Here is a 120,909-nt window from a genome sequence, read left to right as displayed (position 1 = left end):
GTTCTAGCTACTTGGAAGACATTAAAAAATAAAACAGACAGCCCTAGCCAGCTAGCTCAGTGGTTAGAGAGTTGGCCTGCGCACCAGAGGGTCGCGGGTTTGATTCTGGTCAAGGGCACGTACCTGGGTTGCAGTTCATTCCCTGGCCCCAGTCTGGGCACGTGCAGCAGGCAACCAATTGATGTGTCTCTCACATCCATGTTTCTCTCTCTCTCTCCCCCCCTTCCACTGTCTCTGAAAAGCAATGGAAAAAATGTCCTTGAATGAGGATTTTAAAAAAATTAATGGAAAAATCATCCTCAGGCAAGGATTAACCAAAAAAAAATTTTTTTTTAATAAAATAAAATAGAAACCCCTGCTCACATTCTGGAGTGCAGGGACAATTGCAATTAAACAAATAGCTGACAAATATAGTATGTCAGAGAGTGGTAAGTGCAGTGTAGAAAAAGGTGAGAGGTGGGGAGAGGAATAGAAACAAATTGCTCCTCTAAACAAGGTAGTCAAGGAAAGTCCTGAGATGGTGAGGGAGTGAGATGTGGGGAGACCTGGGACCACAGTTCATACAAGGGGAACAGCAAGAAGTATAAAGGCCCCAAGGCAGGAACATGCAGGGATGTTTTAAGAACTCAGGGAGCCAGTGTGGCTGGAGTGGAGAGTGACTGAGTATCAGGAGAGTCACAGAAGAAGTGGACAGAGAGGGAAGGAAGGAAGGAGCAGAGCAGGTCACTGAGTTCCAGGTCACTGCAAGGCCATTGGTTTTCACTTCTAATGAAATGGGGAACCAGGCAAGTTTTGAGCAGAGAAGTGGCATGTTCTAACTTAAATTACAAAAGGATCCTTCTGGCTCCTGTGCTGAGAAGAAATCCTAGAAGGGCAAGGGTGGAAACAGGGCACCAGTGGGAAGGCTGTTGTAATTAACAGTCCAGGCAAAAGACGATAGTGGTTCAGTCCAGGAAGAAGCAGTGGAGGTAGGAGAAACCGCCAGATTCTGGATGTTGGAAATATATCCAACAGGATTATATGACTGGTCAGATTTGGGTGTGAAAAAACAAAAAAAGGGTGAGGATTAACAAAAAAAATCAAAATAAATAAATAAACAAATAAATGAATAAATAAATAAATGGTACAACTGAGCCCTGGACACCCAGCTCAGTTGGTTAGAGCACTATCTGGATATGCCAAGGTTGCAGATTCAATCCCTGGTCAGGGTACATACAAGAAGCAACCATATACTCAGAAAACTACAGGACTCTGAGAAAAGAAATAGAGGAAGATATAAACAAATGGAAAAATATACCATGTTCATGGATTGGAAGAATTAACATCATTAAAACGTCCACACTACCAAAGCAATCTATAAATTTAATGCAAGCCCTATTAAAATACCACCAGCATATTTCACAGATTTAGAACAAACACTTCGAAAATTTATATGGAACCAAAAAACACCCTGAATAGCCACGACAATCTTGAGAAAGAAGAACAAAGTTGGAGGGATCACAATACCAGATATCAAGTTATACTACAAAACCACTATAATTAAAATAGCCTGGTACTGGCACAAGAACAGACATAAAGATCAGTGGAACAGAACAGAGAACCCAGAAATTGACTCAACCATTATGGTCAATTAATATTTGACAAAGGAGGCAAGAAAATACAATGGAGTAAAGATAGCCTTTTCAATAAATGGTGTTGGGAAAGTTGGACAGGTACATGCAAAAAAGTGAAACTAGACCGCCAACTTACACCATACACACAAGTAAATTCAAAATGGATAAAAGACTTAAATGTAAGACATGAAACCATAAAAATCCTAGAGGAAAACATAGGCAGCAAAATCTCAGACATCTCTCATAGCAATATGTTTGCTGATACATCTCCTAGGGCAAGAGAAACTAAGGAGAAATAAACAAATGGGACTGCATCAAAATAAAAAGCTTCTGCACAGCATAAGACACCATCAACAAAATGAAAAGGGAGCCCACTGTATGGGAGAACATATTTGCTAATGACACATCTGATAAAGGGTTAATATCCAAAATATATAAGGAACTCAGACAACTTAACAAAAGAAAGACAAACAATCCAATTAAAAAATAGGCAAAGGACCTAAATAGACACTTCTCCAAAGAGGACATACAAATGGCTGAGAGACATATGAAAAAATGCTCAATGTCCCTAATTATCAGAGAGTTGCAAATTAAAACCACAGTGAGGTATCACTTCACACCTGTCAGAATGGCTGCCATCAACAAATCAAACAACAAGTGCTGGCAAGGGTGTGGAGAAGGGGGAGCCCTAGTACACTGCTGGTGGGAAGGCAGACTTGTGCAGCCACTATGGAAAACAGTATGGAGTTTCCTCAAAAGATTAAAAATGGAACTGCCTTTCCACCCAGTGATCCTACTTCTAGGAATATATCCTAAGGAACCCAAAACCCATTCACAAAGAACTTATGCACCCCTATGCTTATAGCAGTGTTATTTACAATAGCTAAGATCTGGAAACAGCCCAACTGCCCATCAGTAGATAAGTGGATAAAAAAGCTGTGGCGCATTACACCATGGAATACTATGCAGCTGTAAAGAGGAAGATCTTTTATCCTTTGGCACATCATGGAGGGAACTAGAAAGTATTATACTAAATGAAATAAGCCAGTCAGAGAAAGACAAGTACCACATGATCTCACTTATATGTGGAATATAATAAACAAAATAAACTGATTAACAAAGTGGATCCAGAGACATAGAAGCATGGAACAGACTGAGAGATCTTAGAAGGAAGGCGGGGAGGGGGGTGTGGGTGGGGAGAGACTAATCAAAGAACTTATATGTTTATATGCATAATCCATGGACACAGACATTGGTATGGGGAAAGCCTGGGGGTGGGATGGATGTGGGGTGGAGGGGATCAATGGGGATAAGAAGGGAACATCTGTGATATTCTCAACAATAAAGATAAAGAAACTTAAAAAAAATAAGTGGAACAACAAATTGATGTTTCTCTCTCTAAAATCAATCAACCAAAAATTTTTAAATTTAACATAGGGGTAAATCTTCATGACTTTGGGTTAGGTAATACTTTCCTAGATATGACATCAAAAGTACAGGTAACAAAAGAAAAAATAGATAAATTGGACTTTATCAAGATTAAAAACATTTGTGCTGCAAACAATGCAATCAAGAAAATGAAAAAAATAATCCACAGGATGAGGAAAATAAATTTGCAGACCATTTATCATATATCTGAAAAGGGACTTGTATCATCAAAATTAAAAACCTTTGCTCTAAGAAAAAGAGAAAGAGAAAGAAAAGACAATACACAGACTGGCCATAAATCTGAATGAAAAGCAGAACAGATAAAGAACTCTCAAAACACACCAATAAGCAAATAACCTAATTTAAAAATAGCAAAAATTTTGAACAGACACCTCACTAAAGAAGGTATATGGATGGCAAATAACCACATGAAAAGATGCTCAGCATTAGTCATTAGGGAAATGCAAATTAAAACAATAATGAGATGCCAATATGCACCCATAAGAGCAAATAAGTTAAAAAGACTGACCATTCTAAGTGTTGACAAGGATGTGCAGAACTGGAACTCATATACTTCTGGTGCAAAAAGTAAAATTGTACCACTTTGGAATACTATTTGTTAATTTCCTAAAATGTTAAACAGACATTTACTATATGATCCAGCCATTCTACTCCCAGGTGTTTACCCAAGGGAAATGAAAGCATATGTCCATAGAAAGACTTGTACATGCATGTTTTGTTTGTAATAACTGCCTTCCCCTCATCCCTAATCTCTGGCAACCACTATTCTGTTCTCCGTGTCTAAAATTTTGTCATTTAAAAAATGTTGTATTAGTAGAAGCAATACGAATTGATTCCTTTGGGATTGGCTTTTTTTTTTTCACTAAACATAAAATTTCCTAGAGATTCAGTCAAGTTGTGGCATGTATAAATAGTTCATTTCTTTTTATTGCTGAGTTATATTCCTTGGTATATATTCATACTGTAATATACTTTTATAGGTCATTTTTAAATACAAAAATTACTATCATTATCTGCTGCTTGCAAAGGGTACCAATAATTTAATTTGCAGTTGTTGGGTGGCATGTTCTCTAAATATTCTTATGGTATATAATACATATAATATACAAATATGTGTTAACTGACTGTTTATGTTCTCAGTGAGACTCCTGGTCAACAGTAAAGTTTTAGAGAGTCAAGTTATACACAGCCCTGGAGAGCATTGCTCAGTGGTTAGAGCATTGGCCAGTACACCAAAGGGATTCGATTCCCAGTCAAGGGCTCTCACCTGGGTTGCAGGTTCGATCTCTGGCCCCAGTCAGGGTGAATGTGGGTGGAAGCCAATCGATGTGTCTGTTGCACCAATGTCTCTCTCTCTCTCCCTCTCCCCCTCCCTCCCTTCTTCTCCATTCCTCCTCCTCCCTCCATTCCACTCTCTCTAAAAAATCAATGGAAAAAATAATCCTTGGGTGAAGATTAACAACAACAACAAAATTATACACAGATTTTCAACTGTGTTGCGTTCAGTTCCCCTAACCTCTGCGTTGTTCAAGGGTCAACTGTTGTTTATTATCTTGCTATTTAAAATTTTTACTTATTGATTGATTTTTAGAGAGAGAGAGAGGGAGGGAGAGAGAGAAACATCGATTTGTTGTTCTACTTAATTACGCATTCATTGGTTGATTGTTGTATGTGCCCTGACCAGAGATTAAACTTGAAACCTTGGGGTGCTGATCGAGACAACACTGTAACCAACTGAGCTACCTGGCCAGGGCTCATCTTGCTGTTTTTCTATCTGTACTTGTGGCATTTATTCCTGACTTCTTCCAGATTGAGAATATTTTTAAAGTCCATTTTATTTCCTTTTTGGGATTTTCAGGTGTACTTTTTTTTTTTTTTGGTGGTTGCTCTAAGAATTACAATATGAATCCTTAATTTACCCCAGTTTGCCCTGAATTAATATTATACCTCTTCATGTATAATGTAAGAACCTTACAACAGTGTAATTCCTTTAGTAACCTCTTCCACTTGTTATAAAACTAACTATATTGTTATTATTTTTAAATAGTTTTTTTGTATTTAAAGAAATTAAGAAAAGAGAAAAAAGTCTTCTCTAGATAGTTGCCTTGTCTGGTGCTCTTTTTTCCTTCCCATAGACCCAAGCTTCCTCTTGATGTAATTTCCCTTCACCTTGAAGAACTTCCTTAGCATTTCTTATAGTCTGTGTCTCCTGGCAATGAAATGGTGCATCTATCATTTAATAAGGCTTGCTACCATTTCTGCTGCATTATAGGATTCAGATAGCACTAGGATTCCCTGGGAATAGACTCATGCCAGTCCCCAAGCCCCAGCCACCCAGCCTGGCATCTGAAGAGGAGCTGGGTCTGATGACGATCAAAGATGTCCCTGAGCCCGGCCAGGCGTGGCTCAGCGGTTGAGCGTTGACCTGGGATCCAGGTGATCGGGGTTCGATTCCCGGTCAGGGCACATGCCCGGGTTGTGGGCTCGATCAATGGCTCTCTCATCATTGATGTTTCTATCTCTCTCTCTCTCTCTCCTTTCCTCTCTCTGAAATCAATAAAGATATATTTAAAAAAAAAAAAAAAAAAGATGTCCCTGGGAATGAAGCACCTGCAATGGCTTCCCACAGTGGCCCAAAGCCCAGTCTTCCTTCCAGTCATGTTCCCATAACAAACTTGGGGGCCACCTAAACCTCCCACTTAGAACAAGAACAACTAGACTGTTGTATGAGCTGAGTGTTGTCTCTTCCAGGCCTGAGAATGTCCCTCTTTGGAGCCTCTTTTCTGATCTTTTTATGGTCTACAGATAGCAGAAGGTGGCCTCCTGGTGGTTAGAGATGACCTGTCCCTCCTGCCCATCTTCCCTGCACTGGTAACAGACTAGCCACTGGCAGGCACACTTCTCTGAGCCTCTCTTAGCCTCCCAGGGGTCTCAGTTTTTCCAGAGGGAACTTGTCTACTCAATTTTCATGAGTCTTTTATGCTAAGGATGCTTCTTCAAGATCAAGGGTTCAGTCCACTTTAGTATCTACTTTTGGGACCTTAGCTGAAGACTCCTTTGATTGTTTGAGTTTTTTCTTCACAAGCCTTTACGCTGCCTTCTTGTCTTCTGCCTTCTCCTGAGTTCTTTTCCCAGCCCTGCAGTGGCCTCCACACAGGCCCAGCTTGCTATTTGCAGCAAGCAAACCTAGGATGACAGTCTCTCTTCTGTCCTGTGGTACAGTGTGGGAAGCCAGACTATCCCCTTCTAACTGGGTGCCCATGGGCACATCCTATAACCCTTAGCCCCTTGCAGCTTAAGGTTATTCATCTGTAAGCAGGACTGTTGTGAAGATTAAATGAGATTAATCATGTTAAATCTTTAGTGCAGAATCTGGAACCTGGTGAGTTACCCACATTAGGTATTGTGGTTATAGCCCTGCTCTCAAACATTTTTCCCAATTCCCTTTCCAGCCTCACTTCATTTGCCGAAGGGTTTGGCTCCAGCATGTTGCTGGATATTCAGGAATGTGACCTCATTTTGCAGAATACCACTGACTTTCACATTTGGCCTTCCAGGAAGGGGTGTCAGGCCTCAGACACTAGCAGGTGGATCCTAGGGACTTGCCACAGGCTCTCTGCTTTCAGGACCACATGGCTTTCTCGCAGGCTTTCCTGTCCACCTAGTGGCCTGCTGGGGGGTCACAGAGGTAAAATGGATAAGGTCTTGCTTCCAAGGAGTTCACATTTGGGTGGGGGGAGGACCCAGAAGCCACAACTACAGTGCTCCCAATTCAGGGAAAGACTGCTAGATGCCCCTATGCTCAGGATCCCTCCGCAGCACCTGGATTCAGCATCCACCTGGATCAGCTGAGTGTCTCCTGAACATTGATGATGCTTGGCTAGAATTCTGATGGACAAATGAGAGGTAGCAAGACAGACAGTGAGGGAAGGGCATCCCAGGCATAGGGAAGAGCATTTATGAAGGCTTGAAAAAGCCCAATACATTCCGGGAAGTCCACTCCTGAGGGAGGGCTAAAAACCTTCAACCCGCACGGCATCCCAGTCATTGGTCTCTGTGACCAACAGGACCAAGACCTTGACATTCAAAGCCCTTCACAATCTTGCCTCACCTTACTTCCCACCTCTCCTCCCCACCCCCATCCTCAAGCCCCTGACCCTTTGTTATAGTCACTCTGATGGTTTCCTGTTCTCCAAGCAGGCCATTCACATTCTAGCCTCCAGGCCTTGGCCTAGGCTGTTCCCTCTGCAGGGAATGTTTCAGTCTTCACTAAGCTAGCTCCCTCTCATCTTCTATAACCCAACTCAGGGCACATCTCCACTAGAAGCCCTTCCAGGGCAGGACTCCCGGGTTGTATCCTCAGTGCTTAGAACCCAGCCTGTTCTTTTTGTTGAATAATCATGTCATGGAAATCATGTCAAGGAAATCTTCCCTAAGGATCCAAGATAGACTCCCCTCTGTTCTGCGCTGCCCTCTGTGACCTGTGACACACACACACACACACACACACACACACACACACACACACGGCCCCCTGCACACCTTTGCCCGTGCTTTGTTAAAGCTTCTTGAGGCAGGCATCGTTTCGCATGCTCATGGCTTTCTCTTCAGTGTCTAACTCTGTACCTATCACACGGGAGGCTTGTTGAATGAATAAACGACGGGCATGCCATTTCACATTATGTATCTTTGTGGGCCCACCAGGCCCGTCCCCAGCGTCTCCGCCTCTAGCCCTCGCCCATGTCCGCAGTGCCAGGAGTACCTGCTGCCGGGAGCGCGGCGGCGCGGGCACTGTCCCCGACCCACCCCCGGGGGCCGCCGCACCCCGGGCGGGCGGGAGACGGCCCCGCCCACAGGCGGTCCTGGGATTGGTGCCGCCGCCGCCAGGAGGCGGGGACAGGCCCGGCCGCCGCTGACGCCGTCTCCGCCAGAAAAGCCCCGCCGGCTGCCCCGGAGGAACAGACGGCGCGGGCAGGCGGCGGTGAGCGCGCGGAGGCGGGACGCGGGGCGGCGCGGGAGCGGAGGGCGCGGGGACCCAGGCTCTGCTCGCGGCCGCCCACCCACGTGCTGGTCTCGGCCAAGTGCCGCGCGGGAGCCCAAAGCCAGCTCCGCCCGGGGGACCCCGCCCGGGGGCGAGGCGGTCGTCAGCCCTGTTTTGTCTTCTAGACCCGAAGGATCGAGGCTCCCGGACGACGAGGAAACACCCAAAATGGCATCGGAGGTGAGTGGGACCTCGGGGACGCCGGTCCTGCAGGACCCCAAGCGAGGGGAGGGGCGCCCTGGGGGCCTTGACCTGCGCCCGGGATCTCCTGGTGCCAGACCCGGCCAGGCCGCCCTCCCAGCAGTGCTCCTTGCTGGCTCCGGCAGTGGCCCCTGCCAGCGCTGAGAGAGACCTTTGCCTCTCCTGCACCCCTCCCCACGGTCTGGGTCTCAGACCCACCAAAGCACTCTGCTCGGAAAGGCGGCCCTGACCCGGCCCCCTGCCGTGGCAGTTGTCCCTGTGTAGCAGAATCCACATGACTCTGGCCTGTGGAAAGAGCCAGAAGGTAGGGGACCTTGCCCTGTGGCCCCAGTGGCCCCAGTGGCCCCAGTGGCCCCAGTGCCCAGAAGCTTCACCTCTTCCAGAGAGCCAGAGGACTCCTGGGTTCTTTTCCTGACCACTGAGTGGCAGGAGTCTAAGGCACAGGTTCCTTTTCTGGGCCTCAGTTGATTTATCTGGCAGTTGGGGGCAATGATAGCTGTCTGCCTCCCTCTGTAAGGTACCAGATCATGAAGTCATTGCTTCGAACACTTTATGTAAAAGGGGCTGTTTGTGTGATGTCATTGGGCCTGGGAAGCAGGAGGTCTGGGTCCCAGTCGCTTCTGGCCCTCATTAGCTGGCAAATCACTTCCTCTCTCTGGACCTGTTTGTGCATCTGAATAAATAGGATAAGAATGCTTGCCCTGCCAGCTTCTAGGTCCTGGTGGAGGGCTGGGGGCAGGGCCTGGACTTTGGAGCCAAACAGACATGCTTTCTGAAGCGGCCACTTGACCTCCCTGAACCTCTTTTCTCATTTGTAAAATAGGGGTGACAGTGCCCACTTCGTAGGAGGGTGTAACAGCACATATAGAATGTGTAGACAGGGCCAAGCAACAGTAGGTGCTCAATAAGTGGTGGCAAATTATACTCACAGTAACAACATCTCATCCCAACCCAGTGCCCTGCCCCTTGCCCTAACGGGATTATTCTGGCCCCCATGTTCACTGGCTTGGAGCAGTGCCCTCTCCCACCACATTGGGCTTCCCCCTCAGTGCCCAAGCTATGGCACCTCATTCTGACATCCTCCTAGGGTCTTTTTTTTTTTTTCCTGGGGTCCTTTTAAGCCTGCCATGGGGCAGGAGCTTGGCCCCAAAACAGAATAGGCTGCTTTCAGGAGACCAGGGTGCCAGGTGACTTCTGCTTGCCTCAGGCCGTCCTGTGGGTTCGCACTAATTAGTTTGGCTGCAGCCCCACTTGTTAAGTAGTTGTTATTACTAACAACCCAGGCAGGGAGTCCAGGGACCTGCTGGGGGAGGTGGTGCCAGGCTTCTGGCTGAGGGGCAGGCTGGCTCCCCATCCTTACTGGCTGGCCCTGGCCCTCTGGCCCCAGTAGTCAGGACCCGGACCCCATGTGGTGCTTTGCTGGAGATTAAGGCTTGCTGGGACAGCAGAGGGTAAGGGGCAGGCTCAGTTCAAAAGGCTGAAGGGGGAGCTGAGGCCGCTCCTGCAGGGCAGAGTCCTCTGATGGCCAACGCTGCTGGCCACTGAGAGGTCTGCTCACAGCCTGGGGCCAGAGCATGGTGGAGGCCCCATGGTGCACACAGGAACCAAGCTAACACATACCCTGGCCCCAGCAGTCCTCGGCTACTCCCTTAGAATTACTTAGAATTTATTGAGTCCTTATTGAGTGCCAGGCATGTGCTATGTATGCACTCAGCAAATATTATCAAATCAATAGAGGGGCAATCCTGAGGCTTTGAGAGGTTATATAACACTCATGGTCAGGTGGCTAACAGAGGTCCGAGACATTTGCAGGGGGACAGAGGCGAACATGTCCTCCATGGCCGTATAAACCCCACTCCAGAGAAAAGATGCCAGTGAGGTACCACGCACACCTCCACCCTGGCACACTCTCCTAATCCTTGGCACTCTGGGTGCTCAGACTGCTTCACAAATGTTCTGCACCCCTCCCCCATTTGTCCCAGGTCCTGGCCTATGCCCTCTTTCAAAACAGAGATGTCTCTATTCCATCTCTCTGCCCTTGGCTCCTGGGGGCAGAGGGTCAGCTAGTGACCTCCTAGAAGGCCAGTGATAACAGGTGTGTCACAGGTGCTTTCCAAAGAGATGGGACCTTAGCTCCTGCCCCCCCAAGCTATGGGAAAGAGATGCAGGGAACTCGAGCCTGATGGTGTCTTTCAGGTGCCTCCTTGCCTGTCCTTGCAGCAAAAGTTCAGAATAGCAGAGCCAGCAGAGATCCTGGCAGAACGTGGGTTCAGAACATGAGCTGTCTTCAGACTGGGTTGCAGCCCTGGCTCTACCACCCCAGCGAGGGCAAAAGATATATACCTGTGCTTTAGTTTCCCTCTCTGTGCCGGGATAGTGTTGGTACCGACTTCTCAGGGTTGCTGTCAGTACATACATGCCAAGCATTTAGAGCGGTGCCTGGTATACTGAGAATTTAGTGTGTATTAGCCACTATTATCCTTGTCACTGGTACATCAGAGCTGGAATCAGACTCCAGATTCCACAGGAGAAATCCGGCAGTGGCAGGAAAGGCCGCAGAAGTTCTGCTGTGGTCTCAGGGATGCCTTGTACCCTGCTACCATCTCCCTGGAGCAATGTCACATGGTAGGAAAGAGCCCTAACTTCAGTGTCCAACCACATTCCCACACTCACCTGCTGAGTGACTTTGGGCAAATGCCTGACTCTCTAGCCTCAGTTTTCTTATCTGCCTAGTAAGAATAACCCTGTTGGCTGGCTCCCACTGCCAGCACACTTGGTAGCTATTCGAGGGGGGAAGGATATTAATTGCTCCTGTTCTCCTGACCAGAGCGGGAAGCTGTGGGGCGGCCGGTTTGTGGGCGCAGTGGACCCCATCATGGAGAAGTTCAACTCGTCCATCAGCTACGACCGGCAACTGTGGGAAGTGGATGTGCAGGGCAGCAAGGCCTATAGCCGGGGCCTGGAGAAGGCAGGGCTCCTCACCAAGGCCGAGATGGACCAGATACACCGTGGCCTGGACAAGGTATTGCATGCCCTGAGGGCCCCTTCCTGCAGCTCCGGGCTCCCACCAAGTCCCCGAGCACAGGTTGCAGTGTCATCCCAAGCCCCTCACAACCCCGTGTGGTGATGATACACCTGGAGAGGTGCCCTTTACCCATGTTCTGAGCTCACCTCTTTCATCCTCTAGTGCTCCCTGGGCCCTGGGGCTCATGGGCAGAGGTGCACTGGTCCTGAGATGCTCCGTTGAGGGGACTGCTGCACAGGCCCCTCCTGCAGAGCACTCCCAGGACTCAGCTCCAATACAGGGACAGTCAGTACTCAGGGTGGGAGTGGGGACAGGGCTTGGCCCTCTTGCTGCTGTTGCCTGCCAGTCTGACCTCTGGGTGGCTGCCATCTGCTACAGGTGGCTGAGGAGTGGGCCCAGGGCACCTTCAAACTAAATCCCAATGATGAGGACATCCACACAGCCAATGAGCGGCGTCTAAAGGTAAGACCGCCCCCAGCCCCGCCCCCTGCCAGCCTCTGCTCTCTACGTTGCCCTAGGCCACTTTGAGCACAAGCACCATCATTCTGTTCCCTTCGTCATTGACAGAGTCTGGTGGCCTCAGAACAGGAGGCCTCGGCCCAGATGGCAGAGACTTGGGCAGGGCTAGGGGCCCCTGGGGCAGGGATGGAGGACTGCAGGATAGGGAGGAAGCGTGCCCACCTGGGTGGACCCCACAGGGCCATGTGCAGCAGACCCTGACCCATGCCTCCCTCCACCCCTAGGAGCTCATTGGTGAAACCGCAGGGAAACTACACACAGGACGAAGTCGGAACGACCAGGTGCTGCCAACCCCTCCACCCACCACCCTGTACTTCCCAACGTTGGGGAGCTCAGACAGCAGAGTTGGGGCTCCACAGCTGTCTTGGCTCTTCAGGGAAGCCACACATCTGTCTCCCTGAGTGCCACCTCCTCCTCTCCACAGGTGGTCACAGACCTCAGGCTGTGGATGCGGCAGAACTGCTCAACACTCTCTGCCCTCCTCCGGGAGCTCATCAGGACCATGGTGGACCGGGCAGAGGCGTGAGTCCCATGGGGACACCCAGGTGGCAGAGGGGCACGAGGGCAGCCAGTTCTCCTTCCCCCTGAGACTGGCAGCTTGAATACCACACCTAGGTGGCAGGGGCGGAGAGGGTAGGGGAGCCAGGCCCTGGGGTACAGAATGTCTGGACTGAGGGAGGCAGAGCAGCCAGGAGTGGGGTGTTTCTTGCAGTGTCCCTTATCCCCATACCAGCCTAGCACAGCAGGCGGGGCAAGCTCACCCTTTGAGAATTCACAAGCAGGACAGATGCCCTGAAGCCTGAGGAAGGGGCTGGCAGTGCCTGGAGCAGACAGAGCCACTCCTTAGCCTGCTTGCCCCCTTGTCCCCATTTCCACCCAGCATGGCAGGCAAAGGACAGAGCCAAAGGCAGCCTCTCACCAGCCCCATCCCAAGCTTTGGCTTCTGTGCTCTGACTACTGAAAAGTCCCTATTTGTTGTCAGGGACAGGGTTGACCCCTCCTTTTCCCCAACTCCCTGTGACGTCTGTTTCACAGACCTCACCACCTGGGAGCAAACAGGGCACAAGCACCATCAGTCACCCTGTGGGGGCTGGCAGGAATAAGGAGTGGCTGCTGATGAGCACAGGGCTTCTCTTTCGGGGTAGCGAAATGTCCTAAAATTGATGTGGTGACAGTTGTACACTCAAGTGTACACTTGAAATGGTGAATTGTATGTGAGTCATACCTCAGTGATGTTTACTAAAAAAACAAACCAAACCACTACCCACAGCACTTCTGCCTCTGCCCCGCCTACCCTGAAGTGCCCCCAGCTCTTCTGGGCTCCTTGGGAGCTTCTCTCATGCTCACAGACATGGCTCCCACTGCCAGGTGGTACCCGCCATGAGCCTCCTCCCTGCCCTGGTCCCTGCTCACATGTGCTGGGAGTTGCGGAGGCGCTAGCTAAGGGTGTAATCCATGCTTGGTCTTGGCCAAGCCTTGCAACCTGGCCCCACAGCCCTGGCTCAGTCCTTCTTCTGGCCTCTATCAAACTTCTGGTCTCTTCCCTTACAACTTGTTTGTCCCCAGGAGATCTCTCAGTCCCTCCAGCAGGCAGATCCTTGGTAGGCCTGCCTTGCTATTCCCTGGAAGGGCCCAGGCCTGCAGGGTTTGGGTGTCACAGGCAGGCCTCACCAGAGCCTCCGGAGCCCCTCAGGCACCTTGCCCCTACCCTTCCCCCACAGGGAACGTGACATCCTCTTCCCAGGGTACACACACCTGCAAAGGGCTCAACCCATCCGCTGGAGCCATTGGATCCTGAGGTGAGTGAGACCAGGATGGAGGGGCTATGATGGATGGGAGGGCCCCGGGCTTCCCTGACTATCCTGTCCCCTGGCCCCCACAGCCATGCAGTGGCACTGACCAGAGACTCTGAGAGGCTGCTAGAGGTGCAGAAGCGGATCAATGTTCTGCCCCTAGGGAGGTGAGTGAGGTCCCAATGCTCCAATGGTGGGGGCGGAGTTGCTGCCACATAGTTAGCATGGCCCTTGGGGATTGACACAAGAGGAGGAGCCATCAAGGACAGAGGGGACTGGCCTTCCCAACCAGGGTTCTTTCCACATGGGATCCTGCATGGACCCCCAGTTCTCTCTTAAGATGTGGACAACTGAGCTAGCAAGTGTGTCAGGGCAAGGCCAGAGCTCTCCAGAGAAGCCCCAGAGAGCCAACCACTTATCCACAGCCTGCCAAGTTCCCTGCATGGGGACAAGTGTCGGGCACCAAGATGACTGGCCATAGCCCTGGCAACCAGGGCTCAGCTCTGGGTGTGCAGGTGTGTATGTGCCAGGGCCTGCTTGCCAGGGGCCCTGGTCACTCAGAATCCCCTGTCCCTGCAGTGGGGCCATTGCAGGCAATCCTCTGGGTGTGGACCGGGAGCTGCTCCGAACAGGTAAGCCCCGCTCCCCACCCTAGGGAGATCACCATCAGCTTTTACCGGGGTCTTACAAAGAGAGGGCAGAGGTCTGGGTGAAACCTTTGTTTATTACCTGTAGACACTGAAGTTAGAGAGGCAAGGCAAGGCCTGTGGCGGGGGTGCGTGGCTCCGGTATACTCAGGGTTTCCACTTCCTTCCTGGGACCTGTGCAAAAGACCTTCCCCCCCCCGCCCCTCCCTACTCCCTTAAAGGGGGCTAAGCGGGGGTGGCTGGGCAACCTGGTTCAGAGTAGAGGAGGCCCATCCTTGCCCTCCAGCCCAGCCCTGTTGCCTTCCCCTTTCCCCCTTGTCCAGAACTGAAGTTTGGGGCCATCACCATCAACAGCATGGATGCTACCAGTGAGCGAGACTTTGTGGGTGAGTCCTGGGGCCAGCCTGCTCTTCCCCTGCGTTGGGCCCAACCTTTGTCCCCCAGTCCTAGATCCTCTCCAGGCTCCTCCCACCCTCAATATGGTCCACGGGGAGCTTCTCCAGGCGGGATGAAGAGCAAGAGAGGCCTGGTGACCAGAGAGCATGCTTTCCCTTCCCTCCCACAAGCTGAGTTCCTGTTCTGGGCTTCGCTGTGCATGACCCACCTCAGCAGGATGGCTGAGGACCTCATCCTCTACGGCACCAAGGAATTCAGCTTTGTGCAACTCTCCGACGCCTACAGGTAGGGCTCACTCCGCCTCGCCCCAGCTCTGCTCCCACCAGCATGGCTTCCTTCCTCCACCCCAATCAGCAGACCAGCCACGGGGCAGAGGAGCCCCTTCAGCCCCAGCGTCTCTGTCCCCAGCACCGGAAGCAGCCTGATGCCCCAGAAGAAAAACCCAGACAGCCTGGAGCTGATCCGCAGCAAGGCGGGGCGAGTGTTTGGACGGGTGAGAAGGGCAGGGACTGGGGCAAGGCCTCTGGCTGACCCAAAGAAAGGGTCCTGAGAAGCATCCAGGATGGGCACTGAGGTCCAGTCTCCTGATCCTCACTCTGCCCTCAGTGCGCTGGGCTCCTGATGACCCTCAAGGGACTTCCGAGCACCTACAACAAGGACTTACAGGTGCGAGGCTGTGGATGGGGAAGGAGGAACCCACGTGCATATATACCACATTCCAGTTCTCAGAGCCCTGGCACTTCCAGGCAGGGGCCCCACAGAACTGCCAACTTCCGTCCTGTGCACCCAGACCTTCACCACCCTGAGAGCTCTCTCCTCTCTCGGTGTGGGGTGTGGGAGGTGCTGAGTGTTCCTAGTGGAAAGCAATGGGGATGCCTCAGTGGGAGACAGGGCTGCTGAGCCCTCACCTCCTGCCATGTGCCTTCCAGGAGGACAAGGAAGCCGTGTTTGAAGTGTCAGACACCATGAGTGCCGTCCTCCAGGTGGCCACCGGCGTCATCTCCACGTTGCAGGCAAGACATGCCTCTTCTCCCCTGGGTCTCTAGACTCTGGGAGGGGCATGCCTCGAGGGTGGCTTTGAGAGGAGGTAAGGGTGGGTGGTCCAGAAGACCTGGGGCAGGGGGAAGGGGGCATGTGCTTGCTCCTGCCCTTGAGGAACAGTGAAGGGACAAAACTTACGGAAGTGGGTTAGACTCAAGGAGTCCCATCACCTGGCCTGACCAAACTTCATTCTGAGTCATTTTATGGTCGGAAATTTCAGTATACAACAGTTGAGGAAATGTGTAAGGAACCCCTAGGTACCAACACCCGGCTTCAGCAATAATCACCTCGTGGCCATTCTTGCTTTGGCAGCTGTCTTCACCCACTCCCCTCCCCCCTTATTTTGAACCAAATCCCCATCTTCATATCATTTCATTCCTAAATGGTTCAGGATGTGTCTCTAAAGCAGTGGTTCTAGCACCAGCAGCATCAGCAACACCTGGGAACTTGATAGACGTGCAATCCTACACCTCAGTCCAGACACACCGAGTCGGAGGCCCCGGGGGTAGGGCCCAGCAATTCGTATTTGTAGTAAATCTGCCAGGTGGTTTTGATGCACACAAAATATAAAGACCCTGAAAATGTAAAGGCAACCCCTGAAGCACACCTAAAAATTATCAATAATTATGAAAAGATGGCTCGAGCAGAGAGCAGAACAGAGTGGGTAAAAGTGGATCTGCCCAAGGCAGGAGACATCCTAATTGAGGGGTAAGCCTGGAGCTGGCAGCGTCAGGCCTTGGGGTTCCCAGGGGCCCCAGGACTCAGCACTCCCCATCTACGTCCCCAGATTCACCGTGAGAACATGGTGCGGGCTCTTAGTCCTGACATGCTGGCCACTGACCTCGCCTATTACCTGGTCCGCAAAGGGGTAAGTGTGGGGTGGCTGGAGTGGAGGGGTGAGGGGACTGGGATGCCCCCTTCTCCCCTCCAGGGATAGGGGTGTTTAGGGAGGGCACGGGCACCCATAGCAGAGCAGGGAGTGCAGGAACCCTGCGTCAGTGCTCTGCTCCGCTCGGCACCTGCAGATGCCATTCCGCCAGGCCCATGAGGCCTCTGGGAAAGCAGTGTTCATGGCTGAGACCAAGGGGGTCGCCCTCAACCAGCTGTCATTGAAGGAGCTACAGACCATCAGGTGTGGCCCACTCCCCTCCCTCTGTGGCCTCCCAGGGGACTAGCCCAGGCCCCTGAGGCTGGGGTGGCTGGGCTGCCCTAACCCATCTCCTTTTCCCCAGCCAACTGTTCTCGAGCGATGTGAGCCACGTGTGGGACTACGGGCACAGCGTGGAGCAATATGCCGCCCTGGGTGGCACCGCTTGCTCCAGTGTTGACTGGCAGATCGCCCAGGTGCGAGCACTGCTTCGGGCACAGCAGGCCTAGGTCCCCCAACCCTGCTCCCAAATAAAGTGGGTCCAAGAGGAGGCTGTTGTGTTTCCTGCTTGACCTGACTCCCTTGGCCGTGGGCTTTCTGGGGTCTGTTGAGAGGTCATCAAGGAAGTGGAGAAACTGGACAAGGATCACGAGTCACGGGTGGGGGGATTGCATCTCATCAGAGCCTTTGCCCTGCTCAGACCCCATTCCCTTCCACTGTGGAGCATCACAGTGACCTCCTGCCTTAGGTGTCTTGGCAGGACTGGCCTCCCTGGAGCTCTGGTGGGACCTGATGGGCTTGGCTAACCCAGTCAGTCAGTCTCTGTCTATCCTTTTCTTCCCGTGTCCCCTAAGCTCCCCTATTTCCACTCTCCCCTTTTTAACCCACCCTTCCCTGGATCATTGGGCACATTTACAAGTGTCATTGCCCTCCTGAGGGGAATGGGATATTTGGTGTGTGATGCCTGGACTAGGTCAACTTCATACACAGGTTAAATAGACACCTCCAATGGGGCAAAGACGGTCTAGTCAATAAATGGTGTTGGGAAAATTGGACAGATACAAGCAAAAAAAAAATAACACTAAACCACCTTCTTACAGCATATACAGGAATAATCTCAAAATGGATTAAAGATGTAAATGTAAGACCTGAAACCATCAAACTCTGACATTGCTCTTACTAATATTTTTTCTGATATATCTCCTTGGTCAAGGGAAACAAAAGAAAAAAATAAATAAATGGGACTACATCAAACTAAAAAGGTTTTCACAGCAAAAGAAACCATCAACTAAACAAAAAGACAGCCTACTGAATGGGAGAATATACTTGCCAATGACACATTTGATAAGGGGTGAACTGAAATGAGGGGGACACTCTTCAACCCACTACACTGGGCATTCAGATTCCTTTACCAACATTTGTTCCATTTCTAATCTGAAGGTCATTCTCCCAGACAGACGCGATGGGAGTAGAATGCTGCAGGCAGCTCGTCACTGTTCTTGTTCCAAACCCAACTTCAGAAACTTGTGTTACCATTTTAGCTTTTTGTGTGTTTCCTCTCCGGCCCTCTTACGACAAGCCAGGTTTCCATTTGGCACTGGGCCTTCATTTCTGCTTTCTTTCTACTCTAGCTTAGCCAGAAAATTCCTCCCCACCACCTGAACTCACTTGAAATTGTCCAAGGAGAATTTGGGTTTTGAAATTTCCGGAGCTGCCATCTTCCTTAGAGCATCTACTTAATTCATTCCACGCGTTGACACTGCAACAGCTGCTCACTTGTGGGTCATGTCCTAGAGTTGTATGATTCCCCCCTCCCCCAATATTTGAGACAAAGCGTTGTCATTTTTGCTGGGGAAAGGGACTATTGTGAAAGTAGGGGTCTGGTTCACCTCTAAATGCGAAGTCAAAAGGAGTGGATCGATTTGACAAGCTCCCTCCTTAGGGTCAAACCCAAAGCAGAGCTTCCATGTGCCGCCTTAGCAGATACCTGCTCTGTGGCTGACCTTGCAGAATACCCCCTATCTGAAGTGCCTGTGACTCCCTAGGCAGGCTCCAGAGCTGGCCTGGCCTATTGACCATGCCTCATCTTTAGCCCTTGCTCCAATAACTGCTCCCTCCTCTAGCAGATGGGACATTCGTCTCTTTTCTTCACTCTTGCCCTTTTGAATGACCTCTGGGGTGTCCTCAGGCATCTTTCCTACTGGCGGGGCAGTCCTGCAGTCTGGAAATGGGGCAGGAGAGGCAGCCCTGATCCATCCATCTCCCAGACTTTTGCACCTCAAAGGTGAGCTCAGACACCAGTGCAGGCAGGGCTGGAGATCAGGGGCCTGGATGGTAAGACCTCCAACAAAAGTTCCCAATGCCCTAATTCCCTCTGTGGTTCTTTTCCCTCCTTTTCATTTTGTTCCCTTTGGAGAAATTGAGCCTCTGGGTTTCTCTTTGGGGAGGGAAGGTAAAATTTACCCTGGACTTGCTAATCTCAGCAGAGAAAGTCAGAGCTGAAAACACGGATTCCAATTAGCTGAGGCACAAAGCAGAACTGCAATGTAAACACTCAATTTCAAAACATTTAAGAGGTAACTGGCCACATATCGCTTTATTTATGCAAAACATCCATAATAGCCAAATCTATGGAGACAGAGAGTAGATCAGTGCTCGCTTAGGGCTGGGTGTGAGGGATAGAAGGATAGGTAGCCAAAGGGTACAGTTTTTTGATAGGAGGTGATGAAAATGTTCTAAAATGGTCGGTAATGTTGAATTGTACACCTTAAACGACGAATTGTATCTTAAGAAATAAACATTAGGGTTCTCTCTCTTCTGATGCATCTACTTCGAGAATGAAGCCCGTTTTCAGCAACCAGACTGTCGACATCCCAGAAAATGTGAACACTCTGAAAGGATGCACAATTAGTGTGAGGGGCCCCAGAGGAATTCTGCAGGGGGCTTCATCAGTGCAGAACTCAGCCTCCCAGTTAATAAAGGGAAGAGACTCCGAGTTGACATTCAGCGGAGGGGAAAGACACTGGCTATAGTTCACACGGTCTGTGGTTAAATGCGGCGTGTGGTCAAGGGTGTTCCGCTGGCCTGGCGTTACAGGCTCACTTCCCCATCAACATCTCTGCTCAGGAGAGTGGGGCTCTTGTTGAAATCTGACACTTTTTGTATGAAAACTGTTATCTGTACTGTTCATATGAAGCCAGGCATTGCTTGTTCCATATCTCAAGCCCTGAAAGTTACTGGCATTGAACTTGTATCAAATTCAACTGCTTTGATTCAGCAAGCCACAACAGTTAAACACAAAGATGTCATGAAAATGGGGACATCCGTAATAGTGTCAACAGTAAAAATAAAGTTAAAAAGACACACAAGGATATCAGGAAAATGTTAGATGTTATCTATGTCTCTGAAAAAGGGACCGTTCAGTGAGCTGATGAATAAGGGTTGTCTAGCTACGAAAACAAGAAGATGGCAGATGATTCTCAAAACCTATCTGCGATATTTTTTAAATGCAATAAAATTTGTCTATGGGGGGGCATGTAAGAGGAAGTCTTAACCTCATCTTCTGGTCAGCTGAGTGTCCTGTGACTTTGCTCATGGCAGTGACCCTCCCATCTTTGCAGGGACATTTTGTGTTGCTGCATCCCACCACCAGGGGGAGCAGATTCTATTATTTCCTGTCCTAGACATCAGAAGGGCCTTCGAATGCAGGGTAATTTGGGGAAAGGAGTGGATGTGCCATCAACAGTGGTAAATGTAGTTTTGAGTGTGTTACCTTGGGTACGTCACTCTACCTCTCTGAGCCTCAATTTCCTCATGTGTAACAGAGGAAGAGGAACTCCATTTGATAGTGTTTTGGAGCTGTAAGAATCCCTTAGTAGATGCCAGCTCATGTAGGCTGCTGTTATTGTCGTCAAGCAGTAGAAATCCAGTGCCCCAGGTCACCTTTACACAGTGATAGCCTGTGTGCTCTCACTTGGGGGTCAGGGCCCATACTATTGTGTTTAGGGAGCAAGGAGGAGGGTTCGTTGCCAGAGACTCATCACTTGGCTAAGGCTGGACAGCCAGGCCTCTGGTTCAGGCCCCTGACCACAAATGCTGGAATAGCTGCTGTCCCGGGAGGCTGGAGAAGGGAGAGTTTCCTTCCGACAAGGCACAGAAGAGCTGGCGTCTGGGCCAAGCTTAGAAAGATGGCTCAGAGAACAGGACAAGCCTGGGAAGATATTTCTGGACCCAAGAAGCAGATGTTCACTGAGAAGTACGCTGAGATATGGGGGAGAAGTACAGAAAAGTAGCTTAAGACAGATTTATGTTAAGAATGTCCAAACCTGTAGAGAATTTGAACCAAAACTGATGACAATTGCCAGATCTTTCTCAAATGCTCCGGAGAATGACAATTTTACAGTTTCTTCTACGCATTTGAAATTAAGGAGGGAATGTAGGGAAGATTACTTGAAGGTGGGAGAAAGCAAGATGGGGATTGGATGACAGGATAGTTAAGATTAAGTGCTCTCTTGAGGGTGGTTATACTTAATTCAAAGGTGTGTTAACCTAGGTGCACAAAAACAATGGAAAGGGCTTGCCTAAGGCAAAGATAAACCTTTTACTCAAAGTACGGGCCTGGGACTACAAGGAGGTATTCATACCTGTCAGAATGGCTGCCATCAACAAATCAAGTGCTGGCGAGGGTGTGGAGAAAGGGGAACCCTGGTACACTGCTGTGGAAATGCATATTGGTGCAGCCACTACGGAAAACAGTGTGGAGATTCCTCAAAAAATTAAAAATGGAACTGCCATTTGACCCAGTGATCCCACTTCTAGGAATAGATCCTAAGAATCCCGAAGCACCAGTCAGAATAGATGTGCCCCTATGTTCATAGCAGCTCAATTTACAGTAGCTGAGATCTGGAAACAGCCCAAGTGCCCATCAGTAGATGAGTGGATAAAAAAGCCGTGGGACATTTACACCATGGAATACTATGCAGCTGTAAAGAAGAAGAATCTCTTACCCTTTGAGACAGCATGGTGGTACCTGGAGAGTATCACGCTAAGTGAAATAAGCCAGTCAGAGAAAGACAAATATGGCATGATCTCACTCATATGTGGAGTCTCATGAATAAAATAAACTGATGAACAAAACAGATCCAGAGACGTAGAAGCGTGGAACAGACTGAGGGATCTCAGAGGGAAGGCGGGGAGTGGGGAGTGGGTGGGGAGAGATTAATCGAAGAGCTTTTATGCTTATATGTGTACAGACATTGGTATGGGGAAGGCCTGGGGGGAGGGGTACAGGGTAGAGGGGATCAATGGGGGGGGAAAGGGGACATCTGTAATACTTTCAACAATAAATTTTTTTAAAAAGTTACATGCCCGGGGTGTGACAGCCCACCATGATAGCCCAGTTAGGAATTTATGATTGGATCACCTTGTGAGGTTACTTTCCATCTTTCATCCACACTTTAGAGTCAAGGCTCACACTTGAGCATAAGGTCAGGAGCCACCTGAGGAATGTACGTCGCAGCACTGATTGTAAATGTGAAAAATGGAGATGTTACCAGCATTGGGGTTCTTGGATTTCTCAAGATAGAAACTGAGAGAAAGCCCCAGAGAAATTTCCAGACATTTTATTAAGCTTATGCTCAAGCACAGAGGAAAAGAAGGGCCTCTGAACTGACTCGGGGCTGGCTCTCCTTGGCTGCTTTTATAAGCTGGGGACAAAGCGGGCTTTTTGAGAAAGGCAGGCTTTTGGAATTTTCCACTTCAGGGTGGGGCGACTTCCTTCTTCAGCCTTGTTGCCTGGTGACTACTTTTGTGCCTGTGCTGTTGGGGCAAGATGGTGCGCTGCTCCTCACAGCCACCCAGGAAAGGTGTGCAGCGGGCACGTCTTCGTCAACTGTGCACGCAGTCAGTGGTTTAAGCAGACAGAGGCAGACAAAATAGGCTGCTTGTGTTTTGAGCAGGGAGTGGAGGGGTGCTGGCGTCTTCTCGGTCAGCTCTCCTGTGTTCTTCCTGACACCTGGGCTCAACTTGGCTTCCTGACCACTGGGTGTTTTCTGTTCCTGGGCCCAGGTCCCTGCGCTAGCTCAGAAACGACCTCGATGCTCAACAGGAAAGGGGTAACATCAGTAGCGGCGTATCCACACGGTGGAGCACCCCTCAACGACGAAAACAGAGGAGCTGGAGCACTGTGGACCCATCTGGCCAAAGCAAGACTCGCGGCCAGGCCTGGCCTCCTGGGTGTGGGGGGAGACTCAGCTCTGCGGGGGGGGGGGGGGAAGGCTCATGTCGGTGAGCAGGGAGCCAGTACCGCAGACATTGGGAAAGGAAAGGAGTAAGGCCGTTTCACATTGTGACAAGTGTCAGGGAAAATCAAGGAGATGCAGGAAGCTGTGTCAGAGAAGATGTTACACGCCCCTAGTGCTCTTGTCTAAAGTTTTCTGGTTTTTTCCTTTCAGTGCAGTAGGATGTTTGTTTGTTTTGATCTTCACCTGAGCATATTTTTTCCATTGCTTTTTAAAGAGAGTGGGAGGGGGGAGAACCATTGATGTGAGAGAGACACATTGATTGGCTGCCTCCCACATGTGCCCTGACCAGGTCCAGGGATCGATCCTGCAACCAAGGTACTTGCCCTTGGCCAGAATCGAACCTGGGACCCTTCAGTCCACAGGCCAATGCTCTAACCACTGAGCCAAACCAGCTAGAGCATTATGGTAGGTGTTGAGCTCCTCAGGCCTGTCCTTTTCTCTAGGCGCTAAAGGAAAGATGATGATGGAGTCTTGCAGGAGAAAAGGAATGTCAGAAGGGTGGGTCTCCTCTTTCCAGAAGCTGCAGAGGTGTGGACACTATTCCACATCATAATTGGTTCATAATTGGTTCCAAGACTCTTACTGGAATAGATAAGCATTTACGGATAAACATAATGAATAGAGCATTTATGACAGGTCCAGAATTGAAACTTGTTCTGTTTTCTGTTCCTAAAATCTGTTCTTGGGGACACAGTACTGATACACGCAACAACATGGAGATTCTCAAAAACATTATGCTGAGTGAAAGAAACTGGACACAAAAAAGTGTCCTGTATCATTCCATTCATATGAAACTCTAGACAAGCCAAATCTAATCTATAGTGACACAAGGGAGATTGGTGGTTGCCTGGGGTCAGGGGTGAGGGTAGGATTGACTGGTAAGGGTCAGGAGGAACTGCCTAAAGTAGTGGAAAATTTCTATAGTATTTCTATAGTGGTGGTAAGTACTTAGGTGTATACATTTGCCAAGCTTTATCAAACTGTACACTTAGAATGAGTGTGCATTTTATTATATGTAAACTATACCTCAAGGGAATTTGTTTTAAACGATTTAAAAAAACTGTCCTTGAAAGTATAAGGTGGGGAGGGTTTTTTTATGATTCTCATACTTTAGAGATTATTTTTAGATCTTGTAAAAATAACCATTAACCTCTAAAATATCTGTTGTTCTAGTTGGTTGCTGTACTAGACCACTGTTACCCTCGTATTGATGTTAAAATACCAACTAAACCTGATTTTAGTTCCAGAATAGCTTGTCTCTATTTATCTTTTCCCCGTCCAAATCATTGTAAGTTCTGCCCTTTTTAAGGAACAAGTTTTAGGAGCGCTGGCAGTCTCCTTTATTGTGCATGTATTGCCCTTGCAACTTATTCAGATGACACTTTGAAATAAAGACCTGAACTTGCAAAAAATAAAATAAAATAGCCACTAAAATATCAAGTGACATCTCTATATAAATATATAAGATATAAATACTTGTAAATATAATATAACAAATATAATATATATCTATCTCAATTCAGGATGAAAATTGGCAGTTCCCTTTTCTCTATATATGTATGAATATTTAATAAAACTCATGACTTTTGTCAGTTCCTGTTCAAACATGAGTTTGAAAGTCTGAGAGGCAATATAGCAGAGTGACCAAGAGCATAAATCTGGAACCAGGTTCAAATTTTACCTCTGCCCCTTACTAGCTCTGCGGTCTCAGGAAAGTGATTTAACTTTGCTGTGTGTCAGTCACTGCATTGTGACATGGGACTGATGATAGCACTTATTTCATAGGGTTGTTGTGAGAAGTGAATGAGTTAATACATGTATAGCACCCACATGAGTACCTGGCACATAGTGTGTGAGTCAAGGCAGGCTAGTTATGCTGTAGTAACAACTGCAAAATCTCAGCTGTGTGAAACAATAAAGGTTTATTTCTCACTCAAGCCACATATTCATCACAGATTGGAAGGGGAGCATTGATCACCCTAACTCACTCAGGGACGTAGGCTGATGGAAGCTCAATTTGACACATGCTTCCATGATCACCAAGGCAGGAAAGGGGGATGTGGCAGACCAGGTGCTGGCTCTCAAAATTTCTTCTATCTGCATTTCATTTGGTAAAAATAGTCACGCGGTCACACCTAACTTCAAAGGGGCAAGGACCATGTGTCTAGGGAGGAGAACCAGAAATATTTGGTGAAAACGACTAATAATTACCATGGTTACCTATTATAATTTGACTTTAAAGTGGGTCGAGAACTCTCCTGGCTGGCGTGGCTCAGCGGTTGGCCCATGAACCAGGAGATCACAGTTTGATTCCTGGTCAGGGCACATGCCCCGGTTGTGGGCTCAATCCCCAGGCTGGGACGTGCAGGAGGCAGCTGATCAATGACTCTCTCTCATCATTGATGTTTCTGTCTCTCTCTCCCTCTTCCTTCCTCTCTTTGAAATAAATAAAAACATATTTTTTTTAAAAGATTTTTTTAAAGTGAAAAAAAAAAAAAGACTACTTTCATGGGGAGTAGGGCTTCTTTAACAGGTCAGAGGATTCAGGTAAATCTGGGAGTTCAAGATTTTTAGGTAGAACCATCCAAGTGTCTACATCCCAGTTCCTAGATCCCTGACTCTAGTGGCTCTGACACCCTATGATTAAATGCTGGGCCCAATTTTCAATATGTCCTCCCACAACTGTAGGAGATTAAGATCTCTTTAAACAGGTCCAAGGAACTCTTTGGTCTTGGCCACAGAAGCAAGATGAGATAGGGAATGTCATCATTCGGAAAGTGTCACAATAAGACACACACGTGCTGCCACTGTGGCTCTAAGGCGCACTACCCTTAGAAGTCTGCCTGTGCGAATGAGGCTACCCTGCCAAGCAGAAGACAAAGTGTAAGTGGAGTGCCAATGCTAAATGACGAAATACCACCGGGACTGGTCAAATGAGGCACCTGAAAATTATACACCGCAGATTCAGGTATGGATCTGCATAGGACCAACACCTGGGTGCTGGTTGCAGCACCCAGTTCATCTGAAGGATTTCAGTGATTAGTCATACAATAAATGTTCTGGTTTAAAAAAACAAAGAGGCAAAAAAACCCCCACCACAGTTCCAAAGAAGTTTCTGGCTTTCACCCCATGCCCTATATGTTAGTTGGCTAAATGGGGCCTGTCGTTCTTTTTCTTCAAGGTTCTCTGGACACTTAGCAAAAGAAGTTAACTCCACAATCCTTATAATTATCTTTAATCACATTTCATTCAACTTCTATTGCATGACCTAGTGTTTCCCCTTCCACTTGTATCTTATCTCAATTCACAACAGGTAATAGTCTTAGTGATTACAATGATACAGCCCCCCAGGAGCTATCACCCTCTAGTTACTAATGCGACAATCGGGTCCTTGTTGCCAAATGACCGGAAAGGTTGTCTAGTTCCAGAATCTCATCCTGTGGGGTGGCTTTCTAGAGACACTTCTAGTTGGCTTCTCTCGAACACAGAGCCTAAGACAAAGACCTATTAGACAGAGGCATTTAGTTGGGAAGTTATCCCAGGAGTATGGTAGCAGGTAGAGTAAGAGAAGAAGGAAAAGCCAATATTGAAGTGTATTATCAAGGTCACACCTTGACTGTATGTGTCTTCCCAGGGTTGCCATTCCGATGGTTCCTGTGTCCCTTTGGATGAGGTGTCTCTGGGTTATTAATACCCATTTCACCTCCACTTCTCAACTCTACTGAAGAAGCAGAATTTAGCAGTTTAGAATCTGCTTGGAATGGGATGCTGTTAGCAGGGGGTGAGGGAATTGGTAATTGAACTTCCAGGGAATTCAGCTCTGGCTGAAATTAGAGGCTGCTGAGGATATGGGCCATAGGGTGCCAGAGGAGTTCACGACACCATATGAACATTTGCTGGCTCCCCTCTTAGGGCCTTAGGAGCTCTGGCCAGCGAGGGGCTCTAAAGCTTAAACTTTTAGTGCCGGAGCCAGCCGGCAGGCGAACGAGGACCTGATTGAGGGGGTGAGGATTAGAAAAGAAAGACACAGAGAAAAGAATGGGATCGGGAGGGCTGCAGCCAAAGCAGAGCTGAGCTGAGCTGAGCCAGGCTGGGCCCCGAGTTTATTGTTTTACTCCTTTATATAGTACACCAAGCCACAATACCCAAAACAGTGACCTTTTACCTAGTTCCTGCTCTGCACAAACATTCTTGTTTGTCTAGACACTCTGTCTCCAAGTCAAGGTCTTTGTGTAGGGTTTCTACTCCCTAAAGCAAAGGATACTATGTAATCTTAACTAAGCTACAGGAGGCAGAGGTGCTAGCTCTGCCGACCCACCCTGCGGGTCAACGTGCCAGAGATTTCTCTCTAAGGCGGCGCTAGGGTCGGCGAGCCCCTGGCGATATTCCAGGGCAGCACCCTACCAGGGAGACTATTCATGAGGGGCAGCCAGCCGGCTCCCCACATCTCCCCCTTTCTTTTCTAAACTAAAGACTTAGGCTCTAAAGCTTTTGGGCGGGTATGCAGGTGGAGAGTATGTAGTCCTATTTTTAGGACTTTAATATCTTTCATGAGTGTTATCAGTATGCAGGGTGTTATTAAAAAACCAAGGACAATGAGAACAGCCAGTCCGGCCACTCCGAGAATTCCATGTTTCCAATCTGTTGCTGAGAGGAAATGTCCCCTCATTCCATCAACCCAAGATTGCGCCATTTCTGCAAGTGAGGTGTCTATCTTAGGCGCTTCCCTTAAGGCCAGAATTTCTTGATGGAGCTGTATTAAGTCTAGAGAGACATTGCCATCATGCCAGACCCCTGCTAAATGCTTTTGCATTTTGTCCCAGGGGTAGGAAGAGCTGTTGTATTCCTTACGGGTCACGCAAATGTGTTTAAAATCAGCATGACAGTCTAAGTCTAGCCGTAGCTTTAAACTTTGCACTTCTCGCCCTATGATGGTAAGGGTGTCATAGAGTGCATTAAGTCTTTCTTCTATCTTTAAATCTATCGCTTCCTGGGTTCCTAGTGCCTGAGTAACATTGGCACTAAGTTGATTCACCTGATGTGCTGTTTGTATACTTTGAGACAGCGACACGGCCGCGGTGACACTGGCCGCAATGACGGCCACCAGGGCTGTAATGCCTGTAATTAGGAGGCCGATAAATCTCTTGCTCCGCAGGAGGAGCTCGGTGGTCTCTTTGATTACCTGAAGACCTCTATCATTATACCATTCCCCTGAAACATTTACAGGAATCATTACAAAGGTGGGTTGGTACATTACCATAAGTTGATAGTTCAGAGATACATTATACACACAATTACTGATGGTACAATTATTGCATTGGATCTGCCAATATGAGGCATCCCGAATAATATTCAGGGCGCCCACGAGTAGGGCATAGGGCGGTGGGACACAGGCCTGTATTTTACGGAACTGCTGTGTCGGCCCCATGAGGACTGCTGTATTTCCCCGCTCGTCATTGGTATAGATGTCTCCCCCCATGGCAGCAACGAGTCGCCACAGCTGAGTTTGAAATGGCCCCTGGTTCACTGACCAAAAGGACTCAGCAAGGGCCTTCCATTCCGGGCCTGCAGCAGACCAATCATGGATTGGGGACCCCCCGGTTGCATTGATTAGTATACCAAGTTTCCCTCTACAGTTCATCCAATGTGGTTGCTTTGTACGATTGGTGAGATCAGGTTCACAGATAGGCACCCCTTCCGGGGGATTTGTGGCGCTGCCCACAGCGATCTTACTGGGATACCATAGGTCCACATGCCAACGTGTCCAATCTGAAACCGACAAAGCCCAAGGCTGTTGACGGCCGTTAAAGGTATAGGTTCCTCTGAGGACTGGCAGCAGGGATTCAGCCTTAGTGGTGCCGATTTTAAAGCAGCCCGATATATCATTACTTTTGGAAAAGCAGATGGGCTGGTCCTTGGCATGTCCTCGATAGGTGAAGTCTGAGGCCTTTACTGGTTGAATATGAACACTGGAATGTCCTCCCACTGCCCAGGTGTCATTGGTGTAAATCACCACCTCCTCATGCTGTCATGTTACAGGTTGCAGCAATGGAGGACTGGGCAGGTAGGCCCAGTGAACCGCCGCAGAGGCTCCAGGGGCGGCCGCGACCAGGGCTAACATAGCCAGAAACAGCCGTTCAGGAGTGACCTCCATTCTCTGGTTCTGCACCATCCTCCTCGCCTGGTCGGTCAGTCGCGCGAGGGTCTCCGTCACCGAGTTCGAGGACGCTGGGTTCCGTCGAGGCGGGGCTCGGCCGTGCAGGGAGAAGTTTCTCATCCGGTCCTCGAGTGTTCTGGGACGCGTGTCGTACCAGCCTCTCCGGGAGCCACCTCGGCGCTTCGGCATCCTGTGGAAAAACACACACATGCCCTCGGCCCCAGATTAATACCGGATCCGGCCCATGCCAAGCCCCATCAAGGGGATCCTTCCATCTCACCAGAGCTTGGTGTTTGGATAAAATCTGCTGCCAAAGCCGCTGGGCTGCAGAGTGACCTTCAGCATCCAAAATTAAAAAATTAAGAATAAAAAGAGCATGATTTAACTGATTCTGTGGGGTTAGGGGGTACAGCTCCCCCTTTTTTATTTTAATTAATTGATTTTTGAGGGTGCTGTGCGCACGCTCGACTATGCCTTGGCCCTGTGGGTTGTAAGGGATTCCAGTCTTGCTCTGAATTCCTAGTTGGGCGCAAAAATTCTGAAAACGCTGGCTAGTGTAACCAGGGCCATTATCAGTTTTTATTATTTTAGGTTGTCCTATAATGGCCATGCAGCGTAAGCAGTGAGCAATAACTTGAGTATTAGATTCACCCGGCAAGGCCGAGGCTACTATAAAGCCTGAATATGTGTCTACTGTAATATGAATAAATTTTTGTCTACCAAAGCTAGGGATATGAGTGACATCCATTTGCCATAGATGGTTGGGGAGCAGCCCTCGGGGGTTGACTCCATAATGAGGAATAGTAGTAAGAGCAGGACATGTGGGGCAGTCTTTTACTATTTGACGAGCCGCCTCTCTGGTGATTTTGAACTGGAGTCGGAGAGTATGCGCATTTTGGTGGTGCAGGGCATGGGATGCCTGGGCGGCGGGCACTCCGATGAGGTAAAGTTGGGTAGCTTCATCTGCCCGTCTATTGCCATCAGCTAAAGGCCCAGGTAAATTAGTGTGGGCGCGGATGTGCCCAAAATAACAAGAGTGACTGCGATTTAAAATGGCTGTTTGTATGGCCAGAAATAATTGCTGCACAGTGGAGTTAGTGGTGCCAATAAAGGGCACGGTTTCAATACATGAGAGCCCTCGGACTACGTAGTGACTGTCAGATATGATGTTTATAGGCTCGTGTGCAAAGTCAACAAGCACCCGACACACAGCAGCCAATTCAACCTCTTGGGCTGAAGAATAGGGGGTGGCCCATCTGACAACTCGTTGCTCATGCACATAGGCGGCGGTGCCCGATGAAGAGCCATCGGTAAATACCGTGTCAGCATCGGGTAAAGGCTGGTCCGTCACTATCTTAGGAAAGATAACAGAATGCCTGAGAAAAAACTGTAAAAGTTTATTTGGAGGGTAATGATTGTCTACCTGTCCTGGGAATTCAGCTAGAGCAATGCCCCAAGGTGTGCATTTCTGGAATAACCAGTTTATCTGGGCCTGAGAATAAGGCACTAAGATGGCCGCAGGCTCGCGCCCGAAATACCGGCAGGATTCTTCCCGTACATGTTGAATAAGAATTGCCACATGCTCGTAATAAGGGCTTAGCACCCGAGCAGGTGAGGACGGGAGATGCACCCAGCGGAGTGGGCGATCCTGCCATAGGACGGCCGTGGGGGAGTGGGTGGTGGCCAGGATGCAGGCATACCAAGGCTTGCTATAATCACAGAAAGTCGCCTGCTGTGATTTTATGGCTGTCTCGACCCTTTGTAGGGCCGCCTGTCCCGCCTGTGTAAGTTGTCTTGGCGAAGACGGGCTTGAGTCACCCTTGAGAATGTCAAACAGGGGTTTTAACTCTCCAGTGGTTAGGCCTAAATAGGGTCTGATCCAATTAATGTCTCCAAGCAGCTTTTGAAAGTCATTTAAAGTACGGAGGTCGTCCACTCTGAGGGACACCTTCTGACAAGAAAATAGGTCAGGCTGAAGATGAAACCCCAAGTAAGCAAATGGTGGGTGGCGCTGCACCTTCTCTGGGGAGATAATCAAACCCTGCTTACTTAAGTCCTGTTCAAGGTCTGCAAAAGCCCTAAGTAAAATTCCTTCCTGACTAGCTGCAATTAATATATCATCCATATAGTGACATAGGTAAACAGTGGGGTAGCCCCGTCGGACTCGGGACAGAGCTGCGGCTACAAATTTTTGACACAAGGTGGGGCTATTTGCCATCCCCTGCGGCAGCACTCTCCACTGGTATCGTTGCATGGGTTCTTTGAAATTTGCTGATGGGACACTAAAAGCAAATCTTTTGCAATCCTGGGGATGAAGGGGAATAGTATAAAAACAGTCTTTCAGGTCAGTAATGATTTTGAAAGTGTCTCGGGGGATGGCCGCAGGAGTGGGCAGTCCTGGCTGAAGAGCACCCATAATTTCCATAGTCTCATTAACTTTTCTTAAATCCTGGAGCAATCTCCATTTTTCAGATTTCTTTTTAATAATAAATATGGGGGAATTCCAGGGGGAGTTAGAAGGCTCTATGTGGCCCTGCCGGAGCTGGTCCTGCACCAGGTCCTTAGCGGCAGCTATTTTCTCCTCAGACAGGGGCCATTGATCTACCCACACAGGCTGATCTGATTTCCATATTATCTTATCAGCGTGGGTAATAGGAATATCAAAGGCCCCACCCGGGGTCGTTGATTTGACCCGGCCCTTTCTGTGCTAGGGCAAGCAGGGCACGCTCTCGGGGGTCTAGTATTTTAACCCCTGCCTGTCCAGCGTGCGGCAAGGCAGTCCTCGCTGCAGCAGCACCAAAACCCGTCCCAGGGTAACTAGGGGGGTCATCTGTACCTCCTCTCATCCCGCCAGAGCCTGGACCCTGTAAGAGATCTCTCATCTGTTGTAACAGATCCTGCATCTTGCTCTGTACCTCCTCCGCGGTGGCTGCGGAGGGGGTAGGGCCAGACCTTTTTGTGCACTCTTCAGAAAGAAAAGCAAACTCCCCATATCTCTCTCTCTCATACTCTGCAGTGGCTTCTTCAAGATCCCCCTCTTCCTTAGGGGTGAGTCTATCAGGCCGGCTATTGCCAACAAGAGGCCCCGGCTCAAGCGGGGGAGCGGTGGCCACATCCTCAGAGTGTGGATCTTTCACAGAGTCAGCACGAACCTCTAGGGGAGGATTCATGCGGGTGCCTTCATGGCGTGGGTCAAGGCTGTCCCTAACCAAATTCCAAAGAGAAAAAGTTTCTACTGGCATCTTTTGGGGTCCATGGGCCTGAAAATATCCCTGCAAGCGTTCTCCTACCTTGTTCCAAGTTTCTAAACTCACCGTGCCCTCCTCAGGGAACCAGGGGCACACTTCCTCCACAAACTGCAAAAATGTACGCAGTTGCGAGGTACTAATCTTGGTGCCCCTAGAACGGAGCATTGTTTTTAAGACTTGTGCGAACAGCATCCTACTATTCTCCTGTCCCATAATTTCTTACTCCCGATATACTAACCGCCCTCCCTGCTACCCCTTCACTTACCCGGTAGCGTTGCGCGCGTTCCCCGAGCGGTGTCCTCTACCGTCGTCCCAGGTTTTCAGGTCCCTGTTCGGGCGCCACTTGCCGGAGCCAGCCGGCAGGCGAACGAGGACCTGATTGAGGGGGTGAGGATTAGAAAAGAAAGACACAGAGAAAAGAATGGGATCGGGAGGGCTGCAGCCAAGGCAGAGCTGAGCTGAGCTGAGCCAGGCTGGGCCCCGAGTTTATTGTTTTACTCCTTTATATAGTACACCAAGCCACAATACCCAAAACAGTGACCTTTTACCTAGTTCCTGCTCTGCACAAACATTCTTGTTTGTCTAGACACTCTGTCTCCAAGGCAAGGTCTTTGTGTAGGGTTTCTACTCCCTAAAGCAAAGGATACTATGTAATCTTAACTAAGCTACAGGAGGCAGAGGTGCTAGCTCTGCCGACCCACCCTGCGGGTCAACGTGCCAGAGATTTCTCTCTAAGGCGGCGCTAGGGTCGGCGAGCCCCTGGCGATATTCCAGGGCAGCACCCTACCAGGGAGACTATTCATGAGGGGCAGCCAGCCGGCTCCCCACATAAACCCCTATTTGACATTCTTAAGGGTGACTCAAGCCCGTCTTCGCCCAGGCAACTTACACAGGCGGGACGAGCAGCCCTACAGAAGGTTGAGACAGCCATAAAATTACAGCAGGCAACCTTTTGTGATTATAATAAGCCTTGGTATGCCTGCATATTGGCCACCAGCCACTCCCCCACGGCCGTCCTATGGCAGGATCGCCCACTTCGTTGGGTGCATCTCCCGTCCTCACCTGCTCGGGTGCTAACCCCTTACTATGAGCATGTAGCAATTCTTATTCAACATGTACGGGAAGAATCCTGCCGGTATTTCGGGCGCGAGCCTGCGGCCATCTTAGTGCCTTATTCTCAGGCCCAGATAAACTGGTTATTCCAGAAATGCACACCTTGGGGCATTGCTCTAGCTGAATTCCCAGGACAGGTAGACAATCATTACCCTCCAAATAAACTTTTACAGTTTTTTCTCAGGCATTCTATTATCTTTCCTAAGATAGTGACGGACCAGCCTTTACCAGCCTTTACCCGATGCTGACACGGTATTTACCGATGGCTCTTCATCGGGCACCGCCGCCTATGTGCATGAGCAACAAGTTGTCAGATGGGCCACCCCCTATTCTTCAGCCCAAGAGGTTGAATTGGCTGCTGTGTGTCGGGTGCTTGTTGACTTTGCACACGAGCCTATAAACATCATATCTGACAGTCACTATGTAGTCCGAGGGCTCTCATGTATTGAAACCGTGCCCTTTATTGGCACCACTAACTCCACTGTGCAGCAATTATTTCTGGCCATACAAACAGCCATTTTAAATCGCAGTCACCCTTGCTATTTTGGGCACGTTCGCGCCCACACTAATTTACCAGGGCCCTTAACTGAAGGCAATAGACGGGCGGACGAAGCCACCCGACTTTACCTCGTCGGAGTGCCCGCCGCCCAGGCATCCCATGCCCTGCACTACCAAAATGCACATACTCTCCGACTACAATTCAAAATTACCAGGGAGGCGGCTCGTCAAATAGTAAAAGACTGCCCCACATGTCCTGCTCTTACTACTGTTCCTCATTATGGAGTCAACCCCCGAGGGCTGCTCCCCAACCATCTATGGCAAATGGATGTCACTCATATCCCTAGCTTTGGTAGACAAAAATTTGTTCATGTTACAGTAGACACATATTCAGGCTTTATAGTAGCCTCGGCCTTGCCGGGTGAATCTAGTACTCAAGTTATTGCTCACTGCTTACGCTGTATGGCCGTTATAGGACAACCTAAGGTAATTAAAACTGATAATGGCCCAGGTTACACCAGTCGGCGGTTTCAGACTTTTTGTGCCCAGTTAGGAATTCAGAGCAAGACTGGAATTCCCTACAACCCACAGGGCCAAGGCATAGTCGAGCGTGCGCACAGCACCCTCAAAAATCAGTTAATTAAAATAAAAAAGGGGGAGCTGTACCCCCTAACCCCACAGAATCAGTTAAATCATGCTCTTTTTATTCTTAATTTTTTAATTTTGGATGCTGAAGGTCACTCTGCAGCCCAGCGGCTTTGGCAGCAGATTTTATCCAAACACCAAGCTCTGGTGAGATGGAAGGATCCCCTTGATGGGGCTTGGCATGGGCCGGATCCGGTATTAATCTGGGGCCGAGGGCATGTGTGTGTTTTCCCGCAGGATGCCGAAGCGCCAAGGTGGCTCCCGGAGAGGCTGGTACGACACGCGTCCCAGGACACTTGTGGACCGGATGAGAAACCTCTCCATACACGACCGAGCCCCGCCTCGACGGAACCCAGCGTCCTCGAACTCGGTGACGGAGACCCTCGCGCGACTGACCGACCAGGCAAAGAGGATGGTGCAGAACCAAAGGATGGAGGTCACTCCTGAACGGCTGTTTCTGGCTATGATAGCCCTGGTCGCGGCCGCCCCTGGAGCCTCTGCGGCGGTTCACTGGGCCTACCTGTCCAGTCCTCCATTGCTGCAACCTGTAACCTGGCAGCATGAGGAGGTGGTGATTTACACCAACGACACCTGGGTGGTGGGAGGACATTCCAGTGTTCATATTCAACCAGTAAAGGCCTCAGACTTCACCTATCGAGGACATGCCAAGGACCAGCCCATCTGCTTTTCCGAAAGCTTTAAAACCTAACTCTTTAGTATAGAAAAGAAAGGGGGAGATGTGGGGAGCCGGCTGGCTGCCCCTCATGAATAGCCTCCTTGGTAGGGTGTTGCCCTGGAAAAACACCAGGGGCTCGCCGACCCTAGCGTTGCCTTGAGAGGAATCTCTGGCACGTTGACCCGCAGGGTGGGTCGGCAGAGCTAGCACCTCTGCCCCCTGTAGCTTAGTTAAGATTACATAGTATCCTTTGCTTTAGGGAGTAGAAACCCTACACAAAGATTTAAGACCTTGCCTTGGAGACAGAGTGTCTAGATAAACAAGAATGTTTGTGCAGAGCAGGAACTAGGTAAAAGGTCACTGTTTTGGGTATTGTGGCTTGGTGTACTATATAAAGGAGTAAAACAATAAACTCGGGGCTTCAGCTTCGGCTCAGCTCGGCTCAGCTCGGCTCAGCTCGGCTCAGCTCGGCTCAGCTCGGCTCAGCTCTGCCTTGGCTGTAGCCCTCCCGATCCCATTCTTTTCTATGAGTCTTTCTTTTCTAATCCTCACCCCCTCAATCAGGTCCTCGTTCGCCTGCCGGCTGGCTCCGGCAATAAACCTGGTAACTGTAGGGACAACTGTATCCAGGCTAGGTTCCTGGGGCCATAAACCCCCTCCCCTCGCATTTCCAGCCCCCAGGGTCGGGCGTTGGGACCCAGGGTCGGGCGTTGGGACCCAGGGTCGGGCGTTGGGACCCAGGGTCGGGCGTTGGGGCCCAGGGTCAAGGCTCCGGCCTAGTTCCCGGGCCAGCGTCCCGGCGGGAGGGACCCACTAGGCAGCAGAGAGGCGCCGCCTGGGCCACGGGGCGACCCGCAGGCAAAAGCAAGCGAAGGGGTCCCAGGCCGGCCTCTTGGAAGAAACGGGTGGAGGTGGGAGTTGGGGAAAACCTGGCCATTTTCCGGGGTCTCGCTGCGGCCTGCGGCCTCGGACCCGCCGCCAGGGGCGGCGCAGGGGGGAAGGCCGGGAGCGGGGGGGCGCCCCGGCGGGCGGGCGGGCAGGGCTGGCCGCGGAGCCGGGACCCCCCGCTTCCGCGTGGGAGGCTTGGGGTCCCCGCGGGCTTCACCCCACCGCCACCCTCGGGCGGATGGGGCGAGCCCTCCGCGGGGTCCCACCTCCCGCGTCTCCTCCCGGCCCGGCGTCGCCTTAACCCAAAATCGCGCGGGAGGCCGCAGGCCCCGCCCCCGCCCCGCCCGGCCCCGCCCCCGCCCCGCCCGCCCCCGCCCCGCCCGCCCCCGCCCCGCCCGGCCCCGCCCCGCCCCGCCCGGCCCCGCCCCGCCCCGCCCCGCCCCCGCGGCCCTTACCTCAGCGGCCAGCGGCCGGCCCTCGCGGAAACCATGGCCGGGCGGCTGGCGGGAACCTGGGCCGTGCTCGGCCCGCTCCTCTGGGGGTGTGGGCTGGCGCTGGAGGGCGGGATGCTGTACCCCAGGGAGAGCGTGTCGCGGGAGTGCAAGGAGCTCGACGGGCTCTGGAAATTCCGCGCCGACTTCTCCGAGAACCGGCGCCAGGGCTTCGAGGAGCAGTGGTACCGGACGCCGCTGCGGGAGGTGCGGGGTCGCGGGGCTGCGGTGGCGGGGCCTGGGCAGGGAAGTTCCCAGAAGCCGGGCGGGGGGGCGCTGGGAGCCGAGCCCTGGGAGCTGCGGGCCGGGGGGGGTTAAAGGTAACGGGCTTGGAGGCGTCGGGGTGGGGGGTTGAAGGGGCTGAGGGGGTCTGCGGGCGCGGAAGGAGGATAAAGGCGGAGGGCGGGCCCGGGGACGAGCGTCAGTGCGGCGGCCGCCCACTCTCCGCGGGCGGGGAAGGGTCCTGGGGAGCGGGGTGCGGCCCGGGCCGGGCGGGGGCCGCGGGAGGAGGGCAGGCGTTGGGCATCTTGGGACCAGCTCTGCGCCGGCCGCAGGCGCCGCGGTTCCAGGTTCGCGGAGACGTCGGGGCGCGGGGCTGGCGCAGGGCTGTGCGCCCCTGGGCCGCTCGCCTTTCCCAGATCCTCTTTTTTTGGTGGTTGCTGCCCAGCCCTCAGCGGGGGAGGAGAAAAGGAAGTGGTCTGCGGCGCAGGGGCCCGGGGGCCGGGTATGTGCCCCGCCCGCAGCTTTCTCAGCAAAGCAGCTGCTGCATGGCCAGCCTTCCTCCTGCGGTGGTCAGTTAGTCGATCATCTTTCTCTCAGTCAGGGCCTGGGCTCTGCCGACCCTTTGCGGTTCACGCAGCCTGAGTTGTGGTCCTGGGCTCACTTCTTTCAGGGGAGATCTTGGTGCTGGTTGCCTTGAGAAAGAACTTCTGGCTCCACCAGTCCTTAGACATATAAACCATCCTGGCGGTCGACGCCTCATCCCCAAGTTATCCATCCATTCAGCCAATATTTATTATGTACCTACTGTGTGCCGGGCTTGTGCGGGACCCTGGGAATGCAGCTGTGAAGGACAGAGGAAGTCCGCACCTTGGAGGTCCCAAGTCCCACATACAAGATGTCTTTAGGAAAGCCAGGCTGCTCCCAGGTTCACTGAGCTCTCTGCCTCACTCCTGCCTTGCCTGCCACCTGAGGCGTTTAAGGGATTCCCTGCAGGCTCAGGTTCAGCCAGTTCTGCCAGGCTTTCCTGAGGCAGTTTCAGGTTCAGCCAGTTCTGCCAGGCTTTCCCGGGCCCTAAAAGGCCTTCCCTTACTCCTGAGGTAGTCCCCTGCCCCTGTGGACACTCTTCATAGAGCTGACCACCTGACAGCAGAGGCCTATTCACTGTTGTATTCCTAGCACGTAGAACAGTAGTGTAGGTGTTCACTGTACACTATCCAGTGAGTGACTGATGTCTACTTCATGGAGTTGTGAGAATTTTTTTTTTTTTATATCTTTATTGATTTCAGAGAGGAAAGCAGAGAGAGAGAGAGAGAGAGAAACATCAATGATGAGAGTCATTGATCGGCTGCCTGCCGCACACCCCCGACTGGGGATGGAGCCCCCAACCCGGGCATGTGCCCTGACCAGGAATTGAACTGTGGCCTGGCAAGGAGTTGTGAGAATTAAATAAGCTCCATAAAAACCATTGTTCAGTTGCTGGCAAAGAATAACAGTGGGGTGGCCTAGAATTCCAGGGTCTGGAGAAGCCTTCTTCCTGCAGGCAGAGTTGCTGGGGGACCTGGCCTCTGAGGAAGGAGGCTGCCCGGGCCCTGCTTTTAGATTCTCAGGTGGTCTGGACCTGATCCTGGCTCTTCTTTCCCCAGACGGGTCCCACCCTGGACATGCCTGTTCCCTCCAGCTTCAACGACATAGGACAGGATGGGCAGCTGCATAGCTTTGTTGGCTGGGTGTGGTATGAACGGGAGGTGACCCTGCCCCGGCGATGGATCCAGGACCTGAGCATAAGAGTGGTGCTGAGGATTGGCAGCGCCCACTACTATGCCATTGTGGTCAGTGCAGCCGGCAGGGCAAGTGGGCAGGTGCAGCTGCTGAGCACTCATGGGGCTTCCTTGGGGTGTCTGGTTCCCAGCTGTCACCTGACAGCCTGCCTCCTGGGGTGGATGGGGGGAAACACTCATGCCCCACACTGGGGAGGGTTGCTGAATTTCTACTGGAGCTCCATTCCTCCCCTCAGGCTGGTGAGGCAAGTAGAAGCTGGCAGGGCACCTTTGTGTGAGGGACTACCTGAGAGGCAGAGCCCCTTCCTCATATTTTCCTGTGTCTGCAGTGGGTGAATGGGGTCCATGTGACAGAGCATGAGGGGGGCCATCTTCCATTCGAGGCTGACATCAGCAAGCTGGTCCAGAGTGGGCCCATGTCCTCCTGCCGCATTACCATCGCCATCAACAACACACTCACCCCTCACACCCTGCCGCCAGGGAACATCCTCTACAAGACGGATACCTCCAAGTGAGCAGCTCCCTGCTCCCCCACCCTGCCCAGTGGTCTTCCCACTAGGGACAGGGTAGCCTTGGCAGAGGTGAGGTTGAAGGCCTCAGGGCAAGATCCCAGTTGGCCATTTTCCTCCCACTCTAGGTACCCCAGTGGTTACTTTGTCCAGAACACAAACTTTGACTTCTTCAACTATGCGGGACTGCACCGGCCAGTGGTCCTCTATACCACGCCCACCACTTACATTGATGACATCACTGTCACTACCAGCGTGGACCAAGGCACTGGTAAGGGCTTCTGGCAGGATCTGCTCTTGGCCAAACCCAAAGTGGCTCTGTTTTCTGTTTGGAAAGATGCCCCAGGAGAAAGGCTCTTCCAGCATCTCTTAATCTTCACAGGTTCCCGTTTACCTAAGAAGCTAAAATGCAGCCTGTGTAAGCTGGGGAGGGTTTCCAAAATACCCACCTGCTCTGACCTCATTTTATGAGGAAATAGGCCCAATGAGAAATGGGGGTCCCATGTCCCTTCCCTACTGTGCTGGTCTCACTCAATCTCTCCTCACTGCAGATCAAGCTCAACAAATAATTGTTGGTTGGAGTCTCAGGACCTAAAGGGGCTCCTTAGAGTGGTGGCGTCAGATCCTCTTATCTGTATAACCCAGGCCATGTCCTTCCTCCTCTCTTCTCTGATCTCTCTTGTCTCTCACAGGGATGGTGTATTACGAGATTTCTGTCCAGGGTGGTGAACACTTTGAGCTGGAAGTATATCTTCTGGATGAGGAAGGCAAAGTTGTGGCCCAGGGGTCTGGGGCCCAGGGCCCACTGCGTGTGCCCGATGCCCACCTCTGGTGGCCGTACCTGATGCATGAGCATCCTGCCTACCTGTACTCATTGGAGGTAATGGTGGTTAAGACTGGGGCTATGAGAGGCCTTTTGCCCCCTTCCAGTAGCCCTACCTGACTTTAGCAGGGGTGGAGGACAGGTGGGCAGGCAGGCATGGTCCTCTGAACTTCCTAGTCAATTGGACTGAAGTGTTCACAGCTTAAGTTTTTCAGCCCTTGGTGGGGCAGCCCAGATTTGAAGAGCAGGTCCTAGGTGCAAGGTGGGGGGAAGAGTTCCTGCTTGCTAATGGCAGAAGCCTGTGATGTCTCAGTCTTTCTGCTTGTGTCCTAGAGGTGGGCCACTGTGGTTTACAACGGGCCTTCCTACTGATGGGCAGCTGTGTGGGGCTCAGGCCATTGAGGATGCCTCATGCCAGTGCTTGGCTTTCATAGGTGAGGCTGACAGCTGGGCCCTTGTCTGACTTCTACACTCTCCCCGTGGGGATTCGCACTGTGGCTGTCACAAAGAACCAGTTCCTCATTAATGAGAAACCTTTCTATTTCCACGGGGTCAACAAACATGAGGATGCAGACGTGAGTTGGGGCTCCTGGGTCCCTGTGGGGGCTGTTTCTCATCTTTACGTTCCCTATGCCCCGGAAGTGGTTGAAGGCAACTCAGAGCCGTTAAGCTAACAGCTCAAAACTGCTGCTTGATGGGGCCTGTGCTTGGCTGGATAAAGGGCTGATGGGTCCAACTCTAAAAGGAAGTGCATCTTGGACAGGGACAGGGGTTGGGGGTCACTCTACTCTGCTGTCCCCTAGATCCGAGGGAAGGGCTTTGACTGGGCACTGCTGATGAAGGACTTCAACTTACTTCTCTGGCTTGGTGCCAACGCCTTCCGTACCAGCCACTACCCCTATGCTGAAGAGGTGATGCAGCTCTGTGACCAATATGGGATTGTGGTCATCGATGAGAGCCCTGGCGTGGGCATTACGCAGAGGTGAGTGCTCACTGCCCATGCTACTCAGCCTGACACCTTGGCAGGTAATGACACTCCCTTTTCTCCCCTCCCCATAGCGAGAGCTACAACAACCAGTCTCTGGAGCACCACCTGAAGGTGATGGAGGAGCTGGTGCGCAGGGACAAGAATCACCCGGCCGTCGTGATGTGGTCTGTGGCCAATGAGCCCACTTCCTTCCTAAAACCTGCAGGTTACTACTTCAAGTGAGTGCCTCCTTCTGCCCTGGCCTGGGTCAGGGAAGAGACCCTACCTTCGGCCTGGCTCAGCCTTGGCTGGTGGCCATTGGAGAGCTGAGGTCTCCCTGAGGTGGGTGTGTGCTATGCGAGAACCAGCATCCAGCTCCCAGCCCAGACTTGAGTATATCCAGACCTGGTCAGTTCAGGGGACCAGATCCCTACCCATCTCAGTTGTAATTTCAACCCAGTGAGACTCAGTGTCCTCTTTTCACACCTGAAATGAAATCCAGAGGTAATCTAACCTGTGATATAAAGGAGAGTCATTTATAAAATAATACATGACTGCATGGGCCTGACTCCCTAGAAGACCCAGTGAAGAGGTCTGATGCCTACACCTACGTGTGGAATCCCCTGAAAGCATAGCTCCAAAAGCTGACAGCACGAGCAGGTCCTTCAGTGCCACACATTTCCAAAATGGTGAACACTCTAGGTAAAGTTCCAAACAAAACCAAGTATAATCTTCCCTCACTTTTAATGGTATCTTCATTTCTGAGAAATTTAAAACTTCAAAAAACCCACTTTGTGATGCTTTGGGTTCATCTGTAAAGTGGAAGTTAGGCTTCATAAAACCAGCTTATCTGCCCACATAATTATGAACAGATTTTTCAGCGACATGTTTATTCTAACTATTCTAAAGTTACATTATTGGACAGGACCAGACCATCTAAAATCTAAAGTTCATGGTTCCAGTAGGTCCTCCCTCCTTGCCCCCCCTCACTGCAATGGGAAGAAACACCACTTGGGGGCAGTGTTTCTGCAGTGGGAGTGTCTGGCCCCCTGGGATGTTCCTTGGTTCCTTCTTTTTCTTACAGTCCTGCCTGTTGTAACTTGGCCTGCAGTTCAAGCTCTGCAAGAGGCCATCCAAACACTCCTGAGGCAGGGTGCATGCCAGTTTCACTAGTGCTCTGAGCTGAGCCACGTCTGTAGGAGGCTCTGGGGAGTGACCCACCTGAGCAAGATGACCCACAGCTCTGAACACGCAGCCCCAGAGTGCGTGGGGCACAGGGGTGTGTTGAGCCAGGGCTCGTGGACAGAATTTTTGTTGTGAGGGTGAAAGGAGTTTATGTAGGCTTGGGAACGGGTGCCTGAGGTTCAGATGGGCTTTTTTGAGAGGTGGAAGGAGGGAGATGCATGATTTTTGGAGCAGCCAGGACGGGGCAGGACGTGGATAGAGCTGCCTGGGCTCAGTTAGGCTTTGAAGCTTCCCAGGTGACAAACAGGCCACTTCAGAGAGTGGGTTTGAGACTTGGGGGTAAGGGTTCTTGTTTTGGCCTGTGGAAACCACAGCCTTCAAATGAAAAGAGCAATTATGGGAAGCAGCTGTAAAGAAAACTAGTGGTGAGGAGAGAGGAGAGAAAAATAGGTTTAAACAGTGATTGCTGGTGACCTGTCCCAGGAGACCTCTAACAGGTTCCTCTGTTGCAAACAAAGCCTCTTCTTGCCACCCCTCCTCAGTTAACGTGGTTCAGTATTAATGCCATTTCTTCAGATAGGCTGACACTGACTCCACTGTCAATTATGTGCCCTGTTATTGTCTCTTAGAACCCTCTCTCCTGCTACTATTTATAGTTGCAATTTCTAACATCTGCCAGTGTCTCTGCTCCCCCTCCTCCATGAAGCTGTGGTGTAGCTGTTGAAGTCTCTAGCAAGTGCCCCGCACACAGCACACACCCTACCTCCCAGCCCCACTCCCTAATTATTTGTTAAATTAACATCCATCCTAATCCACACTCCATCCATTTCTGTTATCAAGAGCTTTTTCAGAGATTCAGAACCAAGTTTTTGGCAGTGCCCAGCCCCAAGGACCCAGCTCTGTGTGCCTGCTTTCCTTGTGAGGTTCCCTCTTCAGGGAAGGGGGATAGGATTTGGGGAAGGAGAAGGAATGATGTCAGGGAACATGATCTCAGACTAGAGGAACATGATTGCTTAGAGGTAGGAGGAAAGCAGTGGGTTTTGGGGGGGAAGGTGGGAAGGAGGGTATGAGAGGTGGTTGGTAGCCCTTCCTGGCCTGACAGCAGCCCTGTCTTCTGCCCTCCGCAAACAGGACGCTGATTGCACACACCAAAACCTTGGACCCCACCCGGCCTGTGACCTTTGTGACCAACTCCAACTATGAAGCAGACCTGGGGGTGAGTCTGGGGGTTCCCCAAACCTCTCGTTTTCTCTGCCCTGTTCTCTAGTCCTGCCTTGATGCTCCATTAAACACCATGTATGGTACAGGCCTCCTGACACGGGGCCCGGCTCATTAGGGGAATACCCTGAAGAGCAGGAGCCTCAGCAGCAGGAGGGGAGCTCCTTGGCTGGCAGGAGCAGAAGAACCCTGAGCTGCTAGTCCAGCATTTCTGTACTTGGGCTTTAGGTCAAAGATAACTACCCACTTGTTCACCAGACAGTGTGACTTCCTAAGTCCAAGGAGGCTGGGCACAGGGAGATTTAATATGTTCTCAGTTCAGGTTCTAGGTGCCTCAGTTTACTTTTATGCACCTCAGTTTGTTTTGTTTTAAATATGTCTTTATTGATTTCAGAGGGAGGAAGGGAGAGGGAGAGAGAGATAGAGACATCAATGATGAGAGTCGAGTCGTGGATCGGCTGCCTCCTGCACGCCCCCTGCTGGGGATCGAGCTGCAACCCAGGCATGTGCCCTGACCAGGAATCAAACCTCGATTTCTTGGATCACAGGTTGATGCTCAACGGCTAAGCCATGCCAGCTAGGCTGCACCTCAGTTTATTGTGCTCATAAAGTAGCAAAGGTTTAAGGGAGCCTAAAGTCGTCATTGTCCATTGTTTCTCAAACCTGGCTGATGGTTAGAACCACCAAGATGTCTGGATATTGATTCTGATTTAGTCAGTCGAGGGTGGGAATCTGAGTTGTAAAAAGCTCTTCAATGACTCCAGTCATCAGCCAGCTTTGGGAACCGCCAACTAGATCCAGATTGAGAATCAAAGGGCAGGCTCCCACAGCTAGCTGGACCGATGGCCTCCTTCACTGTGCCCGGGTACAGCAGCCCTCATGAGCCATGTGTTCAGCTGCACCGAAGCTGAAAAACATGGGCACAAAGAAAATGCTCCTGTGGAGAGCTGAAGGCTAGTACTTAGGTGGGAAGTGCTGCAGAAAGAAATTATCTAAGAAAAGAATGGGTGAGAAAACACTCAATACAAATATAAATTGTGAACACTCATTTTAACATGAATGGAAAAGGTGTGTAGCTCTGGGCCCTGGTGCTCCCTTGCCATCTGTCGAGACTGCCCCCTTTAGAGAAGCCTAAAGACTCGTGAAACACCACCAGGGCATAGGCAGCTCCTCGTGCTCTCAGAGCCCAAGTGGCATCTCCCATTCTAGTCTCTTATGTGGACAGGGATGCCTGTGCCTGGCCCCAGAAGGCTGTCAGACTCATCTGGCCAGTGTGTGATCCATGTGTATGTGTCCACCCAGAGGTCCCTGCCCCAGCTTCCTCTTCCGGTCTGCATTTTCCCACCACCACCGTTTGGAAAGAGGCTACAGTCACTTGGGAAAGACAGGCCACGTAGTCCTAGCGCAGGCTGTGGGGGCGAGCATGGGCTCAGGTGACTTTAGAGACTAGCCTTTGGCTGCCTGGTCTTTGCTGCTGAGTCCTGAGCTCTGCACTGTTTAGACTTGAGGCAGTCCCGCCCCGTCCTCTTGGCTACCCTGCTAGGAGGGAATTTTCCAGCCGCTTCAGGGCCCACAGCACTAGCTTAGGAACTATGTGGGGAATCGAGATTCTTTGTGAGGAGAAAAGCTGCATCTGTCCCTCAGTTGGGAACATTTCTCCAAGGCCAGATGAGAGAGGATCAGTAACAGGAGCACTAGCTAGAGTGGGAGAGAATCCAGGCAGGACAGGCCCCGGGCTTCCACTGAGGCCAGCTCCCTGGGCGCCTGCTCTGCCTCAGCCCTTGCCAGTGTCGCGACCAGGTCAGGAGCATCAGTCCAGGAATATAGACTTGCTGCACTCAGGTGGCTTCTTGACTATATTTCCTATACACATGAGCATCTAAATCATTTTCTGTGTCCCCTCTTCACCTGCTCTTCCAGAAGAGCCCCGAGTCTGAGTCCTAACACTGTTACACAATCTTCTGGCTCATGAACGAGCTTTAACGCTCTTGTCCTAGGCACCGTATGTGGATGTCATCTGTGTGAATAGCTACTACTCCTGGTATCATGACTACGGGCACCTGGAGGTGATTCAGCTGCAGCTGGCCACCCAGTTTGAGAACTGGTATAGGACCTATCAGAAGCCAGTTATTCAGAGCGAGTATGGAGCTGACAGCATTGCCGGGTTTCACCATGTAAGTAGTGCAGAACATCCTGTTCGTTTTTCTACTTTCTTGGGCAGTAATGTCACTCATTGCCCCAGGTTAGAAATGTGCCTCATTCCCCATCCCTTACCTGTCCTGATGATCTCCCTCCAGACCCACCCAGCCTGCCCCTCTGTACTCCCGGCTGCCTGCCACTCAGGCCTCCCCTAACTTGCTTGGTCCTCAGAGTCAGCCTCTTTAAAGCCGATTGGCCTCCTTCTGCCTGGAATGCCCTTGTTAGCACCACAGTTGCCAACCAGTGCATTCTTATTCTGTGTTCAGGTCTCAGCTTAGATGTTCCCTCTCTGGTGAGGTTTATCCCACCTTCCCAGCCAGAGGTGGCGTCCCTCTGCTTGGCCGCCGTCTTGCTATTTCTCACTGCACAGTCATCCTTTCTTTTTCTCTCTCCTTGACCAGACTGGGGTCCAGGAGGTAGACTGATTCCTATTTCCCATTGCTTTCCAAGCACTCAGCAGTGGTCAGCACACAGTGGGTGCTAAACAGTATTTGTTAAGGGAATGAATGGAATCTCGGAGCACATTGTAATCACTAGCTTTTTCTCATTGTTTTGTCCATTCCCTTACCAAAGATATGCTGCTTTGTCTTGTGGGGACATTTTTCATGTGGATTCTTGAACCACAGCCACCCCACGCTCGCCATCACAGCTACTGGGCTTTGTTGGCACACATTTCTTAATTAATACGCTGATTCTTGGTATGTGGAACAGCTACCCGTATGAACTGTATTATTCTGTCCACTCCCTTAAATTCATCTTGCTTACACAGAGTACCACTTCTACAAACTGGTAAGGAGGGAACTAGCTTATGAAGACAGTGTCTGTGCACATTTAGTCTCCCTCTTTGAAAAGGTGCCAACTCTGAATTTCTAAGAAATTCTTAGAGTCTAGGTTCAGCTGTCTGCTAGGTTCACCTTTGCAGCGATGGAAATGTTCTATATCTGCACTGTCTAAAAGGGTAGCCACTAGCCACATGTGGCCTTTGAGGACTTGAAACGTGACTAGTGTGACTGAGCTGATTTGGTTTAATTGAGGTTTAAATTTAAATAGCCATGTGTGATAGTATAGACAATGCAGGATCATTTCTATGAAAGCAAGAAAATCTACGTTTTGCCCTGCCTTCAGATTCAACTTTGGAACTAGAACAAAATATGCCTCAATTGTACAGTTTTATTTTCAGTGCATCTTACATAGCATTTCAGTCCTTCTCATTGGAAAAGAAAGGCAAAGGGTTTTGTTCTCTCACAATTGACTGGACTCCTGCATCTTTCAGCATCTAAGATTTGAGCCCCTCCAGATTCCCAAGAGATGAAAACTCAGACCCGAGAACATTTATTTATTTTTAATCCTCACCGGAGGATAATTTTTCCATTTAGAGAAAGTGGAAGGGAGGGAGAGGGGCGGAGAGAGAGAAATCAATTGGTTGCCTCCCACACCCACCCGACCTGGGCCTGGGATCGAACCTACAACCCAGGTGCATGCCCTTGACTGGGAATCAAACTTGGGACCCTTTGGTCCACAGGCTGACATTCTAACCACTGAACAAAACCAGCCAGGGCCCCCAAGAACATTTAAAAGATCTTATATCTTAGTACAGGACACACAGGAGCTCTTCACCAATATTGGATGAGTCCATAGATGTTGCCTTCTGCTTTTGTTGTGTGTGGCAGGCCTTAGCTTAAATAGTCCTCAAGGAAGCTTTCTGTGGCCTGTCCCAATTAGCTCCTTCAGCCAAACATCCCCAGCTCCCGCCTTGCACCCTCCCCACTCACCCTCCTTATACTTACAAAAGCCTGTGAGGGCAGGGCCACTTACCTTTCTTGGTTATCACTTTATCTCTAATGCCTGCCCTGTAAGCAGATACTAAATGATTATTTGTTGAGTGGATAAATGTGCTAAACAGGAGCTACTTACCCAGACCAGATAGAGATGAATCTGAAGTGAGTTAAATCTGAGTCACACTAGTTTTCAAATTATACAGTGGCGGCTACTGAAGACTTGAGCTTTAAATTTATTATTCAAAGACATTTTTACTTCCAGCGTAGTTCAGCTGGTGAAGAGAGATGGAAAAGGTAAAGCAAGTATCAGATTATGTTTATAAAGAAAGTGGTTACTAATTAAGGTTTTTAAAAAAACCTCCTTTTTTGACTCTGGGCTATGTCATACCCTGGCTGTCTCTATACCAGCACCAGCAAGTCCTGCAGTCCCTGCAGCCCACCCTGAGGACAGATATTTCAGTCATCATCACATGGATCTTTATTTTTATCTGACATTTATAATTCTGCCAGTTCTGACTCTTAAATTCTCTTTGCCTTGAATCCCAGGACCCACCTTTGATGTTCAGTGAGGAGTACCAGAAAAGTATGCTAGAGCAGTATCATGTGGTTCTGGATCAAAAACGCAAGGAATATGTGGTTGGAGAGCTCATCTGGAATTTTGCCGATTTTATGACTGACCAGTGTAAGTGGCAGTTTGGTTTATGGAATGTACCGTTTCTGATTTTTTCAGGTCGGCCTTTCAGTTCAGGACATTTGGTGGTAAGAACACTGGAAACAAGAGGGGGAAGCTGATGTAATCCATGTAGGCTACATAGAGTATTTCCTAGGAACAGTCAGTTGCATTTAGCAAGCAGTAATCGCTTACCTGCTTCTCCGGTCATTTTATGATAAAAAAAAAAAGCAAATGGGAGATCCTACTATCTTGAGGCACATGGCTAACTTGTCTGTTTCATAACAGTATGAGGAAAAAGTGGGCATTTTGGGATATAGTCATTATTCCAGAGTAGGGCACAAATTTCAATCTGGATTGTATTACTCACTTGTCCACGCAGTTTCCCTGAATACAGGGAATGGTCGGAGCATTTTGAATGTGGCAGTGTTCAGACGTCTTCCAAGAGAATACTGTCTGTGCTCTTTTCTCAAGTGGGGATACATGGGGCTACTCCAGATCACTAGTTTCTTGATATACCATAAACTCAGGATGGCAATTTGGGGCGTGGGGAAGGATTTGGTAGTAGTGGGAATTACACTACATTACATATGGGGAAAAACAGGTCTTTGGAAGGTTAAAGTTTAATTAAAAATTAGAAATGGAAAGAGGTAAACAGAAGAAAGAATGAGAACATGAGCCTCTACTCTGCTTGGCTTCTAGAAATACTGTGGATGGCAGTGTAGTTTCCTGAAGAGGTGCACCTGCTTTGTGTAGTGAGAAGTTAGCTTTGTGACCTTGGACAAGTGACCTAACTTTCATATACCTGTAAAGGGGATAGTGCCCACCACCTCTGCAGGTTGATGTAGGGATTCCATTTGATGGAGTGCTTGGTACAGTGCCTGGCATTTGCTTACCATGGAAGAAATTACTATTGTCTTGAACTTCTTGGTGGGAAAGACCTACTTTTGGTTTCATGGAAGCGGTGGTTTCACGAGGCGTGGAGAGAGGTTGTGCTGAGAGCACAGGCTGTCGCCACCTCTGCTCCTTTTCCAGCTTCAAGCTCTGGCAGACCACCCACCAGGAGTGGGGACCCAGCTGGAAGGCCACTGGGACAACTTTGACATCTATAGTAGATCCTACCTAGGCACCTTTGGCTGGTCAGGACTCTAGCTACCACTAGGAGAGTCATCTTTCTAAGGGTAACTTTTCATCTCAGCCCCCTCCACTTACCAGGCAGCTGGGTACCCTAATGTTTTAGACCTTAGTTTGCAAGTAAAAGATAAACAATTTTGGATAGTTTTCCATAACAGGTGAAAAATTAACACCAGAGAGCTGAGGTGTTTTGGGGAGCAGTAGTAGTTAAATCTTTGACCTATTAAGTGGCCATGTCAGACCGAACAGCCCTAAACTACAAGAGGGTATTTTACTTAATGCCCAGCTGTGCTCCAGCTTGGCCCATCAGAAGTCATCTTTTGCCTTGTTTTTTAGCACCATGGAGAGCAATGGGGAATAGAAAGGGGGTCTTCACTCGCCAGAGACAACCTAAAGGTGCAGCGTTCCTTTTGCGAGAGAGATACTGGAAAATTGCCAACGAAACCGCGTACCACCTGTCAGCTGTGAAGTCACGGTACATGAGGAAGACCCTGTTGACTTTGTAAAGCAAGAACTACCTCTTGACTGATACCAGCTGTCAGCGCCTCCTTCCCAGGTGAGGGCCAACGTCTACAGCCGGCAGAGAAAGTGCCTCCTGGACTGTGTGTGGAAAGTTTCCGGTCTGGATTTTGTAGTCATTTGCTAGAAGGGAACATTAGAAGTGAAAATAAAGGCTTTTGTAGTCTGTGAACTAAGAATTGGCTTAGAAGCTACCATTCCATAAATTGATGATTTGTACTTCCGAAAAGCATCTGAAATTATTTTTGTGTCAAGTTGTCCGCATAGCCTTCACTGGGTATGGACTTGCGAGAGCGTTGGCTTCACCACGCACACCGTGTTCAGAGCTGCTGGTTCCAGGCTGTGCCTCACAGGAATAGCCCTGCTGCCTTAGGGCCACCCTGCGCCTGTACCAAACCAGGCCAGTAAAAGACAACGGCTGTAAAACTCCGCAGATGAGCTGAAGTCCCAACAATTCACAGAAAGTGATTATCATGCAGGAACAACGTCCATGTCCTAGTATCCACAGTTGAGTTCAGTCTGAATTGGAAGGGAGCTCAGAGGTTACCAGTTCTTCCAGGACATTGTCATCCTCAGTCATAGTCTAGTCCTGACAGAAGTGGAGATGGGCCTAAAAGCCCATTGACCTCATCATTGATCCCACTGATTCGTGGGAGACCTCTGAACAGGCTGGGCCTGTGGACAAGTACAGTGGGCCCTTGAACATGGGTTTGAACTGCATGGGTCCACTTTATACTGACCATGCAGTTCAAACCGCGTTGCCCAAGGCTCAGCCCCGCAGTTGGGACTGAGTGTGCAGAGAGGGCTACTGTAGTTACATGTGGATTCACGCTACATGAGGTTGGCCCCCTAAGCCCCGCGTTGTTCGAGGGTCATCTGTACTCCCAGCTCTCAGATGGTGGTCTTTCCTTACAGAATTGTCTCTCTTCTTCATCGGCTCCTTTAAGGCAAGTAAGGTACATTACTCCTAAAATTTCAGTATTCATCTGTCCTGGTTTAAAGCTGAATGCTTTGGAAAAATACTCCTTATTGGTGTCTAATCAAATGGAGGACCGTACACCAATACAGTTCTTCATACAGAACTGGATTCACTTCCCTTGTGGTTGACTTCACGTGTGAACACCCCCCCTTTCACTCCCTTCCCAAGCTCTATGACAGGAACAGTCAAGGTAATTTGACCTCATTTTAGTGCCATCTTTAGACCATTTTTAAGAAATGCAAGCATAGTCAGTTCAAATAACAAATTAGGAATTCTAGGGGTAACATTTTTTTTTTCCAACTGAACTTAAGTTCGTTGAAGGAATCAAGTTTTATGTTCTGGTTTAAGGTCAAGGAATAATATATAAAACTCTTTAGTTGACAAACATTAAAAAAATATTAAACATAACAGATATACTTAAATGTTTTACAAACTGGGGGTAAGGCCCATTTCTTTTTCTTTTTTTAAATCTTAGAGCAGAGGCGTTTATAGCTTTATTGGACATTTTGTTTCCTCTCAGCCACAAAGAAAAGGACTCAAACAAAAGTCCGTACATTTTCTTGTATAACTTAAAACAGATTTAACTTTCAGAGTTTTCCACTAAACAGTACCTGGGAATCACAGCTAAGGAGTATATAATTCTATATAACGTATTACAGATTTTAAAAAATGTGTTAAGACTTAAAATTAAAAAAATAGTCAATTCTGATAGTTAATGAGTTAATAACCTCTGTATTTTTTAAAATAGAACAATCCATTCAACTTAACATTTAGTACAACTTCAGTGCTACTAGAGATTGATTCTTTTTTTTGAAGACCCACAGTCCTCCAAACTGTCATAGTGTTTTGGACTCACCTCTGAAAAACATGGGAGAGGTGGCTAATTCTTTGATCTGCGTCTGTCTTCCCCCCAAGTATAACACCCTGGTCAGAGAATTATGGCTCTGGGATTTCAGGGGTGACCTCCCTCAGGACTATTCAGAGAGGGGCAAGAGGCTAACTCACATAAAACAGCTTTGTACCAAACCCCTGATAACAAATGGAATAAATACCCACCTACTTATGGTGGGGTACCAGTACCCAGCACAGTGCCTTGTGGGTAGGAAATGTTTAGTAAATGAACACCTCCTTAGCTCGGTGTCCCACCCTTTTGTACCAAAGGCATAAAACAGCAAACCTGGTATTTGCTGCCCACCTATCAGGGATTTTATTCTTTAACAAAGATGAAGGCAAAATAATGAATTAGATCTTCAAGTCTTTTAGCCTTTTGTTTTCTAAAAGCCAAAACAGACCATTGCCCTTTTACATTTGCCCTTCAACACTGCCATTCACTGCAAATTCAGCCCTAGTGTTCTACTTTCAGAGTTTAAGACTGTTTATTGTTTACTGTCCACTTTCTAATGACACGCGGGAGAACATGATTTTCACTGGAGATGCCTCCAAATTACAGACGGTATGCTGCTTTTTGGGTTTTCCTGCAGGTAGACAATGACACTTAGGTAAACTCCTGCTACACTTCAGTTCTTGGATCGAAGTATTTTTGTCTCCCCTGGTCCAGGCGTCCCACTTTTGATGCCTTATCACCATCACTTCTAAGCAGAGTTTTAAGGCTCATCTGACTTGCAGACTTTTAGTCACCCTTTATTATCTGTTTTCTGAAATGAATGTCCAACTCAAGGAAGAGGAAACGGCTAAATTCTGAAAAGATGGTTTCAGACTATACTTCCCATGCTGCCCTTTATGTAAAAGGGCCTGTATCCTTGCAAAGAACATTCCAGTGATCAACACAAACGATGTATCTATGACGCCCATTTCTTAAGTCCTGAGGTTCTAGCACAGAACAATTCGTTCTATTCAATAAAACACGGCTGAACTATATTTCAAATGGGTGCATCTTTCTTGCAGATGTTACTTTTGTAGAAAACTGTAAAAATGGAGTATTCAGGGTGAGCTAAAGCAGTGGGAAAACAGCTGATGAATACATTCTTTGTGCTTACAGAACTGTAAGCAACACTTTTTTCATTAATTCTTGATAACCACATACCCCATAAACCTACAGAAACTCCAGGAACCAGAATCTCTAAGAATTCTGCTTGTGTCTTTTGTACGTTACATATGATTTAAGAAAAAAGAATCAACTCAGTACACCCGTAGACATGAGGCTCCACATGGGGGTACTTCCAGAATGGTTTCTAAGAGTGGCTTTGTTTCAGCTTCCTTTTTGAATGTGACACTGCGGTACAAGAATGATGGCAGCAGAGCTTCCACAGGTAACATCTACATTTATTTTATACCAAAAAAGTTATGTGCAACAAATAAACATCCTTACATATTTACATTTGTTTTTACCAGTTAGCAAAACTGTGTCCTAATCTCTGATAAAGAATATTCCTATCTATATTAAAGGGGAAGTCTGCCCAGTGAACCCCAGTTTAAATGAATGCTTACTCTGGAGTTTAAAGCACTAGTAATAAATATTTTTGATGGAACATACTCTACAGATCATATACCTCATACTTAGGCCATGCGTAATACAGTTTTATAACAAAACATTTCACCTCTTCTGGGTTAATTTGTCAAAAATGTTTAAGTGGCCTGGACTCCCCCCCACACACCCCTTTTGTTTTATCGAAGGGTAGTTCTCATAAGTGAAGAATCATAAGTGCTGCCTAACATGTTTGAATAGAGAGATGTTTTACCAGTGTTTGCATGTTGGGGGAAAACACATGAGGACAAGGCTGCATATTAGGTGCTCCTTCCCAAACAGGTTACCAAAAAAGGTAGTGGGTTTCTTGTTGGCATCTATTTAACACTGATGCCACTGATTTTCAAGATCTGCCGGCAGTGCCTGGTATCAAGCAGTGGTACCAATCTAAGTTACTAAGTAATTGCTGAAGGTAACTGCACTTTTGCTGACAGTCTTTAAAGTAAATATAAATGAAATAAAAGCAAACTAACGCCAACAAATCATTTTCATTTCACTGTAGTCTTGGTCCTCTATCCTACCTAGTAGGTCCAAAGATCTCTTGTACCAAAAGATCTTTGTCTCTTTGAATGAAAATAGTCAATGCTTTTGCCTCTTTAAAAGTTAAGGAGAGGCTACATACATCAAGTAAAAGTAATTCCTGGCACACAGCTAGTTAAACCTGAGTTATTTCACAAGTTTACCCTCACTGACAGCAACTAGCTGCAACAAAAAACCAAATGAAGTTCTCCAAACCACCTAGACTCCCTAGGATTTATCATGTAACCACAACTTATTTCTTCAAATGATGTGACTATCAAGTTAATAAGAGGCTTCATTTGTTACGAATCATTTCAAAAAACAAGCAGCATGGAATTACTGGCAAAAACAAATTCAATTTTTTCCCTAATCTGCTCTTCAATGTTGGTAGCTAGTAATTTTGCAATGTTTAAATATTGTCTAAACTAGTCATACTACTACTCAAATTTTACAACATGGTGTTTTCCTCCTTTTCTGGGGTGCTGTAGAGGATGTGGAGGGGAGCCGAAACCCTTCCAGGGCACAAACACCAAACACCGTAAGTTCTGTTGCTTACTGATACCGGCATTACAATGCTGTTAGTTCAGACAGCACATGGTCATCGCTCAGTGAGAAAAACGTTATTAATTCGGGGTCATAGGAATGTGGCAATTTTTTAATATAACTGAAAGAGTGGTGTTTTCCCCCAGGCTTAGGAAAACAAAGGAAAAACTTGAAGGGTCTGGATGAACATTTTCACATTTTCTCTTTGAGTTGAAGACAAATATTTCCAAGAGGGCAACATCAAGACAAGCTTTAACTATACTCTGCTGATTGGTACAAAATATGATAAAAAAAAAAAACACTTTTAAATTGGGACATGAGGAACTTATTTAGCACAACCAGTGTTATATATACCACAGAAATCTTAACCGTTAAGCCATTTCCACTGTAGCTTAGAGAAGAGAACCAGTCAACGGCTCGGTAGAACTGGAAGCACTGCTACGTGACCTCATTGTACAGTTCACTTCAACATTAGGACTTGTTTCTCCATAAACACGAGACATCTAACCGATGCTTTCTAGAGTTCTTTAACTACAGAAATAAGAACAATACATACATAATAAAACAGGCATTGAAATATTCACATTCATGGGAAACATCAGCCTGGATGAAATCTGAATTAAGCTCTCTTTTAACAAAACTGGTTTAAACTCACTCATAGTTCATTACAATTCAGACTTTACACCTGCCTTGGACCAGAAGAATACATTGCATCAATTATGACAGTAAGTTGGAAACAGTTGCTGACTCTACACATAAGGTTTACAGAGCAGAGCCTGTCCTTTCCTTTCAAAAAGGCAAATAAAGCACTTAAATTACGGTCTATTTTTAACATAGTGATTAATCAAGTTGGAAGCAATACTGCTACTACTTCTCAATTTAATTAATAAAATGATCATACAGAACCTTTAAATAGAATGCAAGTTACCTACTTCATGCTAAGAAAGGAAGGACACTTCTGCCCAAGTTCAACACACAAAATATTTGGTTTGAGATTTAAGACAGAAGGCACTTTTAACATTTTGATATAAGGTGTTAACCATAGAAACATACTGTCACAATTTTATTTGGGTTTATTCAAGTCACTTTTTAAACTTCTGCATTTGTGTGGTTATTAGAGTACTGACAACATTACTGTATTTCACTTTCAGGTATTTCTACCTGTAGTCCTCCCAATTAAGCAAACTGAGCAGTGTGCTCTAAAGTTTACAAATCCAATATTTGACTCTAAAACAATTAAATTAGAATCCGATTAGCTAGTGCAGAAAGAAACGGAGGAAACACACAGAGCTACTCAAGAGCAATCCTACTCTGGAGCAACTGGGTTTATACTGGTTATTTCAAATTCATAATACTGTTTGGTTGACTGGCACCAATGTTAAGGAAAAATATCCGAACAAAAACTTAAATGTTGTAAGAGACTTTACCTTAAAATTCCATATTAATATTTCCAGCTTTTCTCCAAAGAAATGTACCCATTTTCTCATCTTTAGTGTCCTGAAGGCCTTGGACTTGACGGTTTGGTCACATGACTCACTCTGTAAGGTAGAACTGATCCAGTTTTGTGATTACACACAAGTTTGACTTGGATGTCCAAAGAGTTTCTTCCTTGCAGAGGGAGGAGATGAAAGGGAACCAACTACCCTATTATTTTTGCTGTCAATACTGGACCCACAGCTGTCAGTACTTTTCACAAGATGCTCTGTATGCACTTAACTATTTCCACTTTTTCTTCAGTCAGTGTTGAGCTGACAATTCTTCATTGCTACACTTCAACTAAACTGTACAGTAAGTTCTGCAGGAATGGATCCAATATTTCTACCTTTATTTACAAATATCACAGAAATGAATTCTAGTTGAATCTATAGGTTTAAATCCATTGGCTAAAAACATATTACATATTGTAAACATGGCAATACTTAATACAGTATCTATTCTAAAATATTTTCATGTCATGATCACATTTGTTATACCTGAAATTGAATTTATACACATTGGAGAATTACTTGCAATGGTTGCTCACTTTACAACTGAGGGCTACATTTTATTATTTCAGAAACATCTTCAAAGTAAAGTTAAAGCTTGTCTTTGATTGGCTCGATGTATGCTTTTTTTTTGTATCCATATTTAAAATGAAGATTGACACAGAAAATACCCTTCTAATTTACAAGATTTTAAAAAATCAGTTTAAGATTCTCAGGGAAAGTGTCTGTTGTGAAGAATAAAAAAAAAATGCTGCAAAATTAACTTAATGGAAAAAGGGACTTCGGACTGTCAGTTAAGAGTTTGTCAGGCTGTCAGTCCTGCTTGGGCTGCAGTTGCCGTTTCCACGCCTCATTCAAGTAAACTAGTCGTTTGTAGTTGATGATAAGAAGTATGAAGTTCAGCACATATGTGATGACACAGATGATGCAAAATTCCTTCAGCACAAAGTACAGAATGTAGGCCAGGTACAAAGACCCTACTACAGACACGATGGAGGATGTCATGAGGATTAAAGCTGCAACTGCACTTGCTGTCATGCCTGCAAGAGAAAGAGACACTTGGCTCAATCAGACCTTGACACTGGAGAAAAAGTTCCTGAGTTAAAAGGTAACCTTTTGTGATATGCTAGTGTCGGAAATACTGATCTTATTGCAAAACACTGAAATTTGAGAACAAAAACTAACAGCCTATTTTGTTAAGATTATGCCGGTTGACTTTGCATACCGGACACCAGTTTTATAGCTGCAATGTTTTTGACTTGTCAGTATTTTAGTTGACATGTTACTTATTTCATAAACTAGCCTTAGTCAAGGCACACAAAGAAAATGTGTAATCTTGCAATCACATGCAATGAAGCTGATTTGTAAAACTGACAGCCCCACCTTTCTTAAAAAATAAAAGGAACTTTAGGACCACAACTTTTCTTCCAAACAGGACACATTTTCCCTGACCATTTCACTACAGACTCCCCATGTGAGATATAAAACTTACTTTCCCATGTTTAGACCAAATTTGTCAAAAAATCCATCATGGGAAATGATTATACCAACATGCTGCTGAAGAAGGAAAAAGCCCCCCCAAAAAACAAACATGCAGAAAGGGCTCATCCTGGAGGATAAGGAAACCACGTTTGGCCAGGTGACCACATGTGGATCAAACCAGATCAAGAAAGGCGGCTGTGGCCCTCATGACAAAAACTTGCCTGGACTCTTGATGCTATCTGACATCTTTACATGTATTGTTTTTAATTTCCTGTAACCAACAGTATTGAAAACATGTACATTTATTTTCAAGGAGACAGCTCAGCATATTAAACTACCCTCTTACCCAACAAATGGGTAAGACTAATAGAAACAGGAAAGAAAAAATGAGAATAGATGGTGGTAGGTTTGAAGAGGTTCGTTAAGGAGCTAAAATCCACGCTGCCTGTTAAGGAGGAATGGCCTTTGGAATGCAGCCTAGCCGCTGGGGCCTGACTTGCCCATGGCACCAGTCAGTACTAAAGTATGATGCTTTGTGAAAGCTCTTCAAGACTTGGCTGGTGTGGCTCAGCTGGCTGAGCGTCATCCTGTGCACTGAAAGGTCGCCAATTCAATTCCTGGTCAGGGCACACGCCCAGGTTGCAGGCTTGATCCCTGGTTGGGGTGCGTGCAGGAGGCAGCAGATCGATGTTTCTCTCTCTCTAAAATCAATTTTTTAAAAAAACATATTTTAAAAAATGGCTAAAAAAAAAAAAAGGCGGCTCTGGGTAGTTCAGTTGGTTGGAGCATCATCACGTATACCAAAAAGGTTGTGGGTTCGATTCCAGTTGGGGAGTATATGGGAGGCAACCAATCCATGTCTCCCACCCCCTTCTTCTCTCTAAAATCGATCAACATATCCTTGGGTGAGGGTTTAAAAAAAAAAGGAAGGCTCTTTAAGACTAACATGCTGTTGAATTATTTATGCCAGGGACTAGCAAACCTGACCAGCCACCTGATTTTGTGAGTGAACTTACTGGAACCCAGCTACACTCACTGATCTATGTAATGCCTGTTGCTGCTTCCACACTAGAATGGCTGAGTTGAGTAGTTGTGACAGCAAAACCTCAATTATTTTCTATCTTGCTCTTTACTAAAAATATTTGGTGACCTCGCTGATGCTAAACATCTAAAACTTCAAAAATTATTCTGCCCCCTTACTTTTAACCTAAGAAAGTTAGTTTCAAAATGATATGGACAAATTATTTACTTTCTCTGTGCCAATCTTTTCCTTAACTGTAAAATTGGGATAATAACCATGACTACGTCTTAATACTATTGTGCAGATTCAAAAGGCTAATAGGTATAAACACTTAGAATGTTTCATAAACATTAGCTATTAGTTAAGTACTATTGTACCAAACTTGTCCTAATGTAATGTAACTAGTGGCTTGGGATAAAACTTCCAGTGGAGTTTAAAATGTGCTATAACTCTGAACAGATGATTGTACAATCAAGCAATGGAATATTCTTGCAGCTATAAAAAAGAATGAAGACATTTAATATACTATTATGGAAAGGTCACCACAATGTCAGTCAAACAAAACAAAAAGTATGTAAAGCAGTGTGTATAGCTTTTGCCTTTTTAGAAAAGAGGAAGAAAATTAAGATTATGTATTTAATTTTTTTGTATATGCCTAAAGAAACTATAACAAACAGCAACAAGAAGCTACCAGTCGGGTGAGAGGCAGAGGGGAACAATGGTGGGACAGACTTTTCACTGTGTAGTATTTTATTTCTTTTAACTTTTGAACCATGTGAATTACCTACGAAAAACTTAAATTAAAAATGCTGTATCTCAAACAACTTAGAAGGAAGTGAAAATGATGTGCTCTGGAAACTGTGGATGAAGTCAAATGTAACTCCAATGGTAAAGACAATGACATTAAAAATGCATAAAATATGAATAGAAAAAATATATATGATTTAAAATATCTATACATAATATTAAATAGTATAAATAAAAGTTTGTTCCACCTCTAGCTTCAAAAATTAACATAGTCCAAAGCATTTCTTAGCCTATTTTAATTTGGGCTTAGAAATCCAAAGAAAACAAACTGAATAAAAAGTGAAAGTCTCACCTCTGGCTCCCAACCACCCGAACTTTTCTTATGCATTTACATGCATATGTATAAGCATATAGTTGTCCTACAATTGGCTTTTTTCACTAAACTGTGCCTTTCTATTTTCAGGATACACATGTAGACCGACTTTCTCCTTTAGTGGCTACACTGTTTCTAATATGGATGTAACCTAATTTATTCAACCATTATGTTTTGCTAAGCTACTTCCAATTTTTTGCTTTTAAACTGTCCTGCTATGAATATCCTTATTCACATTTTTTCATTTTTACAGGATATATAAGTATGGAACTAAGGAAATTTAATAGGACTATTGAAGAACACAGAAGAGGTAGCAGAGCCAGCAGGTAAGAGGATGAAACAATAACTGAAATGGAAGGGCAAAAATAAACAAATTTAACTTTAAAAGTATATAAACTTTTGTACAATCAAAATTCACAATGCTAACATAAAAAAGGATACAGAATGGGTTAAAAGTTTGTAACAAATATGAAAATAGACTATAATCAGGATCCCAATAACTAAATTGGCAATAAAAGGAAATTAAAGTATAGTAGAATAAAAATAATAGCTACTAACATGTAACTATTACATTAGGTATTTTACAGAAAACAAATTTTAAAAATGAAGGCGACGAAGCTCTAGGGAAACCTGACAACTGAGGGAAAGCAGTTTGATAACACCTATTAAGCTCCATTTAAAAACCTGTTTTTGATTCATTAGTCCCATGTTTGGAAATTTACTCTATGGAAATAATTCAGAGGGAAGGTTGAGTGTGAGAAGGTGATTTTAAACAAAGTTGATCACAGTGTTATTTAGACATTAAAAAAACTGAAACCTGATGTCAACAATAATAAAACATTTATGAGGATAGACAACGTAAGAATGTGTATAAAAATAAAGTGAAAAAATCAGAAGACAATGGAAATAGTGGGTATGTAAAGGTGATGGAATTATGAATATCATTAACCATTAATGTCTTCACGAAGCATATATTTTTAAATAGCTAATGTGTATATAAAATAGTAAGGAAACAAGTTTCTAGGGAAGACTGGAGCAGTAATTTCCCTGAATGGGACTAGTTTTTACAGACATCATGGGATGCCAAAATCCCTGATTAAACACTAACAGATACCAAGTTCAGCATTAGTGTAATCAAAATAGTAATGAACCAAGTTTCACAGCACAATAATGTGTAACAAACTAATGGTTCTATCATTAACATATGTTTTTATTTAATATAAAGACACACTTCAGGGTAGACACAAAGTACTAAATGGAATGTAACAAAAAATAACTTATTTTTGTATTGCTGCATAATACTTACCAAGTAATAACTGTAGTATATAAAATATAAGTCCAAAGACACTGTTTGGCTGGTTTAATACACCATCCTTTCCAAAAATGGAACCCAAAAGACCAAATCCTCGACCCCATCTGTAAAATAAGGAAAACCAGTAACCCTATATTTGAGTTTTCCTATTTTGAAAAATGTAAAATTATCTGAGAATGTTATGCCAATATACCCATCTGATTCTCTAAATTGCCAATTTCTATAGTCTCTTTACCAAAGGGTAGGACAAAGTACTCTTTTTTTGATGGCATTAGTATTTGCAGAGGAAGGGCTCTCTCAAAAAAATTTTTTTATTTATTGATTTGAGAGAGACACTGATTTGTTGTTCCACTTATTTATGCATTCATTGGTTAATTCTTGTGTATGCGCAGACCAGGGATCAACCCTGCAACCTTGGCATATTGGGATAACGCTCTAACCAACTGAGCTACCCAGCCAGGGCTGGGCTCTCTCAGTTTCAGCTACAGTTTCTTAGCAGTGGCACCACTGACATTTTGGGCTAATTTTTTGTGGTAGGAGGCAGTTCAGTGCATCACAGGGTGCTTAGTAGTATCTTTTGTCCCTACCCATTATATGCTAGTAGTACCCTGCCAGTTGTGACAATCAAAAATATCTTCACCTCGCCAGACGTGGCTCAGCGGTTGAGCATCGACCTAGGATCCAGGAGATCGAGGTTCGATTCCTGGTCAGGGCACATGCCCAGGTTGAGGACTCGATCCCCAGTCGGGGGCATGCAGGAGGCAGCCAATCAATGACTCTCCATCATTGATGTTTCTATCTCTCTCTCCCTCTCCTTTCCTCTCTCTGAAATCATTAAAGATATATTAAAAAAAACAAAAAACAAAACTTTCAACCATTGCCAAATGTCCTCTGGGGGCAGTTGAAATCATTGATGTAAACTCTCCTATCTGTTCATTCAAAGTAGACAGACAGAGAGGCAGGTCCAAAATGGTGGCGTAGGAGGATGCAGAGCTTGCCCCTCCCAAAAACACATCCAGTGTACACCTATGTTTAGAGCAATTCCTCCTGAGAGCCAACTGAATAGCTTCTGCACAATAAACAATAGAGAGACACCACATAGAGAAGTCTGGGGAACCGCAGGAGCTCTCCAGAAGCTGAGGAAACTCTCCAGGAATAGAGAACCACTGTTTACATTTTCCCTGTACCCGGATAACAAGTGGGAGCTCTATCCAGGTTCTCTGGCCAACCTGCAGGGCTGCCCTAAATCTGCGCCTGGCCAGGCAGCAGATGAGGCACCACCACACACACCCACTACAACCAGCCTGCCAAAACCCATCTGGTACACAGTCTACACAGAGGGTACTTTTCAAGACTGGGAGAGAATCTAACTCATAGGAATAAACACAGGAAGTCAAACAAAATGGGGAGATAGATAATATGCCCCTAATGAATAGGGAAATACCCCCCCCCAAAACCTAATGAAATGGAGATAAGTAATTTGCCTGATATACAATTGAAAGTAATGGTCATAAGAATGCTCAACAAACTTGAGAGTAGAATAGAAGAACTCAGAGAACACTTCAAAAAGTTTAAAAATGTAATAAAGAACCAATCAGGGATGAAGAATAAAGTAACTGAAATGAATAATACATTAGAAGGAATCAACAGCAATACAGTTAATACAAAAGAACAAGTTAGTGAGAGTAAAAGTGACCTCTGTGATAACATATATCAAGCGCTCTAAAATTCACATTACAGGAATTCTGGGAGAAGAGACAGAGAAAGGGGAAGAAAGTATATTTGAAGAAATAATGGCTGAAAAGCTTTCCTAATCTGAGGAAGGAAACAGACATCCAGGTCCAGGAAGCACAGAGTTACAAACAAGATGAACCCAAAGAGGCCCACACTAAGACACATTGTAACTAAAATGGGAAAAGTTAAGGATAAAGAGTCAATCTTAAAGGCAAGAGTGAAAAAACAAGTCACGTATAAGCGAAACCCCATGGGCTATCTATCAGCTTATTTCTCAGCACCAACCCTATAGGCCAGAAGGAAGTAGCAGGAACCTATAACCTAGAATACTATATCTGACCAGGTTATCATTCAGAACTGAAGGAACAATATAGAGTTTCACAGACAGGCATATCCCTGGCCATGAGGCTCAGAACAAACCCCTGACCTTTCATATCACTGGTCATGCATTTCAGACCCACCTCCCACTTTCCCTCCATAGAGATAAACATCTAGACCTCAGCTGTATTTCAGCTCCAGGCACAGAAAAGCAGCAAAACCAGGCAGGCGATGCCAGGACCAACTGTGATGACCAATGACCCCCCTGCTCTGGTGCTGACCAATGACTCCCTGCCCTGGTGCCGACCAATCAGTAGAGATACCACACCCCTGAAGGGGCACACCTAGAAAAGTTGACAAATATTCTATTAAGACCCTCCCCTAAACTCCCAGCCTTTAAAACCCTCAAGACAAAGGACCCAGCACGCTCTCTCCCTCCCAGGAGCACACCTGCACCTCCTGAACACTAAGGGACCCCCATGAGACTTACAACCAACCAGGGGAGTAATGGGCAGCATCAGCTCGTCCTGGGCTAACCCCCTGAACCTGTCCACAAGGCCACCTTTTCTCTGACTCTCCAGTGAGCTGACAGCAGCCCCGCCTTGACATTTCTTTCACTGTGACTTTTAGTTCTCAGTGAGCCAAAGCAGTCATACCTAGTCTCTCTCCTGTTTCTTCTTCTATCCTAGGCCCTTCCTTGTTTCACTATCCCCAGCTTTAATAAATGTACTCTCAAAAACACCCGGACTCATACTGTGAAATCTTTCCTGCACAAAGTCAAGAACACATACACTACAGGTCGGCCCCAGGCGGACCTGCTCCATGCCATCCCTTTCTGGTAACAAAAGTTGGAGACTTTAATAATCCACTTACCTCAATGGAGATATCATCTAGAAGAAAATTAATAAGGAAATAATGGCTATAATGCCACCTTAGACCCAACTAACTTAATAGACATTTATAAAATATTTCATCTCAAAACTGCAGATTATACATTTTTCTCAAATGCACATGGAACATTTTCCAGGATAGACCACATATTAGGCCACAAAACAGACTTCATTCAAAACAACAAATTATATCAATTATATCAAGCATATTTTCTGACTACAATGGCATGAAACTAGAAATCAACTACAGGAAGAAAACTGGAAAAAACACAAATATGTGGAGATTAAATAACATGCTACTAAACAAACAATGGATGAAAGATTAAACAGGAAATAAAAAACTACCTTGAGGAAAAAGAAAACCCCACAACTTTAAAAAATTTATGGGATGCAGCAAAGGCAGTTCTAAGAGGGAAGTTCATAGTATATAGGCCTATCTCAAGAAACAGAAAAAAATCCCAAATAAACTATCTAACTTTACACCTAAAGGAATTTAAAAAAGAACAAACAAAACCCAAAGTAAGTAGAAGAAAGATAATAATAAAGAGTGGAAAGGAATAAAACAGAGACTAAAAAACATAATAGAAAAGATCGATGAAACTAAGAGCTGGTTCTTTGAAAGGATAAAAAAAATAAAAAATCGACAAACCTCTTGCAAGACTCATCAAGAAAGAGAGAGCCCAAATCAATAAAATCAGATACTAAAGAGGAGATTACAACCAACACCACAGAAATACAAAGGACATTAAAGAATATCAAAGAAATATAAATGGCATATATATATGGCATATATAAATGGCATTATATATGGCATATAATGAACAATTATATGCCAACAAATTGGACAATCTAGAAAAAAAAAAATTTCTAGAAACATAAAAACTTCCAAGACTAAATCAGCAAGAAACAGAGAACTGAACAGACCAGTTACTAGCAGTGAAATTTAAGCAGTAATAAAAAAACTCCCAACAAACAAAAGCCCAGATGGCTTCACAGGTAAATTCTACCAAATATTTAAAAAATTAAAATCTATCCTTCTCAAACTAGTCCAAAAAACTGAAGAGAAAGGAATGCTTCCAAACTCATTCTACGTCAGTATTACCCAATACCAAAACAAAAGACGCTACAAAAAAAGAGAATTACAAGTCAATATTCCTGATGAACATAGAGGCAAAAATTCTCAACAAAATACTAGCAAACTGAATTCAACAATGCATTAAAATGTTTATATACCACAATCAAGTGGGATTTGTACCAGGGATACAAGGGTGGTTCAAAATCCACAAAATAATATTATTCATCTCATCAACAAAACCAAGGATAAAAACCATACAATCACCTCAATAGATGCAGAAAAGCATTTGACAAAATTCAACATCCATTTATGATAAAAACCCTCAACAAAGTGGGCAGAAGGTACTTACCTCAACATGATAAAGGCTATATACAACATTATAGTCAATGGTGAAAAGCTGAAAGCTTTTCCTCTAAGATCAGGAACAAGACAAGATGTTCATACTAAAAACAATTATTCAATATAGTATTAGAAACCTTAGCCACAGCAATAAGAGAATAAAAGGCATCCATTTGAAAGGAAGAAGTAAAACTTACTATATACAGATAACATGATACACTATATAAAAAAACCCTAAAGAATACATTAAAAATTAATAGAATAAGTGAATTCAGGAAAGTCACAGAACACACAATAAATATACAGAAACCCATTGTGTTTTTATACACTAATAATGATCAGAAGGAGAAATAAGAAAAGAATCCCATTTATAATTGCATCTAAAAGAATAAAATACCTAGGAATAAATTCAACAAAATAGGTGAAAGAGCTGTACTCTGAAAACTGTAAGACATTAAAAAAAACCCTCAATAGAACACAAATAAATGGGAGACTATACCATGCTCATGGACTAAAAGGATTAATATTATTAAAATGACATAATACTCAAAGCAATCTAAAGATGTAATGCAATCCCTATCAAAATACTGATGGCATTCTTCTCAAAACTAGAACAAAATAATCGTAAAATTTATATGGAATCATGGAAGTTCTCGAATAGCCAAAACGATTTTGAAGAAAAAAACCAAAGTTGGAGGTATCATGCTCCTTGATTTCAGACTATACTACAAAGCTATAATTATCAAACTATACTACATAAACAGAAACATAGATCAATGGAACAGAATGGAGAGCCCAGAAATAAAGCCTTGTTTATATGGTCAATTAATCTATGACAAAGGTGTCATAGAATATACAATGGAGAAATGTCAGTTTCTTCAACAAGTGGTGCTGGGAAAATTAAACAAATACATGCCAAAAAATAAAACTGTAGCACTTTCTTACACCACATACAATAATAAACTCAAAATGGATTAAATATTTAAATGTAAAACTAGAAACCATAAACTCCTAGACGAAAACATAGGTAATAAGTCTGAGTAATACCTTTGTGGATATGTCCCCTTGAGCAAGGGAAACAAAAGCAAAAATAAACAAATGACACCCGGCCAGTCTGGCTCAGTGGTTGAGCATCGTCTCATGTACCAAGAGGTCACTGGTTCAATTCCTGGTTAGGGCACATGCCCGGGTTGGGGGCTCAATCCCTGGTGGGGGCCATGCGGGAGGCAGTTGATCTATGTTTCTCTCTCATCGATGCTTCCCTCTCTCTCCCCCCTTTCCTCTTCCTCTCTCTCTAAAAATCAATAAAAACATATTTTAAAACATAAAATAAGTGGAACTTCATCAAACTAAAAAGCTTCTGTACAATGAAGAGAAGCTTCAAGAAAACAAAAAGACAACCTACTGAATGGGAGAATGTATTTGCAAATGATATATCCGATAAGGGATTGATATCCAAAATACATAAGGAACTCATACAACACAATAACAAAAAATAAAAATAAACCAACAGTCTTATTAAAAATAGGCAGATGACACAAAGAGAGATTTCTCCAAAAAAGGTGTACAGACGACCAACAAACATGAAAAGATGCTATATACATCACTAATTATCAGGAAAATGCAAATCAAAACCACAATGAAATACCACCCACTCCAGTCAGAATGGCTATTATCAAAATGTCAACAAATAACATGTGTTGGTGAGGATATGGAGAAAAGGGGACCCTCATGTCCTACTGTTGTTTGTGGGACTGCAACCTGGTGTAGCGACTATGGAAAACAGTATGGAGATTCCTCCAAAAAGTAAAAGTAGATCTACCACATGACCCAGCAATTACACTTCTGGATATTTATCCAAAGAAAATGAAAATACTTATTTAAAAAGATACATGTACCTTATGTTCACTGCAGCATTACTTATAATAACCAAGATATGGAAGCAACCTAGATATCAACTGATAGATGAATGAATAAAGAGGTGATAATACAATGGGGTATTACACAGCAATAAAAAAGAATGAAATGTTTTCATTTATGATGACATGGATGGACCTAGAAGATATTATGCTAAGTGAAATAAGTCAGAGAAAGACAAATACCATATGGTTTCACTTTTAAGTGGAATCTAGAAAAACAAAATGAACAAACAAAACAAAAACAGACTCAGAGAAACAGAGATCAAACTGGTGGTTGCCAGAAATGTTCAACATCATTAGCCTTAGGGAAATAAAAATTAAAACCAAGTATCACTATACATGTATCAGACTGGTTAAAATAAAAAAATAGCAACCACACCAAATGTTGGTGAAAATAAGGAAAATTTGCATCTCTCAGGCATCGTTGCTAGGAATATAAAATAGTACAGCCTCTCAGGGAAACAGTTTGGCAGTCTCTTATAAAAGAAAATATGCAACTTCCATATGACCCAACAATTACACTCTTGGGCATTTAACCCAGAGAAATAAAAACTTATGTGCACTCTGAAACCTGTGTTCATAGCAGCTGTCACAGCAGCTTTATCTGTAATAGTCAAAAACTGGGAACAACCTAGATGTCCCTCAACAGGTAAATGGGTAAACAAACTCTGGTATGTCCACACCAGGAAAAAAACAGTACTTAGCAATGAAAGGAACAAACTATAGATGCATGCAACTCGAATAGATTGCAAGAGAATTTGTTGAGTGAAAAAGAGCCAGTTCCATAAGGCTACACACTGCATGATTCCATTTGTATATCATTCTTGAAATGACAAAATTATGAAATGGAGAGCAGACTAGTGGTTGCCTGGGGTTAAGAGAAAATGGGAGTGGGAGGGAGACTATACAGGGCAGCATGAGGAGTCCTCCTGAGAGTAGGAATGTTCCTTCTTGACTGCACCAACGCTAATATTCTATTATGACATTATACTCTAGTTCTGCAAGAGGGTACCACTGGGAGAAACTAGATAAAGACCACAAAGAGTCTCTCTGTATTAATTCTTACAACTGCATGTGAATCTACAACGATCTCTAAATAAAAAGTTTAATTTAAAAAAACAAGCAAGCACTGGCCGGTGTAATTCAGTGGTTGGAGCACTGGCCCATGCACTGAAGGGGTTGAGGGTTTGATTCCTGGTCAAGGGCATGTACCTGGGTTGCAGGCTAGATCCCCAGCCCTGTCCCTAGTTGGGGCGGGGGCAGGACACAACCAATTGATGTGTCTCTCTCCCATCAATGTTGCCCTCCCTCACTTCCATTCTCTCTCTAAAAAACAAACAAACAAAAATGTATGTAAACCAACAACTTTCACCAGGATATGCATTAGGAAACATATCCTGGGAACATATCTTTAAATATAGAACAGTATCAGAAACTACAGGTTTTTCCTAGAACCGTATCTCAAGAGTATAAAACTGATACATTACATTTGCAGTTTAACTTCAAATTTTGCATTTAACTTCACATTTTCAGAATCTTATTTTCTTACTTTAAAAATGATTATTAAATTCTGATTTGATAAAATTTGATACAAATATCAAACTAACATTTACTTTCAATAAAAACCTTTAAAGACAACTTTAATTCTGAATAAGTGTGCTTTTAAGAATACCAAAAAGAAAACACCTAGTCATAGTTAAAGTCCATTACACAAAGCACTCAATAAAACCTCAACTTTGGTTCTGAAGATAAACTACCTAAAAACAGGGATAAATAAGTGATTATTAGTCACACTATTTTAACAGTACTCTGTGTCCAAGAAATAGAGTGAAACCTCTTCATAATGATGATGAGAGATAAAAATAATCCCAATTTTACAATCAAGAGCCATGAATATTTTTACTGTACAGTTATACACTTCAAGAAACACAGAATATCTTGTTTAGTAGCACTGCATATAGACACATTACACAATATATCACACTCAAAAACATATTAAAAATAAAATATTAAAAAATATGCAATGTTTAATTTTGATGTATGGTAATATAAGATAAGACAAATAAAAGTACATTTAAGTTTATTCAGATGCATTCATTTAATATTCAAGTGCGGAAAAGTAGCCTGCCACACGGGCGAGTTCTGGCTTGAAATAGCTAGTGAGCAACGTGTTAAACAGGCTGTGTGACTTTGGGTAAGTCACTTCATCTTGGACTATGAATTCTCCATTTATAAAATGGAGATGATTATGGTACCTAATTCATAGTACTGTTCTGAAAAATAACTGTTAAGAATAATTATGTAATGGTTTAATATAAAAATATAAGCATGTATACAACAAGACCGGCTATCTGGCATTCTCTCTTCAAGGCCCAATGGTTATGAAATAGCATGCATTTATATAAAGTTTTTTTTTCTTTCACAAACATTTGCACACTTTATTAAAACATTTAAAATTTGATACTAAATGTTGTATTATGTTTTATATTTTATGGAAATACTATAATTAACTGAAGATACTGTTGGTGAATATTAGGCTGTTTCTACTTCTCATGATTATAAAGCATTAAATGAACATACTGTGCAAAAGTCTGTCTGTATATTATATTATTTCCTTAAGACAGACTACAAAGAGAGAAATGACTTGATCAACTGTCATAAATATCTTGAAAACTATTGTTATTGTGTAAAAAAGCTACACCAATTTGTAATTCTACCATCAGTCCCTGAAATGTCCTAACAATATAGCTAGAACCAGACAAATGGTAAACATGTTTTTACACATAAATAGAAAAGTTACTGTAGAGCAAATCAAGTCATTTAAAAATAGGAGAATGACATCAACACAAGTTGCATGGCTTACAGGCAATTTTCTCTAGCATGTTAAAATTTTATACCACTGAATAAAAGTAGCTGAATGCAAAGTAGATGCAGCAGGCCACAGAGAAAATGTAGTCAGCACCACCATTTGGCCTTGTGTGTTCTGGAGATAACTTAGTGTGCGATGATCTCCAGTCTTTTGCTATTGGCTCCATAATTCTCCATCCATCAAGCTTCCTTCACATTTTCCCCTTCACCCTCCAGGTAAAGTCCTACATTTACAATTTCATTCATTCATTTGTTCATTCACTCACTTATTATTTAACAAGCCTTTTAATTCTGCCAGCGCTTTTATTACACTTATTGTAGCTTTTCTCTTAATCATCTGGTTTCAAAGTTACATAGATTTTGTTTTTGTTTTTTTGTGTGTTTTTTTGGGTTTTTTAAAAATATATCTTTATTGATTTCCGAGAGAGGAAAGGAGAGGGAGAGAGAGAGATAGAAACATCAATGATGAGAGAGTCATTGATCGAGCCCACAACCCGGACATGTGCCCTGACCGGGAATGGAACCCTGATCGCCTGGATCCTAGGTTGACGCTCAACCGCTGAGCCACGCCCGGCCGGGCCAGTTACACAGATTTTGAGTGGTCTACCCCATCCCTTGTTTTCCTATAATCATTATTTACATATAGAAAAGTACAAGTTGACCCTTTAACAACATGGGTTTAAATTGCTCTGGCCCACTTATACCTGGATTTTTTCCAATAAATACTGTAATGTATTTTCTCTTCCTTATGATTTTCTTACCATTTGCTTTACTCTAGCTTACTTGTAAAAATACAATACAAATATCGTATTTTATTACACGTATACATGTTATTGTATTATACTGAGTAAAATACACATAACATACAAAACATGTGTTAACTGTGTTGTTGGTAAGGTTTCTAGTCAACAGTAGGCTATTAGTAGTTAAGTTTTGAGGGAGTCAAAAGATCTATGTGGCTTCCCGGAGCTTGTCAGGTTTAGCATGTGGCTCCTTTTTGTCCACAAAGGTCATATGGCCAAGCCCAGATTCAAATTGGGCCAGAACTACAGAGAAAGGCAGAGAGCATGCATATAGAGAGGACATTGATTGAGACCATTAATGCAATTACCAAGAAAGCCACTGATTGAGACTTTAGCAACCCTAAAGTTAAAGCAATGCCTGTAGGACAAACCATGTCACTAGCATGCCAAAGGTGACATGGGAAGCCAGTACTCTGCTTTGACATTGGGTGTGAGTGAGACCTGTAACCAACAGAATATGGTGAAGGTGTCTGTCCCATGATTGTTACATTACATTAGAAAGAAACCAGAGCTGCATCAGCTCAGCCGTAGTGACCACATCTGGGAGGTAAAACAAAGCAAAGTAGGAGCAGCTCTGTTCCTTTGCCTCCAGCTGTGGCAGATGGTCCCAGTGCATCCTGCTGCTCTCCTGGCTAAAGGACCAGCGAGGTGACCCCTCTTGGGATGAATGTCTTTTTTGGAAGAGCTCCTCCTGGCAGCTTCAATGCCATGAAGACAACTTTTAATAAAGGAGATGAGGACACAGCAGCACTCATCATGGACAGCCTAAGACTGATAACAGAAATGGCTGTGAGCAGTATCTCAGTCGAGTCACTGTCATCTGCTGCACTGGCTTCAGATATGGCTTTGGAAATGGAATTGCTAGAAATTGCTCTGTCTCACTTCATGATCTCTTCAAATTCAGTTTCACTCCCACAGCGGGTGGAATGCCCAAATCTTGGCTGCCATGGTGTTTAAAGAGTGCAAAAGCCTCCCTGTAAATATCTGGCCGAGGCCCCCTATAGCATTTGGTAGGGAAAAGTAGGCTGGATTGAGATGAAGGGCAGGTGAAATGGCCCAGGGGGAGGGAGAGCTGCATGAGGAGGTAGTGGAGGAGTCATGAGGTGCTAGCACTGGATGCCAGGAGGAGGAAGAACTCCAAAGCTTGAGGAGAGAAGTGGTAGGGATGGAATTGGGGGTGGGAGCAGACCCATCAGGTGAAGGGCTGAGGTAGGCATAAGGTAGAGGGTGTGGCTCATCCGTAAGCAGAGTCACTAGAATCTTGGGCATGGTCCTCTAGAGCTATTCCCACTCTTGAGACTCAAACCTATTCATGTTTCTGAGCCTAGGCCTCACACTAGGACAGGTTCTTCTAGGTGGCTGGCCTCATGTCCACTTTTTTTCCTTCAAGAACTCCTACTGGCAGGAATTCCAAGTATTCGTGGACAGTATTCAGAGGCTGCCACTTCCTCAGCATACCTGGCCACTTGCTCCATTATCTGCAAATTTTAGTTCTGCCACATCACGGGTTCCTACCAAGTAACCTGGGTCAGCGGCTGGTCTCCCCATCAACTCCCATTACTCGTGAGCATGCCGTTTGCTAAGACTTGCCTTTCTTAAGTTATTATCATTCCTGTTTATTCTGCATCTGACTGGTATTTAATCTGTAGAAATTAAATGGTTCTGCTTCCACCTCTATCAGGATTAGATCCAGATCTGGAAATATTCTCTCCCTGGCAGATCCTAAGCCTTCCCACTTCCTTTGAGAAGCTTCCGGAATCCCATTTCCTTCGCATATCTTCTCTTAGAGGAGTACAATATTGTCCTGGATCCAGCCTCTCCAAATCCAGAATTCCTCAGAGTCCTCCTTCCCTGACCTCCATCTAGAGACCCTCAGCCCCTGGCAGGCCCTGAGATTGGGAAGGGTTGCTTAGATGTTCCTTTGTCCTGAGTGTTGTGGTTTTTCACTTAGAAATTCCACAGCATCAAAAATAATGTCTTTGCCCTCGCCAGTTTGGCTCAGTGGATAGCGCGTCGGCCTGCGGACTGAAGGGTCCAGGTTCGATTCTGGCCAAGGGCATGTACCTCGGTTGCAGGCTCGATCCCTGGCCCCAGTCCGGGTGCGAGCATTGGTGTGAGAGAGGCACAGTCGATGTCTCTCTCCCTTCTACTCTCTCTGAAAAGCAATGGAAAAATATCCTCAGGAGAGGATTAAAAAAAATAAAAATAACGTCTTTGTTATCCAGTTCCTAGCACAAGGTCATGCACAGAGAAACACTTAAAACAGTCTTTGTATGAAGACTGAGTGAGATGTAAATTCAGGAAACACAAATAAAAATTTTTAAGTGTGATATTTTTAATACCTAACAAGTGAACAGTATTTTGCCTTGGGTTAATATTAGGAGGCTCAGCGAGCAGATTCACACAGCTATAGTATACTCCTTAATGCTTAGAAGCCAAAAGTAATTTAAAAACATACAGACAATAAGTTATATGAATTAGAGGAGAATCACAGGCCCAACCACATTCCTATGTAATGTTGAATGTTCTGTGTGCTGTAAAGATAGTAATAACCTAGGGTCTACTACTAGTGGTATTCCTTTGTGTCTATACATCCCTAAAGGTGTAAGAAAAATTATGTCACTGGATAGGAGCTAGGTCCACTAAACAAATGTTTAAGGAATATTAAACATGAGTGGAATGATAAAGATAATCTAATTCAGCTCCCTGATTTTATACTCATAGACTCTGAGGTAAAGAGACTTGTTTGTGTAGGACACCCAACTAGTTAGTGGGATAGTGAGTCTTCCGACGGCTAGGCCCGTATCCTTCTAACAAGCTATGTGGATGCGGGGAGTAAGCCTGCTCATTCTCCTCAAGCTGCAGGCTTATCAGGAGGCCAGGAAGGACTTCTAAGGATCTATAGAAAGGGGGGCGGAAATTCCAAAATGCAGACTAAAGTTTTATGCACAAGGATTTTCATCAGAGGCTTTTAATAGCTAGAAAATTAGAAATTATCTAAATTCCAAGAATAAAGGGAACAGTTAAGTAAATAAAGAACATTGGAATGATAGATAATGCACAATGAAATGTTATGTAGTCATTCAAAGTATTCTTTAAAATTTCATACCGTGGGGAAAAGCAGGATACTAAATCTATGTGTATATTATTTCACCTATGTAGACATAAATATAAACAGAGAAAAAATACAGACAAAAGCATACTAAAAAAAAAAAAATTTATGTAGCCCTGGCCAGTGTGGCTAAGTTGGTTGGAGGGTCATCCTGTATACTTTGATATGTTAAGTTACTTTTCTTTTCTTTTTTACTTTAAATGTTTTTACTGACTTCAGAGAGGAAGGGAGGAGAGAGACACACACACAAATCGATGATGAGAAACATCCATTGGCTGCCTCCTGCATACCTCCCACCTTGGGGGCTGAGCCCACAACCCGGACATGTACCCTGACCGGAAATCGAACCTGTGACCTTCTGGTGCACAGGACAACGCCCAACAACTGAGCCACACCAGCCAGGCTGTTATGTCACTTTTAAGTTATAAACTCCTAGCCCTGTTATTTTTAAGGCTTAATTCCACAGAAAGTGAGTTTTTTTCAGGAACATGTTATATCAGAAATGCCTATAATAATGACTAATTTCTTTTGTGCACAAACTGCTTTTTTGGAGTTAATAATTAATAGTTTTTTATTTTCTTTTCTTCTTCTTAAATATGTTTTTATTGATTTCAGAGAGAGAGAGAAAAACATCAATGATGAGATAGTCATTGATCAGCTGCCTCCTGCAGGCCCCCTACTGGGGATCAAGCCTGCAACCTGCGCATGTGCCCTGACCAGGAATTGAACTGTGACCTCCTGGTTCATAGGTTGACACTCAACCACTGAGCCACATCCGCTAGGCCATATTTTTTGTTTTTCTATGCTACATCATTTATTTTTCAAAATCCTCATAAGCAATATCTTCAGCAAGGTTAACCATATCAAGAAATCTATGAGTTGCATTTTTTCCCCTGGAGAAATCTCCCCTGAAACTCTCAACCTTCCTGATCCATTCTGGACAACTTGACTCAGGGTAGCTGCTCTCCAGGCTTGCTGCACAGCTATCATCTGAAAACTTCCAATATCTTCCCTACACTGAATCTTCCATTTTTAAGATTTGGTATCTTCCCTTTTCCTTTGGTTTAATCACTTGTTTGGGTAAAACAATCTTCTAATAGCTTCTTTGAAAAAATACATACTTGGGGTAAAATTTTTAAAATGCTGAAAGTCTAAAAATACTACTTTACCATCACACTGGATTGAGAGTTTGTTTGGGTATATAATTATAAATTAATAATAATTTCCCCTCAGAATTAAAACAGATTTTTTTTTAATGTTTTTTATTGGTCATTAGAGAGAGAAACATCAATTGGCTGCCTCCTGCACACCCCCTCCTGGGGATTGAACCCAAAACCCAGGCATGTGCCTTGACTGGGAATTGAACTGTAACCTCTTGGTTCCTGGGTCAATGCTCAACCACTGAACCACACAGGCAGGGGGCCAGCCAGGGCTTTTTATTGATTTTTAGAGAGAGAGTAAGGGAGAGGGAGAGAAACATCAATGTGTGAGCAAAACATCGATTGGCTGCCGGGCGTGCGCGCGCGCACACACACACACACACACACACACCCCCCCCCCCAGGGATCAAGCCTGCAATCCTGGCAAGTGTCCTGACCAGGAATCGAACCAGCAACCTTGTGGTGTATGGGACAATGAGAAACCCACTGAGCCTCACCGGCCAGGGCTGCCCTCAGAATTTTTAAGACACTGTTTTACTATCCTGCTTCCAGAGTTGGTTCTTTAAAAATATGATGCCAATCTTTAAGAATATACAGTGGCATAAAGACAGTCTATTCAATAAATGGTGGTGGGAAAAACTGGACAAATACATGCAAACAATTGAAATTGGATCACTTTTTTACATCATAGACAAGAATAAACTCAAAATTGATTAAAGGTTTAAATGTAAGACCTGAAACCATAAAACTCATAGGAAAAAAAACACACAGTAAACTCTGACACTGTTCTCAGTAATATTTTTTCCTTTATATCTTCTTGGGCAAGGGAAACAAAAGAAAAAATAAACAAATGGGACTACAGCCATAAACATCAGCAAAATGAAAAGACAACCTACTGAAGATGTTTGCCAATGATACAACGGATAGGAGGTTAATATCCAAAATATATAAGGAATTCAAACCACTCAACACCCAACAATCCAGTTTAAAAATGAGCAGAAGACTTTAAATATACATTTCTCCAAAGAGGACATACAGATGGCCAATAGATATATAAAAAGATGGTCAAGTTTCTGGTCAAGATGGTGGCACAGGTAACTGCTGTGTTTGCCTCTTTCCAACCACATCAAAATTACAGCTAAATTATAGAACAATTAACCTGGAGAACCATCTGAACACTAGCTGAATGGAACTCTTATAACTAAGGATATAAAGAAGCCACACTGAGAACTGTAAGAGGGGCAGAGACGCCACATGGGCTCGTCCCACACCCACATGTGGTGGCTGAGAATCTAAAGGGATATCTCGGCTGCAGAGGTCCTCCCGCTCACAGCCCCACACTGGGCTACCCAGCTCAGGGCTCCAGTGCTGGGAAGAGGAGTCCCCATGGCAGCTGGGTGTAAAAACTGGCAAGAACTCTGTTTGGATGAGACAGAAAGCTGCTGAAAACCCAGACATCCTCTTAAAGGGCACAGGCACAAGACTCATATGCTCAGACACCCACTCTAAGCTCTAGTGAAGTGATGGCAGCTCCAGAGGCATAGAGACATATGAGGAGAAACTGAAATGTGTGGCTTCAGGGTGAAGGCCTCATTTGTTCATTAGCTAAGCCCTTCCCCCACATAGCCCATAGGTTCAAGCAGGTGCCAAACCTGAATCTTCCTTCACCTGGTGAACACCTCTCCTTGCATACTGGTGACTCCCTGAGACCCTGCTTTACCCAATTTGCCACACCACTGGTGGCTCCTTCAGCTTTGTCCATGCTGCAAATATTCTTAACTCTCCAAGGTCGGCAAGGCCCAGGCACGCAGTAGCTGATCTCAGTATGCCCTTGCCTCCTGTTGAGACGTCCCATGCCTGGCACAGGTGGCAGCCAGTCTGGTGCTATAACCATTGTGAACGTTTATGCACCCAACATAGAAACATCCAAATATGTAAAGCACATATTGACAGACATAAAGGGAGAGATTGACAATAATATAGTAATAGTAGAGACTTTAATACCCCTTTGACATCAGAAGATTATCCAGATGGAATATCATTAAGAAAACAGTGGCCTTAAACAACACATTAAACCAGATGAATTTAATTGATATTTTCAGAGCATTTCACTCCAAAGCTGCAGAATATACAGTGTTTCCAAGCACACGTGGAACGTTTTCAAGGACAGACCACAAGTTAGGCCACAAACAAGTCTCAATAAAATTAAGAAGACTGAAACCATATCAAGCATCTTCTCTGACCACAAATGTATGAAACACACACACTTAGAGGCTAAATAATATGCTAATAAACAATACATCAGTTAAGATAAAAGAAATCCAAACACACAAGACAAATGAAAATGAAAACAATGCAAAATCTATGGCACACAGCAAAAGTAGCCCTAAGAGGGAAATTCATAGCAATACAAATCTGAGACAGGCTAGTAAGCCAGGACAAGTGGAATAGGGAAATGGAAACAGCTAGTTAAAAGGTCAAACAGTTTACAGCCATTTAGTAAGTGCAAAATCCTATTTTCCCTAACCAAGGACACTTAAGAGTAAATGGTTTACACTTCTCCTCCCCAACCAGAGGGTAAGTAGCTTAAATCACCCTTCTCAGGGAGATAGCACCTGTCAGGTGCTTCATGCTGGTGACTGTCGGGTGCCTTCCCCCTAAATCCACACAACTCAGTCTCACTCTGTGTGTCTCTGGCACCCCCCGAGTTTGCCCACATTTCCTTGAGAATTTTTGAAGAAAGACTGCAATATGGGTGCAGGTTGGCTGCAGCTTAAGATCCCACCACATAACCTGGCCGGGCGTGGCTCAGTGGTTAAGCGTCGACCTAGGATCCAGGCGATCAGGGTTCGATTCCCAGTCAGGGCACATGCCCGGGTTGCGGGCTGCAGCCGATCAATGACGCTCTCATCGTTGATGTTTCTGTCTTTCTCTCTCCCTCTCCTTTCCTCTCTCTGAAATCAATAAAGATATATTAAAAAAAAAAAAAAAAAAAGATCCCACCACAGCATGCAAGCTTGGCAGGGCAAGGCCTCATGGGATCAGAAGGGTGGAGCTAGAGCACCTTCCCAGGCTAAGTAAAATGCCAAAGGTTTAAGACAAAGAGAGAATCTTAAAAGCAGCAGGAGAAAAGCAGTTAGTTACCTACAAGGGAGCTTCCATTAGACTGTCAGCTGACTTCTCAAAAGAAAATTTCAGGCCAGAAGGGATTGGCACAAAATATATACAAAGTGATGAAAAGCAAGGACCTACATACACCCAGATTACTCTCACCAGCAAAGCTATCATTTAGACTCAAAAGACAGATAAAGAGGTTCCCACACAAGAAAACTCTAAAGGTGTTCATCACTAACAAATCAGTATTACAAGAAATGTTAAAAGGTTTTCTATAAGAAAAAAAAATTTTTAAACCAATAATAAAATGTCAATAAATACATTTCTATCAACCACTACTTTAAATGTAAATGGATCTAATGCTTCAATCAAAAGACATACAGTGGTTGAATCTATAACAAAACAAGACCCTTTTATATATGCTATCTACAAGAGACTCACTTCAGATAGAAAGACACAAAAAGACTGAAAGAAAAGGGATGGAAGAAGATATTTCATGAAAATGAAACGAAACAAAACAAAACAGGCTGGGGTAGAAATATTTATACCAGAAAAATATTTATACCAGACTAAATAGACTTTAAAACGAAGGCTACAGCAAGAGACAACAAAAACCCCAACAATTCCACTTCTGAATATTTATCCGAAGAAACCCCAAACACTAAATCAAAAAGATATATGTATGCATCGATATGTTCACTGAAGCATTATTTACAATAGCCAAGATATGGAAGCAATTAAGTGTCCAACAATACATGAATAGATTAAGAAGTGGTGCATATACACAATGAAATGTGATTCAGCCATTAAAAAAGAAAGAAAGAAACCTTGCCATCTGCAACAACATGGATGGACCTAGAGAGTACTGTGCTGAGTAAAATAAGTCAGGCAGAGAAATAAATGCCATATGATTTCACTTATATGTGGGATCTAAAAAACAAAATAAACAAACAGGTAGAACAGAAACAGACTTATAGATACAAAGACCATTTTCACAGTTCCAGGTGAGAAAGGTGTTTGGGAAATGTATGAATAAGGTGAAGGGATTAAGAAGTACAAATTGGCAGTTACAGAATAGTCATGTAAAGTAGGCATAGGGAATACAGTCAGTAATATTGTAATAACTACACATAGTGTCAGATGGATACTAGAATTATTGGGGTGATCACTTTGTTAGTATATAAATGTCCAATCACTGGTTTGCAGACTTGAAACTAATATATTGTATGTCAACTGCAATTGAAAATATTAAAAATTATTTTCAAAAAGACTCCCAACAAACAAAAGCCCTGGACCAGATGGCTTCAGAGGTGAATTTTACCAAACATTCAAAGAATTAACACCTGTTCTCAAACTATTCCAAAAAATTCAAGAGAAAAGACTTCAAGGTCATTTTACAAAGCCAGTATTACCCTGACTCCACAAGACAAAAGATATTACACAAAAAAAAAATTATAGGCCATTATCAGTGGTGAACAAAGATGCAGAAATCCTCAACAAAATATTAGCAAACTGAATTCAGCAATACATAAAAAAGATCATACACAATGAAATGTCACCTCACCTGTCAGAATGGCTGTCATCAATAAATCAATAAATAACTGTTGGCAGGGTGTAAGAAAAGGAAATTTAGGAGGGAATGCAAATTGGTGCAGTCACTATGGAAACCAGTACGGAGGTTCCTCAAAAAATTAAAAGTAGACAGATTTGATAACTGACTGAATTGTGAAGGAAGGATGACTGACTCCTAGGTTTCCAGGATGACTGGGTAGATGGTGAGGCCATTCATGAGACAAAAAATGAGAAACAACAAATGATTGAGCTTACTTTTGACATGCTGAGTTTTCACATATCTCTGAGCCACACAGATAATTATGTTTAATAAGCAGCCAAAAATAAAAATCTGAAGATTTATAAATGAGTCTATAATGTGAATTTAGAAATGCAGTTCTAAAAACCATGGTCGTGAATAAAAACTCAGGGCAAATATTCAGAAAAAAGATTATAGGGAAGGATTCCATGAGGTGACTAAAAATGGGCTAGAAAAGGAGAACAAGGAGAGAGTATAATAACTGGAAAAAATGAGAGAGTACTTAAGGAAGAATACACTATTCAATATCAAATCCTGAGGATAGATTAATCCTGAATAGATTAATACAATACACAATAAAAAGTACTTCCTAGATCTGGCAATTACACTAGTGATAAACCATGACTTAAAAGAGTGGGTAGGCATAGTTGTCAGTAACCGCCCACCAAATTCATTTAAGTAAAACTAAGCATTTGAATATTTGTGTGTTACATTTGCAAAAATTGCTAGACAGATTTGCACAAAATGTGAAGACCATGTGGCATACAAAAATTTACTACAAACTACACTGTCAAAGTCTGGCAATGATTCCAGTGAAAAATATCATGCAGGTTTTATTTGACCAGAGTTGGTAAACTACAATCCATGGGCCAAATTCAGCCCACTGTCTGTTTCAGTAAATAAAGTTTAACTGGAGCATGGCCACTCTCATTCATATTGTCTTTGGCTGGGTCCACACTATAATAGTATAGTTGAGTTAGTTGGGACAGAGATCATGTGACCTACAAAACTAAAATATTTGGTATCTGGCCCTTTAAAGGAAAAGTCAGCCAATCCCTGTATCTGACCAGAACAATGACACTATTGATAAAGAGTATGCAGTTACAGGACATAAAGACAGAGTGTCTGGATTAACAGAGGGTAAAGACTAAGCCCCAAGCCAGCCCCCCCCCCCCCCCCCCCCCCCCCCGCTCAAATTTTAGCCTGGTGCATTTGCCATGGTCCAGGATCTAGCTTTGAGTTGTAAAATCTCAAAACTTGAATGAAAACACAACCAAAAATTTATGGGTCATAAAAAAGAAAAATCTCAAACAATTTAACCTTACACCTAAAGCAGGGGTGGGGAACATCCAGCCTCCGGGCGATATATGGCCCACAAAATCATTTGGTCTGGCCCTGCCAAGGCCTCACCAAAGAAAAGCTGGTTCAGTCATCACATTAGGGGTGAGTTAATTAAATGTTTGACCAAATATAGCAGGCTAATTTTTATGTTGATAATTTTGTATAGCCCTCAAATGATGTTATATCCAAATGGCCCTTGGCAGAAAAAAGGTTCCCTACCCCTGACCTAAAGGAACAAGAAAAAGAACAACAAACAAAAACCAAAGTGAGTACAGTAAACCCTCAATTTTACAGACCCTCGATTTAACAAACTTCGGATTTAATGAACAAAATTTCTGGCCCATATGTCATTAATACCATTAATTTTAAAATGCTTTTAACCAAGATTTGCTTATAATTAAATTAACAGGTTATTTTTTTGTTATTAATTCATTGTTATTTTTAACAAATTAAACGAATGGACCATGTGTTGGAAAAAAACACTAGTAATTTCGCCAACATAAATAAATGTTACACATCTACAACTATAGTCTACATATTTAAATCCAAGGGTCACCACTCATAAACAATGTTCCGTGAATGATTAGCATGTAACGATACTACACTGCGCACAGTAATTGGTTTTGTTGTCCCATAGAATGACTTTCTGCAGCAGTTTGAATCTGTGCTGGCTGATGTTCCCACGTGCACTAAGCCAGGTCCCAGCCGTGTGCATTTGTTTTCTCGCAGTGCCTGGTGAATGCATGCATTTACTAGACCTATTCAGTATAAATTTAAAATTACAATAATACATGTAGAAAACTTTTCTGTGAAATTAAACTTCTCATACATACTTAATTTTAGTTACACAAACATGTCTCCATAAGTAAAAGCAGGTAAACTAACTAATTTGTCAATTTCTTTTATTTCAGAGAAAGGAAAGGAGAGGGAGAAACAGCAATGATGAGGGAGAGTCATTGATTGGCTACCTCCTGCATGCCCCCTACTGGGGATTGAGCCTACAACCTGGACATGTGCCCTGACCAGGAATCAAACCATGACCTCCTGGTTCATAAGTCAATGCTCAACCACTGAGCCAGACTGGGCTAATTTGTCACTTGTTTAACATAAGCATTCAGAAAACCTACTTTACTATACAATATACTTTCAGCTTTAATGAACATCCCCTCAGCAGAATTAGTCCATTATATTAAGGTTTTACTGTAGAAGGAAGGAAATAACAAAGATCAGAGTGGAAATACACAAAATAGAGTCTAAAAAAAAATACAAAAGATCAATGAAACCAAGATCTAGTTCTTTAAAAAGATAAACAAGATTGATAAACATTTAACCTGACTCATAAAGAAAGAGAGGGGACCTAAATAAATAAGAAATGGAATGGAGAATAACTGATACCACAGAAATACAAAGGGTTACAAGAAAATATAATAAATGACTAAATGCCAACAAATTGGACAATCTAGAAGAAATGGACATATTCCTTGAAATATACAATCTCCCAAAACTGAATCAAGAAGAAACAAAATCTGAACAGACTGATTACAACTAAAGAAATCGAAGCAGCAAACAAAAACACTCCCAGCAAACAAGTCCTAGCTATACCAGATGACTTCACAGGTTAATTCTGTCAAATATTCAAAGAACTAACACCTATTCTTCTCAAACTACTCCAAAAAAATCATGAGAAGGAAAGACTCTCAAGCTCATTTTATGAAACCAGCATTATCCGAATTCCAAAACCAGATAAAGACACTACAAAGAAAGAAAATTATAGGCCAATATCCCTGATGAACACAAATGCAAAAGTCCTCAATGAAATATTAGCAAACCGAGCTAGTAATCTAATGTTTTTCCAGCTGAACTAGAGCACATTTTCATATTTAATCCAGTTCCTACCCATTGAAACTGTTGTCTAATAGGGGGAAAATTGATAAAGGGATATTCTCTTAAAAACAAAGCTTATCTATACCAGGAGAATGCCAGATGTGTGCAGCACCTTCACAACAGCTCACATGACATGGTTGGGGTTGAGTCTCAGAGTCATGCAGCCTGAGGAGAGATCACACCCATGAATGGGACAACAACAATCAAGACCCAATTACAACGAGAGCAAAAATAACGCATAAAAGGAGTGTTCCTAGAGCATCCAGTTCAGGAGTTCAAAGAGACCACACCAGTGGGCCCCACAGGACACTTACTACATAAGAACTACCTAATGAAGACTAGGAAGCATGGCTGTTCTATCTAATACATCGAAACAAATACAAAGAGACAGATAAAATGGGGAGGCAAAGAAACACCCAAATGAAAGAAAAGGAAGAATTTCCAGAAAAAGACCTAAATAAAATGGAGACAAGCAATTGATCAGATATAGAGTTCAAAGTAATGGTTATAAGGAAGCTCAAGGAACTCAGAGAGAATTACAAGAAACTTATTAGGAACTACAACAGCATGAAAAATAAAATAGAAACCATGAATGAGAACCAGTCAGAAATGAAGAATATCATATCTGACGTCAGGAATAAGGGGACATGCCTGGCTGGCGTGGCTCAGCGGTTAAGCATCGACCTATGATTCAGGAGCTCTTGGTTCGATTCTCAGTCAGGGCACATGCCCAGGTTGTGGGCTCAATCCCCAGGTAGGGGGTTTGCAGGAGGCAGCCGATCAATGACTCTCTCATCATTGATATTTCTCTCTCTCTTGCTCTCCCTTCCTCTTTGAAATCAATAAAGATATATTAGGGGGGCAAAAAAAATAAGGGACATCTGTAATACTTTCAACAATACAGATAAATTTAAAAAAGAATACACTGAAAGGAATTAAAAGTAGATTGAATGAAAGAGATGATGGAACCAGTGATTTGGAAGATAAAGCAGAAAAAAACACCCAATTAGAGCAGCAAAAAGAAACAGAATTAAAAGGCAGGAGGACAGTTTAAGGGAACCTTGGGACAACATGAAATGTAACAGTATCTGCATCTTAGGGGTACCAGAAGGAGAAAGTTAGCAAGGAATATAGAATCTGTTTAAAGAAATGACAGAAAACTTTCCTAACGTGGTGAAGGAAAATCACAGAAATTCAGGAAAGCACAGAAAGTCCTAATCAAGGTGAACCCAAAGAGACCCACACAAAGGCACATCATAATTAAAATGACAAACATTAAAGACAAAGAAAGAAAAAGGCAGCGAGAGAGAGAGAGAGACAGAAAGTTACCTACAAGGGAGTTCCCATTAGACTGTCAGCTGATTTTGCAACAGAAACACTTCAGGCTGGAAGGGATTGGCATGAAGTATTCAAAGTAATGAAAAGCAAGGACCTGAATCCAAGAATACTCTATCCAACAAGGCTATCATTTTAAAACTGAAGGGAAAATACAGAGCTTCTGAGACCAAAAAAAAAAAAAACCACAAAAAAAAACAGCTAAAGGAGTACAATACCTCTAAACCAGCATTGCAAGAAATGTTAAATGGACTGCTTTAAAAAGAAGAGCCCAGCTGGCGTGGCTCAGTGGTAGAGCGTCAAACCTATGAACCAGGAGGTCATGGTTCCATTCTCAGTCAGGACACATGACTGGGTTTCAGACTCAATCCCCAGTAGGGGGCGTACAGGAGGCGGCCTATCAATGACTCTCTCTCATCATTGATGCTTCTTTCTCTCTCTCCCCCTCTCTCTCTGAAATCAATAAAAACATTTTTTTAAAAAAAAGGAAGAAATTAAGAGAGGAACATAGGTATAAAGAAAAAAATGGCAATAAAGAAATACTTATCAATAACCTTAAATGTAAATTAATTAAATGCACCAATAAAAAAACATAAGGTAGCTGAATGTATAAGAAAACATGACCTAGATATATGCTGTAAGAGACCCACCTCAGAATCAAAGATTCACAAAGACTGAAAGTGTAGGGATGAAAAAAAATGTTCCATGCAAAGGGAAACAAAAAAAGGCTTGGGTAGCAGTATCACATCTGACAAAAGAGATTTCAAAAAAAGGTCATAATAGAGACAAAGAAGATCACTACATAATAGTAAAGGGATACACTGAACAAAATATAACTCTTGTGAACATACATGCATCGAATATAGGAGCACACAAATATATTTAAAAACTCTTGGTGGATTTTAAGGGGGAGATAAACAACACAGTCATAGTAGGAGACTTGAAAACTCCACTGACATCAATGGATAAGAACTTCCTGACAAAAATCAACAAGGAAACAGCGACCTTGAACAACACACTAGATAAGATGGATTTAATTTATATTTACAGAACATTTCATCCCAAAGCCGCAGAATATACAATCTTCTCAAGTGCACATGGAACATTCTCAAAGATAGACCACATGTTAGGACACAAAATAAGTCCTAACAAATTCAAGACTGAAATAATATCAAGCATCTTCTTAGATCACAATGGCATGAAATTAGAAATAAACTACAATAAAAAACTAAAAAACATTCAAACACATGGAGGCTAAATATTATGGTATTAAACAATGGATGAATTACCAATGAGATTAAGGAAGAAATCAAAAACTTCCTGGAAACAAATGAAAATGAACACACAACAACTCCAAATCAATGGGACACAGCGAAAGCAGTCCTGAGAGGGAAGCTTACAGCATTACAGGCCTACTTCAAGAAATAAGAAAAAGCTCAAATAAACAATCTAACCCTACAATTAAAAGAATCAGAAAGAGAACAAGAAAAGCCCAGAATAAGTAGAAGGAAGGAAGAGAATAATAAAGATCAGAGTGGAAATAAATGACATAGAGACTAAAAAAACCAATACAAAAGATCAATGAAGCCAAGAGCTGGTTCTTTGAAAAGATAAAAACAACAACTGATAAACCTTTAGCCAGACTTATCAAGAAACAAAGAAAGAGGACCCAAGTAAATAAAATCAGAAATGAAAAAGGTGATGTAACAACTGACATCACAAAAACACAACGGATTGTTAAAAAAAAAAAATACTATGAATAATTATATGCCAACAAACTGGACAACCTGGGCAAAAATGGACAAATTCCTAGAAATATACAATTTTCCAAAACTCAATCAGGAAAACCTGAATAGACCGATAACAACTGATGAAATTGAAGCAGTAATCAAAAAACTCCCAGCAAACAAAAGTCCTGGACTGGGCGGCTTCACAGGCAAGTTTTACCAAACATTCAAAGAACACACACACACCTCCTAAAACTATTCCAAAGATTTCAAGAGGAGAGAAGACTTCCAAGCTCTTTTTATGAGGCCAGCATTATCATGATTCCAAAACCAAATGAAAACATGACAAAGAAAATTACCAGCCAATATCCCTGATACACACAAATACTAAAATCCTCAACAAAATGTCAGCAAATCAGAATCAGCAATACACGAAAAAGATCATATACCACGACCAAGTGGGATTTATCCTGGGGATGCAAGGCTGGTACAATATTTGCAATCAATAAGTGCGATACATAAACAAAATAAAGGATAAAAATCACAAGGCAGAAAAAGCATTTTACAAAATCCAGAACCCATTTATGATAAAAAACTCTCAGCAAAGTGGGAAAAGAGGGATCATACCTCAACATAACAAAGGCCATATATGACAAACCTACAGCCAACATCATTCTCAATGGGCAAAAACTAAAAGTGTTTCCCTTAAAATCAGGAACAAATCAGAGTTGTCTACTTTCACCGCTCTTATCCAACAGTGTACCGAAGGACCTAGCGACAGTGATCAGACAAGAAGAAAAAAATAAAAGGCATCCAAATTGGAAAGGAGGAGGTAATACTATCATTTCACAGAAAACATGATATTGTGCATGGAGAACCCTAAAGACTCCTCGAAAAAACTGCTAGATTTAATAAATGAATTAGGGAAAGTAGCAGGATACAAAATTAACATCCAGAAATCAATGGCATTTTTATATACCAATGATAAACTCTTAGAAAGAGAAGCTACAAAAACAATCCCATTTACCATTGCAACAAAAAAAGATACCTAGGAATAAACTTAACCAAGGAGTTAAAAGACCTGTACTCGGAAAACTATAGGATATTGAAAAAGGGAACAGAGGAAGATATAAACAAGTAGAAGAATATACCATGTTCATGGATTGGAAAAATTAACATCATTAAAATGTCCACACTACTCAAAGCAATCTACAGATTCAATGCAATCCCTATTAAAATATCAACAGCATATTTCACAGATCCATACCAAATATTCCAAAAATTTATATGGAACCAAAAAAGACCCCAAATAGCCTCAGCAATCTTGAGAAAGAAGAACGTTGGAGAAATCACAATACCGGATATCAAACTACACTACAAAGCCACTGTAATCAAAACAGCCTGGTACTATCACAAGAACAGGCATACAGACCAATGGAACAGAACAGAGACCCCAGAAAATGACCCATGTCAATATGGTCAATTACTATTTGGAGGCAATAGTAAATGGTGTTGGGAAAATTGGACAGGTCCACACAAAAAAATGAAACTAGACCACCAATTTCTACCACACACAAGAATAAACTCAAAATGGATAAAATACTTAAATGTAAATCATGAAACCATAAAAATCCTAGAAGAAAACATAAGCAGTAAATGTCAGACATCTCAGGGAGCAGTATTTTTTTCACCATTACATCCACTAGGGCAAGGGAAACAAAGAAAAAGAAAAAGGAAAAAAAAGGGACTGTGTCAAACTAAAAAGCTTCTGCACAGCAGAAGAAACTATCAACAAAATGAAAAGGGAACCCACTGTACAGGAGAACATATTCACCAATCATACATCTGATAAGTTAATTTCCAAAATATACAAAGAATTCATACAACTCAACATCAGGAAGACGACAATCCAATTAAAAAAAAAAAAAAGGGGCAAAGGAACTGAATAGACACTTCTCCAAAAAGCAAATACAGATGGCCAACAGACATATGAAAAAATCCTTAATGTCACTAATCATCACAGAGACGCAAATTAAAACTACAATGAGGTATCACCTCATACCAACAAGTGAGGGTGTGGAGAAAAGGGAACTCTAGTACACTGCTGGTGGGAATGCAGACTGGTACAGACACTGTGGAAAACCACAATGGAGTTTCCTCAAAATATGAAAAATAGAACTGCCATTTGACCCAGCAATCCCACTTCTGGGAGTATATCCTAAGAATCCTGAAACATCATTCAAAAAGAATATATGCATCCCTATGTTCACAACACTGTTATTTATAATAGCTAAGATCTGGAAACAGCCCAAGTGCCCATCAGTAGATGACTGGATAAAAAGCTATGGTACATAAATGGAATACTATGTGGCTGTTAAAAAGAAGGAGCTCTTACCCTGTACAACAGTATGGATGAGGGAAATTATTATGCCAAGCAAAATAAACCAGCTAGAGAAAGACGAATATCACATGATGCCACTTAAATGTGGAATCTAATGAACAAAATAAAGTAACAAACAAATTAGGTCCAGAGACATAGAACAGAATGACGGATGTCAGAGGGTAGCAGGGTGGAGACGACTAGAAGAGATTAACCAAAGAACATATATACATAAATGCATAGTCCATGGACACAGACAACAGTCTGGTGATGGTCTGGGGTGGGGTAGGGGCTGGGTGGAGGAGGACAAAGGGGACGGGAAATGGGTGACATCTGTAATACTGTCAACAATAAATTTTTTTTAAAAACTAGCTTAGATTAATAAACTGAACAAAAAAATTGTCTTTGGAAATATCCAAATGTTCTAATTATAACCTTAGACTTCCCGAAGTTCAAGAAAATTTAAACTTGAAAAATAATTAAACACCTGGCTCAGAGATCTGTAGATTGAACTAGCTAGTATCAATGAAATATTAGACCTTTCTTCCATGGCTAAAAAATAAAACCAAACCAGTAGTATATACAGTAGCATACATTAGTAATCAAAACAGAACTCTGGGAAGTCTACTGTGGGTCATTTTGGAATGTGAAGGTAAATCTAAGCCACTCTTTTCAAGACAGTAATCAGTATTGGTAGGAGGGGTGGAGACACGGAACGGGCTGGTACCAAACCCATGTGTGGCAGTTAAAAATTAGGAGGGATATCCCCACTGTGGAGGTTCCTGTGAGGATCGAGGGGTCCCAGCCCCACACCAGACTCACCAGCCCAGGCTCCAGGGCCAAAAGAGAAATTCCCATAACTTCTGGCTGTGAAAACTAGTGAAGATTGTGTCTGAGTGAGATGGAGCACTTCTGGAGTCCCAAGCATTCCTCTTAGAGGACAAACACATGGACTTAACTTGCTACTGGACTCACTTGCTCTGAGCTCCACTTCCGGGGCAGCAGCTGGAAAAACACCAGGGACATACAGGAACTGTCTGGCTTTAGGGTGAGGGTTGAAGGGGCAGCTTTCTCCCAAAAAGAAGTACTAGCAGAAACCATTGTTTCTCCCCTCACCCAGCCTGCAGGCACAGGCAGGTACCAGGTCTGAGTCTTCATCAACTTAGCTAACATCATTTGCCTGGCTCTGGTGATTCTGAGGCCCTATCCCAACCAACTTGCAGGCCCACTCAAGCCGCTTCCAGTGACTTTTCCATACAAATGACCTGTCTTGGCTCATGCTGCAGACTTTCCTAATAACTCTCAAAGGTTCACAAACCCCAAATAAGCAGCATCTGGCCTCGGCATGCCTGTACCTCTTCATAAGCAGCTCCAAAAGCCCAGCACTAGTGGCAGCCAGCCTCAGTTTGAAGCTCAGCCTTTACCAGGCACCCCCAAGCCCAGCACAAGTGGCAGCCATCTGCAAGTCACTTTGGAGCTCATAACAGTTGGCCCTGGGCAGAGCACAGGCAGCAGCTGACCTTGGCCTACACCAGAGCCCCTCCCAAGAGGTCCCAGAACCAACACACCTGGTGGCCACCTTCAGACCACAGCAAACACCACCCAACCATCTCCACAAATGACACATCCAAAGGGCAGACTCAGCAGACACCTGAGCCCCGTTGAAGCGAATCCTGTTCCTGGGCTCTACCACAGCACAACAGCTCTTCTGCTGTAATCACAGCCAATCTGCTTCAGAGTCAATCCCTCCCACTGATGCCCCAACAGCAATCAAGGCTCAACTATAACAGGAGGGCACACACAACCCACACAAGGGACACACCTGGAGGACCTGGCTTAGGTCACCAAGAAGATTGTGCCATTGGGTCCCACAGGACACCTACTACATAAGGCCGTTCTACCAAGACTGGGAGACACAGTGGCTCTGCCTAATATATAGAAGCAAACAACAGAGAGGCAGCCAAAGTGAGGAGACAAAGAAATATGCACCAAATGAAAGAACAAAACAGAACTCCAGAAAAATGATTAAACAAAATGAAGAACCAGATGCAGAGTTCAAAACACTGGTTATAAGGATGCTCAATGAACTTTGGAGAAGAGAAGATAAACCCAATGAGAACTCTAACAGGGACAGAAAACAAAAAAATAGAGATAGAAAACATAAAGAGCCAGTCAGAAATGAAGAATAACTGAAATGAAGACTACAATACAGGAAATCAACAGTAGATTCAAGAAAGCAGAGGATCAAATTAGTGATCTGAAAGACAATGTAGCCAAAACACCCAATCGGAACAGCAAAAAGAAGGAAAAACCCCCCACGAGGATAGTTTTAAGAGGCCTCTGGGACATCAAGCATACCAACATTTGGATCATAGGGGTACCAGAAGGAGAAGATAGAAATTGAAAATCTATTTGAAGAAATAATGACTAAAAACTTCCCTAACCTGGCTAAGGAAATAAACATACAAGCCCAGGAAGCACCGAGTCCCAAACAAGATTAACTTGAAGCCCACACTAAGACACATCATAATTAAAATGTCAAAGACAAAGAGAGAATCTTATAAGCAGCAAGAGAAAAGCAATTAGTTACCTACAAGGGAGTTGCCATAAGACTGTCAGCTGATTTCTCAAGAGAAACTTTGCAGGCCTGAAGGGAGTGGCACGAAATATTAAAAGTGCTAAAAGGACCTATGACCAAGATTACCCAGCAAAGCTATCATTTAGAATCGAAGGACAGATAAAGAACTTCCCACACAAGAAAAAACTAAATGAGTTCATCACGACCAAACCAGTATTACAAGAAATGTTATAGGGACTTCTTTAAAAAGAAAAAGATAAAAGTATAAATAAAATGGCAATGACTACATACCTATCAATAATTAATTGTAAATGGATTAAATGCTTCAATCAAAAGACACTGGGTGACTAAATGAGTAAGAAAACAAGACCTACTTCAGATAAAAGACACACAGACTGAAAGTATAAAGGGATGTAAAAAGATATTTCATGAAAATGGAAACAAAAAGGCTGGGGTAGCAATACTTATATAAAATAAAATAGACTTTAAAACAAAGACTATAGCCTGGCTGGCGTGGCTCCGTGGTTGAGTGACGACCTATGAACCAGGAAGTCACAGTTCAATTCCTGCTCAAAGATCAATGATTCTCTTTCATCATTGATGTTTCTCTCTCTCTCTTTCCCTCTCCTTTCCTCTCTCTGAAATCAATAAAAACATATTAAAAAACAATAAATAAATAAATAACAAAGACTATAACTTAAAGAGACAGTGAAGGACCCAGCAATTCCACTTCTGGGTATTTATCCAAAGAAATGAAATACATATGCATCCCTATGTTCATTACAGCATTATTTACAATGATCAAGATATGAAAGCAATCTAAGTGTACATCAATGGGCAAATGGATAAAGATGTGGTACATATATACAATGGAATATTACTCAGCCATGAAAAAGAACAAAATTTTGCCATCTGCAACATGGATGGATCCAGAGGCTATTATGCTAAGTGAAAGACAAATGCCATGTGATTTCACTTATATGTGAATTCTAAAAACAAAATAAATGAACAAACAAAAAGGAACTAACTCCTAGATTCAGAGAACATTCTGATAGTTGCCAGCTGGAATGGGTTGTGGGGGTGGAAAACAGGAAAGGATTAAGATGTGCAAATTGCCAGTTATAAAAACAGTTATGGTGATGTAAAGTACAGCATGGAGAATAAAATGAATAATACTGTACTAAGTATGGTCTCAGATGGGAACCAGATTTATTGGGATGATCACTTCATAAGTTATATAGCTAATCACTATGTTGTACACCCAATACTAATATAATATTGTATGTCAAATGTAATTGAAAACTAAAAAAAAATTTTTAAATCTGATTTGCTCGATTTCTTATGAAAAATCTTCTGACAGTCTTATGTTAGTACGTACACAATGTGTTTTTTCTCTGCCTGCTTTCTTTTTATTGATGGTTATCAGCAATTTGATTATGATGTGCCTTGGTGTAGTGTCCTTTATATGTATTCTCCTCAGGGTTTGTTGAGCTTCCTGGATCTGTAGGTTTGTAGTTTTCATCAAATTAGAAAAATTGCTGCCCATTATTTTAAATCTTTTTCATCCCCCCTCACCCTCTTTTCTGGGGCTCCAATATATGTTAGCCTGTTTTTGTCACTGACTAGTCCCTGATGATTTATTAATTTTCCCCACATTTGCCTCTCTCACTTTAGACGGTTTCTATTGTTACATCTTCAAGTTCACTAACCTGCTGTTAGTCCCATCAGTGCATTTTTCATTCCACTTCCATCTCTGTAAGTTCTATTTCTTCAATTTCTTTCCCCAATGTTAACCATTTCCTCTACTTGTCTGAACATATATAGCATATTTATAACAGCTGCTTTAATGCCCTTGTTCATTAATTCCATCATCTCTGTCATTTCTGAGTCTGTTTCTGCTGATTGATTTTTCTAATTATAGGTCATATTTTCCTGGTCCTTGCATACCTGGTACTTTTTGATTGGATGCCAGATTATGTTTTGGGTGCTGGATTTTGATGTATTCCTTTAAATGGTGCTTGGTTTTGTTGTAGCATACAATTAAGTTTCTTGGAATCAGCTAGATCCTTCAAGGTTTGCTTCTATACTTTAAGGCAGGTCCACAGCAGCCTTTAATTTAGGATTAATTTAGCCATCACCAACGCAATACCTTTTTGATGCCTTGTAAATACTCGGGCTAGTGAGAACACAGGCTATGCCCAACCCTTTGTGACTTCCAGCCTACTCTTTCCCAGTGAGGTTGTTGGTTCTCTGGCCTCAGGTGATTTCCTCTCATGCATGTGCAAATCAGTACTCAAATTCAAGGTGACATTTCTGCATATTTATGGAGTTCTCTGTGCAACTTTCTCCTCTCTGGTACTCTGTCCCACAAAGTATAGCTGCCTTGGCCTGTCTGCCTTCTCAACTCAGTGAGACCACTAGGCTCTATTTGGGTTTCCCATCCCTGCTCTGCAGCCTGCAAACTACCACAGACAATAAACTGGGGCAACCATAAAACTCAGTAGGCCTCTCTTATTTCAGTGACCACAGTCCTGTGTTGGCTGTTATTCAATGTCTGCAAGCTGTTTTTATAGTCTAGTCTTTTAGTTAAGGTAGCCAGGTAAGTTCAGTCCTTATTATTCCATCATTGCTGGACAGAATAAATTCTGCAAATCAACTAGTGATGTCACAATTTCCTATCTAAAGTCTTTGTCTTAGCCTTCACTCAGCTTTACCTTTTAAAAATATGCAATAATGCTAACTATTTCTTTTTTAAGTTTGCTCCACTCCTAGTTTGGCACTACTTTAATGCTCCTACTCCTCTCTGATTATTTCTTATTCTTGAATCCTCAAATATAGGCAAGTTTCCAAAGTTCTGTCCTTGCCACATCTTCTTCTCCATCTGTGCAGGATCTCACCGTGTATAATTTCAACAAGCCCCACAATTTTATTTATGACCTCTTTTGCTGCTGACTCTTAACAGAAGCACAATATATAACTGGCCTTGGACCTCTTCATTCATGACTAGAACACAAAGAAAAAAAGCAGAATACAAAGTGTAAAATCCCCACTACATTTGAAAAGAGGAGTTTATATATTTACTTTTATAGTACATAACCAGAAAAAACACACCCAGAAGGTGATTCAACTAAAATATTAAGAATGATTGTTTCATAAATTATTTTTTCTTCACACTTTTCTGTATTTTGTACACACATACAGACACACACTAAATTTATGAGAAGGTATGTCCTAAACCCCCATTTATAGCTCATAGCTCCAGCTGCTTTGTAAGCCAGCATCTCAAATCAATATTTTCAAAGTCACATTATCTTCCACCCAGAGCCTGTCCTTCCATAAACTTCAGAGCCATTTCAACTGATTCCTCTGTCCTGACACCAAGTCAACAATCCTAATGGAAATAATGAGTTTCAATTCATAGGAAAAAATACTATTGACAAAGCTCCAGAATAACGATCTCGAGGAGCACCTAATAGCTAGAATAAACCTCCTCCTTTTTTTCCAGGTCAGAGATACAGGAGAAATCTGCAAAAAGGAAGCAATGTACTTGGCACAGCATCAGACTGTGGCTGGGGTAAAGAAGTAGATTTTAAGGAGGGAGCCAAAGTTAGACAATGAACCCAGGGGGAAAACTACGAGCAGACTAAGGGTCAAGAGGCTGGGGACTTCATGAACCTGCATTTTGGTTGGCACCCATGGATGAAAAAGGAGAAACATGTCATGAAATAGGCTTCAAATGGCACTTTGGCATTAAGTTATTTTGCTGTCCAAACTGGCATTAAATGTTGGTTGAGCTGAATAACATACGCTAGCAACTTTTTTTAAAATTTAATATATCTTTATTGATTTCAGCAAGAGGAAGGGAGAGGGGGAGGGGAGGGGAAGGAGGGAGGGGGGAGGGGGGAGGGGGAGAGGGAGAGAGAAACATCAATGATGAAAGAGCCATTGATTGGCTGCCTCTTGCACATCCCCTACTGGGGATCGAGCCTACAACCAGGGCATGTGCCCTGACCGGGAATCAAACCTCGATCTCCTGGATCATAGGTTGATGCTCAACTGCTGAGCCATGCTGGCCGGGCCACTCAACTTTTTACCATATAATTAACCAGTTCCAAATGATAAGTTCATAATATTTTTATTTTAATGCTCTTTTAAAAATAGGTAATAGCCCAGCTGGCGTGGCTCAGCAGTTGAGCATCGACCTATGATCCAGGAGATCACGGTTCGATTCTCTTTCTCTACCTCTCCCTTCCTCTCTCTGAAATCAATAAAGACATGAAAGAAAAGAAGGGAAAAAGTAGAATAGGTAATAAGTACTTAATACCTAATAAATACCTAATAGGTAATAAATACCATGGTACAGGACTCAATGGTCATAAAATAGTATGGAAGAGCCTTGATGACAGTATGCTAGGTAAAGTAAGCGAGTCACAAAAAGACAAATACTGTATTATTCCATTTTTGAGTTATCTAGAGTAGTCTAATTCATAGAAACAGAAAGTAGAATAGTGGTTGCCAAGGGTCAGCGGGAGGAGGAAAGCAGTTTTTTAACGGACATGAAAAAGTTCTGGAGATTGGCTATACAACAGTGTGAACATATTTAAGAGTACTAAACTATATACAAGGTAAATTTTATATGCATTTTGCCACAATTAGAAAATCAAAATATTTAAAAGTCACAAAATAGTGTAAAGAGAAAGTATCTCCCATTTTGTCCCCCAGACACCCAGTTCTCAGAGAGAGGCAGAATATATTTTTCTATCCTTATAGAGATATTCTATTTATATATGCTCATATGTACGTTCCTTAAAGAAATACCCACACAGAAATAGTAGCAACCTACATAAACTGTTCATGCACCTTGGTCTTTTCACTTATCTTAGAGATGTTTCTAAATTAGTCCACACAGGACTGCCTTACTCCTTTTGAGAGCTGCTAATTCACTGTATGGCTATACCATTAGTTGTTTTACCAGTTCCCTACTAATGGGTAATTAGGTTTTGTCCAAAAATTTGCTATTACAAACACAGCAATGAATGTCTTCATACTATTTAACCTCCACATATACAAGTGTATACATATATGTATGTGTGTTTACAAGCATAGAAGGGAATTGTTAAAACAAAGCATATGTGCATTCTTTATGACTGTGCGTATACACACTATTTTTACTTAAAAATTGTCATTGAAGTATAGCATACATTCAAAAATCCACAAATACTAAGTTTATAGCTTGATAAATGTTCCCAATGTAAATGCAACCATGTAACCAGGACCCAAATCAAGTTATAAAACATTACAAGCCCTCTAAAGCCTCTCCTGTTCCTTTTCAGTGAGCTCCCCCAACGATAATACTACCCTGACTTCTAACACTGTTAATTTTATCTGTTTTAGAACTTACATGTTTGTGTCTGGCTCTTTTACTCAACATTATGTGTAAGAATCATTTATATTGGGTGTAAATTGTAATTAATTCATTCTTTGTTCTGTTTAATATTACATTGTGTAAATACATCACAATATATTTGTCCATACTACTCTTGAGCTATGTGCATTCTTAATTATAATGTATATTATCAAGTTGCTCTCCATTGTTTAGAATCCTACCATTACTATATCGAAGTAGCTGTTTCTCTACATCTTAGCCAAGTTAAACTGTTTGATCTTTGCCAGTCTGATACATTAAAGTGCTTTCAATATAGCTTCAATTTGCTTTTCTCTTATGACTGAAATTGAGAATTATTTCCTGTTGAACTATTGGTCTTTACTTTCAACTGTCTTTTTTTCATTCTTTTTTAATCCTCACGTGAGGATATTTTTTTCCATTGCTTTTCAGAGAGAGTGGAAGGGACAGAGAGAGAGAGAAATATCAGTGTGAGAGAGACACATCAATTGGCTGCCTTCCACACATGCACTGACCAGGGCCGGGGATCAAGCCTGGAACTGAGGTATGTGCCCTTTGCCGGGATCGAACCCAGGACCTTTCAGTCTACGGGTTGACGCTCTATCCACAGCCAAACTGGCTAGGGCTCAACTGTCTTTTATTGTCTTGTGCCCAGTCGTCTATTAAGTTGTTGTCTTTTCCATATTGATTTAAAAGGACTCCTGGGTTTTTCTTTAACAGAAATTAGCTCCTTGAGCCTGGCCAATGTGATTCAATGGTTGAGCGTCGACCTATGAACCAGGAGGTCAAGGTGCGACTCCCAGTCCGGGCACGTGCCTGGGTTGCCGGCTCAATCTCCAGTAGGGGTGTGCAGGAGGCAGCCAATCAATGACTCTCATCATTTATGTTTCTCTCTCTCCCTCTCCTTTCCTCTCTCTCTTAAGAAAAAAAAAAAAAAAATCCATAAAAGCAACACGCATTTTAAAGGAAAATAACTCCTTGAAAATGATGCATGGCAAATCTCAGTTTATCTTTAGTTTCAACTTTATGTATGCTAGTTTTTGCCTTGCATTGGTTTAGTCTGTCTTTATGCAAACTCATCACTTTTTTTCTTTATGGTTTTGGAGTTTGTAAAACCTAGAGCAACTGAAACTCTCATGCATTGCTGGTAGAAGTGTTAGCTGGTACAGTCACTCTGGAAAACTGTTTGGCATTACATACTAAAATTAAACATACAAATATCCTATGACCCAGCAGTTCCACTCAATTCTGACAGAAAATATGTACTTATACTCACCAAACATACAATGTTCTTAGCAGTTTTATTCATTTTAGCCAAAAAAATATAAACAACTAAAATTTCCATCAACAGTTGAATAAAGTATGGCATATTAACAAAACATACTACACAATAAAAAACACACAACTACTATATGCAACCTAAATAAATGTCACAAACATACTAAGCAAAAAAAGCTAGACACAAAAGAAGACTTACTATATGATTCAATTTATTTGAAGACCAAAAAGAGGTAAAACTAATCTATGGATGGAGGTTAGAAAAGTGGTTACCATTGGAGGAGAAGGTATTGACTGGGAAGAGCACAGGAAGAATTTGGGGGTGATGGAGATTGTCCATATCTTGATCTACGTGGTGGATACTTTGTGGATATATACATAATACTGAGGTGGATCCTTAAAATATGTGTACTTTCCTGCAAACTGCATCTCAATAAAAGGTTTTTTTAAGTGAAATAGCAAGCTAGCTTTCTTTTTTCCTAAATGGCTACTCAACTGACCCAGTACTATTTATTGAAGAATTGTTTTCATCTTTATCACAAATAACATTTCTATAAATGAGGCTACTTCAACATACTCAATTCTGTTCCGCGATAACCTGTCTACTCTGATGCTCTTAACTACTTGACTTTAATACACTAAAGTCACTTGACTTTAATGGCACTAATCTCCCTTCATGAATATTGATTTTCATAATTTTTATTTAAAATTCCACTTTTGTTCTTTCATATAAATGTTAGAATCAAGTTTTTAAAAGCCTGTTGAGATATTAATTGGGATTACACTGAATTTACAGATTACATTTTATCAACTTCAAGATACCCTTAATGTAAGATGTAGATTTTTACATAGCACTAAAAAAAGACATTGCCATACTATGACATAATGCTGCCTCTGACTGAGGATTTTTATTTTAAGCTTACTGAAGGAGCTCTTTTCTTTTAGACTTAAACACTACTTCGTCTTTATATCACATACGAGTTGTGCTTATAATGAAAGGAAAATAAGTGAAATAAATTGGTTATGTTCCTAAAATTTCTTAACCACTACCATATGGCCAGAAGTGATTGGAAGATGCCACACATTTTAAGTCATAACTGAATTTTAGAACTGAAAAAATGCAAAAGTTCATCTAATAATATGAAATATAGCAATTTAAAGGGAACACTGCTATCTTTCCAATGTGAGTCACCCTATCCAAGAACAAATTATATTTCAGCATTTCAATTCTTTTATGTCCCTCAGTAAAGTTTCACTATATTCTTCAGAGATACCTTTCATTTTTTTATTAAATTTATTTCTATGTGGATCTTTTTTTTCCTTCAAAAATTCTGTTAAGAAGATGGACAAAACCTCTATTTAGAAATCTGTAAGATATTATTGAGAAAAAATTAAAGACCAAAACACATGAAGAAATAATGTTCATAAACTGGAAGATTCATCGATATAAAGACTTCAATTATCCCTAAACTTTTTCAGTGCAATTCCAATCAAAATCCTAACAGGGTATTGTGGAACCTCACAAGCTGATTCTAAAATGTGTATGCAAATTCAACAGGTCAAAAATAATCAAGACTTATTATTTAGTGGATATCAATATTTATAAAAGTAGTAATTCTTAAGCTCCTACAAATTAATGAGACTAGATCTAAAGAGCTTTAGTTTATGTGAGTTTATCTATTATATTTATCACATTCCAAATTAAAACAGAAAATTTTGAATTTTTTTTTATTCACTTAAAAATAACAAGAAACCAATTACATGCTAACAGAAATAACATTTATTATGAAAATAACTATTTTTCAAGACAAAAAAATTTAGAAGAGTGGCACTGTTTTACATTTTTGTAAATCTCTTTAATATCTAGCTTAACAGGAGACAGCTGGATTCTCACATGTGTTTCTATATTCCATCTGTTTCAGTATCACATGTCATGCAGCCTCTGGAAACCTATCACAAACTCATGAGAGAATGAGAGTAAATAAGGCAAGTAACATCTGATTATCACTATGAAAATAGTTTTGACCTCAAAGACTCTCTAAAAGTGTCTCAGGAGAACTACTGAAGTAAAGACAGTGGTACACTGGCACATGGATGGACAAACAGAAGAATGGAATAGGGAGCCCAGACAAATCCTTGTAAATATGAAATCAGCTGATACATGAGTAAAGTGACTCTACAGAGAAGGGGAGAATGGGTGTGGCTGGCGTGGCTCAGCGGTTGAGCATCGACCTATGAACCAGGAGATTGCTGTTCGATTCCCAGTCAAGGAACATGTCTGGGTTGCAGGTTCCATCCCCAGTAGGGGCCATGCAGGAGGAAGCCAATCACTAACTCTCTCTCATCATTGATATCTCTAGCTCTCTCTCCCTCTCCCTTACTCTCTCTGAAATCAAGTAAAAAAAGAAGGGGAGAATGGTCTTTTCAATAAGTGGTAGTGCCACAATAGCTGGATAGTCATGTAGGAAAAAAATTGACCCATCTCACACCATTAAAAACTCCACATAGAATATATCTTCATCACCAGGATACAAAATGTTCTAATTATAAAGAAAAACATTTGACATATTTACCTTCATTAAAGTTAAGAAATTCTGTTAATCAAAAGATACCTTTAAGAAAATGAAAGGTAAAGCCAGCCACAGTGGAAAAGGATGTCTGAAATACAAATGAGTAAGACAAACACAGAATACCAGGTAGGAAAATGAGCAAAAGACTTCAATGAGACCTTAGTAAACCTTTCAAAGGCCAATAAATATATGAAAGGCTGCTCAACGCCACTAGTAAACAGAGAAATGCAAATTAAAACCAAAGAGGAGTGTTAAACAGTACAACCATTTTGGGAAATTCTCCTGTAGTTTCAAATAAAACTAAACACCTACACTATGACCCAAAAATCCACTCCTCAATATATACCCAAGAGAAGTTGAGTATGTCTGTTTGTATATATTTATGTATATACATGCATGGCACTGTTTACAGCAGCTTAATTCACAATAGCCAAAACCTAGAAATAGTCAAAGGAAAATGATAATCACACAATGGAACTAAGCAATAAATAAATAAATGATGAAACCAACTTGGATGAACTGCAAAAACAAACAAACAAAACAATTATGCTGGGCAAAAGAAACCAGACACAAAAGAGCACATGCTGTTATGAGCCCATAGTCATGAAGTCCAAAACTAGGCAAAACAAATTTACAGTGGTAGAAGTCAAAATAGTATGTCAGAATAACAGCTTCTGTCTAGAAAGGAGCATGAGAGAACTTTCTGGAGTGATGGAAATGTTCTGTATCTTCATCTGGGTAATGGTACATGTAAAGAAGTCTTCAAATCTATACATTTTAAGGTTTTTGCATTGCATTGTATATGAAAATATACCTCAATTACACACAAAAATCCATTACATATATATCAGAAGGTCAATAAAATTTAACAAATTGACAATTCTAATGCTTGGCAGAGGCAGAAAAAGTTCTTTTTTTCTTTCTTTTTCTTATTTTTTTTAAAGTTTTTGTTATTAAAGACAATCTTTTTTTTTTTTTTTAAATATGATTTCAGAGAGAAGGGAGAGGGGGAGAGAGAGAGAGAAACATCAATGATGAGAAGGAATCAATGATCGGCTGCCTCCTGCACGTCCGCTACTGGCATATGCCCTGACTGGGAATTGAACTGTGATCTCTTGATCCATGGGTCAATGCTCAACCTCTGAGCCATGCCAGCTGGGCAACAGGAATTCTTATAGTACACTATTGGCAGGAATCTAAACTAGTGCAACCACTTTGGAAAACAGTCTGGCATTACCAACAAAAATTGAAGATACACAAAAATGTTCAGAGCAGCCTTATTCATAATTGCTGCAAAGTGAAAACAATTTAAATGTCCATCCAAAAAGAGAATGAATCAACTGTGATATATTCATATAATATTCAGCAATGAAAACTGCAGCTCCATAACACATGAATAAATTTCAAAAAATAATGCTGAGTGAAAGTAGCCAGAGTAAAAGACACAAACTACATGATTCCATTTATATAAAGTTGGAAAAGTAGGCAAAACTAAACTACCAAGTTTAGATGCAACCTTAGGTAGAAAAATAAGAAAATGATTATCATAAAATTCAAGGCACAGGTTACTCTTGAAAAGGAGAAGAGAGTTTAAGGAGGGCTTTCTGGAGCCCTGACAATCACCTATTTGATGACCTGAATGTTGGTTGCAAGGATTATGCTTTGTAATTATTATTGGGGGGGAGATTCAAAGCTCAATGACTTTTCTGTATGTATGTTTAAATCAGAACAAAAGAGGTTTAAAAAAATCCACTGGAACTGGTGACTGGTTGGATTTGGTGGGAGAGGGAAGGGTTGAGAAACCACCAAGGACAACTCCCATGTTTCCCACTTGCACAACTCCTTGGGGGGTTATGCCTTTCACTGAGATAGAAAACAGCATCTTAAATATGTTAAATTTATAGTACTTTTGAGACATCCAAATAGAAATATCCAGCAGGCAATTAAATATGCAGAACTAGAGCTAAAAGGAGAGATCCAGGCTTGAATATAAATTTTGGAGTCATCCATAAGTGAAGCCATCAACATGGATATGAGTGTCTAGAAAAGAAGACTGATAAGAGAGTGTAGGGCTGATCCCAGGTACATCAACAATTAATGGGCAGCTACAGGAGGATATGCCAGTAAAGAAAATTGAGAAGGAACAAAGTGGTAGGAGGAAAATCAAGAACCTGTCATGAACCACTAAGCAAGGGAAGAGTACATCTCATGAGTAATAAGTCACTCACTGCAGGTTGATGCATAGTTAAGAAAGGATATGAGTTATGTGCAATACTCAACAAGCCAGTTTTTACTCCACCTCTTTCTTGTTGATTTGAGACAAGCAACAACTCAAGAGAGAATGTTTCTGAGAATGGCTGAAAGTTTTTGTAATCTTGAGAAGTGAGAAATCAAAATCCCTCTCAGTCTTCTTTCTCTTTCACTCAAACTGAAGAGGACAGATTTGAAAGTACTTATTGAACTGTGTGCTACTGGGTAGAATCACCACTAAAATCAGCACACAGCCACCGGCTTACTTTTCTGCTTCTTCCCTGTGACTGACGTGGTATGAGAATCCTTCAAGAAAGGATTTTTTCTTCTCCAAGTGAGAGCCAGGGCCAAACTAACTATTTGGGCAAGAAAGGCCTGAGGGAAGTGGACAAGGCCAGATTAGCAGTCAGCCAGAGTAAATGGTTTCTCTCTGGTTATATGGCCCTGAGCACTGATAGGAATGAGCTAGAGCAAGCTTTGCTCCCATCGCAAGGAAAGATCTAGCTGTGTTTGAGAACTGGAGAGGTGTAGGGGGTCCATTTCATGGCCTGTTTGAAACAAATTAAGCTTAACTACATTTTAAAAAGGGCATCTCCACATGAACAACTGGGCTCATTCTAGCCTTTTGTCTTAAGAGTTTGGAACCCAAGTCCTAGTCAAGAATAAAATGCAAAGCATTTGGGTTTTTCATTTGTCAGTACAAATATTTAATGCACATATCTCCCTCAGGGACTCTAAAGAATTGAAAATAATGGCTGTTACCTGAAGAGAATTCTAATATTCCTCTAATCCCCAACTGGAATACCATCATAAAATTTCTCAATATCTAGCACTACATAAATCACACATAAAAACAAAACCACAACAGGCCTCTACATTTAAGTGGTATCAGATTAGCAGCTCCAAAATAAATAGAAAGATACAATATTTTTGATCCTTAATGGGAATATTTGAGGGAAGATTGACTCTTTCCAAAATTCATCTATAAATTCAGTACAATTCTAACCAAAATCTCATGGGATTTTTAGAGCTCATTAAAATAAATTTTAAAATTCACCTGGAACAGTAAATGCATGAAAATAGCCAGAATATTTTTGAAAATGAGGATATTTGCTCTATCAGATAACAAACTTAATATACAAAGACACAGGGGAGAATGGAACTGTGGTAATGAAATTGTGTAGAAACATAAACAAATATTATCAATGCCACAGAACTGAGAATCCAGAAACAGGTCCTTGGTATATAAAGAAATGCTTATGGAATTTCAAATATGAACAAGTCAATAAATGGAAATAGGCAAAAACCTATCAATTTAGGAAAAAATGTACAATCCCTACCTCACCCCAGATGCAAAAGTAAATTCAACACTAATTAAAAGAGTCAAATATAAAAAAAAAATTTCAAACAAAATATGAGTGTTTTTAAAAAATTGGAATGTTAGATTTTGCACAAGATTGAAAAAACACACACACAAAAAACAGCCTGGCTGGCATGGTTCAGCAGTTGAGCACTGACCTATGATCCAGGAGATCTCAGTTCAATTCCTGGTTAGGGCACATGCCTGGGTTGCAGACTCGATTCCCAGCAGGGGTGTGCAGGAGGCAGCCAATCAATGACTCTCTCTCATCATTGATGTTTCTCTCTCCCTCTCCCTTTCTCTCTCTGAAATCTATAAAATATATATATATTAAAAATAATAATAATAATTTTTAAAAAAAGCTACAAATAAGTCAAAGATGGAACCACATGTTTAAACGATATGGTGTCAAGATGGCAGCATAGGTAAATGCAGTACTCAAATCCTCCCACGACAATATCAAAATTACAACTAAACTGCCGAACCACCATTATTCAGAACCACCTGAAATCTAGCTGAATGAAAGTCCTACAACTAGGGATTTAAAGAAGAAGCCACATCAAGACTGATAGGAGCCCAGCTGGGCGTGGCTCAGCGGTTGAGCGTCGACCTAGGATCCAGGAGTCGGGGTTCGATTCCTGGTCAGGGCACATGCCTGGGTTGTGGGCTCGATCAATGATTCTCTCATCATTGATGTTTCTGTCTCTCTCTCTCTCCCTCTCCTTTCCTCTGTCTGAAATCAATAAAGATATATTAAAAAAAAAAAGACTGATAGGTGAGGCAGCGACAGGAACCAGCTGGTCCCACACCCACATATGGCAGTTTAAAATTGAGAGGGGTATCTTGGCTATAAAGGTCCCCCCTGAGGAGCAAGGGTTCCCAGCGCAACATCAGGCCTCCCAGTCCAGGGTTCCAGAACTAAAAGAGAAGTCCCCATAACTTCTGATTATAAAAACCAGTGGGGCCCAGCCGGGCATGGCTCAGCAGTTGAGCATCAACCTAGGATCCAGGCGATCAGGGTTCGATTCGCGGTAAGGGCACAATGCCCGGGTTGCGGGCTGCAGCCGATCAATGACTCTCTCATCATTGATGTTTCTATCTCTCTCTCTCCCTTCCTCTCTCTGAAATCAATAAAGATATATTTAAAAATAAATAAGTAAATAAATAAATAAATAAATAAATAAATACTAGTGGGGATGGTAGCTAAGTAAGACAGGGGTGGGGTGGAAGTGGGGGACTGGGGTTCCAGGCAGTTCATCCTAAAGGGTCCAAGCAAAGACTTACTTGGACTCATTCCCTCAGATCTCCAGAACTGGTTCAGCAGCTTGAAAGGAACCAGGGACATATGGAAAGAAACTGAATTCTCTGGCATCACAGAGCTGCTGGGGGGGGGGGGGCAGCTTTATGCCACACAAAAGTGCTGGCAGAGGCCATTGTTCCTTATCTGAGACCCCATCCTCCACAGAGCCAGCACGCAGGTTCCATGTCTGAGTCTCCATCAAACTGGCTCACACTGCTCACACCACCCTAGTGATTCCCTGCGACCCCATCCCACCCAATCTGTGGGCCCACCCAAGCTGCTCCCAGTGGCTTTTCCATAAAAATGGCCTCTCTTGCCTTATGCTTTAACTTTCTTAAAATCTTTCAAACAAGCAGCATCTGGCCTCTGCATACCCATGACTCTTGCTCAGTGGCCCCATGCCTAACACTAGCAGCAGCTGGCCTTATTTTGCAGCTTGGCCTCTCCTGGGTACCTCCAAGCCCAGCACAAGTAGCAGCCATCTGCAGATAGCTCTATAGCTTATGCCTTGTAGCCTGAGGCAAGGCACAAGCAATGGCTGGCCTTGCAACTCCCAGGAGGTGCCAGAGCTAGGACAGCTTCAGACCACACCAGATTACAACCCTAACACCTCAAAGAGCAACACACTCAAGGGGTGGACTCAGTGACCACCAAAGCTCCACTGAAGCAAGTCCTGCTCTGTAGGATCAACCCTGCACAGCAGCTCCTCTGCTGTAGTCACAGCAGGTTCTCCCAACCGATCAGCCTGGGGGTCAATCCCTCCCAATGACACCAAGAGCAATCAAAGCTCGACTACAACAGGACAGTGCACACAGCACAGACAGGAGCATACCTCGAGTGCCCAGCTCGGGTGACTGGGGAGACTGCGCTATTAGGCCCTATAGGACACCTACTACACAAGGCCACTCTACCAATTCCAGAACACATAGCAGCTCTACCTAATACAAACATAGGGAAGAAGACAAAATGTGGAGACAAAGAAACAGGTCTCAAAGGAAAGAACAGAAGAAATCTCCAGGAAAAGAACAAAATGAAATGGAAGCAAGCAAACTACCAGATAGAGTTCAAAACAATGGTTATAAGGATGCTCAGGAAACTTAGTGAGAACTTCAAGAGCATGAAAAAGGATATAGAAACCATAAAAAAAAAAATCAGCCAGAATGAAGGATACACTAATTGACATTAAGACTAATTTACAGGGAAATCAGTGATTTGGAATATAAGGAAGCAAAAAACACCCAATCAGAACAGCAAAAAGAAAAAAGAATCTAAAAATATGACAATAATGTAAGCAGCCTCTGAGACAACTTCAAGCATACCAACATTTACATCCTAGGGATGCCAGAAGAAGGAGAGCGAGCCCAAGAAACTGAAAACCTATTTGAAAAAATAATGACAAAAAACTTCTCTAACCTGTTGAAAGAAATAGACATACAAGTCCAGGATGCACAGAGAATCCCAAAGATGATGAGCCCAAAGAGGTCCACACCAACACACATCATAATTAAAATGCAAAAGGTTAAAGACGAAGAGAGAATTGTATAAGCAGCAAGAGAAAAGCAGTTATAGTTACCTATAAGGGAGCTCCCATAAGACTGTCAGCTGATTTCTCAACAGAAACTTTGCAGGCCAGAAGGGAGTGGCAAGAAATATTCTAAGTGATGAACAGCAAGAACCTACAACTAAGATTACTCTACCCAGCAAAGCTATCATTTAGAATCGAAGGACAGATACAGAGCTTCCCAGACAAGAAAATGATAAAGGAGTTCATCACTACCAAACCAGTATTACATAAAATGTTAAGGGGTCTTCTTTAAGAAGAAAAATGATAAAAAACATTAACAATAAAATGACAATAAATGTGTATCTATCAATAATTCAATCTAAAAACAAAATAAACAAGCAGAACAGAAACAGACTCATAGATACAGAGAACATTTTGATGGTTGCCAGATGGGAGAGGGTTTGGGGAGATGGGTGAAAAAAGTAAAGGGATGAAGTACAAACTGGTTGTTGCAAAACAGTCATAGGAATGTAAAGTACAGCACTGGGAACCTCGGGAGATTAAAGATAGTGGTCAACTGAGTGGAAGCTACACAGACATTCTCCCAGGACCAAAGTGGAATTACAACTAAAATACAGAAATACCATCCTGAATAATCAACTGCAACTGAAGACGAGCTGCAGAGCACCCTCATAACCAAGAAGGAAAAGTGGAGACCACACAGAAACTGGTACAAAGTGCAGAGGCACGAGAGGGCCGGCTGGGCTCCGACAGGCAGCAGCTAAAGGTCCAGAGGGATATCTCAGCTGTGGGGGGTTCCCACTGAGGACTCTAGGGCCTAAACCCCAGGCTGGGCTTCCCAGTCAAGAGCACCAGAACTAAGAAAGGTGCCCACATAACATCTGGCTGTGAAAAGCAGCCTGGTTTCTGTCTGCCAGGGAGAGATGGCTAAAAATGCAGGAACCCTAAAGTTTTGTGTGCAGCCACGCACATTGGACTCCAGCAGGAGGAGGGCAGAGTGGACTGGAGCTGTGTGAGGAGAATCTAGGGTTCTGGGCTCTAGAGATAGAGCTCAGAGGGCACCCCTCTGGATTCCTGTGCTCAGTCATTCCCCATACTGCAGAGGACATCTTTCTCAGGCAGACAATTTGCTGCTTTTGCCTGGGGCAGAAGGAAGCAATTGCCCAACCCTGCTGGAAAACCTCTCCCCCTACCCAGAAGAGTTTCTACAGCTTGAGGCTCATTAACAGAATCAGATTAACCAGCCTGCAGGCAGAAGGCAGACCTCAGAGTGCTTTGAATCTTTGCCTGATCCGCTTCTGGACCCTGGCCTTGGAAAAGCAGACTTTGGTGTGCATCTTGGTCCTGTTCCAACTGCACCCAGCCCCAGCAGAGGAGACCTCAAGCCGAGGGTTGTTGATAGCCCCAAACAGGGTACTCAGCGCCAGTCACAAACTGCATCTGACATTGGCCAGCACCAGAGACCGTCCAAAAAGACTGAGAGTCCTAGCAGGCCTACCTAATACATAGAAACAAGCCCAAATAGGCAGCCAACATGGGGAGACAAAAAAAAAAAAAAAGAAAAAGCCCCAAATGAAAGAACAAGAGAAGTATCCAGAAAAAGAGCTAAATGAAACAGAGATGAGCAATCTATCAGATACAGAGTTCAGAATACTGATTGTAAGGATGCTCAACAGCATGAAAAAAGATATGGAAACTATGAAGGAAATTAAGGATGACAAAGCAGAAATAAAGAATACATTGGAAGGAATAAACAGCAGATTAGAGGAAGCTGAGGATCGAATCAATGAATTACAAGACAGGGTTGGAAAAAACCACTCAATCAGAGATCCAAAAAGAAAAAACAATGAAAAAACAGGAGGATAGTCTAAGGGGAGCTGTGGGACAACATGAAACGTAACAATATTCACATCACAGGAGTGCCAGAAGAGGTCAAAAGTAAACAAGGGTTAGAGAACCTGTTTGAAAAAATAATGGCAGAAAAGTTCCCTAACCTGGTGAAGGAAAGAGTCACACAAGTTCAGGAGGCACAGAGAGTCCCAAGGAAGAAGAACCCAAAGAGGCCCACGCCCAGGCACATCATATTTAAAATGCTAAGAGTTCAAGACAAAGAGAGAATATTAAAGGCAGCTAGAGAAAAGCAATCTGTTACCTACAAAGGAGCTCCCATAAGGCTGTCAGCTGACTTCTCATCAGAAACTCTACAGGCCAGAAGGGAATGGCATGACGTATTCAAGGGAATGCAAAGCAAGGATCTGAAACCAAGATTACTCTATCCTGCAAGGTTGTCATTCAAAACAGATGGTGAAATAAAGAGCTTCCCAGACAAGAAAAGGCTAAAGGAGTTTATCACCACCAAACCAGCACTGCAGGAAATGTTAAAGGGATTGTTGTAATTAAAAGAAGAAATAGCCCGGCCAGGTGTGGCTCAGCAGTTGAGGGTTGACCTAGGATCCAGGTGATCAGGGTTCAATTCCCAGTCAGGGCACATGCCCGGGTTGCGGGCTCGATCCCCAATTGGGGGCATGCAGGAGGCATCCGATCAATGACTCTCATCATTGATGTTTCTCTCTCTCTCTCTCTCTCTCTCTCGTTTCCTCTCTTTGAAATCAATAAAGATATATTTTTTTAAAAAAAATAAAGTAGAAATAGAAGCATTGCAAGAACAGTTATAGGGACTGCTGTAATAATAATGAGAGAGAAACAGGTATAAAAAATTAAAATGGCAATAAATAAGGACCCATCAATAATAACATTAAGGACTTTAAGGGAGAGATCAACAGCAATAGAGTCATAGTCGGGGACTTTAACACCCCACTGACTTCACTGGATAGATCTTCCAGACAAAAAGTCAACAAAGAAACAGTGACTAAATGGCACACTAGATCAGATGGATTTAAATGATATTTATAGAACACTGCACCCCAAAGCTGCAGAATATACATTCCTCTCAAGTGCGCATGGGTCATTCTCAAAGACAGACCACATATGTTAGGACACAAGACAACTCTCTACAAGTTCAAAAAAAATGAAATTACATCAAGCCTCTCAGATCATAAGGGCATGAAATTAGTAATGAACTACAGTAAAAATACTCAAAAACATTCAAACATATGGAGGCTAAATAACATGTTATTACACAATGATTTGGTTGCCAATAACATCAAGAAAGAAACCAAAAACTCCCTAGAAACAAATGAAAACGAACACACGACAACTCAGAATCTATGGGTCACAGTGAAAGCAGTCCTAAGACGGAAGTTCATAGCACTGCAGGCCTACCTCAAAAATTAAGAAAAATTTTTGGTAAACTACCTAACCCTACAACTCAAAGAATTAGAAAGCTCTCCTGGAAGTTGTCTGGACCAGAGCTTTTGTTTGCTAAGAGTTTTTTAATTACTGCTTCGATTTCATCAATTGTTATTAGCCTATTCAGGTTTTCTGATTCTTCCTGATTCTGTTTTACACGATCTCACTCATATGTGGAATCTAATAAACAAAATAGACTGAGGAACAAAACAGATCCAGAGACATAGATGCAGGTAACAGACTGATGAATCTCAGTGGGAAGGTGGGGGAGTGGGTTGGGAGAGATTAACCAAATAACTTAAATGCATATATGCATAACCCATGGACACAGACAATAGTGTTGTGAAGGCCTGGGGGGTGGCAGATGCAGGGTGGAGGTGATCAATGGGGATATAAAGGGGGGATATCTGTAATACTTTCAACAGTAAAGATAAATTTTTTTTAAGTACAGCATAGGGAATATAGTCAGTGCTATTCTAATAATTATGTATGGTGTCAGATCAGTACAAGATTTAACAGGATGACAATTTAGTAAGTTATATAATGTCTAATCATTGGGGTGTATACCTAAAACTAATATAATATTGTATGTCAATTGTAATTGAAAAATTTTAAATGATTTAAAATTTAAACTATATGAATAAAGATACCATAAACAAAATTAAAAGGCAAGTGAGAATCTATGTATAACACACATAACAAAGGATTAACTACTGTGATATCCAAAATCCTCCTGCTAACCAGTAAGAGAAAAAAAGACAAACCATCCAGAAGGGGGACAAGGTGAAGGTATAAATAGGTAATATCCAGAAGAAATATTAAACATATGTCTATACAAAAATCAGGTTACAGACTCATCTAACACTTAATAAACTACATTCTAGATTAAGGGATTTTTTTCAAAACAAAAAAATTATAGACATTCATCTGATATCAGAATGAGAAATGCCTTTGTAAACTTAAAACCTATGAAAAAAATTAAGAAAATAATCAATTTTTATATACTTAAAAAATACCTAAACTCGGCAAAAATAAAACAAAATGGCAAAAATATTAACAACAAACATATGATATTCACATCCTTTAAATATATAAAGCATTTGTCCATATATCAATATAAACATTTCTAAGATATATACAAGCAAGGCTCAAGAGAAGAAATGCAAACGGTTAAAAATGTGAAAAACATTAAACCTTTCTTATGCTTGGGGCGAAAATGCAAAACAATGAGATGACATTTTCATATATCAAATTGATAAAGGTCTAAAAAATTGAGAATGCCCAATAGTGGCAAGGATACAGGACACCTGACATTCTGTTACATTACTGGTGGAGTTATGACATGAGAAAATAGTTGTGACACGCTAAATGAAGGGAAAAGATATGAAATACATACAGTATAATCTCAACCATTTTTTTGTGTTTTATAATCCTCACCTGAGGGCATTTAGAGAAAGGAAGAGAGAGAAACATTGATGTGAGAGAGAAACATCAATCACTTGTCTTCTGTACGTGCCCCAACCAGGGATAGAACCTGCAACCCAGGTACGTTCCCTGACCAGGAATCAACTGGCACTCTGTGCATAGGATGATGCTCAGCTGACTTAGCCACTCTGGCCAGGCTCAACCTTGTTTTAAAATAACAAGTAAGTTTTATGAGAACTTTTTTGACAGGCACTGAGGTAAATTGCTTATAGGTATCAGTACAATGGTGCACTTTATATTCACAGTAATCCTGAGTTAGACACTATTATTTTCCTCATTTTATAGAGGAACTGAAACAAGAGAGATCAAGTTATAGAGCCAAGATTTCAACCCAGGTACTCTAGCTCTAGTCTTAGCACAATGCACAGGAGGAAATAAATAAAACTCTTAAAACACAGTGTCAGCCCAGCTGAGCATGGTTCAGCGGTTGAGCATCGACCTAGTATCCAGGAGATCGTGGTTCGATTCCCAGTCAGGGCACATGCCCAGATTGCGGGCTCAATTGCCAGTTGGGGGTGTGCAGGAGGCAGCGGTAAATTATGACTCTTATCATTGATGTTTCTCTCTCTCTCTCCCTTCCTCTCTCTGAAATCAGTAAAGATATATTTTAAAAAAACACAAAAAACCAAAACAGTGTGGAGTTGAGTACACTCAACTTTAATTTCTATTTTGTCTTGGATCTTCCACTATTTTACTTCTCAAATAAAATGATTGTTTGTTTTTTAACATTTATTTATCGTTTAATCCTCACCCAAGGATATTTTTTTCCATTGCTTTTCAGAGAGAGTGAAAGGGGGAGAGAGAGAGAGAAACATTGATGTGAGAGACACACTGACTGGTTGCCCCCTGTACGAGCCCCAACCGGGAACAGCGATTGAGCCTGCAACCAAGGTATGTGTCCTTGGCCGGAATCGAACCTGGGAACCTTCAATCCGCAGGTCAATGCTCTAACCACTGAGCCAAACTAGCTAGGGCTACAATGATTGTTTTTAAAAAGGTGAATAATCAGACAATAGCAACAACAGCATCCTTGAAATTCCTTCCTTTTGTTAGTAACTAAAGAAACTATAGATCATAATACATGGCTTAAAAAATATTTCTTTAGCAAAAGAATGTTTTCTAAATGAAATTTTATGTAAATCTGCAAAATGAGAAACAGATTAAAGCAGTATTTTATTCTATCAGTGTATTTTAAAACCTCAAAATTTTAACATTTACAATGAAGCTCTTCTGATGAACACAAACTTTAAATTATGGATGATTGCAGCAGTCAAATTACTTTTGTTTTGATTATACAGTATCAAGAAAAACCTGATTCACGGATATTAGCAATTGCAATAAGAGGATTGTGTTTTTAAAAAATAGTACAGCCCGGCTGGGCGTGGCTCAGCGGTTGAGCATCGACCTAGGATCCAGGTGATCGGGGTTCCATTCCCAGTCAGGGCACATGCCTGGGTTGCCAGCTCCATCCCCAGTTGGAGGTGTGCGGGAAGCACCCAATCAATGACTCTCTCATCACTGATGTTTCTATCTCTCTCCCCCTCTCCTTTCCTCTCTCTGAAATCAATAAAGATATATTTTTAAAAAATAAAATAAAATATAGTACATAAATGCTATCTAATAGTTTTATTATACCTGTTCAGGTGTAATAAAGTAAAACAATTCTAAGTTAAGTCTCTAATAAAATTAAGAAATGAGAATACTTGGTAATACACAAGTATTTTGGGGGGAAAATCAAAATCTTAAAATATACACTAACCATGACATCAAGATATTATGCATGTCAGTCACATGTTGTTTCATAATGTAGTGAGAGTTTTATAGCACTGAATTTGTTTATATAATTTTACATTGGCAAACAAGTACTGGCCTGAATTTTTAAAATACCAATATAAAGCTACAATCTTTCTAATCAATAGAATTGTTTAAAATTCAAGTATATGCACAAAGAAAGCAAGAAACACTATAGCAAGGATTGCTATACTGGGTGTTGGCATTATGGATAATTTTAACTTTTACTTTTGCTCAATTTCCCTCCAGTACTCTAACTACATTGTGCTTTCTTTTGTTGTTGCCTTTTTACTTTTTATTTTAAAATAATTACAAATCACAGGAAGGTCCCAAGCACCCTTCACCTAACCTTCCCCAACGGTAACATCTTGCATAAGTCTAGTACAATAACACAACCAGAAAACTGACCCTGTACAATTCAGAGTTTACTTAAATTTCACCAGTTTTACATGCATTCATCTGTAGTTCCACAAAATTTTATAACACTTGTAGCTTCAAGTAACCACAAATGAAACACAAGTTTCCTTCATACTATCTCCATAACCACACCACCTCTTCCCCCATTCCTGGTGACCACTAGTTTGTTTTCCATCTCTACAATTTTATTTTGATGTTATATAAATGTAATCATACATCAAGTAAACTTAAGATTGGCACCTTTTCAGCCCTGGCAGGTGTGCTCAGTGGTTAGAGCATCAGCCTGAACAAGGAAGGGTCAAGGGTTGATTCCCAGTCAATGGCATGTACCTAGGCTGCAGGTTTGATCTCCAGTCCTTATCAGGGCAAGTACGGGAGGCAACCTATCCATGTCTCTCTCTCACATGGATGTTTCTCTCTCTCTGTCCCCTCTCCCTCCCTCCCTTCCACTCCCTCTAAAATTCAACAGAAAAAATATCCTTGGGTGAGGATTAACAAAAAAATTCTTTTAAAAGATTGGCTTTTTTCTCCAACCTAACATAACTCCTTTGAGATAATCTAGCAGTACAAACTTGTGGTCTCGAATGTGTTAAAATTTAGCACAATATGCATCTGAGAGTATAGTTTTAAAGTTTAAAATGTTAAAATGGGAAACTAATGCTTATGAAATCTCTCGTGTACTGCCACAGAACTAGGACTCTGGGTAACAAACCTTAAAAACTGATAACCTAGTACAAGTGTAGTGCAATCTAGTACAAATACTATATAGAAGAGAAACCCAAGGCTCACTGCTTGTAAGTCTTACCTGTGTTTTTAAGAACATGTGGCTTATAAGAATACCTGGTTCTGCATTTTTCTGGGCAAACTATAGATTCCACTGCTTTCCCAACCCAGATGGATCTGTTACATTCAAATATGACCACCTGATATCCCCCAAAATGGTCACCATTTTCTGCTTTTCCACATGCTGTTCCCTAAAGTTCTGAATCATCAAGGAAATGAATCCCTCTTAAATTATCCTAGTTCTGCATAGTGATTTAGCCAGCACCATACCCCAGGCCCAACTCCCGTCTCTGTGCAATAGGTCATATGACTCAACACTTCTCTCAGAAAGGGCTACCCTACCGTAGTACAAATTCAAACTAACTCATTTTTCCCTCCCCCCTGCACTCCACAGGCCTAGATCCACTTTATCTTTCTTCCCTTTACTATTCTGTTAAGTCTTCCAGACAACTAACCCCACTACATATTTGTTCTCTAACTAGATGTTACAAATGCCACATCTCCCTAAGTTTAGGGTTAGAAGGTAAACACTCAGGAACTTACTCCCTGCATACCAGGCCTTCATAACAATGTCCTTGCTCTAAACATGTAAAAGCTATAATACAAACCAGGTGTTTTGGCAAACAGATGTGCAAATCTACAACCCAGGAACATGCCCTTGACCAAGAATCCAACCCACGACCCTTCTGTGCATCAGTCAATGCTCTAACCACTGAGCAACACCGGCCAGGGCGATGTTTGCATATTTTTAAAAATTTGGCTGATATGGGTATCACTATATCAATATTAGACCTAAATATAATTTAAACAGCTTGGACTCTTGAGCCAGACTGCCTGGGTTTGAATCAGGACTCTACTACTATATTATCTAATGTATATTTCATTTACATGCTGTGTAACTCAGTTTTGTCATCTGTAAAATGGTGATAAAAGTGCTGCACAGGACCATTATGAGAAAAACACTAATATATGTAAAGAATTTAGAATGCAGTAAGCATTATTTTAGTATTATCTCTAATACTCTTTGTTATCTCTTCCTCTTCAACTCTTTGTTCATACTGCTTCTGAAATTTCTATACCAAGAAACAATGATAACTTAAGAATCCATATTTTATTTATTCAATTCATCTTAGTCAAAACTACTAGAAAACTCTCTGGCATCACTCTTAAAATATTTTTGTGAATGTCTCCTTAAGCATGGGAAACAAAAGAAAATATAAACAAATAGGACTATATCAAACTGAACAATTTTTGTACAGCAAAGGATACCATTAAGAAAATGAAGACAACCTACTAAATGGAAGAAAATATTTGCCAATGATACATCTGATAAGGGGGCTAATATTCAAAACATAAGCAACTCATACAACTTTTTTAAAAATATGTTTTTATTGATTTTGGAGGGAGAGGGAGGGAAAGGGGGCAGAGGGAGAGAAAGAAAGGGAGAGTGAGGGAGAGATCGATGTGAGAGAAAAACATCTATAGGTTGCCTCCCTACACACCCCAAGGACCAAACCCACAACCCGGGCACGTGCCCTGCCTGGGAACTGAACCAGCAACCCTTCAGTGCATGGGTTGATGCTCAATCAACTGAGCCACACTGGCCAGGGCCAACTTGAATACCTTAACACCCAAAAAAACCCCACACAATCCGATTTAAAAATGGGCAGAGGACCTACATAGACATTTCTCCAAAGACAACATACAGACGGCCAATAGACATGTGAAAAGATGCTCAACATCACCAATTATCAGGGAAATGCAGATTAACACCACAATGAGATATCACCTCACACCTGTCAGAATGTCTGCCATCAACAAATCAACAAACAAGTGTTGGTGAGGACATGGAGAAAAGGGAACACTCATGCACTGCTGATGAGATTATAAACTGGTGCAGCCCCTATGGAAAGAAGTATGGAAGTTCCTCAAAAAATTAAAAATAGAACTACCATATGACCCAGAAATTCCATTTCTGGGTATTGATCTGAAGACATCCAAAACACTAATTCAAAATGATGTGTGCATCCCTTATGTTCACTATAGCATTACTTACAACAGCCAAGGTATGGAAGCAACCCAAGAGTTCACTGAGAAACAAATGGATAAAGATGTGATACATACAAGGTGGGGCAAAAGTAGGTTTACAGTTGTTCAGATAGAAAACAATACATTAATAAATAATAATACAAGAATAAACTATGTTCTGTGTAGTCACAACTGTAAACCTCCTTTTGTCCTACTCTGCATATACAATGGAATATTACTCAGCCGAAAGAAAGAAAGAAAAGAAAGAAGAAAGAAGGAAGGAAGGAAGGAAGGAAGGAAGGAAGGAAGGAAGGAAGGAAGGAAGGAAGGAAGGAAGGAAGGAAGGGGAGAGGGAGAGAGAGAGAGAGAGAGAGAGAGAGAGAGAAAGAGAGAGAGAGAGAGAGAGAGAGAGAGAGAGAAAGAAAGAGAGAAAGAGAGAAAGAGAGAAAGAGAGAGAGAGAGAAAGAAAGAAAGAAAGAAAGAAAGAAAGAAAGAAAGAAAGAAAGAAAGAAAGAAAGAAAGAAAGAAAGAAAGAAAGAAAGAAAGAAAGAAAGAAAGAAATCTGCCTGGCTGGCATGGCTCAGCAGTTGAGCATCGACCTATGATCCAAGAGATCTCGGTTCGATTCCCAGTCAGGGCACAGGCCAGGGTTGCACACTTGATCCCCAGTAGGGGGTGTGCAGGAGGCAGCCGATCTATGATTTTCTCATCATTGATGTTTTCTCTCTCTCTCCCATTCCCTTCCTCTCTCTGAAATCAATAAAGATATATTAAAAAAAAAAAAAGAAATCTTGCCATCTGCAACAATATGAATGGACCTAGAGGGAATTATCCTAAGTGAAATAAGTCAGACAGAGAAAGACAAATACCATATGATTTCACTTACATGTGGAATCTAAAAAACAAAATAAATGAACAAGCAGAATAGAAACAGAAATAGACTCATAGATACAGAGAACAAACTGATGGTTGCCAGAGGGGTGGGGGTTGAGTGGTTGGGTGAAAAAAGGATAGTGATTAAGAAGTACAAACTGGCAGTTACAAAAACAATAAAGGGGATGTAAAGTACAGCACAGGATATATAGTCAGTCAATAATATTGGAATAACTATGTATAGTGTCAGATCAGTACTAGACTTATCGGGTGACCACTTCCTAAGTTATATAAATGTCTAGTAACTATATTGTATACCTGAAACTAATATAATATTGTACGTCAACTGTTATTTTAGAAAAATTTAATTATTGAAAAATACTACTGGAACAAATTTTTTTTTCCATACTAGCAATTATTAACATTACACCAAATATGAATGTAAATAAGTACTTAATAGTATAGTGGTGATGGAAATGCTAGCGAAAATAAGGTACAGATCAGAATAAGGTACAGATGAGAAATATATAATTCTATATTTATAAAATGGGGAGAATAATATACCATATTTACACTTGTATATGCATAAAATGGCACTGGAAAGTTTCATGTCTGCTTATGGAGAGGGAGAATTGAACGTATAGGGAAAGAGATTTGAAGGAGTCTGCTCCCTGTATACACTTTAGTATCTTTTGAATTGGAAGCAATGAATATATTACCTATATAAGAATTTAACTGAAAAAAATGGAGGCAGGGGGAGACTCTAAACAATACTCTGGAAGCCAAACTTCTAGCCCCAACCTGCCACTAACTGTGTTACCTTGGGCAACTGGACAAATTCTAAAAATGTATGATCTCAATGGGAAGGGGGGATAGTAAATACACGGTACTAATTTTTTTTAAAGACAGGTGAGAGGTACTAATCCAACATTTTGCAGAATAAGGCAGCTTTTTGAGGATTTGATGGTTTTCAGATGCTATTATTACTGTTTTAAGAACTGCAGAACTGTCAAGCCTATTAATCTTTTGAGATCATTTGTACTATTTTTACAATGAAACCTTTCTTATAAGGGGTCTAATGTAATTTACAGGAAATACCTATAACAAATATTCTGCACATTATTTTGTTTCTCTTGCCACACTTTTAAAATAGTTTTAAATAGACTTTAAGTCTTTATACTCTGCTATGGAGTCAGCAATAAACACTAAAACAATTTACATTTAAAATACATAAGCAACTAAACCTTAAACAACTTATACTACTTACAGGTGTTTATTATCAGACATTACAAAAAACACCTCCAATCAATGATTAACATCTATGACTGAGTACAAGCTTTATTCCAGGTATTGATACCATGCATCACCTTTAATCCTACCATTCATCTGGTAAAGCACATTTTAATACTCCCATTTAACATATGAAACAACTGAGGCTCCATAAAGATAAGTGACTAGCTTGAGACCACAGTCTAACAAGTGGCTGAGCTAGAAACCCATCGGGGGTTATTTAATGTCGGCTGGCAGGCTAGTACAGGTCTGTCACAGTTTTTACTAATTTATATTAAAATGAGGACAAATAAGAAGTAAACTTTAATAAAGCTAAGTGATTCCATTTAAGGGGCTTTTATTCTGAGATTCTGTTCTTTCAAATTGGATTAAAATATCCTTTTTTAAAATGAAATGATGGTGACAGTAAATAGTGGTGTGAATTACTGTTTCTGTTTTTATTGGCGATACCTGGCAGGACAAAAACTGTGAACTCTATTAGTGTCCCAATTGCGGGGGGGTGTGTATTTCTTTTGAAATCCAAAAGTCTGGGAACTACTCCCTTAGACAGTGATACCTCCTTAAAGAGTAGAGGACTTTACACACATATGCACACACACTCATGATCCTCTCATCAACTACTACTTCATTCTGTTTGAATTAGGACACTTAAGGATTGAGAAATGGGAATAAAGTGAGTTTCAGCAAGTCATGTGAATTAACACTGGATTCTGCTAGAGGACATTCCTCACGATTCTTTTCATCAGTTAACTTTACTCATCCTTTATTTTCAATCCTAGTCACTCAAAACTCAGCTCAAAACTTTCTTTTCCTAAAATAGTCACATTTTTAAATGCTACTGCTAAATGGCAATCAATACTTGTTAAATTTAAAAAACTATCTGAGGTTTCCAATAACCTGCTTTTATTTTAAGTCTTTTTCACTTAAACAAAATAAAAACTTTTAATGATGTTTATTCTACCTACTTCCAAAAGAAAATTGGGCCTATAAATCACACTTAAGCCACTTTAATTTACAAATTTCTGTATCTCCATTAAATAGATGAAGTTTGTAAGTCTAATGCAGAAAACAAAATGTAACGGATAAATCAACTACATTTTAAAAACCTAGCATCAGCAAAACAAATATAACTTTTAATCTTCTGTGGCAAACCCATTATACTAATCAACAACGTTTAAAAGTCACCTCTATACCCAAAACATTACTACACACGACACACTCATACTGTACTCAAATTAAGCTTAAACTAGACCCAAACTCAGATCATTTCCCCGTCCCAGGCACACTGAAATATACGAGGGGGAATCCAAGAAATCAGATATGTTAAGTGCTGGTATCTTCTTCCAGAGTAGGGTCAAATTCGTGTTTGCCCGCAAATGTCACCGGCTCAGTAAGTCTGCAAATTCTCATTAGCGCTACAGAGTACAAAGAGGCCTGACCACGGAAACACCTGTCCTATCACCGGGAAGACAGTGGGAAATGCAACCCCTGAGCCCATGCCGGCCGCACAGCCTTGGAGTGCAGCGATCCCAGACCACGGGGGAACTCTGACTGCACGGCTCCCCACCGCAGGGTCCTACAGCCCTGACTCGCCTCCCCCGGCGACAATGAGGAAATCTGTCAAGTCAGCTAGGACCCACCCTCCGCGAACCCCTCTCGCTCCTTCCTAGCCCGGCTCCAGCCTGCCCAACTGCTCCCGGTCCGCTCCGGCCTCCCGGCTCACTCTGCCACCTCATCCCTCCTCGCCGGTCTCGCGGCCCCACCACCTCCGCCCCGGCGGCCTGCTCTTGGGCCGTCCCCCGGACCCGAGCCCCTGGCCACCGCCCCCCACCCCCCACCCCCAACGGCCCGCCCTGAGTGTCTGGGCGGCCCGGTCCCCACCGACCCCCAGGCCCGAGCTCCCGCCGCGCGCTCCCCACCCCCAGCCTCCGCCCTCGCCCCGTTCGGCCGTTCCCGGCTCGCTTCCCCCAACCAGGCTACCTGGAGGCAAGGGCGGCAGAGCACTTCACCCAGGGCCCCAGGTCGCAGAGGGCCCGGTGCTCGGGGTCCCGCTCCTTCTCCCGCTCCACGTGGTAGGCGTAGATGGAGAGCAGGATCCCGGCGGCGCACACTGCATACCGGGCCACCCGCTCCCACCGCGGCACCGACACTCTCAGCAGGACGGGCGCCGCCATCTTCCCCCCTCCTCCGCCGCCGCCGCCTCCTCCTTCGCCGCCGCCGCCGCCGCCTCCCTCCGCCACCACCTCAGCAGCCGCCGCCCGTCGGGGCCCGACCCAGCCGCCGCCGCTACCGCCACCGCCGCCGCGGCCGCCGCCACCGCCGCCGCCGCCGCCGCGCCCCATTGGCTCGACCGCCTCCTCCGGGCCCCGCCCCCACAGGCGCGCGGCCCAACCGCCCCAAAAGGAGGGAGCCCAGCGAGGCGGTAAGGCGCGCGCGGGCGCAGAGGGAGGAGCGGAGCGCGCAACCGCACGGGAGGCCCGGCCGCCGGGCGGAGACTGAGGCGGCGCGGCGCGCGCAGCG

General features: G+C 43.4%; 3 protein-coding genes across 7 annotated transcripts; 2 read left to right on the top strand and 1 right to left on the bottom strand.

Annotated features, from left to right (window-relative positions):
• Positions 1-7,954: 7,954 nt before the first annotated feature.
• Positions 7,955-17,143, top strand: ASL (argininosuccinate lyase). Of its 2 annotated transcripts, none has more exons than XM_081132675.1 (17): positions 7,955-8,043; positions 8,229-8,283; positions 11,132-11,326; positions 11,708-11,791; positions 12,073-12,129; positions 12,273-12,370; positions 13,570-13,647; positions 13,731-13,808; positions 14,221-14,273; positions 14,612-14,674; positions 14,855-14,969; positions 15,093-15,177; positions 15,291-15,350; positions 15,614-15,697; positions 16,513-16,593; positions 16,751-16,857; positions 16,958-17,143. In XM_081132675.1, the coding sequence occupies exons 2-17, from the start codon at positions 8,272-8,274 to the stop codon at positions 17,100-17,102; spliced, it is 1,395 nt and encodes a 464-aa protein (XP_080988801.1). In that variant the 5' UTR covers positions 7,955-8,043; positions 8,229-8,271; the 3' UTR covers positions 17,103-17,143. The 2 variants fall into 2 exon arrangements, with proteins under 2 accessions (XP_080988801.1, XP_080988802.1); XM_081132676.1 differs by lacking the exon at positions 7,955-8,043 and adding an exon at positions 8,050-8,143.
• A 19,418-nt stretch (positions 17,144-36,561) lies between these two features.
• On the top strand, positions 36,562-52,470 carry GUSB (glucuronidase beta). The gene is made up of 12 exons (XM_081132608.1): positions 36,562-36,818; positions 38,477-38,662; positions 38,941-39,122; positions 39,249-39,391; positions 39,813-40,000; positions 40,378-40,518; positions 40,747-40,925; positions 41,003-41,149; positions 43,227-43,311; positions 45,311-45,487; positions 47,837-47,972; positions 49,431-52,470. Exons 1-12 carry the CDS (start codon positions 36,609-36,611, stop codon positions 49,598-49,600), a joined length of 1,944 nt encoding a protein of 647 aa, XP_080988734.1. The 5' UTR covers positions 36,562-36,608; the 3' UTR covers positions 49,601-52,470.
• On the bottom strand, positions 50,986-120,643 carry VKORC1L1 (vitamin K epoxide reductase complex subunit 1 like 1). 4 transcript variants are annotated; one of them, XR_013998460.1, is made up of 4 exons: positions 120,370-120,638; positions 60,553-60,662; positions 55,567-56,663; positions 50,986-54,670 (listed from the first exon to the last, which is right to left on the bottom strand). XR_013998460.1 is itself a non-coding variant. In XM_081132610.1 (3 exons), the coding sequence occupies exons 1-3, from the start codon at positions 120,561-120,563 to the stop codon at positions 56,437-56,439; spliced, it is 393 nt and encodes a 130-aa protein (XP_080988736.1). In that variant the 5' UTR covers positions 120,564-120,639; the 3' UTR covers positions 50,986-56,436. The 4 variants fall into 4 exon arrangements, 3 of the variants coding, with proteins under 3 accessions (XP_080988736.1, XP_080988735.1, XP_080988737.1); XM_081132610.1 differs by having other exon boundaries at positions 50,986-56,663; positions 120,508-120,639; XM_081132609.1 differs by having other exon boundaries at positions 50,986-56,663.
• Between the last annotated feature and the right edge of the window lie 266 nt (positions 120,644-120,909).

Source organism: Miniopterus schreibersii (assembly GCF_964146895.1).
Source record: "Miniopterus schreibersii genome assembly, chromosome: 3".
NCBI classification, from domain to species: Eukaryota; Metazoa; Chordata; class Mammalia; order Chiroptera; family Miniopteridae; genus Miniopterus; species Miniopterus schreibersii.
The sequence above is the reverse complement of the archived record's forward strand: the minus strand, read 5'-3'. Positions and strand labels throughout refer to the sequence as shown.

Coding starts and splice junctions, on each gene's coding strand:
- VKORC1L1 (XM_081132609.1), bottom strand. CDS start 120,563: ATGGCGGCGCCCGTCCTGCTGAGAGTGTCGGTGCCGCGGTGGGAGCGG. Junction 60,663..120,369: donor TCTGCCGCCCTTGCCTCCAG/GTAGCCTGGTTG, acceptor CTTATTTTACAG/ATGGGGTCGAGGATTTGGTC. Junction 56,664..60,552: donor TATACTACAGTTATTACTTG/GTAAGTATTATG, acceptor TTTCTCTTGCAG/GCATGACAGCAAGTGCAGTT.
- ASL (XM_081132675.1), top strand. Junction 13,809..14,220: donor AATGTTCTGCCCCTAGGGAG/GTGAGTGAGGTC, acceptor CTGTCCCTGCAG/TGGGGCCATTGCAGGCAATC. Junction 14,675..14,854: donor CAGTGAGCGAGACTTTGTGG/GTGAGTCCTGGG, acceptor CCCTCCCACAAG/CTGAGTTCCTGTTCTGGGCT.
- GUSB (XM_081132608.1), top strand. CDS start 36,609: ATGGCCGGGCGGCTGGCGGGAACCTGGGCCGTGCTCGGCCCGCTCCTC. Junction 40,519..40,746: donor ACAAACATGAGGATGCAGAC/GTGAGTTGGGGC, acceptor GCTGTCCCCTAG/ATCCGAGGGAAGGGCTTTGA. Junction 47,973..49,430: donor CGATTTTATGACTGACCAGT/GTAAGTGGCAGT, acceptor CTTGTTTTTTAG/CACCATGGAGAGCAATGGGG.